Source organism: Microchirus variegatus (genome assembly GCF_963457635.1).
Source record: "Microchirus variegatus genome assembly, chromosome: 13".
Taxonomy (NCBI): Eukaryota; Metazoa; Chordata; class Actinopteri; order Pleuronectiformes; family Soleidae; genus Microchirus; species Microchirus variegatus.
In genome coordinates, this window is record NC_139814.1 from 22,776,351 (window position 1) to 22,907,088 (window position 130,738).

General features: G+C 42.5%; 2 protein-coding genes across 2 annotated transcripts; one reads left to right on the forward strand and one right to left on the reverse strand.

Annotated features, from left to right (window-relative positions):
* Positions 1-34,032: 34,032 nt before the first annotated feature.
* phf14 (PHD finger protein 14) lies at positions 34,033-121,289 on the forward strand (the record flags this gene model as incomplete). Its single annotated transcript, XM_083899581.1, has 18 exons — positions 34,033-34,255; positions 36,903-37,013; positions 39,596-40,353; positions 40,551-40,683; positions 45,361-45,520; positions 46,416-46,527; positions 48,605-48,742; positions 51,250-51,396; positions 53,621-53,891; positions 56,657-56,763; positions 59,944-60,039; positions 66,282-66,391; positions 67,857-67,988; positions 69,354-69,504; positions 74,440-74,502; positions 75,036-75,157; positions 94,598-94,715; positions 121,143-121,289. The coding sequence occupies 18 exons, from the start codon at positions 34,033-34,035 to the stop codon at positions 121,287-121,289; spliced, it is 3,099 nt and encodes a 1,032-aa protein (XP_083755707.1).
* Positions 105,486-110,003, reverse strand: LOC310936111 (leucine-rich repeat-containing protein 9-like; the record flags this gene model as incomplete). Its single annotated transcript, XM_083900150.1, has 1 exon — positions 105,486-110,003. The coding sequence occupies one exon, from the start codon at positions 110,001-110,003 to the stop codon at positions 105,486-105,488; it is 4,518 nt and encodes a 1,505-aa protein (XP_083756276.1).
* Positions 121,290-130,738: the final 9,449 nt, after the last annotated feature.

Sequence of the window (130,738 nt, forward strand, 5' to 3'; positions counted from 1 at the left end):
TCTCGTAATAATTGTGACTACTTGATGGCGGCTGTTCTTTTCTCCCGAGGTGAACAAAAAATCACCGCGTTGTTGTCGTTTGTGTTGATTTGTCAGCTGCACGTTCCTGTTTCCATGGTGTTCGTTCACCAGTTTGTATTGTAATCCATTTTTAGACACGTCAGTGTCAATGTCTAAGGGTTCCAAAAGGGTTCCTTCTACAAGGGCTGAGGTTCTACCTGGAACCATTTGCTTCTCGAAAACCCTTTTTCCTGAAAAAAGGGTTTTTTAAGGGTTCTTGGTAACACTAATGGTTCCAGTAAGAACCATGTTGAACTAGAGAAGCCTTTAAAACCCATTTCCTGAATAAAGGGTTTTAAAAGGGTTGTTGGTGGAACCATAAAGGGTTCTCCTATGAGGACAAGCCGAAGAACCTTATATGTATTTTGTTATTTTTACAACACATTTGAAGTCCATTTTAAGAACATAAAGCATCTTTTTTCAGTGTATTTGGATTGGGAATCGAACCGATGCAAAGAAAGTCACTAGAATTTGACATTTATTTGGTCATCTCAAATCTAAAGAAGTGCAATAATCCGGTTTAGATACAGTACTTTATCTGCTCTCATACAGGCTGTGTAATAACGCCGGCGACCCGTTTTTTAGCAGAGCTGCAGCTTCATTCATGTTTTTATTTCACTTTCTGACTTGGAAATCAGTCTTAAGTCATGTTTTTTCCTTGCATAGTCCACACAACGGTCATCAACCACCAAATAACGTACAAAAAATCGTACATTATTCATTTTCGCCACTTTTGGGCTCTCAGTTTTTGCACGTTACGAGTGAGGCAACATTGGCATTAACGATTGTGTGACCTTTTAAAAGTGTTGTTCACTGCTCCTGCACAGATGATGGTGATGCTGCTTGATTTACAGCAGGTTTTTCCGAGAAGAAACTCTCGATTCAGCTGATGCAGAAGTTCCTTCAGTGGCTCTGAATGTGCGATAAAGAAGCAAATACGCTCTCATATTTGTTATATGTGTTAACAATATGGACCGACGCTGGATAAATGGTGTGTCGTGTTATGTTGCTTTTATTGGTCACTATCTCTGCAATCTGTGGCATGTGCCGCAGTGCATGCTGGGAGATACTGCCCACTGCTTTCACAAATCAGGTCTATTCATTTGGGAAAAAGCCGTGAATGTTATTTTAAAGATGCTTCTCCTGCAGTGTAAACTCAAACCTTTTTTCTTTTTTTTTTCCCATATGGAACAAATCGTTTTGACCTCCTCAGAGGGAACGTGGACAACCTCGTGTCTGCAGGCTGCTGATTTTCCCTTTGGGGGGGTTTTTATTAGTCAAGTGTCTGATTATGTCACAATCAAACACATCTATTGTACTGCAATCACTGGGCCCCCTGATTGCAGAAGAGACGGAAGGATCTGTTCGGTGGGGTTTTTTAATAACGGAGCCGTGATCATCAGCGGACATTCAGACACCCTGTAATCCGCGCAACGGTGCAATCTCATCTGCCGCGCGCTGAAATGTGACAGTGGGTGAAGTTTTATTTGGCAAACAAAGAGCAGGAGGAAGCCAGAGGGGGTTCGTCAAGTCGAAGATCTGACCTCGGCTGAACCCAACGTGAAGTTGGAAGCGTTTTCTAAAAAGTCTTGTGCCGCTCTTGAGGCTTTGAATGTTCTCGTTCAGGCCATTTTTATGGGTCAGGGTTAGGGTTCTGTATATGAAATATGAACAACTTCAGTTCAGTTTAAGATCTTGTGCACATGCGATGGACAGGGTCTCTGCAGGTTTCAACAAGTCACATTTAAGACTTTTTAAAGCGGACCTAGACCGGAAGATCCAATTAACGCTGTTTTTTTGGTGTGTATCTGCGTCATTACCTTGTTTATGAAGCCCTGAAGGTTCAAAACAAACAGTTCAGCCACTGCTGAGAACGCTGTGTTTTATTGTAATCTCGGGCTCAGAGAGATCTCTGAAAATCCCGTTATAGTTAGGTAAATAGCGGTTCTCCTGAACAGCAGATCCTCCTGCTCCGGGCACTAGTCCGGGCACATCCGGTTGCGTACATTGAACCGCAGAAGAAGAATAACGTCCGTTGTGGAGGTGTTTCACGAGCGACAGTGTCTTCTGACTCTGGGTCAAAGTCATAAAAGGGACTGTGGCTGTGGAGTCGTGAAGAAGCTATTTTTAAACACTGTTAAAACAATGTTTTGATAATGAGTAGCAGTGCATCCACCGTTCCAGAGGGGGGAGCTGCACTTCTGAGAGCGGGTGTGATGATTATGTCACTTCTGGGGTACTGGCCAATCACAACACAGTCTGTCTTCTCAGGCGAGATTTATGTCTGAAAAAGCGCGGCTGACAAGTGCTTCAAAAAGGACAGATTTCTATCGGCTCGTTTCCAGCAACTAGGAGGTTTTTGAGCATAAAAACAAGTTAATATATATAAGTAGACCTCCATAACTAACATGTATGTGCAGCAGGACCACTCTATGTGACCTTTAAGACTTTTTTAAGACCATAATGAATACAATCTAAGAGCCATTTCGAAACCATACTGGAAAAAAAAGTACAAAAGACATGAAGGAAAATTGGAGCCACAGATCGTCCGGCTTAGCTGTTGGCTTTCGTGAAGTTTTCTCCGCTGCTATGCTAAGCTGTAACGCACCGCGGCGCGCGCACAGCACACTAGCTAGTGGTGCTCGATAAATTATCACCGGGCAGCACAAGTGGCCTTCTTTGGTTCCGTGTTGTAGTTATTGTTGTTATCGCATCCTTAAAAAATAGAAACATTTAAACGCGAGACTGTAGTTTACGCATGTTTTAAATAAAGGTAACGTTAATAGATTTTTAAGACCTTCCAAAATTGTATTTAAGATCTTTTATGAAATTATAGGTGAATTTTAGACATTTTAAGGCCTGAATTTTGGCCTGATTTAAGACTTTTTGAGACCCCGCGGATACCCTGGTTGGAAACTTGTGTTTTTTCCAATGTCCATTCAGGGACTCTTGGATGACCCTATATTTATTTTTTTTTTGTAAAATGCTTCATACTCCACCGATATGGAGGCTTAAATACAACACAAAACCACTGTGAGACACATTTTCATCCAAAGAACATTTCACAGTGTCACGCCATGACATTTGTGATTTGATTTGAGTTTAGAAGTGAGAGTCATGGATAAACTGAGCGGTAATTTGTCCTTCGTGTTACTTGGAGGGGGGAAAAAAAAGTTCAGCAAAGTGCGTTCGCCAAGAACTAGGGCATGAACCTCGTTTCACAAATGAATCGCCGGAGCCGCGGGGGCGATTATTTTTGCGGCCTGTTGTCGTGTAAATTAAATCTGACTTTTATTTTTTTGCTTCTGTTTATCAGCAGGGAGATGATAAGATAATCCGGATTGTGAAAATTGCTGGATTACACAGAAAGTCATCACAATGGGACGCGCGGAATTGCAAAGCGCCAAAAATCGCCTTTTCTGTCTGACGAGAAGTTGCCACGAGTACAGATCGGCGTGCCAGATACGGCCCCGAAAAAGTAATTTAGACTTTTTGAGTTTTAGCCGTCATTACTTGCCGCTAAGAGCTGTGACAATGGCTCCTGTAATCCTCAACCCTTTGCCATTCAACATGCAAAGGCATACATGATTGAAAAGATTATGACGGGGGGAGTTATTTGATGAAAAACTGCTTGCATGTGTGTGCTGCGGGAGAATAGGCGACATCGGGTTTTGCTCGCGTGCGGCGCGCGGACGCGGCCGTTCGACTCGAATCCGGGAAAAAATCCCGAGCAGAAATCATCGCCCATTATCGCGGCGCCTTTCATCGTCCACCAACAGAATCCCATCCCATCTCAAGCTCATCAGCTCATTTGTGATATGCTGGAAATTAATTTCGGTCCAGTCTCGCTGACACTGATAGAGCACGTTTTGCTAATTATGTCGTTGCCATAGCGACAGTGTTGGGACAAAGCGCGGCGGCACAGGTTTGGTTCCTAATGAACTCGTTTTTTTTCCTTTTCCCTTTTTTTTTTTTTTTTTCTAATGATATCTTTGCCATCGGATTCATTTTAGCGCGCGCGTGAGTGTCTCGCTGCTGTGATGTTCCACTCGTCTGAAGCCTGAACTCCTTCTGTAAAATATCACGTCACACACATAAAAGCTTGCTTTCTGATGTGCACTCAAGTCCACACATGTTCCTGGACCATTGTCCACATGGGCTTTATGTGACAACACAAAGGTTCCGCAAAAGTAACTTCCCTTGCCTGCCCCTGACAAAGTCGGGCTTTTATGACTCAGGGCTTCTGTCGCCCCCTAGTGAAAGTTTGAGTATTATATCAACATTTTTGTGCTTTCCCCACGTCTCCTCTACCAAGTTGCAATCAATGTTCATTCCATCAAATTTCTCAACAACTAGGTCCTTTTTTTGACGTATAACCAACTTCCAGAATCGCGAACTTCTTGGCATTTTTAGCCATGCAGTGACTTCACCCATAAGAGTCGGTACTACTGTTTTTAAAGGTGCATTATGTAATAAATCTAAAGCAACTGGCCATAAAATCCTCCTAATATGTCACAGAGACTCAGGAATAATCAAAATATTTGCATTAAAAAAATATATTTTGCAGACTGCAAACCATGTTTTGGCATGTGGTGCCACCTACCGCCGTCTACCAATCATTGCAGTCAGTAGAGTCTCAGCTGCCGAGCAAACCACGGGTTGCCAGTTACGTCAGAAAACGAAAACCTAAAAGATCTCAGTATTTTGAATTTGAGTGTAGTAACCGTTTTTGGCCACATTCTTACATATGGCACCTTGCAAAATGTTTGAAAGTGACATCACGTTCTGTTGAAGAAAACCTGAATCTAACAATCGAGACGTTATTAACTCCTCAGGAAAATCGTTTGCTGGTGTCGTAAATCAAGTGATCCCACAAGGACTTCCATTCAAATGGAATAGAGTTGCCCCCTGGTGGCTAAAGCTGTGTTTGACCAACATAGACCATGTTGGCCACAGTATTAAGGTCAGAGGAGGTTTCGTATAATGAATCCTTTCAGTGATTCCTTTCATAAGAGACAAATGATAAATTCCCTGGACTCTTAAATAATCCATTCTATGCATGAGTTTTATTGAGGTCTGTCCTCTCACTTAGGTCAATAAATGTAATGTTTCAAAGGGCCATTGACATGACGGGACTAAAAACGTGGAGCACAGCAGAAAAGTTATTTATTTTATTCTATTACGCTGCTAGAAAAGTGAAGTACTAATGCAAGCACACAGTCCTGGCAAACTGCTGTCAGTGCAGTATTCGTCTACAAATGCTGCAGAGAAGAGTACAATTGTTGCCTCTGTGGTACATTTCTACATTTATACAACACTGTCTGTGACTTTGTCTCACTTGATTTAATAATTTATGATCTAAATCACTCGTTTGCTTCTGTACAGCATGACATCCGTTTTGTACATCATGGTCCAATAGACCATGAAGCACAAGGATTATTTGAGACATGGACCACAGCTGCTGCAGTAGCGAACAAATGTTCTTCCAAATAAAGCTTCAGAATGACGTCGGATAAAATAGTGAATGTGAGGCATCAGAATTGAAAGAAATGAACTAGAGTTGCCCCCTAATGGCCATTCAAGGGTCAGGATTTCAAGTACTTCCACATTGGCTTCACCTCGCAGAGAACGGAGAATACATCAGAGTTCTGCGTTCACCCAAAAATGAACGACTGGCTGAGAACCAAGTGATGTTTTTCGTCAAGTTGTGTTCCAGTAAAGTCTAACCCAGCTCAGTAAAGTACTGCCTTCAGGAAACAACCACTTTGCTGCACTCACAACTACTGCTCTCACTCCTCCATCACAGCTCGTACCACGCAAAAATGTTGGTCTTTTTGTTCACGATTTCACGGTCAATGACAAAATCACCGTTCACGAGGCGGTGGAGTTAGGGGGAAAATATAGGGTTGGGGGAAAATGTACGGTTGGGGGGGAAATGTAGGGTTAGGGGAGGTATTGGGACAGGGCCTAAGTGTTGGCCCTGTGACAAACTGGCACCACCTTTTTCCCTGCGTCAGCTGTGTTTGACACCAATAGCCCCATCACCCTCATGTGGAGGATAAAGCGGCAGACAATGGCCATAAAAATGACTTTAGATGGTACTTTTACCTCCACAGAGTGTATAACCTGTGACAATATTAGTTATTTTTTTTTCTGTCATGGACCCTGAAACCATATTAGAAGTTCCATCTTGTGCTGATGCAGGCGACGCAGACCTTTGGCAGTTGCCGCCATTTACCCGTTGGTAAGTTCACGTAGCGTCAAAAAATATCCTCGGAGACATTGTTTGAGGGCTGAAGACCGACATTGTGTCGTCTTTAATGAGATTAAGAACGTTTTCGCAGACAACATCTGACTGAGACTTCTCAAAGAAAGGTCACGTCACAAGCCCAGGCTAATTACGCACAGGCTTTTTTAAAAATTATTATTAGCGCTTAAAACTGTGTTTTAGCAGCTAAGTGTATGCACATCTATGCTGCTGCTGCTGCTGCTGCTGCTCTGTGCAGAATAAATATTAATCAAGTGCTTCTGCCTCCCAGTTCAACACCCTCATGATCGAGGGGTTAGGAGTAGGAGTGAAATGGTGGCGCCTGGTGTGGGGAAGGCTGCTACTAGGACGCCCTCCTTGGACAGCTTTTTAGGGTATGTGTGTGTGTGTGTGTGGGGGGGGGGGGGGAGATAAACAGAGCAGCCCAAGGCATGATGGGAAAAAAAAAAAAAAAAAGCGCTTTGCAATAGCAGAGCATATTCCCCTGTCCTCAAGTGCAGCTTACCACATTTGCATCTGGGCTGCATGTGCTTTGAAGATTCAAGGATTTCTCTGGGTCTGGACATGTAGCGCTGATATCTGCTTCCCTTTATTGACAAAGTGGCCTCGTGTTTACAGCGCGACGACGACGACGAATCGTGACTCGGCGGCGGCCAGCGGCGGGGGAGCATTTTTTTTTCAAATCGCTTCATCACGATTTCACCTTTCTGTAGTCCGCGGCCTACTCGAGGGGTAATCTGACCCATTTGTGTTTGTTAATTCGCTTGCCTGTGCAGAAATACAGCCGCGGCACAGAATTCCAGAGCCATTGAGTAATTAGAATGATTAAGTGGCGAAAGACTCATCATCTGCCATTACAATGACAAATCTCCAAACTTAAGGGAAGCAAATATAAAGTACCTCCATGAAGAGGGGAGGCAGAGGGGGGGGAGGCATGGGGGGGGTAAAATCAAAGCAGTAAAATGAGGAATGTTACCACCATGCAGAAAATGTGCACATTTTATGTGCGCAAGTTAATTATGCCACTTCAGAGGAGCTTGTGAAAGGATAAGGAAAGCTGCATAAATTTAGCTGTAATCCAGGCAGGCAGAACTCATTTGCAGGGATGGTCTTATCTGGGCACTGCAGCTTTCTCACAAAATTAACCTTGGATATTTGGGCCCAATTCAGCCAGCGTTTGATTCTCTCTCTCTCTCTCTCTCTCTCTCTCTCTCTCTCTCTCTCTCTCTCTCTCTCTCTCTCCATACCCACCCCACATTGCTGGCATAAACCCCTCCCCATACACCCCTGCTCTTCAAACTCCCTGTTTGTCAATCGCTCTCTCCCTAATTTGTAAGTCAAAAGGATAGATAGATAGATAGATAGATAGATAGATAGATAGATAGATAGATAGATAGATAGATAGATAGATAGATAGATAGATAGATAGATAGATAGATAGATAGATAGATAGCAAAGCTTGCAGGACCGAGCACAGAGCCCTGTGGAACTCCATACATGAGTATTCAATTATTGCTCAATTATACAGTATATTAAAAAATTGAAAAGTTGTATGAATATTACTGTGTAATTTCATCAATTATTTAATTTATAGTGAAGAAATTCAGGGGATGTCTTGAATGCATCTCGTAGCCGCTCCTCTAAGCTCAACACAACTGCAAAAGTGATAACATTTACCAGGGCAATTGAATGCATTTCATTGGCTGCACCCAAGCACAGAGCCACAGAGTATTCGGTTATTGCTCAGTTATAAACAAACAAAAAAAGTTGGTAAATTACTGTGTAATTTTATCAATTATTTCATTTATAGTGAAGAAATTTGCGGGATGTCTTGAATGCATCTCGTAGCTGCTCCTCTAAGCTCAACACGCAGTAGATCCCACAAAAGTGGTGAAATTTACCAGGGCGATTGAATGCATCGCATTCGCTGGACCCAAGCACAGAGCCCTGTGGAACCATACATGAGAGCATGAGTATTCGGTTATTGCTCAGTTATAAACAGTATATTAAAAAAAATTGATAAATTACTGTGTCATTTTATCAGTTATTTCATTTATAGTGAAGAAATTTAGGGGATGTCTTGAATGCATCTCGTAGCCGCTCCTCTAAGCTCAACTCAACTCGCCGTAGAGCCTGAAAAAGTGATGAAATTTACCAGGGCAATTGAATGCATCTCGTTCGCTGCACCCAAGCACAGAGCCCTGTGGAACCATACAGGAGAGCATGAGTATTCAGCTACTGTTCAATTATAAACAAACCCAAAAAGTTGCTAAATTACTGTGTAGTTTCATCAAATATTTCATTTATAGTGAAGAAATTTGCGGGATGTCTTGAATGCATCTCGTAGCCGCTCCTCTAAGCTCAACACGCAGTAGATCCCACAAAAGCGGTGAAATTTGAATGCGGATAATGAATTTTTCGATTTGCATTTTTTGCCAGAAATTGAAATATTTAAGGTGACGATCCATAGAATTTGCATAATTGTTTCCTTTCAGAGATATGTGAATAGTCACTCACAACATGTTGTCACTTGACAGGGACACTTTTCCATACTGTACTCGTGTCCTGATCTTTCCATCTGTACTTTCACACAGTGTATGCCGTCGAGTGTATTTAGTGCCAAAGTGACAGCAATCATAAAGTATAATAGGCCGTGAATAAGTCATAAGCCGACGCGATGCGATAAATCTTGTCAGCATCTGGGCCTGGACCCAGTGAACTTATATATTAGTTGCCTTTATCACTGTAATTGAGTTCTGTGAGCGAGAGAGAGACACTTTCAAGGCATTCCAAATTATTGAATTGTCATTTGTCTTGCTGCACAAGGGTGTTTTTTTTTTTTTCTTTGATGTTGACAAGGTAATCTTCCCTTAGGTGTTCTGAAAGAAAGTGGAGCAGCCAGTAAAGCCCCCCCTCCCCCCCCCCCCCCCACACACACACACACACACACCCCTTACTCTGATGCCACCCATAATCCTCGCCGCTCCTCTCACATCATTTTGGCAGCGCATCATCAGGAGACTGATGGTTCTGACAACGTCACCTGTCCCCATCTGTAACACTAATGTCCCTGTCAGGTGACGGCAGCAGAAAACATAAATCAGCCCTTCTGCCTGGCTGCTAATGGGACAACTTCTAATGTATGTATATCCCCCCCCCCTCCCCACTCTGATTCATTCTATATGCTGGGAACATATGCTAATCATGTCCCGGTGTCCATGCGGGACAAGGTGTCAACGTCAGCCAAAAAAATTAAAATATATTAGCTCAGCTATACCTCAAGATTTCATGTATCTCTGCAGTCAAACACAGCGTTGAGCAGTCTAGCAATGTTTTCGAGTGTGTTGCAGCTTTCACATTCACATATCTTTTGTATAGTGAGTGGAAATCTTTTTCCTTGTACTTTGAAAGGTTCAAGTGATTCAACAAACTACATATTTTAGTTATTATTCTATTTTGAGATAGAGAGACAGAACGTTTTTTCTGGAAATTGGCGTTTGTAGAAGCTTATGTGTAATAAGTCTTGTTTTCCTGCTCCTCCTCCAAACAAGGCAATAAAATTCAAAAACAACCAGATTTGGAGACAGCTGCTTTGTCCCTGAGCTTCTTTTTTGGGTACTTCTGCAACACAGATTTGCACAGATATACTTAAAATTTACCAGGTGCAATTGAATGCATCTCATACATGAGATCATGAGTATTCGGTTATTGCTCAGTTATATAAACAAACACAAAGAGTTGGTTATTTCATTTATAGAGGTGAAGAAATTTGTGGGATGTCTTGAATGCATCTCGTAGCCGCTCCTCTAAGCTCAACAGGCAGAAGATCCCACAAAAGTGGTGAAATTCACTAGGTCGTTTGAATGCCTCGCGTTCGCCGGACCCAAGCACAGAGCCCTGTGGAACCTTACATGATAGCATGGCTTAGGACACCATGATGATGACTTCCACGATTCATTTGGATCGCTTTAACAAAGTGTAATCCCTCACCTTAACCATAACGCCTCATCGGAAATGAGGTTCTGCCTCATTAGGACCAGGTTTTCTGTCTTTCTGAGGACGAGTGGTTCCGTACAAGTTCAGTTTAGCTGTGTTTTTGGTTCAGTGCAGGACAGATTTATATGCATTTCTATTCTAGTTTTGGACATCCTTCCCTTGGGGAACCAGAGTGAAATGGTACAGTACGGTCCAGGTAGACTGTTCGCAGTCGAAACACAAGCCAGACTCGGGGCTAAAATCCATCCAAACTGTGCCGAACAGAACCATACCATGATGGAAACACAGCATTTATGTCAGAAAGGGACCTTAAAAAGTAGCCCAGACAATTTGTTGTAGAATATGAACAACATCTGAACTCATTTGTCTATTTTAACCACGTGTTAAACCAAACTAGCATCACGATCCCTTAGGTTAGGGATCGTGATGATCGTAAACTTCTAAGTAAAGTATAGAACATGTACAATATAAGCTAAAAAACAATGCTGGTTTGTGTAACTTTGGCTCTAAGAACGTCAACATTGCCTTGATACTGTATTTGAGAGAGTGGACCTCAGGTGGTGGAGGCAGTTTAATCTCAAATGAAAAGCAACTTCCCACTTTTTCCATTTGCAATTAGAAGAAAAGAACTCAAGAGAAATGGAAATGAAATTGTTTACGGACCAAACTGCACGTGTAAATGAACACCTTATTACATTAGGGCCGAGTCGAGTCAAGTTACATTTATTTAACGTCACAAACCGTTTCCTCAAAGGGTTTTAAAGTCTATAGGTCAAGTCTAACCTCTATCCATAGTGTTGGTGCACTTATGACATGTATTACATTAAGAAGAGTAAAGTTAATATCTTACTGGTGCATAAAATATCCAATAAAAGAAGAATTACCTTTTCAAATAGACTATTTCAGTTGATGAATTGCTATACTGCCCCCAAGTGGCCACAAACAACAGAAAAGACTTTTAAAACTCACCTGGACACACTCTGATTACACTGACATATTATTCTATTCATATAAGGCGCCATATGTAAGAATGTGGCCAAAAACGGTTACTACATTCAAATTCAAAATACCGAGGTCTTTTAGGTTTACGTTTTTTGACGTAACTGGCAACCCGTGGTTGCTCGGCAGCGGAGACTCTACTGACTGCAATGATTGGTAGACGGCGGTAGGTGGCGCCACATGCCAAAACATGATTTGCAGTCTGCAAAAAAAAATTTTTTATTGCAAATATTGTGTCTGTACTGTTGTTGTTGGTGAGTTCAGTTTGTTATATGAACATTATTCCTGAGTCTCTGTGACATATTAGGAGGATTTTATGGCCAGTTGCTTTAGATTTATTACATAATGCACCTGTGTTTTTTGTGTATTCTTTGAATGCTAGCTTAGCTTAGCTTAACTTAGATTATATATATATAGTGTCCCCCATTTTATGTGTTCTTCAAGCCATAAAGACTTTTTTAAAGGCAGTTTTCCTGTACTGTTATTTAGACATTTCCTCACGGTCCATGCAGAACAGCAGCTGCTGTGATCTCACAGTTCACCTGCTCACCCGCACCCGTGCTTTGACATTTTCAGATTTGCCTCTTCTTCAAGCAGAAGCACCGGCTTTTGACGCGTTCACAAAAAAAAAACGTCTCTCCACTAAAGTGAGATACGTTTATACGGAGCCGTCGTCGCTCCGGCTGCCGCCTCATTTAATCACGAGGGAGCTCGAGCTCAAGCTCGGCTCCACTCGCCTGGACGTGGAAGATTTATTGCTAAAGGAAAAGTCAAAAAGAGGATTGTTTGGGACATAATGTTTGACACTGGAACACATTTGCCGAGCATGACTTCATGACAAAATGAGAGCTTGTCTAGAGAGGGATCCGCCCATTCAAGTCGTGTTCTATGGAGGTGTACAGTACGTCTCACGGCAGTGAAAGGAAGGAGACAGTTCCTCGCTGTTTTTTTTTTTTTTTTTTTTCCTTTACTTTAATTGGACTGAAATTAAGTGGAAGAAATTGTGAGACAATTAACTGAGCTTTTTTATCAGGGTTGCACAGTTTGAAGGAGGTTCAGTGGTGGCCCGCCCGCCTGCGCTGCCAGCCACAATCTTTTCCCTCTGCTTTTTCGCAGCCTTTGTTTATCTCATTTTTCAATTAACCTCCACGATTTAACTCCCTTCATAAAGCCGGGTACATGTTTGCTCCAAAGAACAAATAAAATGGCTTCTTTCTTTCTCTCTCTCTCTCTCTCTCTCTCTCTGACACACACACACACACACATACACAAGCACTATCTTTTCTTTTCCTGTCTCCGTCTATCCCTCCGACTCCCCTCTCTCTTGGCTGCGGTGTTCTTTCAGCCCAGGATGCTGAGCTTCACTGCGCCTTGCAGGGTTTTAGCAGGCATGAGGCTGTATGTGTCAGATTAAAGAGGGGAAATCTGTGGCGTGCAGGGAGAGCTTTGTAGATATGGCAATTTGGTGATAACTTCCTCTTCTCTGCACCCTCCTGCCTCCTCTACCCACAACCCCCCACCCCCACCCCCCCTCTATACTGCATGCTTTCCATGTGGAAGAGACCACTGCAGGGAGGGACAGCTGCTGCTTCTGCTGCTGCTGCTGCTGGAAAGCTTGGACAATCTCTTCTCCAGATCTGGTCCACATAGGCTGCCATTTATCAGACAGATTGGAATGCACATTTATTTTACTCCTCGACTCCTCTCGACTAAACTGGCTGATCTTGAAATTTAAAGGGGATATGTGGAAAAATATGTACAACAGTTACCTTTGGCATTTAAAACTGTTGTCGGGCGTTGCTGCTGCCAGGAAGTTTCTGGAATGCTTATGGTTCTAGCTCCACTGTTGTGCTTTTCCATTAGGGATAGAACCAGACTGCAGACGCAGGAATCAAACTGGCAAGAGCGTATGTTATAGCAAACATACGTGGCTGCTGTTTGCAAAAAAAAAATACACCATGGTCAACGAGGTGCAGACGTTCCCGTGTTTGGTGCCTGACAAAGGATCCAGATCCTTACATCAAACAATCCTTACAAAAGACGTCTCCCAAATAACCTTGTTGCATAAACCAATGCAAAAGAGACGAGTGTTCAGAGATTGGCTCGACTCGACGTTTTGCTTGACCATTATGGGATAGTACCTGGTACCTGGTGCTTTTTGGTGAGGGTTAGGGTAACTCTGAGGGATTAAATGTGATGTTACCAGACTGCAGACGCAAGAATCAAACTGGCAAGAGCGATATATCGAGCACACATGGCTGCTGTACACAAAAAAAATGCACCATGGTCGACTCAGCTTTCAAGCGAGCTGCGCCGATATTAAAATGTGACGTTAGCAGACTGCAGACACAAGAATCACACTGGGAAGAGCGTTATAGCGAGCATACGTGGCTGCTGTTTGCAAAAAAAATGCACCACGGTCAACGAGGTGCAGGCGTTCCTGTGTTTGGTGCCTGACAAAGGATCCAGATCCAACTGGACACCAATAAAACAGAGCTATATTGGAAACAATCCTGACAAAAGACCTTGTTGCATGAACCAATGCAAACGAGAGTGGAAAAGTGTTGGTTTTAGATTGGTTCGACTCGACTTTTTGCTCTAAAAAACACGATGAGGTGTAGATGTTCCCGTGTTTGGTGCCTGACAAAGGATCCAGATCCAGCTGGACACCAATATAACAACATCACTGCAGTTTCGTGCAGCCGTGAAATCTCTGACGCCCCGCCCACATGACTCTGTCTGATACCCAGAAAGACTAGAGTCGAGCCAGTGCTCTAAAACTGCGACACATAACCCAAGAGAGTAGGGATCGCTCCTGCTTGAGCCCCGGTGAAAAGTAAGAGACTGTGTGAACTCCCTGACACAAGGAGGCGACTGTGTGATTAATCATTACTAATGAGGAAGGAGGACCAGAAAGTAAGCAGCAAATCAAAAATGAATTAATTGCTCGAGGAACATAGCGCGGTAGAATAATTGTATTACTTGTTTCCTGTGCCACTTGGGTGCCGTTTCCCTTTTGCAATCAAAGGCCAGTTTGGAAATCAAATACAATACCATCTTGGGGCTGCACCATTTCTGACAAGGCTGATTGAATGAATGTATTACCCAGTGGCCCAAAGAAACACACACACTGTTTGTCACCGTGCCCTTCCCCATTCCCCTCCACTGTAGGGGGAATGTTTATCAGCGCAGCAGGTCCATGGTTATGGATGATCCGGGCTCGACGCGGCGAAGTCCCACCCAGAGGAGCGTGAGCGTTGCTTATTTCAGCAGAAAAGCCTCGGCAGAGAGCAGGCATTTAGCAGCATAAGCACAGGACATGGTGGATGTGATGTCAACAGAGGGTCTCCGATAGATCAATCTGACCCTCGCAGATAAATATGGGGTTTTATGATCTTGAACAGCGCACCGGTCCCCGCTCCCGCTCGGAAAAGTCGGGAGGAAATTGCCTTTCGAGAATTAAAGGTGACGTATCTGGTAAACATTGGTGTTTTGCGGCCGATGCGCGAGCCGTCGTTCTTTCTCGACGCGGTCGTCGGATGATCCTTTGTTAAGCAAATCCCCGGGGACAGTTCCCCAGTAGACGCGCGCACGGAGAGTGTCTGTAAAATCAATCACGCTGACGTACATTCACCGATCACTTTATTAGGAACACCTGGCCGTGCACATGGATGGATTATCATCACCACAGGCCCCCACCTGCACATGCATTTGCCACAGACGACGACGACGACGACGCACTGGAGCCACACTCACTCTGGCCGGTTTGCAGACGCGTGCGGTGTAAATGACTGCAACTATACACACAAATATTACATTTGATTTTACTCTTTTTTATTTTTCTGTAGAACTTGGTTAGCATATTTTGCTAATTTGGCTAACATCATAGCTAAGCATGGTCATCAACACGCTTCATGGACTCAAATGTGTGAGCACGCAGAGATCGGCAGCTGCAGTCAAACCGTCCTTGGAGTCAATTTGACCTCTTTTAATGTTTAATCTCTTTTTTTTTTTGCTTCATATTTAATGAATGAGTGAGATTTTATAGTGATTTTTTTTATATTTTTCTCTATTGTGTTCTCTGGATGTATAAGAAGGTTATGTTTTATTTAAAAAGGCTATATACATTAGGTATAACAAAAAACCTAAAAAACTTGGGAAATAATTTTAATTCTAATGATGATAAAATAATAAATTAGTTATTTATCAGTCCTGCAGGGGGAAATTCATTCTCTGCATTTAACCCATCCTCTACTAGAAACCTTCCTAGAATTAGTCGAGCAATGGGGATTGGGTAACTTGGACCTCAAACCTGCAACCCTTGCAGTTACAAGCCCAGTTCCCTTCCCACTTGGCCATGGGCTGCCCCAATACATTGCTGGGGTCAAGGGCAAACAATGTTTTTGAGGGTTAAAGCTGCTGTAGGACTGGACACTTGGACTCGCCCATAGGTTGCACTATAAACGCCTTCTGTGTTCGACCGTAGTACCTGAACCTCACCTCGGCCTAACTCTCAAACATGTAGTAATAGTCGTAATGTAGTAAAGACAAGTGTTAGAGGTCCCCACAACATAAGGAATACCAGCTGCACACACACATACACACTTTACAGGTCTAGACATTTTCTTAATCAGCTTTTTAGTGTATGAAAGAAAGTGTTTTGAGCAAAATTCATACACTGTAAAAATCAGGCTGCTCCAGCAGTGCCTTTGTGCAGACAGAGGAATTGTCAGTAATCAGCACCTGCAGGAACTGTTTGCATCAAATTCATTTAAAGCCAGTAGCTTCGGGAAAACTGTAACCGAACCCATTTCTTAATCTCTTTCAACAAAAAAACGTATTTATAATATTTCCCCCTATTTATAGCCAGTTTGCTGCCTTTACCTTTATACTATGTAATGTTATTCACCTTTTTGTGTCGGAATCTTTCTCCTGTGTCCTTGTGGTGGCGCTGTTCGGATGAATGCGGGGAAACTTGGGCGGTAGTTACAGCAGATGATGGCGGAGAAAGCTACGTTAAGAGATGCCCCCTTCGACGTTCATTAACATAGACTTTATGCACTTTGTTCTCTATGTCGTGAATGTAGAGAATTCCTCTTTTACGTTTTTAACTTTTCACGTTAATGTTAAAGGTGCATTATGTAATAAATCTAAAGCAACTGGCCATAAAATCCTCCTAATATGTCACAGAGACTCAGGAATAATGTTCATATAACAAACTGAACTCACCAACAACAACAGTACAGACAAAATATTTGCATTAAAAAAAAATATTTTGCAGACTGCAAATCATGTTTATCATGATTTGGCATACTACTGCCGTCTACCAATCACTGCAGTCAGTAGAGTCTCAGCTGGCGAGCAACCACGGGTTGCCAGTTACGTGAGAAAACAAAAACCTAAAAGACCTCGGTATTTTGAATTTGAATGTAGTAACCGTTTTTGGCCACATTCTTACATATGGCACCTTTAAACGTTTTGTTTCCTTCAGTTAGCCAGATATTGCGACGTTTCGCTGTACGACTGTCACAGAAACGTTGTATCGCGATATTATTATTGGTATCGTGGTATTGTCTTTTTTTTTCTGACTGAAAACATGAAATATGATTCGATTTGTAAACTGCTCACTTATTTGGCACCAAAATCCACGGAGAAAATCTTCATTTTTAGCTTCTGTGGGAGTACTTCTGCGTTATTTGATGAGTTTGTCGCATTCAGGAATATCCAAACAAAGGCTTTCAAACTCTGAAAATTAAAATTTGATCTTAGCAATGGACGCAACAGTGGATCAACAACTCCTGTGTGCCTTACGGCAAGATAAAGTGGCAACGGTAGATTTTTCTTGGGTTTGGCTTTTGTTAAGTGGCTAAAATCCGTTTTTCCCTTGTGTCTCTTTAATGCAGAAACTCAACAATAACAGCGTTTACAGCAGCGGCTTCTTCACCGTCAGCCGGGTAAAATATGGGTGTTTGTGACCAGTCGTGAACTGCATTATCTACACCATCGTATATCTCGGTATAGTTTCATTCACATGTTTGACGTATATCTTAGCTCCATGTGGGAAGCGAACGGTTCCTTCCTCCTGAAGGTTATTGAAAGTGTCAGTGGCTTTTTTCTGGGGGGAAAAGGAGCAGAAGCCTTGTTGTCGTGCGCCTCTGAACAGGAAGCCAAACTGGAAGCCTGAATTTGTCGACTCTTATTTGTGCGGAGAACGACGCGTTTAAGCAGATTGTGACACGGAAAGAAGTGGAGGAGGTCGCTGTTCCAGCCGCCGCTGATCACTCGTGCCACAATCAGTTAATTGGCAGGTTTGTGTGCAGCTCGGTGCTGGCAGCAGGTTCAGCCTCGGCTTTGTTTTTCTTTTCTTCCCCCCCCCCCCCACTTCCCTCTTTATCTGCCGACTGTCAGACAGCTCTTCCAGAGGAAGTTGATTCTCTGGCTCCTCAGCACTGGCATCACATTCAGGAGGAAAAAAATGTCTGTGAAGCCACTTGTCTTAACACTTCATTCACTCCGACATGAAAAAATAATGACGTACAGTCTGAAATCTCCCGGGTAAAAAAAAAAGAGTGTTGCTGTTTTACTTTTCTTGTATTGTGTTGGAATACAGCACTGTGTTTTATTTAAAGGCGCCATATGTAAGAATGTGGCCAAAAACGGTTACGACATTCAAATTCAGAATAAAGAGGTCTTTAGGGTTTCGTTTTCTGACGTAACTGGCAACCCGTGGTTGCTCGGCAGCTGAGACTCTACTGACTGCAATGATTGGTAGACGGCGGTAGGTGGCGCCACATGACAAAACATGATTTTAAAAGTCTGCAAAATATTTTTTTTAATGCAAATATTTTGTCTGTACTGTTGTTGTTGGTGAGTTCAGTTTGTTATATGAACATTATTCCTGAGTCTCTGTGACATATTAGGAGGATTTTATGCTTTAGATTTATTACATAATGCACCTTTAATGATTATTAAGATACAAGCAGAAATTACAGGGGGGGGGGGGGGGAAGTCATCTTGAACTCTTTTGGGGAGGTCACTGCTGAACTTCTTCTGCTCTCTCATCAAAAAGACACTTAAACCTCATGAGTTTTCCTTCCTTCAACTCCTTTTGTTTGTCCTTGACCTCCTCCTGATTCATCGCTTTCTCTCCAGCAGCTTGAAAAAAACCACATCTTGCCTTTGAGTTCCCTTTAAGAGTTAGAAAATAAGGATTTATTGTTGAGGCCAAACAGTGGCAGCAAATAGGTCGCCGGTTCGAATCCTGGTTCTGTGTGGAGTTTGATCTCAGACACATCCTCCATTGCAGATTAGAGTCATTGTCCTGTGACATCATGGACTTTGACTGATCTTTAATAAACATTGTGTTATACAATATTAACTAAAACACAAAAAAAATACCCAAGAGCGAAACATTTATTTGTGTTTGTTTGTTCGCAATTCAATTTCAGATTAAGCATCTCACCGCGTATTTGATCAACTCTTATTATTATTTACAGTTCACACTGAATTATTCACTTCTGCTTGCGTCTCTCTGTATTTGGCTGTTTGCATTATCGCCTGGCAAAATAAATATATAAACACAGTGTATGAATGAGCACTCGGAGGAACGGTGGATTAAAGTCTAAATGTGGATTAAAAGTCTAAATTGCCGGCTCACTGACTGCACTGGCTGCATTCAAACGTGTACCATAAATACGGGTGACTCACCGAAGAAACAAATGCATGTGAGGACGAGTTAATGCAGGAAAGGTAGTGAACGGTAGGATGTAAAAGACAATACAGGATCACCAGGACGTTAAGGTTAAGGTTGGTCAAGGTTAGGATTAGGCCAGTCGTTATTATGGTTAAGGTTAGAGTAAATCTCCAGGAAATGCATGTAAATCAATGCAATGTCCACTCAAGTCATGGAAATGTGTGTGTGTGTGTCTGTGTGTTCTTTGTGAGGTCGCAGACATGTACACATCTATCTTTGTGAGGACATTTTGACCTTGTGGGGACATTTTGTCTGGGTCCCATAACTTTAAAGAGCTTTTTTTTTTCAGGTTTGCAACCAGGCATTTGGTTAGGGTTAGGCTAAGGGTTAAGGTTAGGCACTTAAAAATGACTAACCTCTCTTTGTGAGGACATTTTGTCTGGGTCCCATAACTTTACAGAGCTTTTTCAGGGGTTAAGACCTGGTTTTAGGGTTAGGATTAAAATTCGGTTTATGGTAGGGTTAGGGTTTGGTTAAGGTTAGGCACTTAAAAATGACTAACCTCTCTTTGTGAGGACATTTTGACCTTGTGGGCACATTTTGTCTGGGTCCCATAACTTTACAGAGCTTTTTCAGGGGTTAAGACCTGGTTTTAGGGTAAGGATTAAAATTGTGTTTAGGTTAGGGTTAGGGTTAGGGTTAAGGCTAGGCACTTAAAAAATGACTAACCTCTGTTTGTTAGGACATTTTGACCCTGAGGACATTTTGTCTAGGCCACATAGCTTTAAGGAGCTTTTTCAGGTGTTAAGACCTGGTTTTAGGGTTAGGATTAAAATTGGGTTTAGGTTAGGGTTGGGGTTAGGCTAAGGGTTAAGGCTAGGCACTTAAAAATGACTAAACTCTCTTTGTGAGGACATTTTATCTAGCCCACACACCTTTAAAGGGCTTTTTCAGGGGTTAAGACCTGGTTTTTAGGGTTAGGATTAAAATTGGGTTTATAGTAGGGTTAGGGTTTGGTTAAGGGTTAAGGTTAGGCACTTAAAAAAAATGACTAACCTCTTTTTGTGAGGTCAGTTTGACCCTGTGAGGACAATTTGTCTAGGCTACACAACTTTTTTTGAGGATGAAGACCTGTTTTTAGGGTTAGAATTGGTCTTGTGTTAGGGTTGGGTTAAGGGTTTGGGTTAGGGTAAGGGGCTAGGGAATGATGTGTCCCCGTTAAGAAATAAATTAACAAGTTTGCGTGTGTGTACTTGTATGTATATCTTTGAGCGGTCCAAAAAAGGTACATATCAGGGTTAAGACCTGGTTTTAGGGTTAGGGTAAGGGGCTAGGGAATGCAGGATGTCCTCACTGAGACACAAAAACAAGTTTTTGTATTATGTGTCTTTGATGGTACTCTCTTATGATGCATTTTCTTTGCTCTGCCTTGCATCAGCCTCCATTTCTGCTGTTAGTTCTACTGCCCCCTGCAGGACATCTGCACAGGACACACCACACATGACACACACACACACCCACACACACACATGCGAGCTCGTTCAAAGTTCTGCACAGAGTCATGACAATTAATCACACAGTGCAACATAATGCACTCTGCATGTTGTTCCTTGGGCCTCTAAATGGGGTAAATAACCCCAGCACTCGCCATGCAGGGAGACATTTTGTCAAACAAATATGATCAAAACAAAACTAATGACGTGTAAATTGTTTACGATGTCTTTTGGAAAACGAGCACAATGTCTGCGAGTAATCACGGACACGACGGCGACGTAATCAGGAGGAAATGAATATGTGAGCGCGGGCGGAGCGAGCGCACTCTGACATCCACGTCTGTGTGTGTGTGTGTCGTCGTCGTTGTTGTTGTTGTCTGAAGGTGTGCGACACAAATGTGTTGTGTCTGAAAAAAACACGTGGCCTCTCTGCCGTTTGAACGAGTGACGGATGTGGAAAGTGTTCCTCCATTTCATGAAAGAGTAATCAACAGACTGAATGACGAGAAGAGGGGGAGGGAGGGAGGGCTGATGCTGAACAATAATTCAATAAATGATCATCATCATTTTGTCGCATGGCTTGCTTGAGCGCTCGATTGTGATTGGTCAGTCGTGATACGGTCTCTGGTTTCTGTGTAACGGAACAGTTGCTCAGTTCTCAGTGTTTTCGGTCTTTCAAAGCGGACCTAGACCCGGAAGTGTTTATCTGCGTTTCTTACCTTGTTTAAGAAGCCCTGAAGGTTCTGAACAAACAGTTCAGCCACTGCTGAGAACGCTGTGTTTTATTGTAATCTCGGGGCTCAGCGAGATCTCTGAAAAAACCCCGGTCCGGTTACGTAAACACCGGTTCTCCGGAACAGCAGATCGTCCTGCTACTCATTATCAAAACATTGTTTTAACAATGTTTAAAAATAGCTTCTTCACGACTCCCCGCCGCAGTCCCTTTTATGACTTTGACCTGCAGTCGGACAAGGAGTCAGAAGACACTGTCGGACATTATTCTTCTTCTGCGGTTCAATGTATGCAACCGGATGTGCCCGGACTAGTGCCCGGAGCAGGATGATCTGCTGTTCCGGAGAACCGGTGTTTACATAACCGGACCGGGTTTTTTTCAGAGATCTCGCTGAGCCCGAGATTACAATAAAACACAGCGTTCTCAGCAGTGGCTGAACTGTTTGTTTAGAACCTTCAGGGCTTCGTAAACGAGGTAATGACGCAGATACACACTAAAAAAAAACAGCGTTAATTGGAACTTCCGGTCTAGGTCCGCTTTAAGGTATATCTAAGGTTTTGGAGAAAACGGGGAGAGGAGAGAGAGGTATCAGGTCAAGAGTTCTGGCGCCGTCCTCTGTTGATACCTGGAGTCGACCTTGGGGATCTTGTGATTTCAGCTGCTTGAAACTGAGTTGCTACGTTTCTTCTTAGGAATTTAAGTTGCTAATTGAAAGAAGGCCAAATAATTATCTTCTCTAGACCTGCGATGATCTTTGGCTTGGAGATAGTAGCACTGGGGTGGCAGAGGTGAGGTTGAACAGTTTGTAGGTAAAGCACAAAAGGCAAGTTTGAGATGTTCCTTCATGTGCCGAGGGACAAAGGATGTTGAAGATGGAGCTGCCAGGCAGAAGGAAAAGAGGAAGACCTCAGAGAAGGTCCATGGATGTTGTGAAGGACACGAGGACAGTTGGTGTTACAGAAGAGGAGAAGATGGGGGTAAAGATGGGATTGGGCCTGTATTTACAGTACTTTTCCCCGATGCTGTTTCCACAACAGGTCCCCGGTAATGGAAGCATAGTTTAATGCATGGTGCCGTTACATGCCGGGGGAACCGTGTGGTTCCTCCCCTGCTGTGGGACCCCGTTGCACATCCAAAGCTCTCTGTGACGCTGCCGCTGCCGGGTGACGCAGAAAAACCAAAGCCAGCTCCCTGCCAAGATGGTGAATTACCAGAGCTAATCCCACACACGGAAAGCTGGGGATCTTACAACGGGGGGAACAAAAGCTTTATTTCCTCTCTGACAGAGAAACAGACACATCAGTGGTACAGCGGCGTCCTCTGGGTTCGGCCCAGGAGGGTTTAGGACCGGACAATGTTTTTTTAAGAGAGATGATAAGGGAAAACACTGTGTAGGGAGGGGAAAGAAAAAGAAATAGGTGGTGAAGTATGGAGTCAAGTCAGGGTTATTTCTTATAAGCTCTTCCAGGGGCCACATTATGATGCAATAAATCCTCCTATCATGCCTTTAAGTCCCAATAAACCATGACATGAAAGGACAAGAACTTGGGAAAGTGAAAGAAAGAGGCATTACACAGAGGATATGTTCAGACTGGCTGTTACAGGGAAAGGAAAGTGGGGGAAAACAGACAAACGTTTTTTTTTGTTGTTGGAAAGTCATTCTTTCCATTTTTAAAGAAATATGCTTTTTCCATATCTTGCATTCTCGTATAGAGAGAGAGTTGTTTCTTTGTGTTTGTACCGCTTTTCTACCTTTTCTAGTACATACACAGTCCAAGGATCCGTTGAAAATATTTGCAAACATCTTAAGGAATAATTTTAATGAATTTTTTAAATTCAGGAAATGATCCATTTGCCCTGATGCACTTTGACAGAGAGCTGACTTTTTTCAAAAAAACAAAAAGTATCTCGGAATGACTCGAAATTTACCATCATAATAGTCGGCATCACCCTGAACAAGGATCCGATGAAAATATTTGCAAACCTCTTAAGGAATAATTTAAATTTTTTTTTTTTATTTCAGGAAATGATCCATTTGCCCTGATGCACTTTGACAGTGAGCTGACTTTCTTCTCAAAAACAAAAAGTATCTCGGAATGACTCGAAATTTACCATTATAATAGTCGGCATCGCCCTGAACAAGGGTCCGTTGAAAATATTTGCAAACCTATTAAGGAATAATTTTAACAAATGTTTGAATTTCAGGAAATTATCCATTTGCCCTGATGCACTTTGACAAAGAGCTGACTTAAAAAAAAAAAAAAAAAAAAAGTATCTTGGAATGACTCGAAATTTACCATCACAATAGTCGGCATAGCCCTGAATAAGGATCTGTTGAAATGATTTGCAAACCTAATTTTCATGAATTTTTAAAACTAATTTCCAGGTTTGATAAACACCAAACGATTACTCGATTAATCGTGAAAATTTTGCACAGATTAATCGATTATGAAAATAACGGTTAGTTGCAGCTGTCGTCCCAATGAACGGATGTCAACGCAGTGTCCCAAGCATAGCTGTGCTGTTTACTTATTGGACAGTTACTGGCTATTTCTTTTTAATTTTGCAGTTCTTCTCTCAGTTATCATTTCAATGCACCAATCCAGGTCATGTGATGCTCTCATTTCACTTGCCTCCCTGTTTCCACACAGGTTTATGGAACATGCGAGCGCCCTTCACAAAACAGCCACCTGTTAAACCAAACACAAACATCCTTCCATTCACTCATATCGTATGTTGCAAATGTGCGGGGCGCGTTACCAGAAGTTAATTTACCGTGCACGGCACTACCTGTTTTCATATTGATGTAAAAAAAAAAAAAAAAAAAACATGATTTCACCCTACAGTCTGCGAAACGCAACAGATGGATTTTCCTCCCCCTCCCCTGCAGGAGAAAAAGGAACGAAGAAAAGGAACATTCAATTTGTAATTACCTTCCCGCAGACGTGGTCACGCTCATGTCAGGAATGCAGTGTGCAGCCGTGACACTGGCAGTTTAAGCCCCGAAAAACAAATAAACGCGTGCGTGTTTTGGCGAAGGAGGCCGAGCACGTGCTCAGCTGTTCATCATAAGAAGCAGGTCCTACCGCCATCTGACACGAGCACACTCTCTCTGTTCGCTAGCGGCTACAGATATGTGCTATTTGTAATGCTTGTGCGAGACTCTGTCGCATACATACATTATTATTTTTTTCTCCCCCCCCCCTCTTTCTTATTCTTATTAACTGCGCGGGTGCAATTTATTTTCCTCTCGGGCGATGAAGGTGCTGAGGAGTTGGGGAGACTCTGGTCGGAGCTGATAAGCTGCTGCTCGCGCGCAAAAGCCGCTGGAGGGACCAGATTTACCAGGAAGACAATGTCCACCAGGTCAGACGCACAACACGCGTGCACGGGGAAAACTCCCGCGTCTGTATTCGCACTCGCAATTTGTGTTTCTTGCGAGGACATCAGCAACTCTCACCTTTAGATTCAAGGGGTGGGGGGGGGGGAATGGTTTTCAAGATTTGACGCCTATAGAATACGACTTGTGAATGAGAGAGGGAAACAACTATACACGAGTATGTTTGTGAGTATATAATCGTTTACATAGCCCGAGAATGGCTAAATAAAGGCCGCCGTCTTGTTCCAGTAAAAAAGCAGCGTTACTATGCAAATGAAGTAAGTACAGTAAGTGTAAAACCAAATCCAAAACATAAAGTTTCCACTGTCTAATAAAGATTCTGCGAGGATTGATTTAAAGGCGCCATATGTAAGAATGTGGCCAAAAATGGTTACTACACTCGAATTCAAAATACCGAGGTCTTTTTTAGGTTTCGTTTTCTGACGTAACTGGCAACCCGTGGTTGCTCGGCAGCTGAGACTCTACTGACTGCAATGATTGGTAGACGGCGGTAGGTGGCGCCACATGCCAAAAACATGATTTCACAACATAAACATGATTTGCAGTATGCAAAATATTTTTTTTTTAATGCAAATATTTTGTCTGTACTGTTGTTGTTGGTGAGTTCAGTTTGTTATATGAACATTATTCCTGAGTCTCTGTGACATATTAGGAGGATTTTATGGCCAGTTGCTTTAGATTTATTACATAATGCACCTTTAACATATTGATTTCGTCATATGCTGAGTATCATATTTGCTCATGTTTAATTTGTAAAGTTTGGTAACTTTGTGTGCGACACAGGACAAAACAAAACCCCAACCTGAAAATCCAGAAAAAACGCTAAAAGAAAGATTTTAAACAATTTTCAAATTCTGACGTGTTTCAGGGACATTTTGGGTCGTTTTCCACTCTATCAGGATACTGCCAGGGGGTTTCTACAAATCATATTTTCGTCCTTTTATGCCATTTATAATGACACCGTAGAAGGGAATCTAATGCCAACTGCACTATCCTAACACCGTAAAGTTTATAACGGAGTATCAGTCCAGATTCTAGGCTTTGGAAAGTGATTTACTCGGTTATGTTGCGTTTAGTTGATTCATTCCATCCCTTGTTTATAGCTTTATCCTCCATGTGAGGGTCACACAGGGTGGGCTGCTGGTGCCAATCCCGGCTGACACATGACAAAAAGGCTGGGTACAACATGGACAGGTTGCCAGTTTATCACAGGATAGGGGAAGAATAACCAAGTAACACCAATTTAGAGTGTTCAATTATCCTCAATTTTGAAATAACACGCCCTTCATGGCAGAAGACAAACAATCAAGTCGAAAAAGTTAACAATCACTGCCCTTAAAATCTGCACGAATCGCGTAATTATGGATTTTTCAAAGGCCTTTTGCACCAAACACATGCGCGTCACTGTGACATCACACAGTCACGGAAGTAATTAGCTGATATTCAATGGGCTCGCGCCCAAAGTGATGATGATGATTACCCCGCGTGCTTTATGAGCACCGTCGCCGCCAGTGAAAACCCTCCTTGAGTCATGGTGATTCTGCCGTTGTGCTGACTGTTTGTTTGTGAAGAGGAGGCTCGAAGGAGCGGCGTAATGATAAGGGAGAAAAAGTACAGCTCGCAGTGCACAGTCAGGAGCACGGAGACGTCCATAAAGTGAAAGAAGCACCGCGCTGTCAGAATATGACAGCCAATCCATCAGAGAAATGGAGGCTGTGTCTAAAGCGCCAAGGAGAGAGTGCCGGGAAGTTTTATAAATAGTTGCACCTTTTAAAGGAAATTGGAAGTTGTCAGACACCATGCCATTTGCATATTTTTTTTTTTACGCCGGGAATATCTCCAGCAGAGGCAGTCTTTGAACATGACTGAAACACCGTTATATACAAAGTGGCAGAGCTGAAAGCCTATCTGTGTACGATTGGATCTCCCTCTGCAGGAAGACGAGTCTAAACCCATAGCTGAGTAACACTGTGTCAAAATGCCAGAGCTAATGAAAAGAGTTTCCCTGACGTCTATTAACCTTGTGTGTGTGTGAGTGAGTGTGTGTGTGTGTGTTATTACGAACATCTACATTTATGAGGACATTTAATCGCCGTCGTCGTTCTACAGAGAGGAACAGTTTGGAGCCGAGGTGTGGAACGGTTCTACTACCAAAATCACCAGCCCCAACCTGGTCCATTCTTTGTCACCCTTCTATTGTCGTACCGGGGTAAAATGGTACGGTCCAACAGTCAACTTCGCAACCGCTGTTGCCTGCAGTCTATTCTCATACAAACCGAGCAGGAAAAAAGAGCTGCTGGATTCCCTCCTTTGTAGTCTGTAGTCGCTTGATGCCGTCATTTGTTGTTGTCGCAGAGGTACGACGTCATTATTATTATTTTTATTATTAAAATAACATGGGAAAACCTTGTCATTTTGAAAATAAAGAAAGTATGTGAGAATACAAATGTAAACAACAATTAAATACTGTAAATATCTTTTAAAAAACTATATAAACTTTGTAAAAAAAAAAAAAAATTACACTGTAAAGAACCCACATTATAAAACAATATAAACATATATAGAACAATAAAATACTGTAAATAACTGAGAAAAACAAATATAAACTTAGTAAAAACAAAAAATAAAGTATAGAAGTTAAATAGTTTTCTTGGGGGAACTAAACCCACAGCAGGCAATTCCACATCAGCACCTTTTAAGCACTGCTTCTACTAGTTAGCGTTAGCGTCAGCTAGCGTTCTGACGCTAATGTTAGCTGCTGTTCAAGGCTGTTCAAAATAACCAGCCCCAACCTGGTCCATTCTTTGTCACCGTTCTCTTGTCGTACCAGGGTAAAATGGTACAGTCAAACCGAGCTGCTGGATTCCCTCCTTTGCAGTCTGTTGAGTCTCGTTTTGTGTGATGTCGTCGTTTGTTGTCGTTGCAGAAGTACAACGTCACGTAACGAATGCAGTTGACGTGGCCACAACCCGCCTTACCAAGTCAAGGTACTGTTCTCGGGCGGAATGCAAGCCTGACCCAGGAATGTACCATTCCAGACCATACCAGCCCATGGAAACAGCAGAGACACTATAAAAGCCAGATTGAAGCTGCATAACAAAATATTAATCTATCTTAATAATGTTTGCCTCAAATCTACAATATCTTAACAATCTATTGACCACTTATTTCCCCATTAGGCAGCGTTTTCCATCTGGAAACTAAAGTTTGTGAACCACTACGCACACTCCTGGTGTCACAGGAGCTTCTGATCTCTTGGGTCACTTAGGTAAATCCAAGCAAAGAATTTCAAATGATGAAATCCCAAAATAACACCTTTGAACTCACTGGTGGTGGAGGCAGCGTTGCTTTAACAACTGCTGCGCGCCGTGATTTGAAATTGATTATTTTTCCCTCTATCGCCCTTCGAACGCGAGAAGCGAAGGGCTTTTGCAAAGCAGAGCAAACTTCACCTTCCTTGTCAGAGAAACGCTGGAGAATCGACTGGCCAGGAAAAAAAAAAAAGGTGGCAAACATATTCTTAAAATGTAGACTGAAGCAGGAGTGGGTTTTTATTCGATGAGCCTGTTGTTGAGTGGCTGAAATCTGTTTTTCCTTGTGTCCCTGCTGGCAGCCAGCGAGAGCCTCCTTGTCCCAGGCTGACTCTATTTTTACCTCATTTTTGTTTTTTGGACACATCACCGGTAGTAACATCGTGTAAAGGTATTTGAGGTGAACTTCTTCTCGGAGGAGGAGGAGGAGGAGGAGGAGGAGGAGGTGGTGTGTGACAAAGTGGCTGACAGGGAGAAGCAGCAGACCATAGTTCAAGACCAGGCTGTGACCAAAACCAGTCGGCCATTGCGGTGTGTTTTATAGACGCCTGGGTGTGATTTAAAGCTGCAGCACGTTGGTTTTTTTTTTTAAATGTCACTATGAGGACGTTCGACCTGTATTATCTTTTTAAAGGTCCGGCGTGTAATATTTAGACGATTTTATTGTACAGAAAGTGGATATACAACCCCATAAAAAAAACGGATTTGTACAAGTCTGGAGTCATTCTTGTTTAGTTTGTAACTTTTAAATATAAACAATTTATGTTGACGATTGACAGATGTTGCAGTGTATCAGCGTCAGAAGCACACAGCTCGAGTAAAGTGAGACATGAGTCATGAGTACGACTACAGTGAACGACATAAACGGTGCATAACTTACTGAAGTACTGTAGAAAAAAATTCGTATTTAGTCAGAGTTCCACAGAGGCCGATGGAATATTTTGAGTTTTAGGTAGTGCTGGGCACGTTAACGCAAGATGCGTTTCCATGACGACTGACCGGAAAAAAGACGCACGTGACGTCATGTTTTCCCGATTGTTAAAATGAGTCTCTAAAGTAACGCTAAACTTTAAAAACAGAGGCACACATACGCAGTACACAGGTACGCTGGTTATTTGTAGGTAACCTGGACCGCTCCAGTTCGACTGTAGACGCGCTAACCGGCGCTAAAAGGAGCTAATGATGCAGCTAACGGAGCTAACTGGTAAACGGTGCCTGGACTCCTGTGTGTCGCGGCACGTAAAACGTGATGTTACGCGCGTGCGTTTTTCCTGGTCAGTTGTCATGGAAACGCATCAGGTGTTAGCGTGCGTTAAGCTAGTGCCCAGCACTAGTTTTAGACTTTTCAATTTCATTTTTCAATGAAGTGAAACGGGGTCGTACCTATGTTCCCCGGTTGCTATGTTCCCCATTTTTCCCAAAAAAGGTCCACTTTGTAATTGACAGGGGAACATAGGACCCATACAAAGCGGGGAACATAGGACCCGGGGAACATAGGAACCGGGGAACATAGATACGGTCCCAAGCGAAACCAAGTTTCTTCTGAAGGTCTGAACAAACTGGCCAGAAATGCATTTCACAACACATTCTGGTATATTGTGTGAAGGCTACCGTAGTTCCCTTGTGTAACCAGTGTTTTTAATATAACTAACAATCGTAAAAGATCCGAGAAATCACAATGATTTGACTACAAGTGTTTAACATAAACAATGTAAATTACACTATGTTCCTTTAATTAGCGACAACATGTCACACCTGAGAGCTGTTAAAGTCAAAAAACGACAACAACCCACCGTGTCCTTATAACGCTGGTTCTTGTCACCTTCAGTCGCTGCTGTCACCTCCAGACAAATGAAGGTATCAGCTTTGTGCTTTCGGGTTGAATTTAGTGTTTTTTCCTCAGGTTCTCATTCCGGGGCTAAATCCAAGTAGTTGAAATGCAAATTCAAAGACCAAACCGAAAATAGAAAAGTACTCTAAGAGTCCCACAGTGCGACATAATCCACTGGAACCTGCGGGAAGTCCTGATGGATCACATTCACTTTTCATTCATTTTGCACCTGAAGCTTTGTCTGTAATCGCTCACTTGTAAATCACTTCTGCGCAATGGGCAAATACAAATAATGTAAATGTTCATTTTTAAAAATAATTTGTTCGCGAGTAATTAGTCGGCCACCGGTGAACGCGTTATTGCATTAAGACGTCCGTGAAACCGTCAGTGGACTGGAAACACAATTCACTGTCGCAAATGAAATGTAAAGTCGCTTTCATGAAAGATACAGCATATGCAAAACACGGTGTCACATGATTTACACCATATGAATGGATAAATATTCCAATTTAAATGCAAAATCTCGGGCTGGAGGGGAGGCTGTACATCAACACAGACGTTTGGTACATTTTAGCAACGGGATTCATAAATAACAACCGATGCAATTACTCCTCCTTAAATGAGGTTTTAAACATTACTTGTCGCGGTGCGTCCTCATAGTAATGTTTTTATTTCCCTAACCCTGTGTTATTCTTACTCTCGGTGTAATTGCATCTGTCCTGTGGTTCATCGAGCTGACTGATATCTGAGGTGAGATGCTTTCTCAACATCGCGGGCGCTCCGCGTCGAGGCCACACAGCCGCTTAAATCAAACTTCGATGAAGGCAAAACTATCGACTTTTATCATCTGCTGCGTTTCATTCCAGATCCTCGCAGGAATGGCTTACGCGGGCCCTAATTTTCAGTATTTGTACAGTGTTTCCGTGCACCTCATTTGTCCGTTTAATAAATGACTCCAGCTCTTTTGTATAGATGTATTTCTTATTAAAACACTCTCTCAGTGCGCACAGTTAATTTGAGCTACATGGCTGTAGCTCAGCTATGTCGTTTAAATGGAATATCGTTTCTTGTGCACAAGCACAGGGGAATCAATTCATAGACTGGGCTGTGCTAAGATGTGAAAACACCCCCTTGCAGCTTGTTATTGCCCATTTATACTCACAAAAGATGGAGATAGACAGAGCCTTTCGTACTACCGGAAATTGCGGGGGCAGTATAGAGTCAATAGTCCAATTGGTCAGGAAAGCGACGAAGAACGCTGATCCTGCAGCCACGAAACGGCGACCTGTGGTTTGATTTGAGGCGCTATCAAGCAAAAGCAAATTGTCAAAAAATCGTGGCGGACATATTGAAGTATATTGAGTAATATTCCCCAAAAATATGGACGAAACCTGCTTGCGTTTCAGTCTTATTTCAGGTCAAGCACAGGCCGCTAGGCCTGTTGATGCCTGCAACTTCGTACTCGGCACTGCCCTCTAGAGGAAGTATTTCGTATTTTCTAGCGCAAAAGACGCATAGAGGTATGTAGGGTAGTGACGGAGACAACGTTTGGGACGGAGAGATGTAAAATGGACAAAAAACTGTGAAGTTAGTGTTAGCCAGTTTCCGGTTTAGCTTGCGGCTAGTTGTTAGCATGTCCAGCAGCATTCCCTGTCTTCCAACCATCCATTAACTTTGAAACATTAAATGTTTTGACCTGACAGAGTATACATTCTGTCCGTTTGTCCTTCCTAAAAATGTACTGGTCTGAAATTCACTATGTTGTTGTCTTTTTTTGTCTCATTCCTCTTTGCTGTTAGCGGTGGGAACCGCTAACAAAATTTGTGGTGGACATAATGAAGTATATTGAGTAATATTCCCCATAAATATGGACGAAACTGCCTGTTGTTGCATGCTACTTGGTACTCGGCACTGCCCTCTAGAGGACGTATTTTGTGTAAATGTCCAAACCTAGCGCAAAAGACACACAGAGGTACGTAGGGTAGTGACGGAGGCAACTTTTGTGACGGACAGATGTACAATGAATAAAAAAGCGATAAGCTAATGTTAGCCAGTTTTTGGTTTAGCTTGTGGCTAGTTGTTAGCATGTCCAGCATTCCGTGTCTTTCTATCGTCCATTAACTTTAAAATCTTACTTTTTTTAAGCATAAATTATGTTTGTTTGTCCTTCCTAAAAATGTACTGGCCTGAATTTCACTATGTTGTTTTCTGTGCTGTTAGCGGTGGGAACCCAACAGGAAGTATACGCGCAGTAGTCATTTGTCTCCCAATCTCAACTAGGTGTGTTAATCCAACTTTACCTATAGACCTGAGCTTTAAAGTATAGGAAATAGTCACATTTCTGTGTCAAAAGTAACTGCATTGGTTCATCGCTCCAGTCGCTATAAGGACGTTTGCTAGCTTGCGTTGTTTTTCCTCCAACCCTGGAGTGAATAATATTCACTTGCTTTTGTTTAGGAAATGTGGAAAAACACTCGACATTATCATTTAAACTGCACTGAAAAACTGGGGGAAAAAAGAAAGAAAAACTTGTTCTCCACATGTTTCCTCAGCAGGACGCCCGTTCACATCCTCGTGGAATTAAATGCCTCGTCTCGTCTAATATTTCCGAGCCTTTACTGCTCCGGATCTATTTTGCACTGCTCGTAAACGCTCGTCTGCTCGGGGAGAAGCCGCTATTTATTGAGTGTAATTCCGTTTAAATTCACACCTGGACGCACCAATATTATCACATTGATTTCAATTTCAGACCCGCTGCTTGTCATATCTCGACGACAAAAACACTATCTGGCTGTGTGACGGGCGACAGCGGGAGAGAAAACGATGACAGCGCTGATAGTGATGATGACAATGATGGCGACCGTGATATCCCCAAAGTGTTTGTATGCTGATTTAAAGAAAAAAAGAAAAAAAAAGAAAAAAAACATTCCACTCTGCAGCACAACAGAAGGCCATTTGTCATCACGCCACGACAGGTGTAATCATCCTTTTTGCTCGTGTGCGCCATCACTCTTCCCCTTTACCGTGCATCAGGATCAATCCAGGCTCATTTATTCTAATCTCTCTCTTCTTATTTGCCAAATTTGCCAAAGTCAAAGGAGGACGAGGGGAAACGAGGCTCGTTGTGAACGCGAACCAAACTATTTATTTTACACCATTGCGTAATTAAAAGAAACAATCCCATTACTCCACTTTTCAACGAGACACTTTACAGGAGGATATAGTGTATGCGTACTTGTATTTGTCACCTCTTTAGGACCTTCTCTGGCATTAACGCTGACCTTGTCAGGACCAGTATTCCTCATGGGGGCCAAAATCTGGATTGTGGTAAAGTTAGGCAGAGGCGCAGTTTGTGAACAGGCAAGGCAGGCAACTGCTTGGGGCCCCCGAGCCGATAGGGGGGCCCCCGACACTCGGAGAGCTGAAGGCTGTTTTTACTGAAATGTGCAGTGAGCAGCCGCCTCCCCGTCCCCCTTAAACAACAATGGGCGATATGCAATGACATCTCAGTAGGAAACCTCCCTAAAGGGGCCCCACCTCATGTTAACCTGTGTGAAGTTATCGTTCTGCAAGTTGGAAAATGAAGAGGATTATTTACAGTGTAATGCATATTTGTTATTGTCATTTTTGTTATTTACAGTATGTTGTTGTTCTATATATTTATATTGTTTCATAATGTGGGTTCTTTACAGTGTAATGTATTTTTTTTTTACGAAGTTTATATAGTTTTTTTAAAAGCTATTTACAGTATTTTATTGTTCTTTACATTTATATTTTCACATACTTTTTTAATTACAAGGTTTTTCCATGTTATTTCATTCATTTAAAAAAAAAAAATATATATATATATATATATAAAAATATTGGTGATGAACACTGGTTGGAAGGAAGGGCCACCTGGGAATTTTTGCTTAGGGCCCCTACAGACTCTAGAATCACCTCTGAAGTTAGGCATTAACTAGTTATGGTTATGGTTAGGGATAACCAGGCCTTTATTTGGTCTGTCCAAATGAATGGGAGTCAATTTAGATCACATCACATCATTTAATATCTTTTTTCAACAAGGTCTGCATCTAGTGTTCTAGGATCAGGACAATCTCATGATAAATGGGCTACGAGATCAAGAAATTCATGGACTAGGGTTGAGAGAAAGTGGTGTAAATCCAACATCTGCACTGACAGATGTGCTTTAACATCCTCAAACGGCAACTGCAATCCCAACTAGAGAAATTATGAGGTACAACAAACATGCTATGGAAAGGGAGGGAGAGCAAGTTCAGTGGGGAAATATCATCATCATCATCATCATCATCATCATCCCCACACTCAGAGACTGGGTACCGAGCCCCAACTACGAGCCCTTACATCTGGCTTTACACCCGGGCAGCTGACCTGAGATTGAAGGTCAAGACCAAGCTGGACAGCTGGCGCTCTCCTGCCCCACCAGGTCAATTTAACACTGTCATCTCAGGTTTGGCGCACACACACACACACATTCATCTATACATCTGTGTAATGACGTGTAATGGTGTTTGTGCAATAGCTTTATTTGCATTTCCACCAGAGTGCAATATTTTAAAGGGGCTGCATGCAATCAAGCAATTATGCAACAATGCACTTTATATTTTTCTATAACATGTACTGCAATTGTATATGCGTGCATATGCAAGTATGTATGTATATGTATATGTATTTCTTCCTTCATGTTATATTTGTATCTCTGTGAGCGCTCATGTTCCTATGTTTTTGTTCATTTTTATCCCTTATAACATAAGCCGCCTGCCAAGGGACTACAGGTGGAAATTAGCCTTAGGCGACATTTAAATGCTCATTAATATGCATTGTCCCTTAGGTTTAGGTTAGTTTATTTTCGAACATGTGAATAATAACAACAACGAAAGAAGAAATGAAAATAAAAAACTAAAAAACAACAATAACAAAAAAAATATATATACAAAATAAAGCAACAAAATACATGTTAACATGTCCATTTTCTAATTTTATCACATATTATTTTGGCTATTTGACGCATACGCATTTTTTAAAATGATGATTATTATTATATATTTCATACATAATAATAATAATAACGACAAATAAATAGAACTGATATGAATTAATAAAAAAACATTTAAAAATTAATGTATGGATGAATACACTTGTATAATAAAGTACCGAAACTCAAATATCGTAAAATGCATTATTTTTGTTTATTAGTATTATTATTGTTGTCGTTGTTGTTGTTGTAGGTGTCCTCGAGCTTCATCCCTAACTATCCCCATGGCAACAACATCCAGTCGCGTCTACGTCACTGCTGCTGCTCTGTTCCCCATTGTCCACATAACATGCTGCTAAAAGGAGAACTGCCTCGTTGCCTGTAGTAAAAACCGAACCACAGAGTGAGTGCTGTTTTCCACGCTGCATTCTTCCTCTCAAACCCTGCATGATTATGTGATGTTACGTTTGCCTGCACAAAGATTAAACGCCATTATTCCCCCCCCTTCGTCTCGAAATTAGCAGCTAGCTAGCCGGGCTAAGCTAGACCGGCTGTATTTTGGGACTAGCACTTGGCGTTGCTAATGAATGCTAATGCAGTTCTACGCGTAGTTTTGTCGTTTTGGTGTGTTAAAGTCGAACCGGATTCACACCTCGCGTATGAGAACCTCGCGTTTGTGTTTGCGCGACCCGGTCTTGTGAATTTACAACACAATCGTGTAATGTGAATGCTAAAGCTACGGCTACGGCTAATGCTAACCACAGTTAGCTACCTAGCTTGGTAGAAAAGATGGTCACCGGGTAACGCTGTTTGGCGGTGGTGGTTTTATTGCATACACGTTCGTTTGTTAAGTTAAAACGGTTTGTGCTCGATAGAATGAGAAATAGTAATAATGTAAGTGTTGAGGCAGCGGTGCGCTGTGTTTGCTAACACTTTGCTAATCGTGCTAAACGCATTGCGCACGTGAGAAGCGTTCATGAATCACAGTGGCTGTGGGGCCGTTTAAAGTTCTCTTTTACTTTTCTTCTGTTGCTAGTTGATGCAGTTAAAGTGCGCCTTGAATTAAAAGCTTTTTCTGCAGGAAGGACAGGGAACAAAAGCCAGAAATCTCTCGTATATGGGACAGCAGAAGAGCTGCTGCTTCATACTCGGCATAATTGCAGAAATATGCAAAGTTAGTACAAGCTTTTTTGGCTGATTCCATGCCCTCCATCATCAGGTACTATGTCGGTATTTCACCTAGGGCTTTACATTTAATCAAAAAAATAATCAAGCAGCTCTAAACTACTGCTCCGACTCACCATTTATTTTATGAAAATGACAGTTAAGATGGGAAAACATGGTCAATTTAAGTCACATATGAAATGTCTCACGTAATAACATCTAGTTTTGCTTATGTATAAAACCGTTTGAACTGTCTGAAATCTGAAGATTGTAAACTCACTCACTTTCACACACCAAAGTCCATAGGAAAAAAATCTGTATATTAAGTTTGCAGGGATTCCTTGTTTGTTGAATTTTTGTCACTTCAGTCAGTATCAACAAAGGACCTCAAACACCAAAATCACCAAAAAAACTGTTTGAAAGAGCCAGAAGTGGTTTAATATGTCTTGTTTGTTGTTGTTTATTTTCTATATGCATTTCGGAGCAGGGACTGAGTGAGTTTCCGGCTGGAAACGCCTGTCAAATGGAGAAATGCCTGTCTCTTTAACATAATTTATCCTGCTTATGAAGTGAATCGTAAGAGTTCAGTCATAGTTTTAAACTCATAAAGAAACTGCCAAACACGGTACAAAGAAAATCCATTTAAATTCAGAAAATCTCTTGGTTTTCATTTTGCATGCTTAAGAGATTGATTGAATTCACCTTATACTCATTAACCTCCCATTAGAATTCTGTTATTTATACCAACATCTGACACGTTAAAGCTAGATCACCCTGTCATTAATTTGGGCATAATCGCTTAAATTATAGGTATTTATTGAAAGGTTTCTCTGATTACGTTCATTGAATTAATATGCAGGGGTTTTTTTTTTGTCTGCAAACGTAATCCAAACGTGTCTTCGTACTGCAGACGATTATATTGTGGTGATTTGTTTTTCTGCCATTCTCCTTTCGTCAGTGGACCGCAGTTTGAAGCGCCGGCAGGTGAAGCCACTCACTGCCTCCCTCTTAGATGCCTTGGATTACGACAGCTCGGATGACAGTGACTTTGAAGTGGGAGATGCCTCAGGTAAGCATGGTCTGCCACACACCCAGCTGCCTTTTTTTTTAGGCAGGAAGTTCATAAAAAGTAATAATCTAATTAAACATTCTGAATTCTCTGTGTGCTTTATTTGTCAACACAACAGTTTGTGCTGTCATGTCAAACCCAGGAGTTAAATGACGCTTTGAGACTTTGAACCTACTCGAACGCAGAAGTTAAACAAGGGCATACAAGTGCATCTCCTTTTTGGGAAACTTTGGCGAGCTGTAATATGTCTTGAATTGTGTTTATCGCAATTATTTTAAATGCTAAAGGTCACTGCTGTGCATATTCTATATACGTATTTCCTTTAGATTGTCTGGAGAGGCTGTGTATGTACTCCATGTGAGAATATAGCAGACAAATCTCTGGGATGACCCGATAAAACTTTAGTATCAGATACTAAGATCTGCATCTACCTCAGTTGCTTTTTTTCTTCTTTTTTAAAATAAGTCAGCAAATTATTAAGGCCTGCAGGAACATTTAGGACTTGTGGCTCGTTGGTGATGGTGAAGCGCGAGTCTTGTTTGTTTTCCCGGATGAGACCAAGGAAATAAACAGCGCAAGGTGACTCATCTCTGTTAATACAAATGCAGAAACTGTGAATTGCCTTTCAAAGCCCCGAAGCGAAGCCTCAGAGTGGGCGTTTGTAGGGCTTTGCCCAAGTAATGATTTTCTGTGACAGCACTGGAAACGCATGCATCAAACTGGATCGTCTTACGCGTATTATTAATTTTTTCGTTATTCATCTTCTCGTATTTTTTCCATTGATTAAACGCTCTTCTAAATACACATATGTATCCACAGATGTGAAAAATGTTTGCGTCCTTTCAGCTCACCTTCACAGCTGCCCACCCTTCACTGAGCTCCCGTATCAGTCTACGTTTTAATGCTCGTGTTCATCATTTGGTGATGTGGAAAAACACAGCACAGACAGGAAGAGTGTGAGCGGTGCTGCAGTTATAGAATAAATAAAGCACTCTGTCATGCTTTAAGTCACTAGAGGAGTTTGTTTCCCACGTCTGGTTCACAAGTTGTTCTGCTGACTTCACTGGAAGTTTAGCTCTCCAGCAGAGACGATGCAAGCTGCCGCTGTCCAGTCTTTCTTTTTCTCCCCGTTGTTTTCTTCAAGTTATACTCTTTATATACTCACACAACAGCGAGTGTTGTGTCAGAAAAAATGGATTACTCAAATTTACGTCACAAAAATAAATCTCCCTGTGGTGGGACTAATAAAGGATCATGCTATCTTATCGTAAAATAATTGCCTTATTATCTATCCAAAACAGAAATTTTAAATGGGTTAATAATTAATTAATATACGATGTGAAACTTGTGGATATGTGTTTGTGTGGATGATGATAATGACTCACAGACCTGGCTGGTACTTCTACTAAGTAGAACCATATAAGGTTATTCAGCTTGTCCTCATAGGAGAACCCTTTTTGGAACCCTTTTGGAAGCTTCCACCAAGAACCCTTTTAAACCCTTTTATTCAGAAAAGGGGTTTTAAAGGGTTTTCTGGATCAACATGGTTCTTACTGGAACCATAAGTGTTACCAAGAACCCTTGAAAAACCCTTTCTTTTTCAGAAGCAAATGGTTCCAGGTAGAACCTCAGCCCTTGTAGAAGGACCCTTATTTCTAAGAGTGTATTAACATCCGTCCTCAGTGACAAACATGTCCTCAAACCACCTCTGAATGTGGTTTCTGCGATCGGATCTAATGAAACATTCAGGGCCACGATTAGAGCTGCAACTAACGATTATTTTCTTGATTAATTGTTTGGTCCATAAAATGTAAAAAAAAAAGTTGATCTTTGTTTGCCAAACCTGGAAATGATGATGTTCTTGAACGTCTTGTTTTGTCCACAAACCAAAATGATTTAATGATTTCTTTGTTATGTGGAGCAAAGAAACGAAGAAAATATTCACATTTAAGAAGCTAAAACAATTAGAAATCTTGTTTTAATCATGAAAAAAGCTTCAAACCGATTAATTAATTGTCAAAATAGTTGACAATTAATTCAGTAATCGATTAATCGATTCAGCTGCAGCCATGATCGCATCATTGAGGACGAATGTTAACATCTGATCATAAATAACAACGAAGCAAGCGTATTAGTGCAAAAGCAGCGCCGCAGTGAAGCTAAACATTAAGATATGATCTGTTATGTTATTATGGGAACTGTTGTTGGTCATTATGAAACTGTGACAGGGCAAATTAGACTATGGCGGCCCGCCACCGTCTAAATAATTAATGGAAAACACTGGCGCAGCGTAATGGTGATAGAAAAACAACAACAACAACAACATTGCCCTCACGATTATTCTCCCAGCCACAGGGAAAAATTAAGACTGGAACTTTGTCATTCCATTTCCAAAAACAATGGTGGTATTTACCTGATATGTCCAGTTTACACCAGTGACCAAACAATGAATAAATGAAACTGATGTATTACAGACTATAGGTGTTCAACCATAGCGAATGTTTACAGATGTTAGAGCACCAAGAAAAGAATGCTCCTATCTTTGTTACTTTGATTAATCCGCAATTGTTTTGTCGTGACAGGATCGGACGGCACAGGCAACGGCAGTGATGAAGAGGGCTCTAAAGCGAGTGCCGCGGGCTCGGAAAGTGAGTCGGACAACGCGGCCTCCGCGGACGACGGTATCGACGAGGAGGAGGCCAAAGAGTTGGCTGCCGAGGACAACTTGACAGAGGACGACGAGAAGACCGAAGAGAAGACCAAGCAGCCGCCTTCAGCAGACAGCCCGACCAAAGAGAACGCTGCGGTCACACCTCCTAAAAGCCGCCGCAAGAGCAAGAAAACAGCCGAGGCGGAGCCCGAGGCGCCTTCCGAGCCTGCGTCGACGTCGGGCCCAGCCAGCGCGAACGCTGACGAGAGTCAGGCCGAGCCCAAGAAATGGAACTTCCGCAGGAACCGCCCCCTGCTGGACTTCACCACCATGGAGGAGCTGAACGAGATGGACGACTACGACAGCGAAGACGACAACGACTGGAGACCCACGGCGGGGAAGAAGAAGAGCAAAGCGGCCTCCCAGAAAGGAGGCGCCGAGGGAGAGGAGGGCGGCGGCGCCATCGACGACGACGACGACGACGATGATGATAACGACGACGATGACGATGATGATGACGACGACGATGAGGACGGCGACGATGATGACGATAAGGAGGACGGCGAGGACAACAACAGTAGCAGCGACAGTGAAAAAGACGGGAAGAAGCCCATGAAGAAGACGAAGAACACCAGCAATTTTGACGAAGAGCTCACCAATGACAGCATGTCCCAGGGAAAGGGCAACGAGGTGAGCACAGATCTGTTCTTTCACACGAGTAGAGTTTCATTAGGCAGCAGTATTTATTATTTATAGAGCCTCCACTGTGTAAGAATTAATGACATCTAATGGTCTTTCCGCCTTGTATATGGCATTATTACTGCATCTATGGTGAGATCAGAGAGACGGGGTCCTGATGTGTCCCTTCTTTGTTTTCTGGTTCCCAGGATGCCTTGCTGGACCGATCTCAGACCTGGAGCACGCAGCACATTCTCATCTGCTGCGTCTGTCTGGGAGACAACAGCGAGGACGCGGACGAGATCATTCAGTGTGACAACTGCGGGGTGACGGTGCATGAAGGTAAGCCGGAAAATAACCCAAAGCGAACCCAAAGCGTCCAGTTGTTTAAAGCTTAATCACTAATTCTCCACCGACAGAGAGAAGAGCCAGTCTTAAATGTAACATGTTAGTTGCTTGATATTGTCTTCCTCTGAAGGATGGCTAAGTGGTCTGCAATGGCAGCACTTGTGGCTAGTTCTATTTGCCTCCAAGGACATGAACAGTTTTGTAGGGAAAATACGGAAAAAAAAAGAAAAAACAGAATTCAGTCTTTGTTAATTATTCAACACTCGATAAACGTCTGCGATAATCATATCTGCCGTAATTGCATTGCCGTGCACCACAAACCTGCGCTAATTACGACATAATTGTGAAATAACAACATAATTATCAAATCACGTTTTATTGCACTTCAGTATTTTCCCTAGATTCACTGAAGTTGTATTAAAAAAACTGCTGTTGTTTAATGTTTATAAGCCTGGATGAGAACTTTGGGAGAACAAATTAAATGTTCTGACACATATGTGGGGAAATGTGTTGTATTCTATTGATTTTCTGGTTTGTTTCATCATGGTTTATTTTAAGCCTGAACCTGAGTCACGTGTGCATATTTATCACTTGTTACCGTCTGTCGACTCGTACATGTATTATATCCAGTTGTTGAGTTGTGTAGTTTTTAAGTATTGCACTGTGATGTGAGGTGTTGCTCTCGGTAATGAACGCGAGACATTTATTTTGAGGAGAGATGAGCAAGGAATCTTGGCACCCTGAAATGAAGCTATTTGGCTGTAAAAAGAAGTGCTGTCGAAGCAGGGTCTTTTCACCCCTGGCAGTGAAAGTACTGCATTATTTATTTTTATTTCATAAATTCTGACACACACATGTCCAGAGTCCAGAGTTAAACATAAAGTCAAGTTTGTGATTTCATTATATTGTGTCTTGAGTGCCGTTTAACAGCCAGTTCATGTCATTTTCACCCTCATCTCTGTTTGAGAGCATGTTTCTTCTTCATGTTTATTCATATGACATTGATTGTGTTATTGGTTGTGTAGGAATTCACTTAGCTTTTCTTTACTGTAATATTTCTGGATGCATTGTTGAAGGCAAGCCAACAATTCCGAATTCATTCTAAAGTACTTCTCCTGGTTCAGTTGACTCTATCTCACCTCTACCGTCCTTTTTTCTTTTCTGCCAAGCTTGTCATTTCTGACGAGGATAATCTTTCCTTGAGGGATTATGAAGCTATCCTGTCGTCATCACTTTTTGTCAGCTTAGCTCATATTACCCGGCAACCCGTGGCTTAACGGTCAGAGCTTTGTATCTCAGTTCAAAAGGAACATCGGAGATTTGCACCACGGTTCAGCCCTAAGATGGCTAAGCCAGCGTGGTGGTCATTCACATCCCCCTATAGTCCCACAGTTTGGAAGTCCAATCAAGGAAGATGCCAAAGGTGTTCTCATAATACCCGTTTATAATCAGTGCTTTCACCATACACAGTATGTTAGCTTGACTAAAACGGGACATGTATGTGTACCTCTTTGTTTGACTAAACTTATACCGAATCAAATGTCTCAAAGTCGGACTAACACCCAGATGTTGACCTGCTAATTATAAAAGATGCTGATACCCAGACACATTATAAGTCAATGGGAATATACGTTATACTAACAAGATATAGCGTAGCGTACACTACCGTTCAAAAGGTTGGGGTCAACTAAAAGTTTTCCATTAAAGGTTTCACTTTTATGCATCAAAAGAGTTGCAAAATGCATAGAAAATATAGTCAATACATTGACAAGATTAGAAATAACGATTGTTATTCCAAATAATAATTTTGCCCTTTCGTCAAAGAACCAGCAAAACTGTTTTCAGCTGTGCTAACATCATTGCAAAATGGTTTTCAAGGGTTTTCTAATCATCCAATAGCCTTCTAACGCGATTAGCAAACACAATGTACCATTAGAACACTGGAAATTGGCCTCTATACACCTATGTGCTGTACATATTCCCAGATAATGTGATACTTTTACATTTATACATAAGTCAATGGGAAAATGCCTACCAACAAGATCTAGCATAGCGTACTTGGACACAGGTAGCAGTGATTGTATAGGGGACAAGAAGAGTAGTCCAGTCCAAATAAATTGTGAAGTTAACCGTGCGTGGACACGACCGATGGGGGGGTAGCTTAGGTAGAAACCGTTATTTCCACATGTTGGGTTGACTGACTTTAAGTTGATGTTCCCATTTGAAGGTCAAGACAGAATCCAGCTGTGATTTAATTTACCTAATGAAGTAATCAATCAGTTGCTTGATTGGTTTTCCCATTGAGCTAATTTCATGAAACCTGATGAAACTGAAAACAACCCCTCCCACCCACACACACACCCACACCCACGTCCCTGAGCCTCTGAAGAGTCAGTGATTCACCGTGACACAAAGCAAGAGGTCTCTCAATCATCGACCCAGCAGACAAAGTTGGTGCTAAATAAATAAATAAACAAACAACTCTTTCTGCCCCGGTGTTTGCTTTCAATTGACTGCCCAACTCCCCAGTGTGGCACACACAGTGGCATGCATGCAGAACACTTAGCTTTTTAACTTGTGAGTCTTTCCCATTGCTTAAAAAAAGCCTGAAGCCTGGATGACTGAATTAGGAGTTAGAATGTTATCTCTCCAACAGAGGCAGAGTACAGATTGCTGCCCTCATTGGTAGGGCGAGAGCGTGCTTTGCTTGGTGTAGTAGCTGCCATAGAAACCACCATCAGCCTAGTAATTGTTTGGGCAACCTCAGAAAATCAGAGCGAACAACATTAAAAATGCTTCCGCTCGGCTTCGTCTTGCTTCTCTCGGGGGTATGTTTTATATATCCAATGTTCATTTTGGTGGTGGCGCAATGTCACAGGAGATTGACAGCTCTAGACCAAAGAGCCGCTGGATCTATTTCTAATAAAGAGGGAGAGAGAGGGGAAACCGATAGAATTAGAACTTTCTGTTGCATATTCTGCAGAATAAAGCACGAGGTAGTATGTAGACGGCCGGGTGCAGATTTGAGTTGTTACTGTTTTAATAGCAGATCATAAAAGTGACTGAACAACAGAAATTGACTCGTGTTTCACACAATAAATCAGCGACATTCAGCAGATTTTTCCTGGCATCTACCGTCTACCAACAATGTAAGGCAGTTTCAGACTTTAAATTAGTCACCCTGCTTGTTGGAAAAGTAACAACTTGATTTATAGCACAAAGGAACTTCTATTTCCAAAATAATGAAGAGAAACTGGTCCACATTGTGTTTACTTTTGTGTTTTTCACAGTCCTGTAATGAAGATCACAACCTGCTCTTGGGGAAGGTGACCACACATCATACCTGGGACATGATAGTCTTCCCCATCCAGGCAAACACACACAAAATTCACTATCTGTCATTACTTTACTTTTGCTATTAGTTGCTTGAGGTTGAATGTTCATCGACTTACCCATTTCACCACATTTGGGTGGAGCAAACTTGCAGATTTGTTCTCGACTTTCACACACACCACCCTTTTTTCAGATGCTTTGGTGTTTGGTGCTTGTCTGCTCAGGAGGAAGGTTCATCTTGTGAGCTGATTTGTGAATTTTTGGATAAAAAAAAAAAAGTGACAGCCGTGCCTTATACCTTCCCCCAATTAACGTCGAAGAGTCAAAATTCAAGTCACAGAACGAAGGAACTGTAACTACTGTACAGAAACTTGCCCCATTTTCACCACCAACTTTAGTTTACAGTAATACTTAATCAGTTATGATAAAGTTTTGGACGCCTTTTTTCCACTTAAAGAGAAGACGATAAGTTTTGAGTTGTCATCGTGGTCGCCATTGGAGATGTTTGGAGATTGTTTGGTCGATGAATACTTTTATTTTCTTCCTTTTATTTTCCTTCCTCTGTTTCTGTTATTATATACATTGTAATGTGTTCGAATTAGAGCTGTAACTACCGATCATTTTTACGATTAATCGAGTAATCGTTTGGTCCATAGAATGTCAGAAAACGTTGATCAGTGTTGGTCAAACCTGGAAATGATGATTTTCTCAAATGTCTTGTTTGTTTTGACGATTTCTTTGTTCTATGGAGCAAATAAATGAAGAAATGATTCACTTTTAAGAAGCGTAAACAATCAGAAATCTGAAAAAGCTTCAAACCGATGAATCGATGATCAAAATATCGAGTAATTGTTTCAGATGTAGTTTGAATGAAGCTATATTTAAAACTAGAAAAGCACGCGGAGATCGCAGACCTCCGCCAAGGCAGCTCAGACCCCAACAAAATAGCGATGAAAATAGTGATAACGTCTACGGATCACACCCAAAATTAGATCACTTGTTCCTAGTTCCATTGCGAACATTTCCTGAAAATTTAATCCAAATCTGTCCATGACTTTTCGAGTCAGACAAACAAACTCAGGCAAAAACATAAACCTCCTTGGCATGTGTCTACGTCTAGGCCCGTCATACGTTCTTCAGCGCTTCGAGACGTTTTGAACGTTTCGTGTGGATGAAGAGATTTCCTCACAACGCCGTGTTTACGGAGAAAAAGACTCTTGACATTCTGTTCGGTTTCCGTGTGGATAGCTCCCTTAGTGGGTGGTGACAAAATGTGACGCCTAACTGTTCTATTTACTGATATTGCTGTGCTGACAACCGCTGTACCGTGTTTTCCAGGGTGCTACGGCGTGGACGGCGAAAGCGACTCCATCATGAGCTCGGCTTCGGAGAATTCCACCGAGCCGTGGTTCTGCGACGCCTGTAAGAACGGAGTGACCCCGAGCTGCGAGCTGTGCCCCAACCAGGACGGCATCTTCAAAGAGACGGACGCTGGGAGGTGGGGCGCGGGAACCTAACCCTAACCCTAACGCTAACACGGTGGTCGGCTGCCAATTATGAAGCCACCAAGCAGAGCAGTGTTCATAAACAAATATCACCTAACGACCTTAAATGCACAAAATGCTGCAGGCAGCTAAAGGCTATCTAAATTATACATATATTCAGTGTTTAGTAGAAAAAGGTTGGCGATGAAGAACTGGAAAAAGAAACTGGCAGAGGAATGAGAGAGAGCAGGATGGAGGGAGGAGAGGAGATAGAGGAAGAAAAGGAGTGAGAGAAAAGAGTGTGTTATGTGAAGCGTGGGGACTTCAGCCACGTTATCGCTGATAGTGCTCCTCAGCCAGGCTGCACCCGAATTTACTACTTCACTAGAGCATGAAAAACACAGCAAATTAAACTGTGAAGCGGTTGCTTGCCAGAGATGGATATCTTTATATTGGACTTCGGATTCTCTTCCCTAAAGTCCGCATTTGAAATTGTGTCACAGCAAACTGTAGTCAAGAGTCTGGGGCTACATAAATCTATGAATCCATTTCGTTTTTGAAGTGTCTGAGCAAGTCAGCGCAACCAATTTTTTTTTTTTAAGATGTTAAGTTTCTTTTGTTTGCTGTGATTCTTTTTTTTGCGTCGGATTCAAAAAGTATCCCCCGAGCCGTAGATTTGGATCAGTTTGAATGACGTTGAAGTCGATACATTTCTACGTATCCCTAAAATTTCAATGAAGGCTGACAGGATACGAAAGAGGAGAAGATGCAAGGTGAAAGAAAACAATTCACTTAAATATATCAGAAGTTATTTCAGGTCATGAGTTCCATTTGAACGTGCTGTAGTTTGTGTTGTTTCAACTTTATCAGTCAGTTTGATTGTTCTTTTTCCTCCATCTTCATTTTCAGGTGGGTGCATGTGGTTTGTGCACTTTACGTTCCCGGTGTTGCGTTCGGGGACATTGACAAACTACGACCAGTGACGCTGACAGAAATGAATTATTCAAAATACGGAGCCAAGGCAAGTACTCTTTTTACATACTGATGCAGCGTACTGATGCAGAGCGTTAGTTAGGCTTTAACTGACGGCATTAAGTTAACCTCCTGCAGGTTCAGATGTCCCTTTAGATTACTGCGTCCTGACCTTACGCCCAGATACACTAAACTAATACTAGACCAGTGGTTTTCAAAACTTTTTATACCAAGTTCCACCACAGTTACTCGATTAATCGATTTCTAATTGAATCGTCGACTATTTTGATAATTGATTAATCGGTTTGAAGCTTTTTTTCATGATTAAAACAAGATTTCTGATTTTTTTCCGCTTCTTAAATGTGAGTATTTTCCAGATTCTTTGCTTCACATAACAAAGAAATCATTAAAAGTGAATCATTTTGGTTTGGGAACATCATCATGGTTCCATGTTATACAAACACGGATCAACATTTTTTAAAGTTTTCTGTAGTGCTGGGCACGAGATCAACGCATGACACGCTTCCATGAAGACTGACCGGAAAAAGGCGCTTGTGACGTCATGTTTACGTGCCGCGACACTGGAGTCCAGGCACCGTTTACCAGTTAGCTGCATTAGCTCCTTTAACGCCATTAGTGCGCCTACAGTCGAACTGGAGCGTACCTGTGCACTGCGTATGTGCGCCTCTGTTTTTTAAGTTAAGCGTTACTTTAGAGACTAATTTTAACAATCGGACTCACATAAACATGCCGTCACCCGCATCTTTTTCCGGTCAGTCGTCATGGAAGCGCGCCATGTGCTAATGTGCGTTAACGTTGACGCACCCACCTTTTCTGACATTTTATAGACCAAATGATTAATCGATTAATGGAGGAAATAATTGACGGATTAATCGATTTATGAAAATAATCGTTAGTTCATCTACAGACTTTTCACAGGAGTTAGATTTCACACACTTAATTTATTATCATTTTTTATAATTTCTACGCACTCTGGTCAAAATTTTCTCAGCTCCACAGTTTGAGAACCAGGGTACTAGACAACGCCTTTGTCATAAATTCCGTGTGAAAATTAAAAGTTTTCCCGTGAGGAGAATGCGCTCAGTGTCGACTCGACTGCATCACAACGTTGTTGTTTGTGCCAGGTTTATCAGCCACATGTTTCACACGCACGCTGCCAATCTCCTGTTCACTGAACTCTCTCCCTGTGTCATGTTCATGAAACCAGTCTCAGGTGACTTTTTGTTTTGTGACATGAGAAACGTATCATACTGAAAGACTTCCAGCAGAAGACGCGCAAATTTTCTTTTCGTTTAATAAACAGACCGCTCCAGTTCTACTGTTGGCACGCTAATGTAGCTCAACGAACTAACTGGTACGTAAACATGGCGTCACACTCCTCTTTTTCCGGTCAGTCGTCATGGAAACGCGTGCGTTTACGTGCATTAACGTGATTGGATTGAATTGGATGAACCAATCAGCTATTCACTGGAAAGATGCGACATTGACATTGGGCTGAATCCACACAATTTGTTTGTAGCTAAATCCCTGGTCTCCACAATAGCAGTTTGTTTTTGAGCCCCACAAATTAAGACGTTAGAAAACGGCATTTGTGGTGTCGATAGACCCAATCGCCCGCCATTACTTTTGAGTTGGTACCATCCTCGAAGTAGCCTGGTCCCAAACACACTCATACATATAAGCATGAACAGGCGGCCGCTGTCACGTGGTAGCAGTAATGTAAAGGCGGTTGAAAAGAGAAGTGAAAAATCAGGTTCTGTGTTTGGTCGTCGAGGCGAATGAAAGAAAGAAAATGATTGACGGTGACATTGTTGAACAGCGGCGTCTGTTATAAAGCAGCGACCAGAAGCAGCTTTGACATTTTTGACCTCGAAACACTCGATACCACTGTGCTCTCAGTGTATTTTAATTGATAAAAAAAGTGCCTTTTAAAGAGTTGTTCCTAGGGAGAGCAGAGGGTTTTATACTTATTATTGTTAATGACTGGTATTAGAAAATCATTGTTAATCGGTAGTTCTGCAGAAGACAGAAACCCCATGTGTGGATTGGCCAACAGAGACCAATGTTCAACTATTCTCTCCTATTGTGTTCTTTTGCATGTGCAGGAGTGCAGTTTCTGTGAAGACGCGCGCTTTGCCAGGACTGGCGTGTGCATCAGCTGCGATGCGGGAATGTGTCGGTCCTACTTCCACGTGACCTGTGCACAGAGGGAGGGACTCCTGTCGGAGGCCGCAGCAGAGGAGGTAAAGGCAGCAACGTGGATATTATGTTAAAGGAGACATGTTATGCAAAATCAACTTTTGAATCATTTAAATCCTTATATTTGGGACTCTGGAGGCCATAATAGTCAGCTGGATGACTCGGTCATGTTTTTGTGGTCCTCCTCGGTCTAAGTACAGGAGATAAAACACACGATGTTGACTTCCTCACTCATTGGGACGCCACAATGCGCTAAATTCCTGGAATTGTTGTCTCGCGGAGCTCCGCTTTGTCCGTAAGACACGTGAGAGTGCTGGCGAGAGCAACGGTATCCGAAAACTGGAAGTCCGCGAAAAGTTCTATTCTTGGCTCCACAGTGCAGCACAGAGTTCTACACAACTTCTAGCCTCAGAGGATTCATCTGTCCAGTAGATTCGTTAGCCTAATAGCGTAATTGACTAAGTCATTTTTTGGTTATTGTGATATCTGCCTAACTTTACCAATGTGCTTGCTAAAAAATTTGTTTTTTCTTGTTTCTGAAAACCTTCAAATATGACTTAGGCAGCTATGCTATTAGGCTAACGATATGACCGCAATATGCCTGCTAGAGCCTGCAAATGATCACTTTTCCAAATGCTAACTGCTGTTAGCTCCCAGTAGCCTCTGTGGCTAATGTAATTTCCTGTCCCTTAAGTTTCGTTTTTCCTTTTTTTTTTTAAGGTGGACCTAAAGAGATACTACTAAACCGAGCATTCTGAACAGTGATTGGACTGCTATTCCCTTTAAAAATGCTTTGCTGAATCCTGTGAAAATTTCTTTCGATGAATTGATTGAACAGTTATTGATTAATGGATATTATGTGGCAACGGAGCAGATCCAACGTAAACACGTTAAATTTCAGCCGCTCTGCAGAACCTACGGGATAATACGATCATGCTAATTCTGTTTGTCATTTCACTGCTGATTCAGTCCTCAGCTGGCAACAAAACGACAGCGTTTGCTTTCAGGCCGCGAATTACTCGCTGAAGCTCGATGCCAGCAATCATCGGCGTGTCCTCGCTGACACGTTGCAGTAGCAGAATCACATCGTGGCAATTTCGCGCGACATCTTTCCATTTTTAGGGGGTGGATAAATAATCCCTCAGAAATACTGTTAGTGCACAAACGACAGAACAAATGTTCATTTAGACTCATTGATTAACTGTTTACATTACAGTTAATCCGTCGGTCAACAAGTTCATCGTTAAATGAGTGTGGGAAATGGAAATTGTACACTGAAAGTGCATTATCAGCTCAGGCATGCAACCACTGGGTGGTAAATATGAATTTAATTACAGGACACAGAGGTTAATTTTTTTTTCCACCAATCAAAAATGTTTTTCATTTCCACGAAAAAGAAGTCAGACTTAAATAATTCCACAGATGCAGTAGCTGGGAAAAACCGCCTCTGCTAATGTATTTAAAGTTCAGACCTGGTGTTGACATTTTTCATAAGAGATCTGATCTCGTGTTCAGCTCGAATCCCACGTCTGAAGGTCTGAAGGCAATCACTTAAACCACATTGTTAAGTGGCTTGGGATGTGGCAACAATTCTTTACATGTATGAATACACATCTGTTCTCAGGACACATTGGAGAGGCCGTCCTTTTGCACTTCTTGAAACCCCAGACTATAATTAATTTGTAGCCCCCATCACAATATTGACACTAATAATGACACGGTTAAAATGGTATTTCATGTTACAACATTGTGTTCGATTTCTCAGTCTCCTCACAATGGATTTCTGCCACACGCTCCAATACACAGACTTACAGACAATTGTACATTGGTACAGTCGGACTGTTTTAAAACATAATTTAGACTTTGTAAACAGACACAATTAACCCTTAAAACAGAGAGCATTGTGGCTGCTTTTTTTCCCCATTACTATGTTTAAACATACAGTATATAAATAGAAGTGTATTTATAGTGTCTTATATCCTTTTTTGCAGCCCAACGTAGGCAATCTGATGTAAAATTTATTTAATTCTCACAACTATATAAACACATCTGAGCAAAAAAAGTACTTGAAATATGAAATATGTCACAGTTCAAAGTTCACATTGCTTGTTTTAATGAACACAAATTAAAGAAACACATTTTTTAAAGCCTGAATATATGACCTATAAACACACACACACACACCCCCAGGATGTCCATATAAGGAGTTGTCTATTATTCTTACAGCAATTTAACATGCAAGGGTTAAGGATGAGCTAATACAAAAATGAAAGCAGTGTGATACTGGTCAAAATTACTAGATGGAATATCATAAACATAAAATCCCAACATGATCAAAAAGAACCCCAAAAAATGCTTCACGAAGCCACAGCCTGTAAAAAGAGACCAAAATGTGAGTCATTTTGCTGTGATCATGTGACCTATGTGGTCTTTATTGTAGCCATTGAGAAACAGAGCTTATGAAGCTATCCTCGCTTTTTACGCATCACAATTTTAACACTTATCATTACACTCATGCATGTTTTTTTTTTGTTTTTTTTTGATTCCTCAGGATATTGCCGATCCATTTTTTGCCTACTGCAAGCAGCATGCGGACCGCTTTGACAGGAAGTGGAAGAGGAAGAATTATCTGGCCCTGCAGTCCTACTGTAAGGTCTCTCTGCAGGAGAGGGAGAAGCAACTCACTCCTGAAGCTCAGGTGAGCCTCGCTCACTCATACATTCGTCCATATCAGCCGCAGCAGCAGCAGCAGCAGCAGCTAAAGCACACAACAACTTTTCAGTTTGCCACTGGCTACTTGGTTCGGTGGAGGAGTAGAGAAGAGATTAGGCCTAGCTTTGGGTTTGCAATTCAGATTAGGTTCAGGGAATATTTTTATTTGATATTTTTTTATGTTAAGTTTAATCTTAAAGCCTAGTTACGCATATGGTAAACAGTAACTGCTGTACATGTTAGTATTAGAGAGTGTTTAACATTAGGGATAGTGATTTTTGCAGGTCAGATAAACTCTGATTGAGATTAAAAGCCAAAAGTGCACAACACTTCTGCAACAACAAATATGATACACAGCAGTCGGCAAAGATAGAAACACAATTGTTGTTATATAAGTAGAGAGAGAGAGGTGTGCTGCAGTAGAGGCTGCAGGTGTGAAACACCGCTGTTGTGGAGACGTCCCAGTGTGTTTTAAACGCCAGTGTTGCTTCGGTCTGTCTGAGCAGTCGGAGGAATCCTTTCTCCTGGCTCTGCAGCTCAGCACCACCGTTTTCAGAATAACAATATAAACCTACGAAGACTCCAAGACCAGAAGGAGAAAGAGAATCTCTTAATAATGTATCTTTTTTCTATGTATATACACACACAAAGTCACCTTAACTGATTGATTTTTAATTATAAGCAAATGAATAATGGCGTAATTCACTATTCATGCGACTTCTTCTTCCAAATTGAGTGTGAGGGTTCTTTACATTTGGATATTGGTCGTATTTGGTAGTAACTAGGACAGTACACGCTAACGCATGAAAGGAGTTTCCTCTTCTCATGTGCTGACACGTCGTCAGCCCTTGAAATGACACCTGTTTGTGCGCAGCTCGAACGCCACCGCGAGTCACAAGTGTCACTCACCTCGGCGAAGGTGTCAGCGGAACGCGGAGGAGGAGATGTCAGTCACAGCCGAGACTGACAGGCCTCCAAAGTGTCGTCGTAATAATTTTTTGCTGTGTAAGCAGATATGACAATAAGCAAATATGAAATACACAGTTGTATATGAGGTTCAAACTAGGTTTTTTATGATTTGAAAGCATATTACTGTTTGTTTGATGAAAGCAAAAGTACAATCCCTGCCAGTGATCAGCACACAGCACTCTATGAGCTTGCTCGGCGCGTACTTAGTGCAGTGGTTAATGTACTCCTGGCGGACCATAAGAGGTCATTACCAGCTTTGTGAATAACCTTAAATTATTCATAACTGAATTTCAAAAGTTGGTTTGCAGATTTTGTTTGTGTGGACATTTTAGGAGCTCTTATTTCTTCCAGAGAAGTTTACGTGACGATATTTGGACATTCCCGATGCCCAACGCGCACGTATGAATCTAAAATTATGAGTTGTTATTACTCTTATCATTTAGTCACATGAGGTTGAACAGTCCCTGTGATGCCTCCTCCGTTTTCTTACTCAGGTGAAGCTAACTGCTAAGCTAACAGGAGACCCCGCGGATTGTGTTAATTACTTTACTAACGTTTTCACAATAAAACAACATAACATCACTGCCTTATTTGCCTCACGGGCCAAGAGGGCATTCAAAATGGATCTGCGTCCAAGCTACATTCACAGTGCCCTCTGCTGCCATATGTGATAACTACTTCAGATGGTCAGATGCGGTTATAGGCGGTATTTCTTAGTTTTTTTTTTTTTTTCAGCAGAAACAGGATTTTAAGGCTCGATCTTCAAAAATTGAAAGGATATCATCATTTTTTGATAAGAAGTGACAGCGCAAATGGATTATTATATTTGAATAATGTATGGGGCACTTAATTTTGTACCTTACATATGCATAAGTCCTGATACTTTCTGGGTTTTTACGGAGCAAATTATAGGCTGTATATGGTAATCTAGCAATCTTGCTTAAATCTTATCGGAGTAAAGTTTCTGGTCGACCCGAGGCCACATAAGATTTTTGGGAATTCTAATTGGGCTGCCGCTTTATGAAGTTTTGGGAAAAGCTTGTTTAAGTTGAGCTGGTTTTTTTTGGAGTATCAGATTCTGTCATTCAGGATTTCTATTAAGCATATTTAAAATTAGCATGAAATGGACATCATGTATCAGAATATTGAATCACAACCCATTTTGGTTTGGGGGCCCCCACACTTAAAGATAATGTTTCAAACCGGTCCAGATTTGTCATGACAACTGTGTCTCGTCGCAGGCCCGGATCACGACCCGCCTGCAGCAGTACAGGGCCAAGGCAGAGTTGTCCAGGAACACCAGGCCTCAGGCGTGGGTGCCACGGGAGAAGCTGCCGCGTCCGCTCACGTCCAGCGCGTCGGCCATCAGGAAGCTGATGAGGAAGGCGGAGCTGATGGGCATCAGCACCGACATCTTCCCCGTGGACACGTCCGACACCAACGCCAGCATGGACGGACGCAGGAAACACAAGCAGCCAGCGCTCACGGCAGACTTTGTCAATTACTACCTGGGTAAGAAAACAACCCTTTTGTATTGTACACAGATCTGGAAGTGGGTGAATTAATGGACTAATGTCTCCTTTTTGAGAGTGACAGAGAAAAGACATGATGTCCAGGAATTTTCTATCTATCTATCTATCTATCTATCTATCTATCTATCTATCTATCTATCTATCTATCTATCTATCTATCTATCTATCTATCTATCTATCTATCTATCTATCTATCTATCTATCTATCTATTAGTGCTGGGCGTGTTAAGCGATAGCGGCGGTTAACAGCATCAACTTTAACGCAAGTTAACACATTTCCATGACGACTGACCGGAAAAAGACGCACGTGACGTCATGTTTACGGGACTCAGGATTGTTAAAATAAGTCTCTAAAGTAACGCTAAACTTTAAAAACAGAGGCACACATGCGCAGTACACAGGTACGCTGGTTATTTGTAGCGCTGCTCTTTTCGTTTAATAAACAGACCGCTCCAGTTCGTCTGTAGGCGCGCTAAACGAGCTAATGAAGCTAACGGAGGTAAACGGTGCCTGGACTCCGGTGTCGCGGCATGTAAACATGACGTCACACGCGTCTTTTTCGGGTTAACATGTGTTAACCTAGTGCCCAGGACTGTCTGTCTGTCTGTTTATCTATCTATCTATCTATCTATCTATCTATCTATCTATCTATCTATCTATCTATCTATCTATCTATCTATCTATCTATCTATCTATCTATCTATCTATCTATCTATCTATCTATCTATCTATCTATCTATCTATCTATCTATCTATCTATCTATCTATCTATCTATCTATCTATGACTTTTGTAATTTAAGTATCAGGTATCCCCCCAAATAATGTTTATTTGCTTGTCTTTTGTCCCTTAATTTCCAGATTTGAACATTTACCTGTACAGTTAATATTGTGACAATGAAAAACCCTCACACCATTTATTTTAAAATCAAAATTCAACACTGTGTCAACACTATTTCACGGGCACCCCCCTTCCCCCCCCCTCTCTCTCTCTCTCTCTCTCTCTTGTCCTCCGTGCTGCTCTGATTGATCTGTTTCCTCCCTCGCTCGGCACTTCTGAGCGTTTTTTTTCCTGAAAAACACTTAAGCACTTGAATAGGCCGCGTGTGTAACCAGCATTTAATTTACTCCATTCTGCGTGTGTGTGCGCGCGTCTTTATATTAATATCCAAAGCAAACTTGTCATTATTTTTAAGTGTGCCTCCTTCATTTGCTTCATGGGTCGCCGTCCTCCCTTTCTTTCCTTAACAACCAGTTTATTGGGCTCATCTGTGGAAACATGTCCGTCAGCATTAGCCCTTTTAGCAGAGCTAACCTCCACTTTTCTAGGGTCTTGAGAAGCTGCTACAGCGACACTATTGCTCAAACTGACAACGTACAGTGTCCTCACGCCGCCATACGTCAACCCCGCCACCTCTTACTTGCTTGTTTCATGTTCCTTAAAAGGAGCTACACTCCTCTAATGTTATGTCTCATGTAGAGTAAGGAGAAGGACTGGGATACGTTTATAGCGGGTGTTGCTGTCACGCTCGCGCAGCGTATATTGATACTAATGATTGTATGAAATTTTAGTACGGGCAATAAAGTGCCAGCGCTAAATAAATGTGGGGGGGGGGAGGGGGGATACACAAATACACTGTGCTCGGCTCTGAGACTGGAGAACTCGCTGCACACTCAAGGTTCTTCCCCAGAGACCAGCACAGCAGTGGCTTGTGTGATTTGTAAATGTGACACATCACTTTCGATGTGCCACACTTCATCTTTATTGCAAAAGCATAACCTTATATTATTTATTCTCACGCGTGAATAATCCGCAACAAACAACAAAATACCTTAGTTACTTTGCTGTATGTTTGATTTTTTATGTTTTTTGGTACTTAATTAATCCCCGTAGGGAAATTACTAGAGCTGCAACTAACGATTATTTTCGTAATCGATTAATCGTTTGGTCCATAAAATGTAAAAAAAAAAAACGTTGATCAGTGTTTGTCAAACCTGGAAATGACAATGTTCTTGAATGTCGTTTTGCCCACAAACCAAAATGATTCAGTTTGAATGATTTCTTTATGTGGAGCAACGAAACAAAGAGAATATTCACATTTAAGAAGCTGAAACAATCAGAAATCTTGTTTTTTATCATGAAAAAATCTTCAAACCGATTATCGATTATCAAAATAGTTTGCCGATTAATTTAGAAATCGATGACTCGTTTCAGCTATAGAAATTACCCTTTGCATTAAACCCATCCCCGACTAGGAACCTTATGCATTTTAAACCGGCAACCCCTGGTTACAACCCCATTTAGTATAGAGGAGTAGACGCATTGTCCTCTTTGATGACACTACTTATTAATCCATGTTTCTTGAACTGAAAACATTGCATCAGTTTCCCTTCAGAGCAGATTAATGAAATATGAGATATGATAATGAGATATAACGCTAATATTCTGTTTATCCTTTGTTACATGCAGTTTACTTTAAAATGTCAATACATGTTGATTTTTTTTCTGTGGCCTGAATACTGTTTATTATTAGTAAATTGGGAATTTCATTGCATTTTCTCCATCAAAAGAAAAGTGATTATGGTCCCAAACGTGGACCAGCCGCAACCTTGAGAACATTCTCTATCAGCCAGAAACGAAGGGGGCCCCTATCTGCCATCAGTGCACTCTCTCTGTCTCTCTCATGTGCTTGTTCTTGGTTAAAGATTGCGATCGCGCCATTGATTTTTGTCCCATTGATATTCAGAGAGGAACATGCGAATGATCCAGATCCAGGACAACATCTCTGAACAGAAGAACTTGAAAGACAAGCTGGAGTGCGAGCAAGAAAAACTGCACGTGGAGTACAACAAGGTGAGCGGGCGGAAATCAATCATCTGCAGCAAACGAAACAGGGTTCATATATAACGCACGCGAGCGACAAAGAAGAAGAAGAAGGTCTCGCTGTCTGACATTAAACGAGTAAAATGATCACCTGAGGCGGCGACTGAAACACATAATTAAACATAAGGCCGTGTTAAAAGTTATCACCTGAAACAAGAACACCTGGTGGAGCTGTCGCACTTTTGATGTGTGACTTTGCTCCAAACTACCTGTGTCGCTCAGTAATTAAGCTCAACACAATCATGCATATTGATTCATTGTGTTCCAGGTTTATTTATTTCAGGTATGTTTTTTTTTTTTTTTTAACGTTTATTTAAAGATTCTTAATAATCGAGGGCATTGAGTTAGCCATAAGCGACTGGTTGCGACGTGCTTCAGCTTTAGTTATTAAAACACCGTCCCGTTGCATATAACAAATAACTCCTGAAGGGTATTTAATGTTATTTATGTCACAGCTAATCATGGCTATTAATTATGTAAAGCAATTCAGGTTCTTGCAGGTGTGCACTGAGCTAAATGTCAACGCTCACGATGATTCTCTCAATTAATCGGTTAATTGTTTGGTTTGATCAGTGTCTTCTAGAGCCACGGAATAATGATGTTCGCAAAGGTGTTGTTTTCTCAACAAATCAAAGTGATTTTAGTTTTAATGGTTTCTTTGTAATATTATGTGGAACTAATGATTATTTTCTTGAATAATCGAGTACTTGTCAGAAAATGTGGAAAAATATTGATTTTGGGTGTTTTACGAACACGAATGGAGCTCAAAAATCTTTTAATTATTAAAAAAACACTCAAACAGATTAATGGATTATCAAAATAGTTGTTGCAGCCCTTGTATGGAGCAAATAAAATGGGAGACAGTCGCATTTTAGAAGCTTGTTTTAATTGTTAAAAAAACAAACCGAGTAGTGGATTATTTAGTTTATGATTAATTTAGTAATCTATTAATTTTTATATCTAATAATCTTTGCAATTAGTGGCTATTTAGCCTTAAAAATGGACCTCGCGTGGTGTTAAGATGGCATAATACAAGCCACAGTTTTTTGAAAACTGTGTTTTATTGGAGATTAAGACTTCATGAAAACATCCTTTAAAGGGGACATATTATGCAAAATCAACTTTTTAATCATTTAAATCCTTATATTTGGGACTCTAGAGGTCCTATCAGTCGGCAAAGTGTGAAAAAAGACGACTCACTCATGTTTTTGTGGTCCTCGACTTCCGCACTCATTGGGGCGTCACTATGCACTAAATTCCTGTAATCACTGGGCTCCGAGGCGAGGGCAACTGTATCCGAAAACTGGAGGTCCGCGAAAAGTTCTATTCTTGGTTGCACAGTGCAGCACAGAGTTCTACACAAACTTCCAGCCTCAGAGGATTTATCTGTCCAGTGGATACATGTTATATATGAGCCTGCAAATGATCCCTTTTCCAAATGCTAACCGCTGTTAGCTCCCAGTAGCCTCTGTGGCTGATGTCATTTCCTGTCCCTTAAGTTTCGTTTTACAAGTAGTTATGAGAAAACAATTTTCTTGTCCCAGGCCTTTGTTTATGGCCGATAAGAAACTTGGTGATAGTATATTTTCTTGAAAAGCTCTTGAAAAACTCTTGATGAATTGATACCAGCGGTTTGTTTCCTGTCACGTTTAATGGACGATAATCAGTTTCACCACAGTGCCGTGGCCTTATTGCTCTACACGGCGAATCCCTCGACCGTCTCTCTCTTTCATCTCCTCTCAAACGCGACCTCTGCGAAGAGGCCGCCTCTCCATCTGTCAACGTGAGCGAGGGGGGGAGAAGAAAAAAAAAAAAGCCGGGCGGGAATAAAAGTCACGAGAGTTAATGTTGCGTTGCAGTTTTGTGCGGTGCGTGTTAAGGGTTATTAATGGAGTGTGCGTTGCTAATTGCGCTGCTTGAGTTGCTTTTACGCGGCTTCGGCCTTGGACAAAACGCCAGTGAAGGAGTTTCATTACAAGTGCGTCAATAACTGATGTATAGTGCGTAGAGCTCAGTACAAGGCTTTGCCCGCGAGTCCCGCACATCATATGTAATGTTGACATTGAGCACACAAAACTGCTTTGCCTGCCACGTCGCATTTATAAGGCTTATAAGGTTTTATAGCCACTTATGTTTACACCCAACTGTGACCCTTCCCATTACTGTTATAGTCCTGTGACCGTGATGCAATTCAATAGAGACAGGGTGACGCTTTTCATTAATCTTGCACAAATACAGCGCGGTGCCCCCCGTTTGTACGCTTGACGTTTGACAGCAACTTGGAATTTTGTCGCAGAGAGTTTGAACCAGATTCCGTTCAAGACGTTCAAAAAAAAAAGCTGACGTGCGCAAGTGCTCGTAGCTGCAGTCGACAAACGCCACTTCTTCATTGAACCTTATAACTCTAACCTTATACTTTAATGTCTTTTTAACCTGTATCCAGTTCAATACACGTTTACACATCGGCAAACTGATTTTGCCGAGACATAATATTGTCTGTGCTTTCTGAGGGGTTACAAATCAGCATGCCAGTAGATGATGATGATGTGACATCATCATCTACTGTGAAAATATTCAAAAAAACAAGTGCACATTTGCAAAAACAGAACACCAGTCACTAGTTGCTGACTCCACCAGTTTCTATTAGAAATGTATGCGCTTTCGGGTCACCTGTTTTCACATGAATAGTGAGAATGCATTGGAATTAACTTACGAATTATTCACAAGCTTACTTGATAAGCTTGATAAACAGCCGTTTATCTCAGATACTGTGGATGATCACATGTGTACGGTATTTTTGTTCTCAGTGGGGCTCAAGCTGAGAACAAATTGCACGCAGTCGTTGTACAGACAGCACGTTAATTAGTGAGATTTAAATGCGTCGGGGTCTGTGTTTTGATCACTTGAGTGGAACCAGCTTATGATAAACCAGGCTAACCAGACCCCGGCGCTGGACCCAGTCAACCATTTTTTTTTTTAAATTCCAACCCGCAAAGGAATTACATAAAATAAATATAATCTAATGAATACTTTTTTTTCCTATTTTTTTTTTTTAATCCTCACTTAAACAAAATGTACTTAATCCAACTTATTTCATCCGTGCACTCGCAAGTGAAGTAAATGATGTTTCTCGTCCTCTTCCCTTTGCAGCTCTGCGAGTCTCTGGAGGAGCTGCTGAATGTGAACGCACAGCTGCGCAGTGATGGCCAGGCCATGTGGACCCTGATGGGGGGAATCGTTGGCCAGGTACCACCACTACCACCACCAACACAATCTCTTACTACATCCACACTACTACCTTTAAAGGGGACATGTTATGCAAAATCAACTTTTTAATAATTTTAATGGGACTCTGGAGGTCCTATCAGTCGGCGAAGTGTTAAAAAAAAAGATGACTCGTCATGTTTTTGTGGTTTGCCTCAGTCTAAGTACAGGAGATGAAACACGCGATGTTGACTTCCACACTCATTTGGACGTCACAATGCGCAAAATTCCTGGAATTGTTGTCTCGCTGAGCTCCGCTTTGTTAGTAAAACATGCTAGAGTGCTGGCGAGGGCAACGGTATCCGAAAACCAGAAGTTCGCGAAAATTTCTATTCTTGGCTCCACAGTGCAGCACAGAGTTCTACACATACTTCCAGCCACAGAGGATTTATCTGTCCAGTGGATACATGTTATCTAAGAAGACAATGTGCCTGCTAGAGCCTGCAAATGATCACTTTCCCAAATGCTAACTTCTGTTAGCTCCCAGTAGCCTCTGTGGCTGATGTCATTTCCTGTCCCTTAGTTTTACTTTTTTTTTTAAGGTGCACCGAAAGAGATACTACTAAACATAGCGTTAAACTGCTGTGGTGCTTCATCCTTGAGGTATTTTGACCAAAGCATGTCACAGACATGTTCATTAGGACACCAGGGAACTAGTTTAACTTGGGGGAATAGGGTATAATATGTCCCCTTTAAGTCTTAAAAAAAACAATAGTTTTAGCAGAAAACAGAAACACTTCTTGCTCTGTTTTAGTTTGAAATTTTCCAGGGCAGCGTTTGGCAGAAATGAAGACCTTTTTTAGAATTAATGATGCAGTTACCCGCTGGTTTTTATCAGTTACTTCCTGCACAATAAGCGGGCGAATTAAAAGACACTTACGACACTCATTGCAGTTTCAGTTTCACCTCATTATTGGTTGCATTAGAGAAAATCCCTGAGATTACTTTTTTTTTTCCCCAACAATTGTTGTTTCTCTAAGCAACCAACTTTGGGAGGAGAAAATCTGCTTTCTGTTTTAATGGTATAGTTTGTAACATTTAAACTTAAGAAGAGCAGCTCCGCGCTCATAAAGCTGATGAGAACTGTAATGTTTACTTCCTTTTTAGGTATGCAAAGGCCACTGTAGTTCCATGAAATACTTTGGAAATGGCGGCATAAGCGAATTAATCCTCCATTTCCACTCTCACCATTAGATGTCACTAATTGTCTCATACTGGCCCCTTTTAAAATACATAATAGTAATGTTGTAGTATAGATGCAGCAGCTTTTACCAGGTACGCTTAAACATGTCCATCTGGACTGTACCAAGTCCAATGATTTAACACTAACAGTTACTATTCACTCATGGTGTGTGTGACGGCTGTGTTCTCCCACTTGTGTGTGACATAAAGCATCGTGATCCTGTCTCCAAATCCTGTTTTTTTTTTTTTTTATTAATTTCAACCCGCTACCTTCCTGTCTGTAATTCCTAACTTCTTCCACAAATATTTTTTGGTGGGTTACCTGCCAGGAGTGCGCAGGAACCCCCCCCTACCGATGTTCATAACAAATCCTTTTATTTAGCACTAACTGATTGACCTGTCATTTTCCATGAAGTCAGACCTGACTGTGAAGGTAAAAGCCATCTCGCAACCTCCTGTTCCCATAGCAACCAATTACCAAGATGTGCCACTATGGGCTTATGGGTAATTTAATGAATTTGAACTGCAGTATGCAGAAATAGACTCAGGTCTTCTTCTTTTTTCACCCGCTGAGATGACAGACTCAAACTTGAATTTATTTATGATGTATTTCTATATTTTAATATGATATCAAACCTCCAGCTCACAGCTGATCCCTGCAATAACTCAAGCTCCGCGCACAACAACAACAAGAGCAGTCCTTCTGTTTTATTGTGCGGGAGCTGCACCTAATACTCCACTGGTATTTACAAATATTCATAGCTGACCTTTGGTATTTTACAATATTAAATGAGACAATTTATAATTAGGTATTGTACTGGAACTCAAACAGTCAGAGAAAAACAATTTATATCTGAAAGTTCAACTGTAAACACATGACTGAGCTTAACGGTTTTTTTTATGATTCTTTGCTGTTGATGTTATTAATCTGCCTCTGTTTGGTCGTCGTGAGCAGAAAAAAACCTCTTATTTTTTGTATGCCACGTCCTTCATCTGAAAAGAGGCTCTGTCAAGTATTAAAACCACGTTCCTGAGAAACACAGGGACGTTTGGAGCCCAACTCATCTGGCAAAGATCTGAACGTAACAAGCATTTGTTTATATTTAAAAGACTAACTTAACCCCTAAACCACGTTTGTCCAGGTTAAAACGAGTGTATATGGTTATCTAGTAATCCAGTCTCTGGCTAAACACCTCCCATAATACCTGAATTTTCGCATTAGCTGGCTCATCCCGGGCATTTGTCGCTAACCGTCCTCCTCTGGCCACACCCCCAAAATGGGGCGGGGTCAGAGTGGGTACGCAGCACTTCTATTTATGTCGGATGCCGCAGCAGAGCTGCATAAATTCAGCGGAATTCAGCTCAAGTGGGAGAGGAAGTAGAGGAATTAAACATCCGACGTTCTACTTTTCAGAATAAAACACCCCGTGTTGACACGACATCGTATTTCACTTCACAGAAAGAATCCTTGCGAGCTCAACGTGCTACTGGTTATTCAGTCGGTAGAAATACTGCTCTGTGTGTTGTGTTTACTACCAGTACTACTACTAATAATAATAATAATACTAGACCTGAAAGAGAGAGGACCAAATACTGAGGGACGGATAGAATATTTTACATTGTTCTGTAAAGTGTATTGTACAGTAGTCTGACTCCCACATGGGTTGCGAGATAACCGTTGTGCAAAACAAAATAAAAATAATAATAATAATAACAATAAAATTGCATAATTTAAGACTGGGAATTGTTGGACATTAAATTTCCTGTACCCGTTATAAGATGTGCTTCACAGGGCATGTTATTGAGTGCGTTTGTGATGGTCAAAGTCTGTGTGCGCATGTTTTACTGGCACTTTAACTGTGCAGTTTTACTTTATAACTCGATTTTACACAAAGAATCTATCTGAGAGTGTACTAGCTCAGCTCTGGCTGAGAGGGCACTCATGGAGCCTTGTGCCCAAACACACTGTTCTTTTGTGTCTCGTATTTTCTGACCTGAACTGAGTTAATACGAGAAGCACTGATGGTTTCTGCATCTGAGCAGTCGTTACCATGGCCACTGCTCTTGTTTTCCCCCAGATTCCAGTTTTGTCCCTAGAAATATTATACACACAAAGGTATGAAATGAAAAGAAATGTAAATTCACCGCTAATCTTTCGTTATTGTAGCAATGATTGAAGAGTGAAGTGGAAGATGGGCTCTTATCTTGTTGATGTAAATATGGCAATTACCCTCATCTACAAGGAAAAGGCAGCTCTTTCTAATAAAGAACACAATCCTGAAGCTTCAAAACACCTTGTTTCCCTCACCAAATGTAGATAATGTTACGTCTTTCATTGTACATTTTATTCATGTGCAGCCATTGATGACGATTTTCTTTATGAAATGTGACCCTATAGGCACCTCATGTACCGGTTTCACAGCGTCTGCAGTGTCTCATATACTGACTAAGTCCCTTAAAAGCCTCATTAAAAGTATCCCGGTGTGGGCCGTGTAGATAAATGGTCAGATGATGTTAATATGGTGGTGAGGCAGCAAAATGGACAGGAAGGAGAAGTAGACTGGCAGTGAATCTGCAACGACCGCCATAAATCACCTAATTATGAGCGTGCATGGTTTAAGTAGCAACATCAGTCACAGCACGGGCCGCTTTTGTGCCATCTATCTGCCAATTTTTCATCTTCTATTTGTCATCCTGCCTGAGCATTTGCAGAAATTATTGATGTCCCCAACGGAGACTCTCATCCCTCTTTCACTACACAGTCGCAGTGTTCTCGCTCCTTATAGCGGCTCGAAGTTTAGCACTTGTGGCAACTTCTCCCCCCCAAAAAAAAAATGAAAGAGAAATAAATAAATAAATAAATACACAAACCCTCGCTCATTTTCCACTGGTCTCTGTCAAAACACTGTGAGGCTCAAACAGCTGCCAGGGGACTGATAGTATAACAGACATAACTGTTAAAATGCAGTCCACTTCAGTATCGATCAACGGGCAAGGGGGGGAAAAAATCGTTACTAAATAGACCTTCAAGTAGATTAATTTGGGTTGAATCGTCTGATGCAACTCGGAGCTGAAGGCAAACCCGAGGACAAACAAGAGGCCGAGAGACTGAATTAGGTGATTTGTTTGTCAGGCTGAACGGACTGAGACGCACTCAACCATCCAGGTTTTCTCTGCAGTCTTTAACTACGCACAGAGTTCAAGGGAGTTCATACAGTTATCTGGGCCAAAACTAGTTCTAGTAGGTCAGGGTGCACAAAAGTCACAACTGTTCCAGAAGTACCAGTATCTTCTAGAAGATATTTTCATTGTGCAGTTGCTTAAGTCTGAATTAATCATAAAGGACTTAAGGCCACATTATACTTCTCCGACTGCTAATGCGTTATCCGACTGCGTAACCACGGAGACCCCTCTACCCTTCATACTTCTGCGTCGTGGTGACGGATACGCACTGCAATTTCGCTGCGCAAGGTTGTTGTGCTTCTGGCTACAGTGAGCAACGGCGTCCGAGAGAGAAAGACTGTTGTTGTTGAAACAGTGGCCGTTTCTCACTTTTTCTGTGTCACGGAACGCAATTTTAAGATAATTTGAGGCGAGAAATTGGCCATTTAGAGTCTAAACATGTGCTGTGTGTGTTAAGATATGACGTATTTATAGTTTGGCAGCGACGTTGTCGGCGGTGATCAGCCCCGCGTCTGTGAACGCTCGGTGCGCACTGTGAGCCGGCACAGAGCAGCTTCGCTCGGCCTGTCCTGAGGACCAATCGCAGCTCTTGCAGTCTCCGTTGTCCCTTGACGGAGTGACGGGCACTTAAAAAATATTTTTTGCAGTCGGAGACGACGCAGAGGCTCTCCGACAGGCTCTGCGTCACCTACGCAGAGCACTTTACTCGGGAGTATAAATTGGGCTTTGAACAGCCTTTTATGGCTGTAAACCATAAGTCCATAGACAAAGTCCGCGTTTTTAGAGGTTGTGGCTAGGGTTAGGGTTTGGCTAGGGTTAGGGTTACTAAGTAAGGTTAGGGTCACTTTACCTAAGTGACACAAACTTACCAACTGACAGCAGCAGAATGTATTGGTAGATCATAGAGATGTAGTCATGTAGAAGGGGCTTTAGAGCTCAAAACTGTCAGCCTGAGCGGGTTAGGGTTGAGTCCTTCAGCTGAAACACACAGCTTATGTTTAGCGGAGATGAAAGAGCCCTGTTATTTTGTCACCCCGGCTTGATATTCATCATTTTACCATACTGAATGTGATGAAAATGCAGAAAAGGCGCCTGCATTGTTCTGTTCCGCTGTGTTTTCCCCCCGGAGAGACACAGCTGCGTGACAGGAGACCAGACAGCTCCGAGCTCGCCCCGTGGACCTGATTGCTTCCGCTCACTGTTAGCTGTGGAAAATGCGCTTTTTTTAAACAGCTTTATCTGTCTGATAAAGCATGTTAACAATGATGAAACTGCTCCGTATCAGTGCTGGAGATACCTTCTCGCAGTTGGACGCAGGCAGACTGCAGTCCAGGTCGAGGAGATAACCTCGGCGGCTCCTTGTCCTTTGGTCACCGTGTCCCTCATCTATCAGGTGTCCCTTCGGGGATGTTCCCTCTGTGCTGCAGGCAGCGCGTCCAGGCTCAGATTAGAGCTTCCTCCGAGGAAAACTTTGTCTGTTTAGTGTCAGACTTGGTCCCTTTGAGATAAGTTTTCTAATTAACCTGCGTGGCAGCAATGCACCTGCGATGCAGGGAGAATAAACAGTATATCTGCTGCTGCTGCTGCTACTGTCCACCTGCCGCATACAACAGCTTCCCCTCACAGCTCTACTATGCAGGAACTTTACATGCACACTTTATTTTGACGGTCAGTAACCCTGATCTTAGTCATACTTATAGGGCTGTTGAGTTCTTGTATCTTGTACCTGCGTGTATCAAACCCCCAATAAGCTACTGGTCTGCCCTTATACACTATTGGTACCTTTCATTAAATTAAGTGACTGCCATGGGAACATTTTAATGACATGTTTACATTTATTTTCCCCCTCATTTTGTTAGAAACTAAACACTCCAGCTGTCCTGAAAGCCCCCAAAGAGAGGAAGCCCAGCAAGAAGGAGGGAGGAGGAACCCCGGGGAAGGCTTCCAGTCTGCCAGCAATCCTCTACAGGTGACCACACACACACACACACACACACACATTATCTGGACAAATGTTACAGGATCTCATCAATGACGATCGAATCATAATGTAACGATCGTGGAAACCGGGGGGAGCGCTTGATTCGCCGTGTTGTTAGCTTGTTGTTAAATATCATTAGATGCCTAAGGCGGACGCGGCGCGCTTTACTGCACACGTCCATCACTTCACCACCCTTTGTTAATTTCTTCTCGCAGCACTCTAATACAGTTAACATGAGTGTTCTGACCTTCAACAACCTTTCATTAACCTCGACTTTCTCTTGGCGACGGAACTGCTCCATAGTTTGTTGCTCGTGTTCTTCTCTTACTGTTTTATATCCACCACTGCTGCTATTAATAAAAAAAAAAAAGCAGTTTATTTGCTGCTCAACTCCCTGCTGCAGCGCCTCCAAAGTAATTTTCAAGTTTTAAGTCCTGCACTCCACCAGCTCCAGATATTCATTTACCAGGTCTTATATTCTCTCATAGCGCTCTTCTTTTCATTTCTGTGTGTGCCCTGCAGTCTCAAGCCCTTTGACAGTACAGTAGCTGACGTTGGCGTTCTGTTATGTTGTGGTAGTTCAGAAACATCTTTTATTTTATTATTACGATTCATCATTGAACGCAGGTGTAAGTGTGAATAAATGACTACTCTAGTTTAACCCTTCTGTTACCAGTTGCAGACAGGATTTGGCATGCGTATATTTGATTATCACAACTCTTAGACTGTTTCAAAAACTATGGACTGGCGATCTGTCCATGATGAAACCGGTCTTTCAACCTATGTCAGCTGAGATTGGCACGCGATCCTCATGTGGAGGATAAAGTGGTAGAAGAAGGACGGACGGATATTGGAAAGCAGAGAAATAGAGCTTTGCCCCCGTATACTTGTCATTACGGTAGAACCTCAGGACTTCTGCGGAACGACCGCCCGTTTGCGACGTCAGCTTCTCAGTACCGTAATTCCTAAACGGTTGAACAGCTGCCAGATATCGAAAGTGAAAGTTATCTTGGGAAAAGGAGCAGAAAGGGGCAGTAGCACTCACTCAATGAGGATTTTTTGACAATACTACAGCCATAAAATCAATATAAATCCAGGCGGCCTGATTTATAGTACCTCTCTGAATGACAAACTGGTCAATAAGCCCCATTGTTATTGATACCCTCTGCCACGGAAGTTATGTTTTCTTCGCCTTGGATTCGTCTGTAAGTTTGTCCTTCCGATAGCAACTTCCTGTCAACAGTTTTTGACGCATCTTGTTCCCTTATAATGGGCAACTGTTTGTTGAAAATCAATGCAGAATCGGTGTCATCTTAACAGATCATTCAGATAATTTTTAGTTTCCATGTGTGATATCTCTGACTTTATGATGGCTCTCATCACGGTGTATCAATCGTCTTATAAAGTAAAGGTTAATCATACTAATAAACAGCGTTCTGGTGTGTCTCTGCAGCTGTGGCATCTGTAAGAAGAACCAGGACCAACATCTGCTGGTGTTGTGCGACACCTGCAAGCTCTACTACCACCTGGGCTGCCTGGAGCCACCACTAACACGCATGCCCAAGAAGACCAAGAACAGCTACTGGTGAGAGACACGGGTACACTGTATACTGACCTGTGCATGGATTTATGAAGGAAAAACGCATGTTTTTTCAGTCATGCAGCCCAAGAAACCACTGTTGGCTTCACATACCGACAGTATAAACCAGGCTGTGCGTTTGAAGCTGAATGAATCAAAATCTAAATTGAACTGATTTCATTTCTCGTTTGTTTTTACTTCTCTCAGCGCTCTGACTGTTAGCGCTGCATAAAAACTGATTGAATGTGCATTGACAGTAAAATAATAATAGCCGTTGTCGTCGACGTTATCGCCGTACAACATTTCCATTACGGGAATGTGAACATGGAAGCTCTGCACCTCGGGATACGAGAGTTTCTATAAAATGCATATTCAGTCTGATTCATGTTTGAGTTCCAGTGGTGGCGCCAGGATTATCAGGTGACCTGCTGAGATGGTGGATGGTGTGATTTCAGCTACCACAGTTCCTTATTAAGAGAAGACATTCAGCGATAAAAGGAAGATGATGATCTTTATTCTGTCTTTGGGAGATGAATAAATTCAAGGGCGATGTTTGGTGTCTTTCCTGGCCAACTTCATAAGGCTTATGTTGCCATAGTGACGGTGATGTGGTGTCTGCCATGTCCACCGTTGTTGGGTGCACTCTGTTGTTGTCTGTCTGACAAAAACAGCAGAACCTCGGGGAACGGCCTTGTCCTAGATCTCCGTTTGGATGCAGCACCAGCTAAGTGAAGCAGTGGAGGCATCAACGAAATAAAATGGACATGAACACCTTTTGCTTTATTAGTTTAAAATGAGAAATATTGAGTGTGGATGTGAAAGATTCTTGGTTTCTGTAAATGTCACTTTTATCTGATAGTGTTGTGTTGATGGTGAAGGACCTTGGATAAGGTTTGTGACTCCTTTTTTTTTTTTTAAATCTCCATGACTCTTCACCTTGTGCCTGAAATGTGGTGGGATGGTTTGATCCGTCGCTGGCACTAAATCACAGTAACGACTCTCGTCTCCTCTCAGAATGTACGACGGCCGCCTTTAAGGGTTCCAGAGTGTAACCTTAGGACTTCAACGACACCGTACTTAAAGCACTGCTGCTGCAAATTCTTCTACAAATCTAGAATCCAGCTTCTGATTGGATAAAGTCTTGCAAGATACTGGGAAAGTTTCCCCTAGATTTACTGTCAGAGCCGTGAGACTGAGAGACACATGTCAGAATGTGGAGCTGTTTAACACAGATTTGACACAGAAGTATTTTCCCCCCGACGGCAGCTTTTACTGAGTCAGCAGACGGAGGATTTGAGCCTGTGATCATAAAATCAATGCAGTTCCTTGAGAGCAACTCTCTCTCTCTCTCTCCCCCTTCCATCTACCCAGGCAATGCTCAGAGTGCGACCAGGCCAGCAGCGACGAGGCCGACATCGCCATGGAGACGCTACCGGACGGCACCAAGAGGTCCAGGAGGCAGATCAAAGGGCCGATCAAATTCATCCCGCAGGAGATGTCGCCGGAGCCGAAGAAACAACAAGTGAGAGGCACGGTGTGTATCTGCACACTGGGAAATGTCAAATGTGATGAGCAGAATCTGGGTTTCTTGTATGAAAAAGACCGAAAAGGGTGATGACACTGTTTACTAACTTATTGATCTGCATTGATTAGAAATAATTAAGTTAAGCCTCAGTGTCCTCTTAAGGTTATCACACTGTTGCACACGGTAGTAGTTGTTTAAAAAAGAAGAGATTTCTAAGATAAGTCCTGCACAAAGAATTAAGTAGATAATAATAATAATAATAATATGTGAAAAAAAGTTATCTTTTTAGATAGAAGATGTTTACAGAATACTTTTCTATGAAGAGATTTACTCTCATTCTTAACCTAATAATAATAATGTGGAGTCGTGATGTGTTCAAAGACCAGCACAGACGGTTCCCGGACTATGAGTCACCAGAACTGTTAATAAATAAAAACAGTAGTCGGTCATTTGAGTACATAAAAAGTCATTAGCGGTAGCTTTGTGACTCTCTTGGTCCCCACATGACCCCCTGAGGTGATGATGACAGTTAAACGGAGTTGCAGCAAGTCAATGAACAGCTCCACGGGAAACTGTGTGACATTTGCACATAAGTGAAGTGAGGTATTTATTTTGTGTGTGCAAAGTAGCTCACATCAGTATCCTCTATGCACTTGAACCACCTCTAAGCCACAGGTCTGGAACCATTATATACAGGCAGAGTCTGAAAGAGATTTAGAATTCCCTCTGCTCTTCATAAAGTGCATTCCCCATTCTCATTTCTCATTTCCCATTAATATCTCTGATTACAAATGAGAATAATGGGGGGTCCCAGCCTCCCTTTGTTGTGTGATGTCCCAGGAATTCTCGGTCAACTGTTCAACTGGGCCAAATCCATGTTGTCCTCTAACAGACAATCTTAATTATTATCTTTTAATTTCATCAATATGTCTCTATGATACGGGCAAAACCGAAGGATAGACAATAAAAAAAACACTTTTATTTCTGGAGCTGTTGTTCGCCGTCAGTGACACAATCAGACAATTGTGCTTTTTGAAAGTCATCCAAAGCTGCGACTGTCTCCGTTGCCATAAATCCTCTGGCAGTGACTTTTTTCCCATTGTCCATAAAAGAGCCACCAGCATTAGGACTGTGTCGGGCCGGTGCTTTAATGTTTGGTGTCAGCGGTGAGAGGGAACAGAACCCTCTCTCTCTCCGCTCCTCACTGGCTCCGACTTATCTGTGCCGACCATGCTCTGATCGCGCGATACCGAGCCGCCTCCTCGTTCCCTCAAGAAACCCTCCAGATTGATATCTGACAGCTCAGTGGTGAGGAGGAGGAGGAGGAGGAGTGGGTGGTGGTGGTGGTGGTGGTGGTTTGCGTTGTCTGTCACTTCTCCTTTGTTTTTGTTTTTTTCCCAGTGTGTGTGACTCGGTGCCACTAAACCTGAGAGAGAACTTTTCTCTTGTGGACGCTGAATATACTCGCAGCAGAGCCAGTGCCGCTGCAGCTGCTGCGGTCTCGGTCACAAATAGAGAAATTAACAAAGAAAAGGAGGGAGTGTCCCCCGGCCGTGGCTCCACACTCTATCTGTCTTAGAGGGTAATAAAGTGGTGTGTGGGGGCACAGTGGCAGCCCGGGTTAATGTGTTTTCCTGTAGAAACCCTAGGTCAGCTCTCAGGGATTAGCAATATTATTATTATTATTTTTTGGAGCCACAGCTACTCGGGCACTTCAGCAAAGCATTTATCTTCAAATGCAAAGGCAATGCAATGGCAGGCGCTAAAAGGGCCCTGCTTTGCATGTTTAATTCTTTTAACCAGGGCAACCCAAGCGCTGGCACTTCTCTAAAGCCGCGTTTCAATTCATCACGACCGGCTAATCGACCTCCTGCTGGCCCTCCAAGGCTGCTCCACCTCTCTCCGTATCAGGGACATCACACACGTTGCAGTGCTACCGTGATACAGCCGAGCGTTATTCACAGCCTGCAGTGGGCACTGTCCACTGGAGTAAAACCTTTAAAGTCAACCCCGCGAGCAGGATTTTATTAACTTGTGCAGCGACAGACCGCGCGCAGCTGTAAAATTAATGCTCCGCGGCAAACGCTCGGTCGGATTTTTACACAGCCGCGCGCTAAAGACGGCCACGCTGAGCCCTCCGTTCAAAGCACAGTTCATTAACACACATTTGTTCTTCGGCGTCGGAGACGTCAAAGAAACTCCAAAACCGATGCCAACTGTTTCGCTCTGTCAGGAGGTTTTATGTTTCCCCCCGTCTGAGCCGCTACACACTTTCATAATTAACTGAAAATGTTGGTTTGTTTTTTTTAAATACACTTTTCAGATTTATTTGTGGCCACTGAGACGATTTAAACACTGTTCATCACATGTTGATAACAGACATTTGCTTTGCTAACTTCTCTAGCTTGTACATATTGGACTCCTTCATTTTGTCATCATTTAAAGCAGGGGTGTCAAACTCATTTTCTCTGAGGGCCACATCAGCATAATGGTTTCCCTCAAAGACCCATACAGAATAAATGTAACTAAATGTAACCAAATATAATGTAACTATTCCGTAAAATATTGCTAAATAACTTTCTGTATTTATTACTTACTCAATTTCACTCGTCGCATGATACATATACAAAGATACACTGCGATCTAGTGGCAGGATGCCGTCACTTTGCGAGTAACGCAATCGCCATGCATTGTGGGAAATGTAGTTTACGGTCAACGCACGCCTTAAAGCAACATTGACCTATTTTAACACTTATTTTTTAAGACCAATTAATCACTCATGGGCCACATAAAATGGAGTGGCGGGCCACATCTGGCCCCCGGGCCTTGAGTTTGATACATAGTGTAACTTTAGGGCAACACGTTACTCAACAGGTTTGCTTCGTTTCACTAAAGTGCGAAAGTGTGGAAGCAAACTCGGACCGGCTGAATGTCGCAAACCCCCAATCGAGTCTGGTGGATGATAAGGTTCAAAAATGGCCTAAAACTCCCTATTTGAACATATGCCATCAATCATTAAGAAATTAGGAAAATTTAGTTAATATATCTACTTACCACCGGTTCCTATGCTCTGTTAATTTCTCTAATCCCTGTGTGAAATGATTCAGGCTTGTTAAAGATGCACTGATGTACTTAATTAAAAGATTGATTTTTGCCTCGCACTCATAAACTGCCTGCAGTTTTAATTTCCTCACCTGAGCAGAGTCTGAGATTAGCCGTGCGGTGAGGCCGAGCGTCTCCGAGAGCAGCTGAGCCAGCGACCCGGCTGCTCTCCTCGGCCTCACGTAGTACGTAGTTGCGCCGCCTCGACAAACGCGCGGCAAGTTAAAGCAGAAATGATTAAATAATGTCGGGGCCCCTTTTGTTTGCTGCTGCATTCACACAGGCTCCAGTGAAGGTATGCGGGAGCCAACTGGCAGCGTTCTTGCAGTTAGCATTCTTAATGATAAGTGCTCCATCTGGCGAACGATGGCAAGCCAACGGCGACAGATGGAATTGTTTTCACAATCTGTTTAAATATGTTGTCGATTTTTCCAGCCCCTTTTTAAAAACCCTCCTTAGCAGCCCCGGCACTCGTCTGCTATAGCGGAACGGCAGAGGGACACGTTCAATTTTTGATTCCCTTTCACGCTCTGTCCTTTGTGCCCAGAGTCGTGTGCTGCAGGTGGTTGTTTTCACCACCACCGCACCGTCCGTCGTCCACTGCTGTTTAGCTCGCGCAGATAGATGTGCGGATGTCAAACGTGTAAGAGACGCAGCGCGAGCAGCTGTGTCGCCGATTTTGCGTTCGATTGCCGCTGAGTCTGGCCGAGCTCAAATCAAGAGATTAGCAGTGACAACACAGAGAGGCGCCGAATCGATCGGCTCATCAACATCTTCACCCCTCTTTTTAATTGTGACTTTTCTGACTGAGTGGAATCTGTTCCCTACCGCCCACCGTGCAGCGAAAAACAAGGACAAAACTGGAAAAACAACGGAAACTATTAAAAGTTAGTTTGTTTTGCTGGTCTCAGTAGCAATGGACAATGTTTTTATTTAAACTTGGCTCGGCCTTGGTCGTAGAGGACTTGATATACAACCAATTTCATCAAATTAGGCTCGAACAATGAATTGATTTCACATCAGGAATAGCAGGAAGCCGGCAAATCAGCGTCTTTAGGTTGGAAAAACGCATGCACATAAGTTTCCATTTTTTGTCCTGTTTTGGACATGGAGAGACATTGAAAGACTCAAACAAAATGTTATTTTAAATGTTTTACACTGTTCAAATTTCAAATTCAACATGCAAAATCTGGTGTTCATGTAAAACTACAGTTGTACAGTTGTTTTTTTGTCATTTTAAAATGTTAATACACAATTTTAACATGCAGTACTGACTGTAAATAACTGCCAGATATTGAAAGTTATTCTAATGGAAAAGCAGTTGCCCACAGGATATTTTCTGGCCCTTTTATGGTTAAAATAAGCAAATAAAAGTCCAGATGGACATTTTGAGGCTTAGTTGAGATCAGCTTAATTTAGCCACCTTTTTTTCAAATGCAACCAAACAGGTTGATAGACAAGTGTCATTTCCTTTGTCAAATCAAGACCTGGGTACTTGAGGTCTGTTTCCAGAGAAGCAAGAAGTTTACCCAGAACTTGGTGCCGCTTGTGAAGCTTATCAATGTGAGCGCGCTGTAATAACTGAAGGCAGCGGAGTTGATTATTTTTATCAGCTCACACCTTTGTCATCTTGACGTTAGCAGCCAGACGCACAGCAGAACTCTATTTACAGACTGAAGTCATGCAGATGGGGGGAAAAAAAAACAATCTACCTATGCCCTGATGCCACAAAGGTTGTTAAGCCACGCGGAACAAAGTGTTATTTAAGAGTTACTGTGACGTTTGATTGAAAAAAGTGCTTTAAAAAAGTGACTTGTTTGTGTTTTACAGAGAACAAGAGGACAGAAGAGGAAGAGAGTTCCCATGTGTGAGGACAAAGACGATAAAATAGAGGTTTGTCTCTTTGCAATGCTACATAAAGACCCTTGTTGAAACTAAATAATGAAGCCATTATATTAAAGGGGTAAAATCACATGATCTGATCAACTGAGGATGTACGCGATTTTCCCATAGGTGGCCGGCGTCATGAGGCAAAAAATTATTATTATTTTAACAGTGTGATGCTTTAAAAGAAACAAAAAGAAGATCAAATAAAAAAAATATTGAGCACTAGCACCAGGTTGTAAAACTTTAGGTTTGCTCAAATCATCCGTGGCTAACAGCTACGCTAACGGCCACAAAATGAATGCATCTCTTAGCGTTGCACCGGAAATTATACCAGAATTACAAAAAAATTAAGCATAAAGAAGATGCAAGATAAAGCGGGAAAAGAGACTTTTTTTCGTCAATTTCAAGAAATACATTTAGGAACCTGTCCTTTCCTGTCCTTTTCCAAGTCTTTAACATTTCATCCCTGTTTACATCTCAGGGGCTCTCAATGTATGCCCATTCAGCTCCGGATTCTAATCAGCCGTGTGTTTCCATAGGAACCACTGCCACGGGAACGCCGTCAACGGCAGTCTGCAATGCAGAAAAAACCCAAAGCCGAAGACACGAGGACCGAGTGTACAACGTGCAAAGGACCCGGCGACAACGAAAACCTAGTCAGGTGAGTGTGTGTGCGAACATGTGTGTCTGTGTGTATGTGTGTGTCTTCTGAGGCAGCCACATCCTCCTGATGATTAAAGTTCAGTCTTCATTAGGCTCTGTCCGCCTGGCCGGTGCAGAGTGAGGGGGCTGAGCGTATCTCCTCCATAGGGCCTCTATATTGACCTGCCACATACATTTGCACAGTTCATTAAGGTGTAATGAATAGCTCCGTTTATTCTGCTCCTTCCCTGGGATTTCAGGTGTCAGGCATCTAATAAACAGGAATCTTCTCTGATATTGGAATCCTTTGGAGGGAAGAGGGGGGGAAAAAAAATGTAAATTACAACAGGCACCCCTGTCAAGACTATTGTCATGTGATGAATCTCTTACATAAAATTCTTCTTCATTCCCACTTCACCTCTGACTAAACGGAATTCACAACCACCACTTTATGACTTTTGGAATTACAGTGCTTTTCACCGTATGTCTGCGTTACTCGCTCCCATCGTTTCTGCATTCTATAAAAACGGCACAGAGAACCAGTTTTTACTTTAATGACGTGTTTATATCCTAAAAGCCGGGGCACACCGAGCACAAAACAGAGAAGGAACAGCATCAAAAGGTGACACAACAGTCTTTTAGCTCATCAATTTCTGCACAAGAGAGACGCTGTAACCCTCCGTATCAGCAGGTGGTAACAGTCTGTATTTGTCAGGTAACATTGCAGAACAGAAGTGCAACGGACAAGTTAAATTATTCCAAATTTGTGTGTCCAAATCTCCCGATTTTGTTCTTGCGATGATGTTTTTTAGCTCAATAATCTGAGTTCATGGACAGACCGGTGGTTGACTGTGTGCTTGATGTGTCCCAGACTTTTATTGTTCTTGTCTTGTCATGATTTCCCTTCATCTCTCTCTCTCTCTCTCTCTCTCTCTCTCTCTCTCTCTGATGAGCGCTCAACTCACCGTTGATGCAAACACAATCACATCCCTTCCTCCATCTCTACACGTTGTTGTCATCCGTCAACATCATATACACCGTCATCTTATTGCATTACAACAGACAAAGCCATGTACTAACCACACAGATTCTGCTGAATTCATTTCAACTACTGTACATCTACTAAGCCACTAGTACAAAAATCTAATCCTGTAATGTTAAAATTAGTAGTAGTTAACAAATGGCAAAAGTTGCAATTTAATTCTTGTATTGTTCACCATTTATGCATGAGAATATAGAGATTACATCACATTATACGTCTTATTACACTGTGTATAGTAAAGTTGACACTGCAAAATGATATCACAAATGAAAAACCTTTTTAATCAGGAAAATAATGAATGAATATTTAATCATAATTGACTGCAGCACTAAGTATTTTCACGAGCTGTCATGTGCCGCAGACTCGGCAGTTTTAACGATTATAAAAAAGGTGAAAGTGAAGTAGTAGTAGCTCTTTGAATCGCTCTGCGAATGTGCTCATGCCATACAGTTGAAACCAAAACTATAAATATGCCGAACTTAACGTGGAAGGTCGGTCATTTCCTCATCCGCCATCTGCCGCCATGTGCTTCTTTTCCTGGTCATCGTTTGCCGTCTGGCCTTCATCTGTTCATGGAGCGTCGTCATTATTACCTTTGAATTGTGTCTTTTATTTAGGATTAAATTGTGTTTTAAGTGTTCCGGTTATGAGTTTACCTACATTTTTACACAGAGACAGAGCTTGAAAGGGATTTTTGCTTGTTCTTTAAGTTGCAGCGCATGAGGTTAGCACGTTGTATACAGAAGACGTACAGGGAGAGATGGAGAGCAGAGAAAATGCCACTGCAAATATCCTATATATAGTGTAGAGTTCTCTGCCTCTCAGGATAAGCAACGCACTCTACGTTGTCTACTCTGTTTAACACTAATTTTGCGTAACCCTGAACTTAAAAACACAAAAACAAACTAGCCCTTAAAGCCGTCACTATGCAAAGGTCAAAGCCAGTATAGAATCTAGTAAGTTTATTCATAATAAGCATCATTTACATATATGCGGTGGCAGCGTGTACAGCGTTTTTATAAAAATGTGTCCATGGAAAGTCCACGATTCACTCGATTGTCAAAGTGTTGTGCTCTTGAGGTTAAGCGTTGAGGTTGTGAGGTGTCGGGTCGGGGTGGGGGGTGTGAGGTCTGCTGCCCTGACTCTTTCTATCTTTGCATTGCACAGGTTGTGAGAGCCGGGGGGCAGCCACCGCACCTCACCTCACCGTAAAAACTCGGGGGGACAGACGACCGTCGGCTTAGAGACAGAGAGAGGCAAAATTGAGGCGTTTGAAGAATGGCGCTCGGGGTCAGGCTGAAGGAACGAGACCGCACCGTCCTGTCCGGGCAACCGACTCTGATCCAAACTGGAACCAGCAACAGAGAATTGAACGGAACTGTCTGAATCTTAAATTATGGGATCGCAAAAAAGGTTGCTTTGGGCCAGTTATGTTTGATTTATGTTGGACACTACAAGTATTTTAAACGTTTGTTTTTTTTGGAGAACTGTAGCTGCAGTTGCATCTATGCAAAGGTCTTCACTCGACGACAACACTGTGTCACACCTTATTTCCGCTCAGTCAGCCGATAGATGCAACTGTTCCATAGATACCGTTTTAATTTAATTGAGTCGTGTTATCGACTTCTTATTGCATGTCTTTGATCTTTTAGATTGTGTTTTTTTTTTTTTTTTTAAATGTGGCCGTTAAACTTAAATTTGGATGATTTCCTTTGTGGGAAAAAATAGTGAAAACGGAGATGTTTACACTTCATGTTGCAGACGGTATGCAAGTGCACCGCAAAGGTCAAGGAGTTTTAAAATTCTGCTCCATTTGACTTTGGACTCCTGAATCAATCCTCTCTATGCCTCTAGGCGCTCGGCTGCTTCTAGCATACATGATAAAACACTCTTCAACAGATCTTGTGACCTCCCCCTTGCAAGAAAAACTTTGCATCAGTGCCAATCAGTAGTATTGATTGAAGTCATTTGCCACCCAAACACTCCGAAGTGTGAATTTGGTTAATTACAGACGCACTTGAACCTAAGCTTTTTAAGATGTGAGTGTTGTGTAGTGTTTTTTTTTTTTTTTTAACTAAGTTGGAAAACCCAACATTTCCTCGTCTTATCAGTTTACGCGGCAAATTTCTGCTGCCATGACGCACCCGTAGTAGGTACTAGGTAGTGTAGTTAGTGGTACACGCACTTAAATATTAGTCTTGCGTGTCTTCAGGCATTCAGAAGTCTTCCTCTGTCTCCGCATTGTCGTCAAGTGACACTCCGACTGACACGTCCCTCGGAAAAGAAAGCCCAGCTTTCGTCTCCCGTGTCCCCCGGTGGCCCATAGTCAGTTGCTGTCAAAACAGCTACTCGCTGCTCTGGAGTGTCACACTTTTGCCCTCGCGTGTCACTGTGTTGCCTGTCCGGGCCTCAGCATGCTTTTGGGAGCAGTCAAATCCACGCAGTTTGTCTCTTTTTTTGGCGCGTGTTTTGCGAAAACGACACCACCACCGCCGCCGCCACCACCGTCGCGGCTTTGTCTTCAGAGACGAGGTGCTGTATAATTTGCTGACTCCTTTACCCCCTTGTCACTCACATACAGTCGCTCTTAAAAGACGTGTGTGTGTGAGTCACCAAGTCGTCTCCCCGTGCATGGATGTGTACATTTATGTTTCCCCAGATCCTCGACAATACTCAAAACACTGAAAATAAGTGACGTGGTCTTGTAGAATTTGAATGCCGGTTAGCTCTGTAGTGCGAAGTGTGTGAAGTGTACAGTATTTATTTAAGGAGGGTAAACATTTTGTTGTTGTTTTTTTATATTTGTGCCTACATACTTGATTATACCAATATCTTAAAGGGCATTCCATAATTTCCACATGCACGAGTCTGCGTTTGTCCATCGTGGTCAGTTTTAACTAGTGCTGGGTATGTTAGCGCCGTCGACGTTAACGCACGACGCGTTTCCATGACGACTGACCAGAAATAGACAAGTGTGAGGTCATGCCGTGACACCATAGTCCAGACACCGATTACCAGTTAGCTCCTTTGGCGCTGTTAGCTCGCCTAAGGTCGAACTGAAGCGGTCTGTTTATGAAACGTAAAGGGCAGCGCTACAAATAACCAGCGTATCTGCGTACTGCGTATGCTCTGTTCTTAAAGTTTAGCTTGACTTTCGGGAGTCACGTAAACATGACGTCACACCTGTCTTTTTTCCGCTAAGTCATCATGGAAACGCGTCATGCATTAATGTGCGTTAACGTCGATGCCGTTAACGTGCCCAGCATTAGTTTTAGCACATGCGTGGACCCCATGCGTTCTATAAGTTTGTGATCCTGCACAGATTTAAATGTTTCTATTTCCAGGAATGAGCCAATGCCATTCTTAGTGTGGGTTCGATACTGGTAAAAACCACATCATTTTAAATTGGGAAAATGGAAAATTTAAAGCCTGAGATGATTTATAAACCCTAATTTTAACAAAAATGCTACACTAAGTGGTCTGGAATAATGAGGGCTGATAAAATGAGGACTATTTCGGACTGATATTGTTATTGGTTGATACTCGTGGTTTATTTACATCGTTATTGGACAGGAAAAAGTGGCAGCAAGCCGTCCTCGACTCCTGGTACGACAGCATAATAGAACGGAATGTGGATTTAGACCAACGTTTTGTTTTTTAGTGTGACGTGAATGTTACTCTCCGCGTACGTGTTGGTGGGGAGCGATGACGAGGCCTAACGCTCTTGTGTTGTGAACAGAGTTGAACTCTGATTTGTGGTTTAGTCCCGGAGCCACTCTGGTGTTTTCTTTTAATTGCCAAACATTTGTTTACAGACATGCTTTGAGGGGGGGAAGGGGGGGATATTGTGTAATGTGTTTCTGTGATATTGTATGAAGTAAGAATAATGAATGTTGCTGCTGTTGTGTGTATGTGTATGTGTGTGTGTGTGCGTGTGTGTGTATGTAAAGTCTCTCGGCCTCTGGCCCTACAGCTCTCGGAAATTAAGCGGAGCTTTAATAAACTCTTGACTTTTTCACCTTATTGCCGCAGTGATAAATGAGTGTCAGTCGGCTAATTAATCGTTCTAAAGGTGCAGCGGCGGCGGTCCGTTTGTGCGTGTAATGCCCTCTGTCATCTGTGATTTATCACCTGGGAAGTGGCCTTCTTGTTGGGAAATGTTGCTCCTCAGCCCACATAGACTACGGTCTAATTCTGTGACTCCTGTCAGAAAGAAAACACCCCTGAAAATGTGATTTAGCGTCTAGAATCGTACAGCCGACTGCCCATACGATCTAAAAAAAAAAAAAAAAAAAAGAATTGTTTAGGGTCGACAGTAATTGCGCATTCATGTAAATTTCTGCACAGCACACATGACAAGATCCAGTCACAGACACTTTAAGGCACCGCTGGTCATCTTTAAGTGCAAAGAATTAAATGCAACTCCTGCAGAAAACTAATATTCATTGAGGCTGCCTTGCACACAGCATATTAAACATTATACCCTCACATTCTCTGTGATATCCGAGGTCGGGGAGCTCCGATGGTTGCTTTGTTTTTTTGAAGTAGTACGTGGTAGATTGTTTTTCCATTTTCCATAGATTTCTTCCATTTCAGTTTATTGTCCCATCTTGACTGGACCGCAGGGTGAAAAATTCAATAACAATGCAATAATTAATTACTGCAACATAATTTTCTTCAGTAGCAGTACAAGCTAGGTTCAATAAAGTGTATTATTGTGTTTTTGTGTACACAAAAACAAAGTTTTTGTTGTTTTCTGTCCCTTCCAATCAAATTCACGATCAAAATCAACAATTACTAGAAAGATGTGTACATTGATAGTTACTGATATTGACTCATTTGAACATGTTTTAATGCGTTAACCTTTTCCCCCAACATTGGGTAGCTTCTCTGTCTACGAAGCAGCATATTAAACAACATTATGGGCTGTATAAACCAGCACAAAGCTGTGAGTAGTAGTATGTAGTAGAGATGCATCAACGGCTGAAATAACTCAACAACTTTGAGATTCGGGAAACAGGAATAGACATTGTTTTATCATTCTCTGACTTTTTATGGACCAAACGACCTATTGATTAAATATAAAAAAGGAAGATTCTCAAAGGTTCATTACTTGGTGTGGACATTTTTGCAGATATTTTTAATACCAGGTCCGATTTCTGGTAATAATTGACTAACACTTTTCTGTGGTCTCCAAGAGATGGTATTTCCTCAGGTGTTATTAAGATTTTTTTCAGTTTGCCATGACGACTGAACACACCGCTCACTAAGAAGAGGATTGTGTGGACCTTATGAAAACCATTTACTGTCACATTTCCAGTAGCTTTTTTTTTTCTTCTCCCCCCCCCCCCCGGCATCAAAAGCCATTTAATAAGGCGACATTACATCTGGTAATACATTGTTACACAAGCCACCTTGTCTGTAGCAGCGGTCTTTGTTCTTTCAACAACTATGCGAGGCGACAAAGACATACATTTTGGTTTACAACGCGGTGTCAGCATCATTCGGTGGCATCTCCCGCAAGATGGAACCAACTGACCGTGGCAAACTGTGGCCGCCCCCATCCCTCATCCTCAACCCCGGGGTCTCCGGGGACCGAGAAGCAGCCGGCAAACCAGAGATTAGCTCGGTCTACAGCTGGTTTCTCGATATGGGATGAGACTGAGGCCATGGGATGCAGGAAGAGGAGGGGGCTCAGGGATAAAGAGAGAGAAAAGCTAGCAGGGAGGTTCTGGAAGGCAGTAACCTTTCCGATGATGAGTGCGTTTCCCATTACTGCTCTGACACCGGATCTGTGGAGATGATTTAATGGCGGCATTTTGTTTTTGCTGACTTCACCCTTTTTCCCCCCCTATTAAAACAGAAAACATAAGAGCTGGGACTGGGGCTGTGTGGGAAGTGTGGCCAAGCAGCTAAAATCTATTACTCCCCTGCTTCTTTTCTCTTTATCCCACTGAGTCTGCCACAGTGCAGGGCCTGCTCAAATACTTCCTGGGGTACGGGTTCTTCTCTCCTCCCACTCTCTGAATGGTTTCTGTCTCATCCGCTCTGAACTGCTTTTTTGGTTTTTCCTCCTACCTCAATTTGTAATCGTTGCACACAGAGCGAGCACCGCCAATCCCTATGGGCTCCTTAATATCTTAGTCGACTACCTGTTCGTAGACTTGATTTAAAGGCGCTGTTGTGTGCTGCAAGCGTTTCTCGCGAAACTCCCTTTGCGAGGTACGATGGGATAAAGTAGAGTCGACTAAGTTTCAGGTGAGGTCTGGGTTTGACTTTATCCCACAGAGATGAGGAGTCAGAGCCACTGCTGATGTCGAGTCCTCTCAAGTGTTGTACTCAGTTCACTGAGGCCCCCTGCTGGAAAACATTAAGAACTTTCAAATTCAGATTTTTTTATTTATTTTTTTTAGAATAAGCCCCAGCTGAAAGCTGTACACATCACCCCTTTTTCTAGCTGTGAATGAGTTGTGTCCAGATGATATAATAAAGGCAGTCACTCTGACTTGGCTTTCTCCATAGGTGCTACTTCAGCAGTCAATACGTTACTTCCCGTCTTGTAAAACAATGGCTCTCTTATAATGTTCCAATGACCCAACAGTAAATCAAAAACTAGGGGGGCCTCGCAAAGCCCGATAATCCACTCCCTTTCTATGGAAAGTCACCAGCGCACTTTGTCATGGACGAGAGTCAATGGTCGAGTGCTTTGTGTCATATCGATTTCCGTCACGTGACCGATCCCGAGGTAATTGCATTGCTCACTTGTGATAAATTCACTGCCTTGTTTCAGCCGCCGATGCTGCCGGAGACAAAAGAAGTTTCTGTGGCCACAAAACCCACCATCAATACCTGGATGCAAAAGCGATAGGTGCAGAGGTTTTATTATATCATCAGTCTGGGTTACTGTGGTGCTTTGAATTTTGGAAATGGAGAAGATGGAACCCAAAGAACCAAAAATGTCTCCTCCCATATAGGTTAATCGGGAAAGGCAAGAAAGATGATCAAATATTCACGATAAACTAATAAGCTATGTGTCCATAAAGTGCACAATAAGCTGCTTTTTTAAACGTTTAGATATCAATAAATGACCATTGAATTCAAGCCATTGCTAAATAAGTTCAGTATTTGTATTCATTAAGCAGTATTTTGAATATCCCGGCAACATTTTGGTGATTTACGCCAAGACTGACGAAGCCAAGAGAAAAAATGCTAGAAAAAGTGCCCACAAAAAGTGGAACTTTAAAGTGGTCACGCCTGTTGCTGTGTCATTATCGTCATCTACTTTTTGCATTGAACAAATTGTTCTTCAAAAACTCCAAGCATTCGTACAAAAAAAGCCCTTTCCAGGATGTTCCTGAAAGTTACTGCTCATTAACGTTACCAAATATAGTCATAGAAGATTTGCGGCTGTCCTCCGCTTCAACACGTTTCTAATGACTTGGATTAACTCATCGCCTTGTCTCTTTAAGATCTGTGTCTGAAGAGCTCACATTAAGTCATAATGTGCAATTCCACCCAATAGACTCCATTTATCTAATAAAGTTATATCTTTGTCCTCATCGCATTAATTCGGTCGCAGCGATACATTAGCGAGAATAGTCTGCGGCGCGTCGCTGCAGCTCCTTTCGAGCGATGACTCTTTGTTGGATCGAGACAGAAATGTGCCGGCGTTGTTGATGAGGCAGGTGAGATCAAACGGCGACTCAGCCTCGGATTTATTGGGGCCACGAGCTCCGTCGAGCGAGGGCGACCGTTTCCGACTCGGCCGGTGCCAGAGGGGCGGGAGCCGTCGGGGGCTAACTTCACCACGAAGATTAAACACCAGATGAAAAGTGGACACGAATCGCCAACCGAGAGCGACACGTGTAGCAGACAAAAGCGATCAATCCTGTCCCCCTCCGCCGCCTCACCTCCAATAAGATTACATCAGTCAATAACATCTCTTATGAGTGATTGGATTTGTCAGCTTCAAAGGTACAAAGTGTGGCGTGGGGGAGGGGGGGGCGGTGGTGTTGCTCAATTTTCCCAATGATTAAAGCAGGGCCAAATTGCTTTGATAACATCAAGGACCTTGTAGTGACTTGGTGTGTAAGGGCAGTGTTGGGAGCTGATATAAGCTGCATGGTGGAAGCAGGTGACTCAGACACTGTCAGAGACTAGGTTAGCGAAGATGAAAGTTCACCCTCTTTTAAAGGAATATGTTCCCAAAATGTGGCCGAATACGACAATGTGGTTCCAACCTACTTCCTCAACAGATATCTATAGACAAAGGAGAACCATTTTTTGGCTCCTTTTTATAAAAGGTTCCACCTGGAATCCTTTTGCAGGGTTCCACCAAGAGCCCTTTTAAAACCCTTTATTCAGGAAAGGGCTTTTAAAGGTTTCTCTGGATCAAAATGGGTTCTTACTGGAACCATTAGTGTTACCAAGAACCCTTGAAAACCCCTTTCTTCGGGAAAGGGTTTTTCAGAAGCAAATGGTTCCAGGTAGAACCTCAGCCCTTGTAGAAGGACCATTTTGGAACCCTTTTTCCTAAGAGTCTACAGCCAAGTGTCAAACTAGGGTGTTCGTTAATTGACTTGAATCCCTGCAGTAAGTAATTAATGAGACTTTGCAGAGCAAATTGAATTTGAAACAAGAGTTTGTGAGTTTAGAAGTAGATCAGCATTTTTCCCTACTTTCAGATTCATTCCATGCTAGGCTAAGCGTGTCCTGTATCTGTCAGTGCACAGGGAACATGGGGGGGGGAAAAAAGAAAGAAAAGAAATTGATATTGATCATCTATAATAGGTTTCGTTACATGGCACAATGACTTTGACTGGAGGCATGTATGCTCACAAAATAGGCAGTACTGGAAGCTCTGGGGCGGATAGTAGTGAGCACTTGCTGCGCTATTTGGCGAGTCGCTGTTGCCCCCCCCCCAGCTAGCTCTGCAAGTTTATTGGTACCAAGCTAATTAGCCAGGCTAGCTGCCAAGCAAGGCACACTCATTTATTTGAGATGTATTTACACCACTGACTCCTGTCTAATGGCTGATTGCAAATAATCTACTGAGGCCATGATGTTTTATGCACTTTGGACTGTTTTCTTGGGTGTGTGCGTGTGCATTAAAGCACCATATGCGCTTGCTACGTCACAGCAGGTGGCCTCACTGAAAAAGATGTGACTTGTGTTGTAACCTCTTGTGTAGCGGGGACCTCGCAGTAGCACACAATGTGGTCGCGTTATTGTCGAATGTAAACCACATTTTTTTTGCAAGATAACCCTCGTTTAACCACCGTCCATGGATAAATTAAGATTAAAAACCACATTATCGCTCTCTCACACACGCGCGCACACACACACACACACTCACTGACTGAACTCAAAGACCTTCTCCGGGATACACACCAGCAGTAACAAAGGGTTCATTAAGGTACAGTAATTAGGACAGCATGTGGCCAATCGTCGCAGACTTGCTAAATAATAAAAAAAGAAAGAGCACTCCTGTGAAGTTTAGAAGGTCTTCAAAGGTCTCCAGCAGTGAAACTTCTCCTGTATTGTTTTCCCCCTTCTTGCCTTAGTTAGAGATTTGTGTGAAATCGGTTGCTGTTTTGTGTGCAAGAATCGGGAGAGTGTGCTCATTAGAGGAGCTCGCACGCTTTGGTCGTATGTCTTCTATTCGCTGGGTGGCCAGATCCCAGATTTAAATTCCCATCGTTTCCAGGCAGATATGCATGCTCAGCCCAACCAAGATTCTTTGGAGTGTGTGTGTGTGTGTGTGTGTGTGTTTGTGTGTGAGAAAGATCCACCTGCCTCAGCATATTTGTGCTAATGTGCAGCAGCTGTTACCTCATGCCCGTACAACTCATAAGATGCCAATTACCTGTGCCAATTAAATTTTCACTCTTGATTTGAGTAAATCTGCCATGCTTAATGTGTGAACACTACAGGTATAATATTACACCTGTTTCATAGCTGTTCTTAATCTATTGCCAGAAGCCTGCGTTCAATAACATTATGCCAATTAGAGTTCATGGAAATTGGTTTTTAAATGCGAGTTTTTAACAGGGTGCTGCTGTGACGCTTGAAAACTGCGGGGAAAGGACAAAAAGATTGGTCAAATTTGCACAAAAGTTGCATTGCTGACACGTGGTCACGCTCTGGACTCTGATCTGGTTGAGCTTCGTAAAAAACATCCATCCTGAGTTTATCAGCGGCCATTGATTTATTTGTGGCCACCACTAGTGCCCAACAATTTTGAGATTACTTTTGACAAGAATTGCGATGTGATTTGCGACACCAGAGGGAATTGTAATTTTTTCATCATTATTCTCATTTTCATTCTAAAACGCTCATTTTCATGTTACGGTAGTGTGAGTAGTGCTTTGCCTCTTTGTTCCCTCTCTCATTGTCTCTGTTGACAGACGTGGTTGAGGACACACTTTGACTGCAAACTCATGTTTTTTGCAAACATGAAAGATGGGGGAAACCAAATTCAGATGCTATCTCACGTAGCAATTTGACGTATCACAAGAAACGTACTGTATTTTCTTCCAATTCACGTTGTGTTTTTGACATAATGACCAGTAGTGACAGTTATCTGAGGCAGAATCTGAAGCAACAACAGAAGTTTTATTGCAGATGTTGTGGCAATGGGAGGCAAATTCACAATCTTTTCCGAGCACTAACCAGATGCTTAATGTCCCTAAACCTAACCATAACATGGAAACGTTTACCATCGACCACATTCGTGCCACTGCATTTAAGTTGTGCGGCGGTGTAACTTTTAGGAAACAAGCTACCGCCGTAGCCGTAGACGGTAAATCTAGCAGAAACTTTTCCACCATCACAACACAACACTTTATCTAAACGGGAGCAAGAACTCCAAAAAAGAGGCGGTCTTCTCTGTTCTGTTTATCAATGATTAAATGCCCCATGCTCCCCCCCCCCCACCACCACCACCACCACCAAACATGTTTATGAGGTGATGTCGCAAAGGAGCGAGGAAAGTGCTAACGGCAGCACCAGACAGGCAGGAAGTTGGCCAAAAAAGAAGACATTGCTGACAGCAGCTTTATTTAGAAAACATATTTATAAAAAAAAAAAACTTGCTATGCTGGAGCGACTCACTGCCCTCATGGGTCCTGATTTAAAGTGAACAAGAGGATGTATACAGACCCCCCCACACCCCCCAATGGCAAGTTGATTTGTCCCTCTTTAGATTGAAGGTGTGCTCAGTCCTTTTCCACAAGCCCGAGACTCCACTCCACTCCGCCACTGTCCACAAAATTGCACTTGTCATCACATCTGACACCAGCAGCCTGCCTAATTCCTTTCAGCGACTCGGTCCAACACAAAGCCGGTCTCACTGCTCAGTGCTGCTCGCTGATATCCAAATACTCTCTGCAATAATTCATGTACAGACAACTTCTTGGACAGAGCGCGCGTTATGTGATTTCCCAATATACATTATGAAAGCGCGGCGTGAAAAGACCCAAACAATCCCGGCGAAATGAAAAGAGCTTTTGTTGAGGAGCAGTGGTCACCTGCTGATTCTTTAGTTTATTCACTCAGGGAGAAACAACCCCATTTTCAATGGCTCCCTGCTGCAGGGATGAGTGTGTGATATAGATGAAAACACGATCCACCGTACAATATTCTGTATGTAGGTTATTTTAAGTCATGTATCGGGATATTTTCCATATCGTATCAGTCAGTTTAGCCACTATGGTCTGTCACTCACTCAAATAATGTGTTTGAAACCTTTGCAGCCATACATTAAAACAGCTTATAACCAGTGCTGTCAAACGTTAGCGCGTCAACGGCGTTTAACAACGCCAACGTTAACGCACGACGCGTTTCCATGACGACTGACCGGAAAAAGAGTGACATGTTTACGTGACTCCGGATTGTTGAAATGAGTTTCTAAAGTAGCGCTGAACTTTAAAAAAACAGAGGCACACACACTGGTTATTTGTAGCGCTGCTCTTTTCGTTTAATAAACAGACCGCTCCAGTTCCACTGTAGGCGCGCTAACGGCGCTAAAAGGAGCTAATGCAGCTAACAGAGCTAACCGGTAAACGGTGCCTGGACTCCGGTGTCGCGGCACGTAAACATGGCGTCATGCGTGTCTTTTTACTGGCCAGTCGTCATGGAAACGCGTGTTAACCTATTGCACAGACCCTACTTATAACTGTAGAAACTAGTCTAACGTGTCACATCCAATCTACACTGTGGGATAAAATGAAGCTGCTGTGCTATTTCATTGTGAATTGCAATGGTGAATCGTAAAGGAAATGCCAATTATTCCGTCAAAAAAAAAAGTAGAGCGATCAGTAAAAGTCCAGAGTTATCCTCTGACAACAATAAATGTCTTAATATTTTTCTTTTGCCAGCTCATCCAGTCGATGTTGAGATATTCATTGATCCCCCGATAGCACTAGAGGAAAAGTCAGGGGATCATCAAACCTCGTTGGCAGCATAAATCCCTTTACTAAATGTCACGGCAATTCATTCAGCAATTGGTGAAATACAGTTTGTCCCTCTGGAAAGATGTCAAATAGACTTTAAATCGTACCTCACGCGGTTGCTTCCTCGCGCTGCGTGTCTGAAACGGGGAAACAAGGACACTGAGCGCTCGCTTTTTATTGGTAATGGCTCCATCTGCTCGGCTGCCGATACAGACTTTGACCAGAGACATTAGAGAGCTCTGGAGGTCAAGTGACTCTTTTACACCCCCGTGTTGGCAGGAAAGAAGTGCTGCTTTCAAGCCAACAGAGTTCAAAAGTTGTTCAAATAAGTAAGTGTACCTGATATAATGATCACGACACAGTACACAATCTTTTCCCTGTGGGTGCCATCACTCAATCTCCTATGGCAGTCATCCAACGCTGCCGTCTTTCGGGATCTGTGGTGGTCTGGTAAAATGCTCTCCTCTTTGATTATCCCCAACTGTTTTGACATTTAACAGCTGTCCATCACCTTCACTTTCACAGGATTACAATTCCTGACGTATTGCCTGTTATACAATACATTTATTGATGTGAACTGTGCAGCTTCCTGCCAAGGAATGGAGTCGTTTTGATTGCGGCTATTGCCTGAAGTCAGCTGTCAGAGCTTCTCTGTAGAGAAGAGGCCGACCAACTTTTTGGTGTATGATACGTAAGCAGTTCTTTTTCTCATGCAAAATCAGATAACGATGAAGAAAAGTTTTCCTTCTCGCTTGCAAGACATTTACATACTTACAAATGTTCACCAATAAAGCTAGCTTTTGGTCATGTGCTGCATTGGGAGGAGATGAAGCCAATCAATGGAAGAGAGGCCAGGAGTTGAATGTGTCAAAATAAGATTTTGACACGTCAGAATACATTGTTTTGGGGCAAAATCAAGATAATTTTTGTGTCTTTTTTGTCCCAAATTAAGAGTTTCTCCTCAATCGGGAATTTGATTTTGGAAGTCTGAAATTGGTGTTGCCAAGATGGCTGCCAAATTGGCTTTATTTTTACCGTCACTAACTGCCAGAGGCTGCAATCATTATTATAATGACAATGTGTTCATGTCACATTAAAAGCCGCAGTTACAGGTAGATTCCGTCTACATTGATTGACATCTTTTCAATTCTCCTTTCCACTCGGTTCACTTTTTTCTTTCTTAATGTAAACAAAACAAAGAAGCAATAGTCGTAACATTGTCGTGACATTTCGAAGGGCAATTGCTAAAGATTTCCACGCAGATGTGCTCGATGTAATCCATTAGAGCCACTGAGCATGACGAGAAACACAATAATGTTGTTAAAGATTTCTGATTTAGGTCGAGTGGCGTGACGAAGAGAAGATGATGGATGAGTTGAGGACGCTTGTACGTACGTAGCTCTATAGATGGCAAACAATAGCCTCCATCAGTGTAACATTTCCATTGCCGTTGCAAGACGTAGATTTTGAAAACTGTTAAGACAAAATGAAGATGAGTCTCCGATTATTCTAAATACTGCAGTGACACCAAGTGAAATGCGTTAAAATCATGGGTCTGGCTGAACAAGAGGAAATTGACCTGTGACTGTACCACATAGGGAGCTAAAAGGGTCTTTTTTTTCCTTCTTCTCCTTCTTTTAATCATTTATGAGGTTGGCTGCCCTTCAACAAGCTCCCCCAGCCTGGTAAACACACACACACACACACGTACACACACGATCCACAATTAGAGCCAGTTATGTCCTAATCAATGAAGGAGATTCGCATTCTTCATTGAAAATCTGATAAGAGCGGTAACAGCCCGGGAGGTCAGCCTGAACCCGCTCTATTCATCTCCATTACTGAGGGAAGAAGGGCTGGTGCAGGGAGACGGGGGGAGAAAGTGCACGAGACACTATTGACACGTATATCTGAGGTTCAAACTGACTTTTTAAGACCTTCATAATCTACGCTGCGCACAGTTTTAAGATCAGTTACCAATGTGAAGTTATTCACGAGTAGCGAATAAAGGAAAAACACCACGGTGCATGAATGAACGACTGAAATATAAGTGTCAGATTTGCAGAGCAAGGGATCTACCAAGACCCTGTGGCTTCATTCTGTAGCTTTTTTTTTAATCAGATTTATTTAATTCAGAGCAGCGTTCGAAGAATCCGTATGACTTTTTTAAACGAATAACTATCTCGACGCATACTGGAATAATTGCATCTGGGATATTTCAGTATCTCCTCTTGATACATACAGAATTTACCCTCTAGCGCCATCTATAGGTCAAAAGTATAATTTTCCATGTATTTTAGGTCGTGAAGCTGCACGAGCAAAACATTCACATTCAAATGCGTACATCAAAAACCCATTTCAGTTCAAAATATGAAGCCTCAAGGTGCTCAGACATCAGAAAATCGGACGTTTATGTTGTTTTGAAAATGTACACAAACTAAACTGTCCACCATCCATAGACAGTCAAAACGTATTGTTTCCACGCAGATTGCAAAGTAATGTACAAATCTGTGGACTCATCTGCTAGCTTAGCTGTTAGCTTAGCTGTTAGCGAGGCAGCGGGAGTGCCTAGTAGTAAATGTAGTAATACTGTCGTCAAGTTTGTCAGACGGAGAGTTTCAAATATCTATAAAGAAACGGTATGTAAAGTAAAATTTGACTGCCCCTACTTCCCATTAGCTTCAGCTAATGCTTGTGGACATTTCAAGAATGTTTTTAGGGAATCCTTTTAAATTTGGCACTAATGTTTTGATTTGAATTTCATGTTCCAGAGGTCACAACTGACCTTAGAAGCCCTTTTCCACCTTGCGGACGTTGTGGTGTAAGAACACCTCGAGAATATCCATTCCAAAACATCTAAAAAGGTCACGGTGCCCTCACAAAACAAGTTTTGGCCTCTCGGACATTAATTTCCACCCCCCACTTTTTTTTTTAAGTCAACAAGCGCGTGATATATGAATCTGGGGGGAAAAGCCTGAAACTGTTGGTCAGCAGAGGCACACAAACAGCTAGGCAGTAATTCTAGTTTTAGACTGCTGCTGTGACTCATCGCCTGAAAGCTCTTTTTTTCCGGTGAGAAACAAGCGAGGAGCGGTGATTGCGCGCAGCTTTCCCAGGGCCAGCGTGGCCATGACGGTAAAGCTTCGGAGACACGTGTCATATTTCTTAATCTTGTGCATTGTGTTGAGTTCATTCCATGGCACAAGTGTCAATGACGACCAGAGAACAAAAAACGTGACGTTTAGTTCCATATCGCTGTACACTTTTAGCCTATATTATTGTTATAGCATCTCCATAGTCTACTAATCTGTAGATTATTTTCTCGATTAATCAATTGAGTCTCAAAATAATTGACATTTAATTCATCAATTCAGCCCGAGTTTGAATGTATTATTTGTAAAAATTTAAAGAGATAATGTTTGACGAACCGAAAATAAATCATTTTACACAGATACACTTAAATCAATTAAGTACATTCAAACAACTTAATTAATTTAGGTGTTTCCAACCGAGAATGTCACGGCTTAGACATTAGCTACACGGACGTTTCAGCGGAGGAGATTTAAGTGGGAGATTACGATGATCAATAATTGAAATGGTTATTGATCTAATTTGGCACAAAAAAACAGTCACAATCTGATGTTCAGAGGAGTCGATATAACTCCTCCAGCGTCATTGTTGAGTGAGTTATGTACAATCTATGTCCTGAAGATAATAATGATTGTCTGGATATTGTCGCTTTCAAGGTGATTGTGTATTTGTTTGTGAAATATTTTTGCTCTAATTGATATTAGCTCTGATCCGTCGAGCGGTTCTCCATCTCCATCCTGATACAGACCTGATTAGAGGTCGTAAATGTCACGCACTGCAGTTTTTAAAAAAGAGTTCAGGGAAAGTCATACTTTATAATCTCAAAAAAAGTTACAGCTTGGTCTGTGTCAATTTTATTATCATCAGCAGCCCTTTGTGAAATGTCTTTGTGATGTCAGTGATGGCTTTAAGTTTTAAGTCGACCTCCCATAGATGTTCACATCGAGTTGCTCTCAAAGTGCACAGCTGCAAAGTTTCAGACTGTCTCCATGGTAATGTATCCAGTCTGCTGAGATTATACCTTGAGGGCATTATTGAAGGCTATATTTATTGCGTGCTGTTGCCACTTTGTAATAGAATTGAAGCAGGATCTGTTCTGGTCTTCTTAAAAGACAGTGTGATACGCCGTTAAATCCAAGTCATATCTTTTTTCTTCTTCTTATTCTTTTTTTGGTGGTTTCTCCTCCCGAGTTTTTCCAATTTCAGATATAAGTGAGTGATCTGATATTGCGCTATCATTCACTCCAGAGAGGCAATATTGTCGAGGTGTATTTGAGAAGTCCAAGACTGAACTCTTCCAGGTGGTTCCTTAAGTAGTTGATGGAGACCAAGCTGGTTTTGTCATTCATACTTAATATCACCCAGTTAAACACAGATTATTTGATGTTACATTAACATTTCCTTTTTTTTCCTTGCAGTGACATTTGCAGTTATTTTCTCGATTCATTGAACAGTTGTTTCACAAACCCTGAAAACATTAGGGTTTCAAATGTTTCGTTTGGTCCGGAAACTGTTCAGTTTTGATGTTTCCTTTGTTAAAAAAGTAGTTGTTGATTAATCGTTGCCCTACATATTTGTAACTCACTTAAAAAATGGATTTCACAGTATTTTACTATGAAAAACAGTGGCTAATATTGGCTAAAGTGATATTAGCCAACAAGATATAAGCATATAGGTGACACATGTGAACCTACGCTGCTAAAGCTAAAGCCTGTTGCCATTAAATAGCAGCTGCATGGCTACATCGGCCAAGAAGTGGCTAAAGTTGGTAAACATGGAGTACCAAGTTGCAGGGATCAACAAACATGGCGATCCATTGAAGAGGTTATTTTTATCGAGCTAAATCTGCTAAAGCTAAAGCCTGTTGCCATTAAATAACAGCTGCATGGCTACATCAGCTAACCAGTGGCTAAAGTTGGTAAACAAAGAGTACCAAGTTGCAGGGATCAACAAACATGGCGATCCATTGAAGAAGTTATTTTTATCGAGCTAAATCTGAAAATAGACTCAAAAACGCAAGCAGATTTTGCAGCGGTGGAATGTAAGACCTCTGAATGTAAGTCAAACCGTGCCGCACATGTCCCTCAGCGCGCCAGCAAGATTTCCCGCTGAGTGCCTGGCACTCGTTCTCCAGTTTGCTGGCTGCGGGGATAAGCCAGCAAGCTCTGGCAGCATGTTTTAAATTGGGCACTGCAACTGTAGGTTGCTTCTTTGTTGTTTTCCTGACTGATTGGACTGTTGACTCGACACTGGCCCCATGATTTCCGGTGGTATTGCTCCGTTTCGTCCGTCATCGTAAGCCCCACAAAATGAACGCAAAGTACGGACGAAAAGGCTCCATCCGTCCTTGTCTTTTGTGTAGATTATAAATGGGTCTTAAAAATTCTTTTGGGCTTTGCCATTCTTCAAACTGTCATTAATCTGTCAGCCTTTAAAAATCCACTTTGGGTCAACTCGACTAAAAACTGCAAAAACCTGCACAATTAATTATCCAGTTATCTTTTAATACAGTACATGACCCGATATTATCATTCAGTACGACTTCTACACATAAGGACATTCATCATCTTGTCGTTTTCAGTGTCTGGTCATCTTCAGACAGAAGTAGTTGAGTAGTAGGAGACCTGACAGGTTCTAACAAGGCCTGTATTTATCTGGTCATGATGTGAAGCGTCGTACATTCATTGACTGCGTCAGGTCAAGGGCCCGGAGTGATTACAGGGACTTTGTAACGCATTAACAAAGTCTGACTGACTGACAACGGGCTGCCTTGTCGTCATCCATCATCGCTGCCGAGTTGACCTCATCACGCAGGGGCTGACGCTGGCTTTATTTATGCGCCATGTGACACGTGCCCTTCCTGTCTGTGCTTCAGGTGTGACGAGTGTCAACTCTGCTATCACTTTGGCTGCCTGGACCCACCGCTGAAGAAGTCTCCCAAGCAGACGGGATATGGCTGGATCTGCCAGGAGTGCGACACGTCATCCTCCAAGGTGAGTGAGTGGGTGTGTATTGTGTGTAATGTTGTGAGTCAGTGAGCATGTTCCAGAATGCAACACAAAACAAGTGTCCCCCACGCAAGTCGAGGATCGTTAATCCTTCAAAAAAATGACAGTAAAGCCATAGTAGGTCACTTCCTGCTTTGTGGCAAAATGGCGGCTAAATTCAAAATGGACAACTTCCTGTTGGGTCAAGTTTATGTCCGTAGATGTATTCGGGGTCAGTCTCTTGTGTCACATATTATGTTTTGAGGTTATAGGGAGTTATAGGGAACTTCCTGCTTCTTCGGCAAATGGTCGAAATTTGCAAAAACGCAGATGGTTGCCGTGGCCACGCCCCTTTTGAATCCACAAAACCTTTTGACAACTTTGATATGTCTATCGGACAAAGTGTCACATTTTTTATGTTGGTACGACACACTTTCAGACAGTTTGCGCAATTCGGTAGGGTGCAAATCGCCCAAATTCAAAATGGCCGACTTCCTGTTGAGTTGCGGCCATGGTTGCGATACACTTTTTTGTTCGTCTTGGGCTGTAACATCTTTCCACCAAGTTTCGGGGAAATTCGGTGGTACTCAATTCTGCCTCTGTTTTCACCTTAGGGGGCGCTATGGAGCCCTTGAGCAACACACAGGTCTGCGACCTCTAACAATATCGCATTTTTTGCCAGACCTGAAAGTTTCAAGAGTTTTAACGCAGGTTATAATCCTCAAGAGTTACCACAATGACGCGGAACAATAATAATCTGAAGGATGACAACTGTTATTGTGATCAAAGTTATTAATCCTCACAATATTATTACGATAAGAATACGCCTTGTTTCATAGACGTAAAAAGGCAAAGCTCCTGTGGTTATGTTGTACCCTCATTAGGTTGTTTTCATCGAGTACAAAGGAGACAGATTGTGAAAACTGAGAATCAATATAGAAAACACTCCATCATAAAAAAATAGATCTTTAAAAGCAAGATTCTGTGAAAACCAGGCGACGTTACTGTTTCATATGTTTCTTTCTTTCTTATTTGCTTGTTTTCGTTGAATTACTTAGCAATAAAGGCCTAATATTTGGCTGCCTCTCAATCCACGTGATAAATGTATCCCTGTTACCGAGGAACTAGCGGCGTGTCCTGCTCGGCTGATTAATGCAGGCAAAGCGGAGATGAATCATAAAAGCCTCGGTGGAAACACTGAATCACAGGAATGAAACAAATTCGATTATGAATGTGAAAAACCAAAAGGGTAAAGCTCTCATTCACCGTGAAGTGGTCACTATATAAAAAAAGATTTTGTTTCGACGTCACATCCATCCATGCTTTTATTTGATATTCAGCAGTGTGTGCGAGGGTTGGACAACAATTAACTAACAATAATTGTGCCAATATACAGTCTACTCTCCACTGATGGAGTTAAAATTTGTTTTTTTTGGTTGTTTTTTCGGTGCAGCTGAGGTTGAGAGAGAGAGAGTCGTCGTCGTCTAAACACAAGGTTGTTGGTTTGGTCCCTGGCTTCTCAAGTGTCATTGGGCAAGACACTTGATTCCATGCGTGTGTGAATGACAAAACCATAGCGTAAACTGGTTTTTGAGTGGTCATCGAGGTTAGAAAAGTTTTATAGTTTTGTCAGTTTTAGTACTTTGCAACGCTAATTTAACATTTTCGGAGTCATTGCGATTGAGGGATGTCTCCGCTCTTAGAAATAAGGGTTCCAAAACGGTCCTTCTACAAGGGCTGAGGTTCTACCTGGAACCATTTGCTTCTGCAAAACCTTTTCTTCGCGGGAAAGGGTTTTTCAAGGGTTCTTGGCAACACTAATGGTTCCAGTAAGAACCATTTTGATCCAGAGAACCCTTTACCCTGGAGCCAAAAAGGGTTCTCCTATGAGGACAAGCCCGAAGAACCTTATATGGTTCTACTTAGCACTTTTATTTCTAAGAGTGTACTGTCTGATAGTGGAAAACCTACCAAACCTACCAACCAAGTCTTGGTTGGTATCTTCTATAAGATCAAGGCAGCGATAGCGTTATTGTAGACGTTCATAGCGTAGTCGGTGAAAAAAGAAGCAAAGGAATCCGTTGTCAGAAGGAAGCAAGAACCCATGTTTCCGTGTTTTCCAATTCTCGCCATACCCAAAAAAGCCAGTCCGATGTTTTCTCGTGGTATGTATGCACATGGCCAGGAGATTTTGTCAGAAGGCCAGGATAATTTGTCCATAAATAGTCTTGGTAACTTCTGCTTCGGCTTACTGAAAACCAGGAAGTATCACAGGACTCTCTGTAAACACTGGTCACTCAAGTAAATGGACGTTTTGAGAAAGGCACATAATAGAAGAGTATGTACAAATAAAAGGAAATGGCTGGGTTTTTTTTTTTTTTTTTAGTCCTGTGCCTGGAGAACTTTTATCTCCCCTCGTTTTATAAATGCTTTTATTCCACGTTTTATTACTTTTGTGATGTCTGTGCTGACTGCGATGATGTTTTGCAGAGGATGCTCAAAAACAACTCCATCTACGGGAACAAATAAAGTGACTTGTTTGGAGGGAAATAGTTATCTTCACCAGTATTTCTGATTTTATTGAACATTTATGGATTATTGAGAGTATATTCATGGACCAAAATGGCGATTTTTTTATCAGTTAGCAACTAAAATAATAATGTGCTCATAAAGTGCAGGCTGTATAGTGATTTCTGTACTAAGCCGTATGTGTGTGTGTGCAGTGTTGTTGGAGGGGTTATATGCGATAAAAGTGAAAGTAAAAGGTTTTCCAACGCGAGCACTGAATCGTTTTTATTAGGAAACTGGAGAACAAAGGAAGAGCTTTGAAACAGCAGGAGAGGAGAGGATGCTGGGATTAAGCACGACTGTTAGGAGATGTGCTTACTGGCAGCTTGAGGAGACGGACGAGTCTCCCAGAGGAGCCACGAGTCCAGTCGTGTTTAATCAGCCTTTGCCATAACACACTTTGATATGTTTGCACTTTTTCCAGCACAACTTTAATACTTGACGGTGAAACTTGACCTAAAACTGAACGGAAACAGTGATGAAAAGTTACAACGTACGACTGCTCTCTTAGAAATAAAAGTGCTCAGTAGAACCATATAAGGTTCTTCGGCTTGTCCTTATAGGAGAACACTTTTTGGCTCCGGGTAGAACCTTTTTAATAAGGTTAAAAAGGCTTTTGGAGGGTTCCACCAAGAACCCTTTTCAAACTGTTTATTCGGGAAAAGGGGTTTTAAAGGGTTCTCTGGATCAAAATGGTTCTTCCTGGAACCATTAGTGTTACCAAGAACCCTTTAAAAACCCTTTCTTCGGGAAAGGGTTTTTCAGGAGCAAATGGTTCCAGGTAGAACCCCAGCCCTTGTAGAAGAACCCTTTTGGAACCCATATTTCTAACAGTGTAGATCGTCAACTATTTTGATAATCGATAATTTCATGATAAAAACAAGATTTCTGATTGTTTTAGCTTCTGAAATGTGAATATTTCCTTCGTTTCTTTTCTCCACATCACAAAGAAATCATTCAAACTGAATAATTTTGGTTTGTGGGCAAAAACAAGACATTGGAGAACATCGTCATTTGCCGGTTTGACAAACACTGATCAACGTTTTTTTTAACATTTTATGGACCAAACGATTACGCAGGAAAATAATCGATAGTTGCAGCTCTACTTAATACTATCAGTTTAACTTTCTTCTCACCGTTCCCATGTATTTACAATGCTGGGAAGTCTATAGTCCCTCATTAAAAAGTAATTTCTCATGGTTCCCCACTAAGAATATTTGTTGTTTTCCTGTGTAAATATCAGATAATTGGTCGGGCCAACTGGACCGCCATGACAATTCCACACCACTTCCATGTTTTTGTCTGAAAATAGCATGAACACAATCCCGATTCAGTTCTACTTCTCTAGAGGGTTCCTTATCTGAGGAAAACGCTCATTTTAAACACTCAACTCCGCAGCAGTCAAATACAAATATTTGGCGTATAATTCAAATCCTGACGTCAGATACGATCTGCCATACGCTTTGTTTCCCTATGTGATGATTGATTCGCAGGTGTACTCTCCGTTCATATATTGTTCTTTTATCCTATAGATCCTAATCAGCGGGAAACAAATAGTGACTTTTAGAGTCTCTGTGACTCTGTTCCCCCCCCGTAGGCCTGTGTGTGTGTGTGTGTGTGTGTCGTCTCCTGCCTTCTACCATCTCTTACACTTTCATATCTCACTCCCTCTGGAGTAACTCGTCCCTATGAAGTTGTTCCCCCTTTTTCCTCCTCCTCCTCCACCTCCTCATCCCTCCCACTTGTTTACATCAAACAGGAGAACCTCGGGGGGCCTTAGCGGTTTTTTTTTTTTGTTCCCCGTAGCGGGGACGACATTTCGCTGCCAAGAGGAGAAAACGTTGACGTGACAAATTGGCAGGAACACTTTTTTACTCCTTCTGCGTTCCTTTAGCGAGGAGCAAGGATCGCTCATTCGCGGCCGCTTTAAGTCTTTTAAAACCAGCCGGGTTCGTGGTTTACTTTGAAAGCAACTCATAGAGCTACATTTCTGGTTCTTAAGCTTTTTTATTTTTTATGATTCAATTCCAGTTTATCCAGCACCATTTTTTTTTTTTTTTTTTAAAGCAGCAAATAGATGACAGGAACCGACGCCATCGCTTAATATTGTAAGGTCTCCGTTTTGAGAGACAGTTAGGGATGTGACATTTTTGAGAAAGCGCGGTGCGCAGACCTTTAAAGGCGCAAGGTGCTCAAAGTGTCTCAGTAATAGCAAGTGTGGGGAGATAATTGACTCCACTAAGGGCATCTAAAAAGCACTCTGAGATGAGAGCTGTATTTAAGGAAACTTTTATTATCTACTTTTAAATGCCAAACCGTGTACCCGCTTTTGCCTGTGGGGGGAAGAATGTTTCTTAAATGCCAACATTAAGTGCAGAATATTACCTGATCATCGCGAGTGAGCTTCAGCTGCCGGCAGAGATAGTGGGCGGTCAGCCCCCTTCTTCCTGACAAGCTGCTACAAAGAACAGTACAGGAAGTGATTTGTCAGAGCTCCCTGCAGCCAGCGCACTTATCTGAGAGGAAGATGTACGATCGCCCGAAGGGGAAACCGGCACCAGAGCGTCTTACAGTATGTGATGCAGCTGACCACAGCTCTGGTTCATTCACTCAAAGACTCCCTTTTAAGCTTTTACTCTAGATTCATTATAAGATGGCGATGAGTAAAGTGTAATTTGTAATATTGTGTAAGGGTAAAGTTTTCAAAAAAAGAAAGATCTCAAACATGTATATCTGTGAATCGCGAAGGCAAGAGTCTAAATATATATGCGATGCAGACTGCTACAGTTAAAGGTGGAGCAATAAGTCACGAGGAGAAGCAAGACGCAATAAATCATGCAAATGTATCGGCACACCAGTTGTGGAAGACATTTATATATACATGTGTATATACACACACTCACCTTTACCGTACTATAAGACGTAGACTCAGCATCTCTGAAGTTTGTATGATGCAGCTGCTTGAGCTCCACGATCAACAACTCGATCAGTTGTCTTATCCTGCTTTTCCTGCTCATCAGAACCAGTTTTGCAAATATTGTCAACGGATCCTTGTTCAGGGCGATGCCGACTATTATGATGGTGAATTTCAAGTCATTCTGAGATACTTTTTGTTTTTGAGAAGAAAGTCAGTTCACTGTCAAAGTGCATCAGGGCAAATGGATCATTTCCTGAATTTCAAAAATTAATTAAAATTATTCCTTAAGAGGTTTGCAAATATTTCCAACGGATCCTTGTTCAGGGCGATGTCGACTATTATGATGGTAAATTTTAAGTCATTCCGAGATACTTTTTGTTTTTGAGAAGAAAGTCAGTTTACTGTCAAAGTGCATCAGGGCAAATGGCTCATTTCCTGTTTTTCAAAAATTCATTAAAATTATTCCTTAAGAGCTTTGCAAATATTTTCAACGCATCCTTGATCAGTACAATGCCAACTATTGTGATGGTAAATTCCAAGTCATTCCGAGATACTTTTTTTTTGAAGAAGAAGAAACTCAGCTCACTGTCAAAGTGCATCAGGGCAAATGGATCATTTCCTGAATTTCAAAAATTTATTAAAATTATTCCTTAAGAGGTTTGCAAATATTTTCGACAGATCCTTGTTCAGGGTGATGCTGACTATTATGATGGTGAATTTCAAGTCATTCCTAGATACTTTTTGCTTTTGAGAAGAAAGTCAGTTCACTGTCAAAGTGCATTTGGGCAAATGGATCATTTCCTGTTTTTCAAAAATTCATTAAAATTATTCCTTAAGAGGTTTGCAAATATTTTCAACTGATCCTTGTTCAGGGCGATGCCGACTATTATGATGGTACATTTCAAGTCATTCCGAGACACTTTTTTTTTTGAAAAGAAAGTCAGCTCACTGTCAAAGTGCATTTGGGCAAATGGATCATTTCCTGTTTTTCAAAAATTCATTGAAATTATTCCTTAAGAGCTTTGCAAATATTTTCGACGGATCCTTGTTCAGGGTGATGCCGACTATTATGATGGTAAATTTCAAGTCATTCCGAGATACTTTTTGTTTTTAAGAAGAAAGTCAGTTCACTGTCAAAGTGCATCAGGGAAAATGGATAATTTCCTGTTTTTCAAAAATTCATTTAAATTATTCCTTAATAGGTTTGCAAATATTTTCAACTGATCCTTGTTCAGGATGATGCCAACTATTATGATGGTACATTTCAAGTCATTCTGAGATACTTTTTGTTTTTGAGAAGAAAGTCAGCTCACTGTCAAAGTGCATCAGGGCAAATGGATCATTTCCTGTTTTTCAAAAATTCATTAAAATTATTCCTTTCATTGGTTTGCAAATATTTTCTATTATTTAAGTTTCTATTTTGAAAAAACACACAACACACCAGTTTGTGTTATTTGTGTACAGTTTATTTTTGTAACTTCTGGGAGAAAAAGGCAGCTAGCCTAAGCTTTTATTTATGCACGTTATTTTTTTGTACAGTAAGTACATTTTTATTTGTTTTGAATCAATAAATGTTAACTTTTGTCATAAGTTTGCCTTTGTGTGATCAAATTATCACATTATCTTATATAAACTGTATTGTTTTGATGCCATAATTTGCCTTAACACACTATGCATTGTATACATTTTTGAATAGAGAATCGATGAATCGGTTGAATCGAGAATATTTCGTCAACTGTTGTTGATTGTGTTAGGGTTAGGGTTTCGATTATTTTAGCTTCTTAAATGAAAAAAAAAATGATGACAAATCTCCAGATATTTTACCAATAAAGTCTTTTTGTCTGAGGTTATGATAGCAACAATAAAACCTAAAGTGTGTATCATAGTTTCTTTGCCTAACTTTGTGCTGTGGAGACATCAAACAACATTTTTGTAACCCTCGGTTAATTTGTGTACAGAACAAAATGCAAATGTGCCGCAATGTTCTCTTACAGCAGTTCTGCCGGCGTCTTTTTGTTACCGTGGGTGTTTTTCTTCTTCTTTTTTTGTCTCGCTGCAGCTAAAGGTCACAGCAAATGGGATTCCTTGTGAGAGGTTGTGATTAATAACAAAATATGTATTTGATGATGCTTTGTGTTGCCTCTGATTTGTGTTGTCGAGGCTGTTTGTACAACAGTAGGAATTACAGAGAGGCAGCCGCTGGTTTACAAAAAAACAACTGCAGAAGCGGAGTATCGTTGCCCGCCGCACACATTTGCGTTGTGCAGAGAAGCAATAAAAGGCTTTATTAGACAAGCTCGAGTTCATTATAGACGCTGTGTTTCTCTCAGCCTGCTCGACTTAGATAAACCTCGCTCTGACCAAGGCCACATCCCTTCCCGCTGTCGCCCGCAGCCCTAGCAGAATTGATTTCAGCACTAAAGTGACAGTCTTCCCATAATATATGGATGGCCTTTAATTCAAGCCTGTTACCGTGCCAAGGGGCGCTTGTTTAAGGCTTTATTTACACCCTCGCAGCGCTGCCGAGCACGCCGGGGCTCCGTGGTGAATCACACCAGAAGATTTGGATAAAAGGTTTGAAATGCCAAAAGCTCTTAAAGTTGCTCCGGCAGTGTTTAGATGTACTCGACTGTGAACTTGTGTGGGATGCACTTCTTCTTCTTTTTCGCCGCACTCAGACTTTGTCATCAAAAGGACGGCGACTGTGAGAATTCCTGTCCATCAAACAGTTTTTTATAAATTATGTCGCGACCTCTGAGCGTTCAGCTCCGATTTAAACTCCGAAAAAGTGTATGCGGCCCATGTCTCGCAGCTGTGATTAACACAAAAAAACAAACCAAAAAAGAAGGAGTTAGGAGCAGCTGAAAGGTAAGCGCTAAACACAAAGTGCCTGATTTGTCTGTAAGGTACCATTGTGTGTCCATTTTTGCAATTTGTTGATGGTTTGTCGACGCTAATGTTCATTTTAAATTAATTCCCGACTCAGAAAGAAAAAAAAATCACCTTACAATCCGGGCCATCAATCAGAAGCCTCATCACTTGACCTGTGAAGGAATGTAATTAAGTTAGCCTAATTAAGTTAATGAAGTCTCACACTCGGCTGGCTTTACTATGTAGCGTAAATTGAAATAAACATAGGCGTCATTACTCATCACATGGTGTGGTATTTAGAGCGCGGCGACGAGGGGCGCCAATGCAGCGGCCACTCCTCATCCATCCAGTGGGCGTCTTATCTTGGCGGGAAAAACTTCTGACCTTTAGCATTTGTGCATCGTTCCTCCGTCGTCCGATTGTTTTAATTCAGTATCGTCGGTGCGTTCGTGGAAGGACGACGGATCCCTCCGTGTGATTTGAATTTGTCTCTTTCTCTACGTTCTTGTGTTTTCATGTGCAATCTTAATGCCACGCGGGGGGAACACAATCGATAAACCGACCCCCCCCCCCATCCCCGCGCGCGCGGTCGCACTTGCTCGTTCACTCGAGCGTGCGAGGTGCTTACGACGCGATGACCTCCTCGCTGATGGCTGTCTTTAAGACGTGGGCAAAGTTTAACTACAGTTTAATGTGATTTAAAGGCGAGCGGGGTGGGGGGTGCAGCTAAATTAGCCTGCAGGGAGCTCGGGGGACGGACATGGTCAGCGGTGGCCAGGCAGGACGCCAAAGACGAAGGGGAAATCAATAGCGGGGAGTCACCTCAATCACTTTAACTAGGCACTACAGACGCCCTCGCACACCCTCTCCGGGGCCAATTTGTGGCGAGAGAAAAAAAAGAGTGTGTAAATGCCGCTCGGGTCTCCGGTGGCCCCCCCCCCCCGACAGTCCATTTCTCTGGACCATTCTAATAACCCTCTTAGTGGACAATGTATACGAGGCCACTTTATGGTTATAAACAGCATAGCAAACACCTCGAGCAGCCTCAGCATCAGCCTTCATTAGAATAATATTCTAAGACATCCACGGCTCCTGCTGTGTGGGCAGCACGCGTTCTATACCCGAATGGTAATTCTGCTCAGAAACACAATATCCTGATGCCGTCCTCACGACCGACTCACTTTTATATCTATTTAATATTTATTACTACGATTATAATCATTTCACTGAGTGGCCAGTAGAAATGTGCTCTCTCGCAGTGGCAGGTAACTATATCACTTTTTTAATCACTGCCTCAGAGAGATAAGTGAATCAGTGATGATGGAACAAGTGTAGGCATTTGTCATTTGCATAAAGGGGGTATTTGTCACATCTGTGGAACTTAATCGCTTAAATAAAACAATAGGTTCCTCGCATAGAGACTACTTTCATTCAAACCAGTGCATTGACTCGGGAATAATTATTTCCTACACTAATTCTCTCTTCTTTGTGGCCACAGCTGTTTTTTTTTTTTCATGTTGAATTAATTGATAGAAAATTTGACCAGTAAATGGTTAGAAGAATCTCAGCACCAATTACACCGATTGGCTTTTACAACACTGCTCCAGGCAAAAATGTTCAATCCCATTCAAATATGACTGGTAATATAACTTTGCGTCCCAGGATTCACACGATTTGCTTCGCTACCCAACACAACTAACTCAAAATTTCTAACTCATCGTGTGAAAACTTTGCTTCTCGAACACTGTGAAAATAAGACGTCATATGACGACTCAACAAAATACTGTTTTGTATTGAGCAGAGGTAGAAAGTAACTAAATACATTTACTCAAGTTACTGTATTGAATACTTTTTTAAGTACAATTTAAAATCAGGATGTTGTATTTTACTTGAGTACGTATTGACTCAAGTATTGTACTTAGTTACTTTATAAATCCTATCCGTTACTTTGGATTTCTGACCCCTTGTCATATTTCTACTACCCTCACACCCCACGCAAAGTAACTAAGTAACTGTTACTCAAAGTACATTTCAAATGAACTACTTTTTACTTCTACTCGAGTACATTTTCAGATGACTACTTTTACTTCTACTTGAGTAATATTTCATCAAAGTGTTGGTACTTTTACTTGAGTACAATATTTTAGTACTTTTTCCACCTCTGGTATTGAGAATACATAACTCTGGCAGATGATGTTTTTTTGATTTTTTTACTCCAGTTCCAAAAGCACATGAAATGCCATAATGTTAAGACATAATGCAAACATACTATAAACAAACTTTCTGTACAAACATCACAAAACCAACTAAGGGACATGGCCAACCAACCCAGCTCATAGACACAGAAGAAAGCTTCTTAAAAGACTATGCTCAAACCACAGTCATTGCTGTTTCCAGGTGTTAATCTTTCAATTGTTTGCTCATTGCAAAGTGTCATTGCACTCCATCCCATCTGGCTCCCACATAGATGGAGGTTTACCGCCATGTTGGCTTGCCCCCGGGTGTAAAATGTGATGATGATCAGAGGTTGGCAGGGTGCTTCCTGTTCCTAAGTAACTGCTTAAAACATCATTGTGTCCGGACTTAAAGCTCCGCAGTCCTCCACTTATAGTTATTCCTTTTAGATGTGTGCTCATAGGGAGTATGGGGAGTAGCCCAGGGAGGTATAGGTCCGTGTTCGGAGGAGTAAATCCAGGGTAATGGTAAAATAGCGACGGGTCATCGTTGAAAAGTACAACTCTCGTCCGTTCCTCCAGAGTGATCACCACTCCATCCAGGATCTGCAACTGGGACAGATAAAAGACTACCTCTGGTCTGTAGAACGAGTTCTGTGTCACAGGATTGCCAATTACTGAGAGCTCAGTCAGAGAATAAAGGAATTTTAGTTTCTCAAGCTCCAAAAGGGTTTGCAGCTTGTTCATGCCAAGAAACAGCTTGCGTATCTGTGTCAGTGGATTGAGATAGTTGAGCTCCCGGATCCTGTTCCCTACTAAGTGCAGTTCTTCCAGGACATTCTGGGATATGAAGGAGTTTTTCGACAGAGCTTTGATGTGGTTCCTGTCCAACACGAGCTCTTTGAGTTGCCGAAGCCCCTGCAATCCTTCCACGTGGCTGATCTTGTTATCGTGAAGGTAGAGCACTTTGAGATTGGTGAGCCTGCTGAGCTCCAGATGGGTCAAACAGGAGATTCCATTGTGGCCCAAATGCAGCACCTCCAGGCTGCTCATCAGTGGCTCCAGGCAAACAACGGGCACATTTTCCTTGTTGCTGTGTTGACCGTAACCGCTGGAGTGAACATTGCCGTAGAGGCTGTGTTTTTTTGCCAGATGAGCCTGGGTTTTCTGTCTGGGCAGAATGGACTCAATGTGGTTGTAGTTCAGATACAGAATTTTGATGCTTGGCAAGTAAATGAGACCGGAGAAGGAGTTGAGGTTGTTGTGATCTAAACTAATGGTGTGTAAACTTCTGAATTGATCTGCTGGAGACAGATCTGCACTCCTAATGGAGCAGAATTTAAGGGAGAGGTACGTGATGTCTGTGAAGTTGGAATGATCTAGCTTCTCTGCAACCATGTCAGAGGTTAGTCTTCCTCCAAACATATCCTGAGCACTTTCACACTCAGTTTCTTTGACTGCAGTCCCATCCAGTGCTTCCAGGGAGGCCAGGTGGAACACCACGTAAAAACGATAGTTTTCTTGTTTCTCCACAAGAGGATTCCCGTAAAAATCCAGAATAATGAGGTTTGTCAAACCCTTTAGATAGAAAACATCTCTTGATGTCGAAATCTGGTTGCTGCCGATGTAGAGTTCTCGAAGAGAATTCACCCTTTGGATGCCGTGCAGGGAAGTGATAAAGTTGTTCTCCACAGACAGAAAGGAAAGTTTGTTCAGCTGATCTAGGACCAAAGATTCCAGACTTGAGAGATGATTCCCATCTACACTCAGTTTATTTAGGCTCTGCAGTTTTGATAGACCACTGAGTGTGCTGATGCTGTTGTTATTGAGGGAAAGTTCCTCCAACCCCAGGCAGTCCTCTAGTCCCTCCAAAGTTGATATGTCATTGTTATTAAAGGATGCCCAGCGCAGGTTCACCAGCTCATTTAGACCTATCAGCTTAGGAATCCCCTGGCCTTCAAGGTTTAGGACTGTGATTTTAGAGGCCCAGTCTGGCTCTAGCTCTTGGCTGTGCCCCCGGGCTGCTGGACTGATAAGACTTAGGAGCTGAGCTGTCGATTTTATACAGAGACTACGGGGGCGATCGCCATCGGTGCGAGACTGAGCCAAAAGAGAGGCCTGGTTCATTTTGGACCAAGCGGCCATGTCAACAGCAGCAGCAGCTTCCTCCTCTGTTACCGCCACGTCGTCCAGATGTGTGAGAGTTGTTAGATGTCCCAGTATGGTCATTCTGACCGCCTCCGGTCTGCTCCAGGGGTTGTATCTGGTGTCGAGCTTCAAAAGTGCAGGTGTTTGCATTCTTAGTACTTCTGCGTCTGCTCTGGCTTTGGTCAACTTGTTCCAGCGCACGTCGAGCTGTTTGAGCCGTTTCAGCCCTCTCAGCCCCTCAAGGGTCACGAGGTGGTTAAAGCTCACATCCAAAAACTCAAGTTTGGGCATGTGAGAAATGTCATCCAGGTGTGTGAACTCATTGAAACTGATGGTAAGATGCCGCAGAGCCTTTAGGCTGGAAATCTTGATCTTGTTCAGGCTGTTCCCATAAAGGTTCAGTACGGTGATCTGACTGAGGACACTGGCCCTGGCAACATTAGTCAGAATTTTGTCTTCCAAGCTCAACAACTTGGGTTCCATGCTGAGGACGTGCTCGTCTATAGTTAAATTTTCGGAAGGTACTCCTTTGTCTGTGTTCTGTCCTTGGTTCTTTGTTAAGTACTGAAAATATACAACGTACTCAGGCAAGACTAACTCGTGGTCAAACGCAAACCACTGTTTTTGAGCGGTGAAGTGTTTTTTGTGGGACTGGCGTCTCTCATCACTTGTAGTCCTGTGCTTAGAGTCCACACTGTGATATACAGAGCAGACTGTGGGATATCTGGTCCTGTCAATATTTCTCTCTGGGATCGGCATGCTGTGACCCACAAACACTTTGGAAATAATGATTTGACCATGCCTGAAAGGGAGTGCATCCTCACTGTGCGTAGAATCACATTGGCAGGCATTGCGCATAATGTGTTCAATTCTGGGCTGGTCAGTCACAACCAAGCTGTTGGATAAAGCTATGGCACCCTCTTTCCCCAGCGTCTTACATTCTACTCTTTTGAAGCCCTCCTCTAGAATACTCAAAATCTCTCCCTTCTCGTTGTTTTTCTCAGGGTCAGCGATGTAGAACAAGTATTCCAACTTGTGTTTGTAATTCTGCGAGTGGTCAACACTGTCGTCACTGGCCATCAGGCTATGAAGTTTGTCCTCGAAACGAAGTCTCAACGCCCTGTTTACAATGCGGATAACTCTGTCCACCTTAATGCCGCTGACGCTGTACGCACTGTAGTCTGAAAGGCAAAAGCTGGAAAGTAGGAGATCGCAACAGGAATTAAACCAAGGGTCAGTGGGGCAGCCCTCTTCTAAACGAATATTTCCAACACTGTCGAGCTCCATCGCAAGAAACTGCAGCGTATAATCCGTCATGTTTTTGGCTTGAGCCAAGTCCTGTTCATAAGAGGATTCAATTTCCTGAAGCCTTCTCATCCAGTCCGTCAATCTCTTCCTCAGCGCTTCCATCTTGTCCTGCATTGTCGGTTCCACTGCGGGTGGTTCCCCAACAGTGATATCGGATGACCCTTTCGCCGCGTTGTTTTTTCCTTCTCGTTCATCCTCCGTCATGGAAGTGGACCTCTTTACGCTATCCAGAACCTTAGGGAGCTCGCATTCGTAGTTTTTGAGGGCGTGACTCAGTGTCCTGATGTATTTTTCAGGCAACTGTAGGAGAGTTTTTTTCCTCTCCGTCAGCTGCATCTGAGTCTCTGCCAAGTTTCTTCGAGCAATGCGTGCGCGCATGTTGTAGTACATCACTTTTTTCACCACCGTGGACTCCGCTGCTTCCTTGATTTGCATGCTAGTGACGTCATAGGTGTCGAGCAGCTGGAGGCCTGGCATGTGATAAAGGACATGTGTGGCATAGTTAGACAGAAGACACACCGGGTTCGGTGTTGATGTGGGGTCGTTTAATGTCAGTACTTTAAGGTGGTGCAAGCAGGCCAACTGGGTAAGGTCCTTAAAGGAGCTGATCTTGTTCCCAGACAGATTAAGATTCTCAAGGCCGACATTATGATCGAGGCTATGTCCAATCTTTTCAATACTGTTGTCAGCGAGGTTTAGTTCTTTGAGGTTTTGAAGGGTACTTAAGCCCTGTATGTGACGCATGCGGTTATTGTTGAGCCACAGAACTTCCAGGTTGGTGAGCGACTCTAAATTGTCAATGTCACCAATTTGATTGTCATAAAGGTAGAGTTTCTCTAGCTTTTCACATTTCTCTAATCCAGATACGCTCGTCAGACGGCACTGTGCGACCCACAGCTCCTGGAGCAGAAGACAGCAGTCAAGTCCTTCAATCAGCGTAATGTTCTGGCCCACGATGGTGAGCTGACAGAGGTTTGGGAAGAACGACAGGCCTACCATGCGGGGGAAACCAGACAAGAAGATCTCCAGGGAGGTGACGTCAGGTGCTTCCAGTTCAATGTATTCATAAGACACTCCATTGACCATACACAGTTCTTTGACCGCGTCCTCGTCACTCCAGTGCTCTTCTTTGGTCGTGTGTTGTTTTATGACGCTTGGTATATGTAATATGTCATCGTCATTATCTTCTTCCGTTGTCTTTGCGTCGTCGTCATCGTCGTCGTCATCGTCTTCTCCTTCCGAATATCCAAAATCCTTGAGGTTGAAGTGTTGAAGTGGCCAGCAGTGTTCTTGCTTTTCGTCGCTCATGTTGCCTTGCGCCCAAATACACTGCAGATGTAGCCGCTTGATACGACAGAGCACAGCATCTGTATAACCTCTCTTCCTCGTTTTTCTTCCCTTATCCTTTTCTCTGATGTGTTATGGCAGTTGGTATCCGTATCATAGCGTTGCTGCCTCCCTTTCTCTTTCTTTTGCTCACCGTAGCTATGGCCACAAACTCCCTTTCCATCCGTGGTTTGTCAGAGAGAGAAACCTTTATTGAATCACTTGGTTTAATGTTAGCGCATGTCAAACAATTGGCTGGGGGACATCGAGTGATTTGAGAGTTGCAGTCTTTTATGAGCACCTTGATGATAAGACTATGTCATGTTGGAATGCCTTTGAACTACCGTAAATTCCAAGGTAATACCGGAAGGTCAGTAAAATCAGCTAGCATTTGCTAACCAGAGAGAACATGTTTAGATTAGGATGACAAATCAAAAGTTGGGGACAACATTTCAACACAAATGCTCTCGTACTCGGAACGTGTCTGGACTGGTGCGCTACGGCGATCTACTCACTTTAGAGTAACCACGATGTAGAAAATCATGGAAAAAACGGCAACAATTAGCCCATACAGAATTAATAGGCGGACACAGATCAAAGGCAGTTTATGTTCAGTTGCCCCAGAATCTTGGACGCATCAAATTACACACAAAGCAATAAGGCAACTGCTTGGGGCTCCCGAGCCAATAGGGGGCCCCCCGACACTCAGCTGTTTTTACTGAAATGTGCAGTGACCAGCCGTCTCCCCGTCCCCCTTAAAAAACAATGGGCGATTTGCAATGACATCTCAGTAGGAAACCTCCCTAAAGGGGCCCCACCTCACTTTAACCTGTGTGAAGTTATCGTTCTGCAAGTTGGAAAATGAAGAGGATTATTTACAGTGTAACGCATATCTTTTTTACTCAGTTTATATGTGTTTTTTGAGTTATTTACAGTATTTTATTGTTCTATATATTTATATTGTTTTATAATGTGGGTTCTTTACAGTGTAATGGAAGTTTATATAGTTTTTTAAAAGCTATTTACAGTATTTTATGTTCTTTACATTTATATTTTTACATGCTTTTTAATTACAAGGTTTTTCCATGTTATTTCATTAATTTTGAAAAAAAAAAAAATATTTAGAAGTCATACAGTTTTCATTGGTGCCCCCTGGGAATTGTTTGCCTAGGGCCCCTACAGACTCTAGAATCGCCTCTGGACACAGTATGTAAGCATACTGTCTTTGTGCTTAACCCTTTACTTTATATTATACAGCACATGCACCAGTTGTGATTTAAAAGAAAACACATGCATCTAATTAGCTTCGGTGAGACAACACATAGCAGAATTTGCCACATTTTGCAGGGCATCTCGTTACACCGACACCAGCCAGACCTCAAATTATTTTGTGGAATTAACAGTCAGAGCTGAAATGACCTGCAGCAGATGATGTTTGCCATAGAAAACAGCCCGGGATGGCTAAGACATGAGAAGCCTGCTAATGCCCGTCTGAATGATGTGTGCAGTGCTCTATGCAAATAAAAATGAACAAGGGGAAATTGGGAAAAAAAAAAAAACGGGTTTCAATAAGAGATTAATTCATGTCGGTGAAAAGGGGAAAAATCCTGGCACTATTGGAACCAGACCTGCTCCAGAGGGCATAACAGTCCATCATCATCAAGTGATGCTTTTCATTAGCCAAGTAGAATACCAAGTAGAATAGTTTTTTTTTAGCATGAAGCACTTCTCTAATTCAGCATTTTTCATCTTGTGAGTCCTGCGATAGAAGAACTTATTTTTTTTATTGGTTTTTATAAAGCACACGACACAAATAACACAACAGCTGATCAATGGAATGCACATGTTGTATCCTACATTTTTCACTCTTTCGCCGCCATTTCATCCATTAATTAAAAGGAAAACATGTATTCCGAAAGGTAAATACAGCACCATTATAAAGCCTGATTGACAATTGTTGTGTTGCTGCTTGTTAAGGATAGGTGTGTCTGTGGCGTTTCGCTCATACATGCATATGTGGAGCCCCTCGTTGATTGTGCAGACTCGGTTACATTTAAAAAAAAAAAAAAACGCTGGCGTGCAGGGGCTGCGTCTCATCGCGGCGATAAATCACACTAATGGGGATGGGCAGAAAGCCTCTTGATCATAACAGAAAGGCTTCATAAAACTACATTGCGCTGAAGTCTCCATTCCTCTGCTACCAGCTCGGGTTTTTTTTTTTTTTTCTCTTATTATTGCTTCTGTACATGTACTGTATCTCAATGCAGACCTGCCATCACTGCTCTGGCTCATTACAGGAGCCACCGCTCGGATGATTTGCCGTCGCTCCAGACGTAAGAGGTCCACTGAGGTTTCAAACCCAGCTGGCATTAGGATGCTTTCTTCCGTCGTCGTCTTCTTCTTCCTGCATTGTAATTATAGCCAAAGTTTCAGAGTCAGAGTTTATTTATGTAGCGGATTTAAATGCAGACCGTAGTTGGCCAAAAGTGCTGAAAAACTGTCAACAGAAAAGTGGGAAATACAAGATGTCACAATGAAAACAACATCAACATCGTAAATAGTCAGGAATTAAAAAGAGTTTTTAGCAATTAGTTAAATGTGTCTTTGATCCTGGATATGAAAGGGTGAGCCTTTCCAGAGAGCAAAGCCCAAGTAATACATGGGTCATTGATATATTTGTGTATAGTTTTTGTTTTATAGAGTTTTTTTTTTATATACTTTCTTCTAACAATGACAATTAAGCTCTTAGAGCTTTATTGCTATATAAAACAAGAAATATTGAGATGTTACCTGTGTCCACAGCTGTAAGGTGGGACAGAAGACCAATCACAGGGGGGTTCACAGAGACAGGGCATCATCCTATTGGCTGTTCTACTTTCTATATATTCAACGGTTAATATGTCACTATTGGTGACAACTGCCTATTCTGTAAAACATCTGTTTGAGTCTGGTTCTGTCACAGATTTCTTCTTCTTCTTCCTGGGTTTTTTTTTTCTCTGAATTGTTGGGTTTCTGCATGATGTTGTCTATGCACGGTGCCTTGAGATACAAGTACAGTATGTTATGATTTGGCGCTATACAAATACAATTGAATTCAATTGTCTGGTGGGAGGGGCTGAGAAAAGAAACACGTTAGGCCTGGGTCACGCTGTCCGCGGAGACCCGATTAGTGCGTAACACGGCCGTGGTTCCATTCATACATAAAAATGAAGGTCTCAGTCTCTGCATGTCAGCAGGAGTTCACCCCCCCATTTATCTGTCCTTGTCTGGATACCGGCAGACCTTCTCATATAGACACAATAGTGTTACCGTCTTCTCTGTTGACTGCAAAACGGTCTCACACAGAAAGTATGACGCATGCGTTTAGTACTGAATTACCTGTAGATGAGCCTCAAGCACTTGTTCACCGCTGCAGCTTCAAGAATCTCTGCACTTTGTTCCAAGTCTCGCATCCTGCTCTTTTCATTATAATATGTGCGGATGTTTTTTTGGATGAGGATTTTTTTCCCCGTGCGCGCACAGCTCTTGCTTCGCAAATAACACAGAGATACACACTCCACAGCGCCCGGGAACACCGAGACCTGTTTATTATGATTCTCTGCTTTGTTCTAAACGCTTCAAATTGGAAAGAGAGAGAAAGCAGCTTTCCTCCGCCTGACTGTATATCCTCTGGTTGGAGCCCTGTGTAGTTATCGAGGCAATAAAAAGAAAAAACCTGCTTGTGCATTTTACCTCTGATTAAATTAGGCGATGCCTGGTAAGTTCACCTCGGTATCAGTCATGCCTCACTAAAATGGAAATATGCTTCCTGGGAAGAAGAAGAAGAAGAAAGAAAAAAAAAGATTGGACATTAAAGAATGCCCTTTGTAATAAATGAAATGGGGGGAATTGCAAATATGCACCATCATGAAATTTAATTGTGTTCTGTGGTGACTGGTTTGTGGCTGCTAAGGAGCAGAAAGTGCAGGAGCAGCGCTGTGGGCAGAGGTGGTTAAATGTAGCGAGTAACGCACTGGCCAGGACAGGCTAATGAAGCCGCTGTTTATGACCCACTGCTACTCTGTCATCTCTTGAATGGCAAAAGGATACTAAAGCACACACACACACACACACACACACACACACACACACACACACACACACACACACACACACAGACTTATGGTGAGTGGGCGAATCAAACCAAATACACTTTAAAGAGGCAACAGCGGGTCCTTGCGGTCCTGTAAGGATGCATGTATTTGTATCATAATGGCCGGTTTTTGGGTACAGAATAACGCGGTTCCTTCATCGAGTTGTAACATTTCCACAAAAACACCCATGTCAGTGTCAAAGAGAATAGCATTATTTGGGGCTTTCCTTGCTTTTCTTGGACTACGTTGTGTTTTCATGGACTTCAGGTGTTGAGATGCTCTGCAGCTCCAGCGTAACGTCTGACTAATTACCAAAAATAAAAACACCAGTGCCCATATACTCAAGGTGATCTTGCACCAACTCTTTGCCTTTGCAGCAAGAAGACCCAGGTTCACAACCAGTACGGAACTAGGGCCTTTCTGCATGGAGGAATCCATGCGTGTTCTCCTGCTGTGTGCAATGGGTTTTCTCCGGGTTCTCCGGTTTCAGTCTCTATGTGGCCCTGTGATGGACTGGCGACCTGTCCAGGATGTACCCCGCCTTTCACCCTATGTCTGCTGGGATTGGCACTAGCGATAAAGTGGTAAAAGGTGGATGGACGGACCCTCGCGCCTCCACTCCCTGTTAGCTACAAGCTAATTTATGTCACCAAACTTGTTTTTGTCGTGGTAGAACCCACTTCTGAAACTTTCAGAGGGCACTTTTTTGGTATTTTCAGTCAGACTCCAACCTGTTACACAACAGCCATTTCGACAGGTCACGATAGGAAAATCACAGGTTTAACAAAACATGGTAATGATGGTGACCAATGTAACTTCTGCTAAAACATATCAAAATGGCTGCCGTGCAAAGGACACATCGCCTCGCCCTGTTTATTAGCACAACCTTGCTGTCGTGTTTGCTCCTTGCCTCTGTCCAAGTCTGTTTTTAATTGTTTGGTCCATCTCAAGCTCGGATTAGCCCTCATCGTGTTAGCTCGCAATTATGCTCGTTGGCTTCACTTCACCCCTCGTTTGTTTGCGTTGCACAGTGCGGCTGGCTTGTGTTTGTGCGTGTGTGCGCGCAGCGCCACGTTGAGCTCGCGAGAGCGCTGAATTCATCATAGGTGAGAGGTTACAACGAAGCAGACACACTCATAAATAAATACAGTGGAAGCAGAAAACACGATAAGAGAACCAGTCACACTAATTAACTGCTAATTCCTTTGAGGACTGTAAAGGCTTGATAAAGGATGGCAAAGCTCATTAAAGTAAACACAGGGTTGCACATTATTCCTTTAGTGTGGAATTTTTTTTTTAATCTGAGCGCGGGTTGATTGCATTTGTGTGTGTGTGTGCGTGCGTCTCCTTGTATTTGTTGCCTCTTTGGGACCTCTTTTTTTCAGGCTCAAACACTGACCTTGTTGGGACCAGACGTCCTCATGGAGACCAGAACGCCATTTCTGAGGAAGTTTGGGGTTTAAGATTTGAGTTGTGGTTAGGTTAGGGTTAAGCGTTAACTGTTTAGGGTTAGGGTTTGGCGTTAACTGTTTAGGGTTAGGGTTAGGGTTGGGGTCCTGAGATTTGTTAGGGTTGTGGTTATGAGATTGGTTAGGCTTAGGCATTAACTGGTTAGGGTTGGGGTTATGAGATTGGTTAGGGTTAGGGTTATGAGATTGGTTAGGGTTGGGCATTAACTGGTTAGGGTTGGGGTTATGAGATTGGTTAGGGTTGGGGTTATGAGATTGGTTAGGGTTAGGCATTAACTGGTTAGGGTTAGGGTCATGAGATAGGTTAGCGTAAGGCATTAACTGGTTATGGTTGAAATTGGGTAGGGTTGGGGTTATGAGATTGATTAGGGTTAGGCCCCAACTGGTTAGGGTTGGGGTTATGAGATTGGTTAGCATTAGGGTAAGGCATTAACTGGTTAGGGTTAGGGTTGGGGTTATGAGACTGAGTAGGGTGTAAATCAATGGAAATGAATGCAGTGTTCTAAGAAGACTGGCTGTGTAAACCTGTGTGTGTTATATAGCTGCATTGTTGTCTGTTGCCACCGAGGGCTCAGTCTCAGCTCTTCTCGCTGCATCGCATGACAGAGAGGACGCTCAGCTCCTGCCCTTTAAAATGGTCGACGTTGGCTCCAAAGGGGGAAAAAAAAAACGTGGCATTTCTCTTATCTTATTTGTATACGTTGGTGCCAGAGGGGGCCGGCATGCCAGCCTATGGAAAGCAAGTAGGAGGAGGGGGGGGAGGGGGGATAAACCCACTTGCAATCCGCCCTCCTCCCATCACTTGTCTCTCGTCCCCCCCCTCCCTTTCCACCCTCAGGGGGAATTGATGGAGACATCCCACAATGCCAGAGCTCATCAGCTCCTGCGGGCCTGTCTGTCTAACCCTAACCAGCGTCTGCCTCTCCAATAATGGCCAATAGTGGCCAATAATGCAAAACAGGTATCCACGCCACAGCATCTGTCGTCCGCGCTATGAGGACTCGTACTCTTCTGCACTTTAGACACCGGGCCGCTTTATTATTGTGTATTCAGGGATGAGTCTTCTTCTAACGTTGCGTTTCGCACGATTCGATCAGAGCAGCTTGACCAGAAAAATGGTTTGCACCACCCTTGTTTCCTTAAAGGTGAAGTAAGTAGTTTATAGTGCCATCTAGAGGAGAGGCTGAAATTTACAACAAAGACCTGCTCCTCTGCTCACCCCCTCCCTTCCCTGAGCGCTACGGTATCCGCAGCCGGTCAAATGTCGTCCTCGTCGTCTTTCTCCGTGTCAGCAGATGAGGTTCGTGAGGCGAGGGAGAGGGCGGAGCTACCGCGGCCGTAGCAGACGAAGCGGAGAGAGAGGAGGCGGGACTTCCGCTACAAGTAAAGAGACGCTTGATTTGTTCTCTCGCGTTTGTCCTTACAGGCTCCGGTAGAAACATGGCGTCTCGCTGCTAACGGTGGCTATGCAACCGCGGCCCGCGACCATGTTATTTTACATGACTTTTTGAAACACTACAAAAATGAAACAAAAACTATTATACATCGACTAGACAATGCAGGAGCACATAATATGTATAAAAAAGTGGATTTTGGGTAATATAAACCCATAAATACTACACAGTGTCCCTTTAAATCACATTTTTTAAACAACGCCGTCACTCTCAAAGTGGTTAAATGACCTTTTAATTGTGTTGTAGTTTGTTCCCGTGCAGCCGAATGACACTACAACACATGAGGGAGCTGCTTTAAAGAATTAAAACCTTGACTCTCTGACGTATGCTCTCCAACAGCAATTACACCGCGGCCCGAATAACTCGTCTGACACTCGCTCCCCAGGTGAACTTTGCATTTTCAAATATGATTAACAGCGGCCACCTCCCCATCTGCCTGACACTTGAAATTGCAATGCCGCACGACCGCGGTATCTGTAGACTCTCACTCCATAAGCCCCGACTCTTAAGAGCAGATAAATGAGGAGGAGGAGGAGGAGGAGGAGGAGGAGGAGGAGGAGGCTCTCACTGAAGGCAATCTGCAGATGTACGATCTCTGTCCCCGCGCGGGTGCTTCATTGGAATTCAAAGAAACATGAAAACAGATGAAGATTGTCGCCGCTGCAGGCCTCGCACTGAAGGAGGCAGCTCCGCGGGCTCACAGACAGCAGGACAACACCAGCAGCAGCAGCAGCAGCAGCAGCAGCAGCAGCAGCAGTCGAGCTGAGAAGTGTCGGCCTCCCCCTCAGGCTCAGACACGACTCATACCTGGTTGAGGGCTGAGTGAGGAGGATAAAGAGCACATGACGAATCCCGAGAAAGGCCCTGAGAGGCCCGGGAGGACTGTGTCACCCCTCTCCCCAGGGACACACCTCTAAATCAGAGCGAGGAGGCACACACTCGGGCTTTATGAGATAGTTAGCATGCGCTGGCCCCTCCTCCCCTCTTGTTTCCTATTTAAGAGCTGACTGGTCCTCTGATAACGGATGGCGCCACAGGTAATTGGAAAATTGGCAGGCCTGTCAGGGAGATTTGGTGGATGGCATGAGTGTATACGACGGCGGAGTTCATGAGGTGTCACCCCACAGCGAGATTTATACATCAGTCCCCGCGTGGAGCGTCACCAGCAAGTATCCAGAGTTCAGGAAAAAAGTAGCACATTTTTCCTCCAGGGGGGGGAGAGAGGCTGCATATCAAGACGACTTCAGAAGCTCCGACAAGGTTCCTGTTGGTAAAGATATGATGGATGTGCCGCCCTTTGCATTACCCCCTAACCTTAATTCACTGTCCACACACACACACACACACACACACCTTAACTGCTGCATCATGCTGCAAATAGCTCCCGCTCGCCCTCCCTGCTCAATTATTTACATTAGAAGCCTGAAAATAGAGCGGTTTAGCGCGACTTTATCTCGCTCCGTATTAATTCCACATCTGTTTATGTGACAGACGCATGGAGGATTCATTCAACTTAGTTGTTTGGGTTAGGGTTAGGGTTAAAATTCAGATTTTGGAGATTAGGCAAATTGGACTCTGACCGTGTGAGTGGATGGTTGTTTTTATGTGTCCAGGGTTTGGCTAGGATTAGCACCAGTGTCTCCCGCAACCCTCGTGTGGAGGATAAAAGTGGTAGAAAGATAGATGGATGGTTGGATTTCCATTGGGTACATGGCGGATTAGTGGCTAGCACAGCAAGAAGGTCACCGGTTCAGATCCCAGTTTGCATGTTTTGGACACTTGGACACTCTAAATTGAGCGTTGGTGTGAATGTGAGAGTGAATGGTTGTTGTGTCACTGCGATGGACTGGTTTTTACCTTGTTTTTGCTGGTATTTGTGGCGATAATAATAATATTAATAATAACTGACTTTCTGTGGATGTAGTTTTTGAGCAGGCAAAGGAAACATTATTTGATTTTGCGCTGTGATTCAGATGTTGACAGTGAATCGAGATCTTAATGGAGAGATAACGGAGCATCGTTGAGTGCATCCTGAGTGCTTTCTCGAATTCTCGAAAAAGCTTAAAACGTACACTGGCTCTACCCACAGTAACACGTGTTTTGGTGATCTCTTTGTGTGATTTTCCCTCTCTGAATTGACCTTCAATAGGTCAAAGTCTCCAGATTTCTCCCTCACGCCTGTAAACAGAGGCTGGAGGTCAAATGAGTCAAATTCTCTCTTGAAACGACCTGATTGACATCGTGCTGAAAGGTTTTACGATGGCTTTGTTGATCAATAACAGAAAATAATGTGATCGACCTCAGCTTTAAATGTAGTCAGAAAACGTGTGTGTTGTATAACACGGTATCTGAGCAACAGCCACTTACTGTTCTTTATTTAGTGTAGGATCATTATGTGCTCCGGTCTGCCCTGAAAAAGTTGTGTGTCGGTGCATTTCGGTGTGTACACAAGGAACGGCGTAACCGGGTGCAGCCGCTGTGTCTGAGTGGCAGAGAATTAGAATACACCGTGTGCTCTCTGGAGCTGGAGGACCGAGGTGTTGTGGGGCCGTGGATCTTCACCTGGTAATCACACATTCTGATGTGTAGGTGTGTTTATTAACCTTTGGAGAGGGGATAATTGTATCTGTCAGAGTCGTTTAATCACCGCCGCACCTCGCTCATCACTGTCACTGTCACTTTGTCCGCTCGCTCCTGACTTGGCCCTGGGTGATTCCTGATCTGTGCCGTGGGGGTGGTGGGGGGGGGGGGGGGGGGGGGGGCTGTCGGCCGGACTGTTAACCATCACATTATCGCAGTTTTCTCTTGCGGGTTTCACTTCTTGCATGTAACAGCTTTTAATGTGAAATTTGCCGATATAGCATGTGTGGTCTTGCAACTGCCTAACATCAGTGGAACCACCAGACTTCGGCCGATAGCTTCCTACCCTCCTTTACGAAAGGGGAAAACAAAACAAATCATCAAAAATGAAAGAAATGTTAGTTAAAGGTGAAGTAAGTAGTTTATAGTGCCATCTAGAGGAGAGGCTGAAACTTACAACAAAGAACTGCTCCTCTGCTCACCCCCTCCCTTCCCTGACCGCTACGGTATCCTCAGCCGGTCAAATGAGTGGATTTTGGGTTATATAAACCCATAAATACTACACAGTGTCCCTTTAATGTCTTGTATATTCCAAAAAAATCTGCGCAAAAATAACACAAAAGCGAACGCCGCAGAAGCTTGACAATGAGCCATTTACTCAAGTGTTTTTGAGCAGGGAAAACATCAAAAACAGATGATACTCCATCTTTTTTCCACAAGGTGGCAGCAGCAGCAAGCATCTGCATAGCGGACTGGATGTGTGTTTGTTCGCAGAAGTATTGACATTTGTGAGGTTCATTGAATGGATCTTTTTTTTGGGGAGTTTGTTTTTGTTTTGTTTTTTCTCCCTCATATCTAACTTGAAGTGTTATTTTTGGGTTTTACTTTAACTTCTCTTATGACCATCATCGTAATCACTTCGGCCTGGATTTATTTAGATCTTATGGCCGTAGAATTGTCCAAAAAAAATGTTCAACGAGTGAGTTCTTCTGACCTTTTCACTTTTCGATATCTGGCCGTTAATTTAATCGTTTAGAAATGACGGTACTGAGAAACTGACGTCACAAACGTGTCTCTTGTCTGTGATTGGATAGAAAATAGAAATCTATATTTCTCTGCCTTTTTAGTGGTTTTTGAATTTTCAAGATATCCCAATAGGGTCTAGGAGTTATGGTAACGAGAAGCGATAACAGGATGCTAACGGAAGGGTTGGGGTGCAAATAAATGCACAGATGTCTTTTGTTCTATTTTCTTGCTTATTAGTCGTCTGACACCGTGTTCACCTCTTCAGTGTTGTGCCATTTATTTTGAAGAGCATTCGTCTGAGATTAAAAAGCCAAAACAGCTGCTGCAGCTGTGCAGGAAGCGTCAACGCGTCGTTTACGGCTTTATTATCGGCGTTGATAAAGCGGCTGCGAAAATCGAAATTGTGCTCGCTGTGTGGATCTGTTTGCCTGATAGTGTGTTGTGTCCTCTGTTTTTCAGGAGGAAGAGGAGGCGCAGCAGCAGCAGCAGCAGGAGCAAGAGGGGGAGGAGGAGGAGCAGCAGCGGGAGGAGGAGGAGGAGGAGGAGGAAGAGGAGGAGGATGATTCCGTTAAAGAGGAACCAGCCGAGCAGGAGAATCCAAACTGAATCAGTCTGTGGCACACGGAACTTTGTACTCGGCGCCCCGAAAGTTTGTAGACGGTGGATGGACAGTTAGTGTTCACTCAGCAGTTTATCTCCGCAGCCACAGGCGTAGTTTTTAGAGAACACTATTTTGCAGACAGGGACAGAGAGAACGTGACGTGTTAATGACACTCTCCATGTTATCTATTTTCATACACTACTACTAACGCTCGCACAGAGAATCTGTCAGCGTCCCGTTAACGTGACGGAGCTGGCAGAGCGGCACAGACGGACGGACGGACGGACGGACGGAGCCCGACAGGAGGATTTTATTTTTATATTTTCTCTATATTCTTCTTACTCGCCCCCCCCTCATTTAAAAAAAAAAGAAAATATCCACTTATTTTTGCTCACGTTCCTATTTACACTCATGATAAGTTTGTCGTGTCTGTGTTTCAGTATCAGTATTTCAGTGCTACATACCAATAAAGCGTCATTGGATTTGTAGTGAAAAAAAACTCCTCCGTGTTTATGAAAATGTGTCCGCTCAGAGATTAGGGATTATATTCTGTTTTTCCTCTTTGAAGTAAATGAGTTTGGGGCCTCATTGAACTTTGACCTGCTCTCGTGGTCTGTGAATAACCATAAACTGAGAGAGAGGGAGATGTTAAAGGTCCAGTTTGTCATATTTAGGAGGATTTATCTGCAGAAATTAAATATCTAATATTAAATAATCCATAAAAAGTTTGTATAACTTTATAATTGCTTTCAAAAATGATATAGCTCAGTTAAAACTGCATTGTAATATCAAATCTAACATTGCATGATAGTATACTGAGGTCCCAGCTTTAAAATGATACCTGTAATTGTTCCAAAAATGTGGAATAACAAAGTGGAAAAGGACAAAAATAGTCACATTTCTCTGTGTACAAAATAAAGCAGAGAAATATTGAGTATTTTGTCCTCGTCCAGGGTTTTATTCAGACTGTGCGAGATTCTCTTCAAAATGATATCTTATTCAAAAACTATTGACCTATTGACCACATTTTTGTGTGTGTGTTATATTGAAAATTGCAGCATGTGATCAAACTAATTATGTGTTTTCAAGAGTGAAAATTCACAAAAGAGAGAGGACATTTTAAGACATTTAACTTTGACCCCTTTTTTTAAATGATTTTTTATTATATTATTGGTGAATAATTCCTCAATAACCTTTCAGCGCAATTAACCAAAGAGAATAAATCAAGTGATGTGTGTGTGAGAGAGAGAGACATCGACACTAATTGGCCCTTTTCCACGGCAGCCATTTTGTCACAGTGGGGAAAAAACCACCAGTGTAAACAATGAAATTAACGAGGGCCGAGTTCCATTTAGCTGCAGTTATTACACCTGTGTTTTTTTTCCAGCTTCTGAAACAATATGTCACGTCACTGGAGGCTTTTGGACCTTTCCTGCAAAGCAACACACAAAAGGTGAGAGGTGAAAAAATGTCAAGTATAGATGAAAATATGTTATATATATTTATATCTAATTACCTAAGAATGTCCACAAAAGACAAACTAATCCTTTAAGCTCTTTTGTTGCTTATTTTAACCATAAAAGGGCCAGAAAGTGTCCTTTGACGACTTTCTTCTGCCCACTTTTCCAGAACACGTCGAACATCTAATATCTGGCGCTTTGCATTACTGTGATTGCACAATCCGAAAAATTCCCAACGTTTTCTGAAAGCTGAGAAGTTGCCCGTCAAAGCCAACGTGTGGTTATTACGGTAATTTCACTCACGCTGTTTCGGGAAAGCCAGTGAATCAGCGTCTTTGTCGCCAGAGAGGAGAGAGTGGGAAGAACACCTGTGCATAAGTTTCCATTGTATTGGAAGGCTTCTTGGGGATTAAGATCTGGTTTTAGGGTTAGGGTTTAAGTTGCCTGTCAACGCCAACGTGTGGTTATTACGGTAATTTAACTCGCGCTGTTTCGGGAAAGCCAGTGAATCAGCGTCTTTGTCGCCAAAGAGGAGAGAGGGAGAAGAACGCCTTCGCATAAGTTTCCATTGTATTGGAAGGCTTCTTGGGGATTAAGACCTGGTTTTAGGGTTAGGGGTTAAGCTGCCCCTCAACACCAATGTGTGGTTATTACGGTAATTTCACTCACAATGTTTTCGGGAAAGCCGGCGAATCAGCGTTGGAAGAACACCTGTGCTTAAGTTTCCATTTTGTTGGAAGGCTTCTTGGGGGTTAAGACCTGGTTTTAGGGTTAGGGTTTAGGTTAGGGTTTAAGTTGCCCGTCAACGCCAACACGTGGTTATTACGGTAATTTAACTCGCGCTGTTTCGGGAAAGCCAGTGAATCAGCGTCTTTGTCGCCAGAGAGGAGAGAGCGGGAAGAACAACTTCATATAAGTTAACATTTTATTGGAAGGCTTCTTGGGGATTAAGACCTGGTTTTAGAGTTAGGGTTTAAGTTGCCCGTCAACGCCAATGTGTGGTTATTACGGTAATTTCACTCGCACTGTTTTTTTCGGGAAAGCCAGCGAATCAGCGTTGGAAGAACACCTGTGCTTAAGTTTCCATTGTATTGGAAGGCTTCTTGGGGGTTAAGACCTGGTTTTAGGGTTAGGGTTTAGGTCAGGGTTTAAGTTGCCCGTCAACGCCAACGCGTGGTTATTACGGTAATTTCACTCGCACTGTTTTTTCCGCTAAAGCCAGCGAACCAGCGTGGGAAGAACACCTGTGCTTAAGGTTCCATTTTGTTGGCAGGCTTCTTGGGGGTTAAGACCTGGTTTTAGGGTTAGGGTTTAAGTTTGGGTTTTAAAGGTTGGAGTTAAGCATTTAGGGTTAGAGGCTAGGGAATGAAATATGTCGCTGAGTGTCCTCACTACAAAGTCTGTGGAAATATGTGTGAGTGTGGAACAGAGGGGTACTTCCACATCCATATCTTTACCTCCCACACACACACACACACACACACACATGATTCTCAGATCTTCATATTCCATCAGCAGTCAGACCTGGGACATCGACGCTCGCGCATTCTGACATTAAAGCACCGAGGGGTGTAATTCCAATTTGTTTCAAAGGGAACTATTAATTTGCCCATTTCAAGGCCAGACAGGAGGGAAGCCCTGTAAGACTGCCCAACCGTGAAAGACATTATCCGGAGAATTGATGACGGGAGGCGTCGGCGCCTGCAAGACATTTGAGCCAGGCTCCCCGCGGTCGAGCTCCCAGCACGCCGCCGGAGAGCGATGTCATTAGGCGTACGATAACAGCGATGGGCACGCTGATGATGGAGTGGCCCCCGCTCTGCCACCCAGTGCCCCGCCAATCTCCCCGTTTACGCCCGCGGCATACTAAACAGCTCCTGGCGGTGGAAGTATATATGCGGTGCTTAACAGGCGGCTTCTTCTGGCAACAAAGGGAACACACTGCTGTTGTTGTTGTTGTTGTTGGTGTATCTCCACGTCCACGTCCAACATCACTGGACACACGTTCTAACACAAGGGAACTTTAGCTTCAACGGCACTGATTTTCTTTTACAATTCACAGGTTCTGACTGTTCAACCAACAACTGGAACTGTGACACACGTTCTTAGAAGTTACCAAGTAGGTAGTCAAACTTTCTTGCTCACTTTCTGCCCCTCGATAGTCAATGGGACAGGCTTACAGAGACAGACGGATGACCTAATTACTCCCTGAGGGCAAATATGTGATTTAGCAGCATTAAAACCTTCAAAATTATGCCCATTGTAAACATGATAGAACAAGTTATACAAAAAAACAACAAGAAAGAGTCCAGTAATAGAAAAAGTGAAACAATCAGGGTTAGGGTGTGGTGTGTGTATTCTCTTGTATGGGTATTTTTGTGAGGACCAAACAAATTGGGGGAAAAAAAACATTAAGAGTGAGGACATTTTTCCTGGTTCTCACGTTCTGCCACCCCTTAAAATGGCCTTTTATGGCAGGGTATCCGCGGGGTCTTGAAAAGTCTTAAAAAGTCTTAAATCCAGTAATTTGAATTTAAGGCCTTTAAATGTCTTAAATTCTCCTAAAATCTCATAAAAGGTCTTAAATACAATTTGGAAAGGTCTTTAAAAATCTATCAACGTTACTTTTATTTAAAACATGCGTAAACTTCAGTCTCGCTTTTTGAGTATGGGATAACATAACTACAAAACGGACCTAAAGTAGGCCACCTGTGCAGCCCGGTGAGAAATTTATCGAGCACAACTCTCGTGTTGCTGCTTAGCATAGCAGCAGAGAAAACTTAGCCGCTAACAGCTAAGCCAAATTCTCGCATATGGGTAAGTGCAAGTTTAACGATTTGTGGCTCCAAATTTCCTTCATGTCCTTAGTACTTTTTTGCCAGTATGGCTTTGAAATGGGTCCTAAATTGTATTCATTATGGTCTTAAAAAGTCTTAAATTTGACTTGTTGAAACCTGCAGAGACCCTGTATGGGTTAAGACTTGGTTTGAGGCTTAGGTTAAGGGTTAGAGTTCGAGTTATTTCTAGAGGCCTGATTCAAATGTATGTGTCGTCATCAGGCTTCTTGCCGCCGCTCTGCCATCACAAACGTTTTAGAATAACACTACTGTTGCCTTGCTGTGAAGCGATTTGTGTTTCTCGCGAGAGACCTCCTGATTCTGAGGACTCAGGGTCGGCGGTCCTGATCTTGCAGGGCTAAGAGTCAGTAGAGGGAGTGGACACAGCCCCCCCAATAATGCCATAATAATAATAATAATAATAATAATAATAATAATAATAATACGGCACACGGTTTGACTAAGTTCTCATTCTGTGTTTCCTTTGTTTTAATTGCGGAGGATAATTCATCTGACCTTTACCAGAGTCTGCTTTATACGACCGCTCTGTGTGTGTGTGTGTGTGTGTGTGTGTGTGTGTGTGTGTGTGTGTGTGTGTGTGTGTGTGTGTGTGTGTGAGTGTGTGTGTGTACATCAGTGGGTTCTCTAGAGCCTTGATGTTTGGGAGCAGAAGGTCTATGGAAAGATTTACACCATACAGTAAATAACCGTTAAAAAACATCCGCATCTACGGGGGGAAACTCATCAGTACGTTGACGACCTTCTCACCATTAGATGCGGCTGATTTCGTACACGCTGGACCTCACTGAGGTCAGTATTGACAAACTGGATCACTTCAACAGTAAAGTGAAGGTCTTGGTCCAGTTAATGTCTCCACAGCAGGGGAGTGAAAGTGTTTCTGCTCATCATCAGGGGCAGGATATTGATCTGTAATCACTTGATGAATGAAGATGACGTTGATGATGTTCCCGCGGCTTCGTGCCGTGATAATGTCTTCACTGTCCACGCGTCAGACACAAGTCTCTGTCGCGGGGTTTGCTTGATAATCAGGAGCGATTGGCTGCACTCGTGTTGGTCTCCACAGCTGAGAACAATCAGATTGAGGCAGGTTGGAGATTCTCTGCTCAGCTCGGTCTTTCTTGCAACCCCTAAGATTTAGGTTTCTGGGCAAAACCATTTCCTCACTATAAGTAGGGATGGGAGTCGGTATTGGTCCTATAATGCTTCACTATGCGCAGAGTCACGTTTGGGCTGTTTATTTCCTCTTTTTGTGGGAGAACAATAGTTGTTGCACAGTTGGAGAGTGATGTCTTTGCAACGACTCGGCACAAACGTGGTGTTCACAGCTTCATACGTCCATAAATGGTCTATTGGTGTCCGTAGACACTCGAGTATGTAATATCAGATTTTTAGTGTTTTGTTAACAATCAAATCAGGTGTAGGTTCAAGAACTTTGTAGCGGATTTTCAAACCGTTTTAATCCAGACTAGACGATCCAGTCGAGAAGCAGGACCACGCGCTTGAGAGTTTCAATCAAAGGGAGATTCCAGGGATTCGGGATCTCACAGAATCACGCGGGATTTGACGCGACTTCGGAATATATAAACGGACGTGGAAGGAAAGACTGGATGAAATCATGGCCAAGAACTTCTACGTTCTACTACGGTTCTGAACAAAGGTATGCAACATACAATTTGCGTCTGTTAATCCCTACAGGATAATTTAGCCAGATAATCTGACACCCGCCATTGTCACTACCCAACACCTCTGTTTCTTTTTTCCTGATTAGACCAACAAACCTATAATTCAGTGCTAATGCTGCTGCACCTGCAGCTGCAACTACAGCTCCAACAAGCTGCAATCAGAGCTTTCATGCAGACTCTGACAGTTTTACTTTCTCTCCGTTATCAAACCCTTACATTCCGCCATTTCAACGGCATTAGTTTAATCCCATATCCGCAAAAAAAACAAAAAAAACATTTTATGAGCATGTTTTTACTTCTCAATCCCCTTTTAATTCCGTGTGATCACAAATTCGTAATCCTTGATTTAAGCAACATTTAATTCCGGCTCAGACTGTACGAGTAAACAAGTGTGTGATATGAAGCCAAAGCTCTTTATTGACGTCTGTGTTGTGTCTGCCCTGATGAAAGCGCTGATGGCTGAAGGAAATGTTGGCGTGTGTTCGTCGTCGTTGATATGATTCAGTAGCCCTGGAATATTAAAAGGCTTTTCAACGCGTGACTTCTTCTTGAATGCCTCAGATGTTTTCAACTGATTGTCTGATTGTCAGGCCAGGACGGTAAGAAGTCCATGTGGACTGTTTTGGCTCCTGATAGTCCTCGTATCATTCGTTTTTCAAAATAAAACGAAGAAAGCGACCGATGACGGGGGAGTTTTTTCCAACTGTGTGGTGTAGAATCACGTACAGTACAGCAGTGAAGTTTACAGAAAGTTTAACGACACTAAACCGTGCTATGGTGAAGTTATTGAATGTTTTTAAATATCTTTTTTCGAGTGTTGCACTTTTTAGACGGTCCCTTCACTCCACTGTCACTGATGACTGCGCGTAGAGATCGATGTAGTTGCTTCACCTCTTTCTCTTTGATGAAAACGAGGCCGTTAGCTTGTTGTCTATGTCGCTATGATTCAAAACACGCCTCGCGTGTGTTACAGAAACGTTTAGTTTCAATGTTATTGATCGCAGAAGTTCGAATATGTTGATATCTTTTCGATTTCGTTTTCCATTTTAGCACAATATCTGAAACGATTCATTCATGTTGTTCAATCGTCAAAAGGTTCCTTTGAAAGCTCCCAATAAGCGTCAACGCTATCAGCGCTAAATTTGCGCTCGAGCAACTGTCTTTGATCTCCAACACGTCAGGATGTCGGAAGATTCTCGTCTCGGACGTGGACGTAGCATCTTCTCGCACACAATAATTTTGCTAACTAAGCTCTACATAACCCCGTCCATTTTGCACGTTCGGGTATCTTCTTGTTGCGGTAGACGAGTGGATCGAAGCGTCATGGGCTAACTTGTCCTTCAAAGTCCTGTCCTTTCAGAGGCCTTCCACCTTCAGACGAAGAGTTATCGGATGTTTCCCAGAATAACGTGTTTGCAGTTTTTGGTCCAGTATTCCAAGGTGGTGACGGTACATAAAGTTCTTGAAGGGGTTTTTCCATTTCATAAGGGTCGAATTTACTCACTACAAGTTTTAATTTGGTTCCAGCGGATAATGGTAGAATGGGAAATGGAATGGGGCCCAACTGTCAGGTCTCGATGTGGCCTTTGTGACTTGGTACCGCGCAAATAAAACTAAATTAAAAGCATGTAGCTCCTGACTCTGATCTCTGACTGGATGGCCCAGACTGGCCTGGTCTTGTTTTCTTGGCCCTCTGAGCCAACACAAAGAGCAAAGACACCTGGGTGAGAGCCGTGTCCTTGGTCCTCGCTATCAACGCTAAATTTGCCCTCGAGCAACTGTCGTTGATCTCCAACACGTCAGGATGTCGGAAGATTCTCGTCTCGGACGTGGACGTGGCATCTTCTCGGCATTCGCGCCGCACACGATAATTTTGCTAACTTAGCATGTTCGGGTATCTTCTTGTTGCGGTAGACCAGTGGATCGAAGCGTCATGGGCTAACTTGTCCTTCAAAGTCCTGTCCTTTCAGAGGCCTTCGACCTTCAGACGAAGAGTTATCGGACGTTTCCCAGAATAAGGGTAGAATTTACTCACTACAACTTTTAATTTGGTGTGTGTACAATCGAAATGGAATGGAGCCCAACTGTCAGGTCTCGATCTAAATTAAAAGCATGTAGCTCCTGACTCTGATCCAGTACTTAGCTTAGTTATAAATGGCCCAGACTGGCCCGGTCTTGTTTTTCTTGGCCCTCTGAGCCAACACAAAGAGCAAAGACACCTGGGTGAGAGCCGTGTCCTTGGCACATGTCAAATTTACACCCACATAAAAAGGTAAATACCCTACAAGGCTGCACAGATACCAGCTAGCGATTGTCCTTCCTATTACAGCTTTATGGAAGGCGTAATTCACACAGACATCACCCGCCGCTGAGCCTTAACCGAAAAATTGTCTCCCTCCTGAAAATTATCAGCCCGTATACCTCGGAAACACCTCGACCCTATAGAGCAGCGGATGAGATGATGGAGAATTATACGCCGCCGGTGTTATCTGTGGGCCGCGAGCGGAGCTTTTTTTCTTCTATCGCTGCTCCCTCTTTCATGGGCGAAAACACTGTGGTTTAGTGCGATGTGTTCAGCCTCATTCTTACTGTCAATGAAAGTGTTTAATCATACCTGTAAATCCAGGAGCATCAGCTGTAGAATGCACCACACAGACACACACACACTCGTGCTCTTTTGTGTCTGACTGATGAACGTCCATTGTGTGTGTGTGTGTGGAGGACAGAGGTTCTTGGTTAGGGGTCAGACACACACTTTTTTACTTCCCCGTGTCGTAAAACAACCTCCTCAGGTTTAAAGACGCTGCTGCTGAGCTACAACTTCCCTCTTTCTCCTTTTTGCGTACGCTGAGAAAACACTTCAATAAAAGTGGTAAACGTGCATGTTTTTGGTTTTCTGGACTCAAACAGTGAAGCACGCATGGTAATCAGGAGTGATTGGCTGCTCCTGTGTTGTTCTGCACAGGTGAGGACAATCATGGCTGAGAGGAGATAAAGGCAGGTTGAAGACTTTCTGCTCAGTTGGTTTTTTGTTTCCAGAGGGTCAACGCCTTCAGTTGACGCTCTGGTTTTTGGGGTTTTTGTTTGGGAAATGTGTTTCAGTTTTCTTTGACTCTTACTCCCAATTTTGGGTTTTGGGTCCAATTCTTTTGTTTGTCGACCACTTTGATAGAATCACACACAGAATCGTCCTCCACGTTTTTAGAAAACCAACAGTCCATTCTTTGCTTCAACACTTTTGCAGCAATTTGTCAGATTCCGAAAAAAACTGCAATGTTAGCTGAGCATTATTAATGAACCAGGCATCAGTTTCTTGGGGCTGGCTGCTCAAAAGGCAGAGTGTGATGACAAAAATGAAGAAGTCATTTAACCCTTCAACACCATTTTTGACCAGAAAATGCCCTGTAACTATTGTAAAATGAAGAAAAACAAAGTTTTATTCAAATAAAACACT